General features: G+C 42.0%; 1 protein-coding gene across 5 annotated transcripts; it reads right to left on the reverse strand.

Moving 5' to 3' along the window:
- Positions 1-4,399: 4,399 nt before the first annotated feature.
- meis2a (Meis homeobox 2a) lies at positions 4,400-82,826 on the reverse strand. Of its 5 annotated transcripts, none has more exons than XM_084915467.1 (14): positions 82,810-82,826; positions 81,436-82,286; positions 80,709-80,935; positions 78,987-79,128; positions 78,643-78,693; positions 78,199-78,249; positions 77,538-77,687; positions 69,294-69,408; positions 49,022-49,167; positions 28,883-28,959; positions 11,793-11,851; positions 9,946-10,056; positions 9,405-9,502; positions 6,156-6,269 (listed from the first exon to the last, which is right to left on the reverse strand). In XM_084915467.1, the coding sequence occupies exons 2-13, from the start codon at positions 81,445-81,447 to the stop codon at positions 9,444-9,446; spliced, it is 1,200 nt and encodes a 399-aa protein (XP_084771593.1). In that variant the 5' UTR covers positions 81,448-82,286; positions 82,810-82,826; the 3' UTR covers positions 6,156-6,269; positions 9,405-9,443. The 5 variants fall into 5 exon arrangements, with proteins under 5 accessions (XP_084771596.1, XP_084771593.1, XP_084771594.1 ...); XM_084915468.1 differs by lacking the exon at positions 82,810-82,826 and adding an exon at positions 82,580-82,704 and having other exon boundaries at positions 49,022-49,164; XM_084915469.1 differs by lacking the exon at positions 82,810-82,826 and adding an exon at positions 82,580-82,704 and having other exon boundaries at positions 9,946-10,035.
- Positions 82,827-144,179: the final 61,353 nt, after the last annotated feature.

Here is a 144,179-nt window from a genome sequence, read left to right on the forward strand (position 1 = left end):
CCCCATAGCTATGTTATTTGACTATTTATAACATTCGCATCATTAAGATTTCCTTTTTGCAGGGTGAGTGTGCATTGGAGAGGGGTTGTGTATGTGTGTTGAGGGGGGTGGCAGTCACTCTTTTTTAAGAAGACAAGTATCATTGAAGTGTGAAAAAATCGCCTCTTATATCACCCGGACAGTTGAAGATTTTTTAAGGTGGTCCTCATAAAAATATAAGCCATGATGCTCTTTTTTTATTTGCATTTTTTTTTGCAGCAAAAAATATATTTATATAAAATGCTATGTTTAATTTCAATATTCCAGAGATTTTTATTTATTTATTATTATTTTTTATTTAAGACAAAAATCCAAATTTTCTATTGATCAAAAATGCCGTCGAGTAAATATCGCAGAAGGCCAGTGAGGAGTCATCAGTGGGACTATCTGCGGGCGCGTTTCTTCCCCTATTGTCTGAGGAAATAGTATCATAAATGATAAATAGATAATGGAGCTGTCTCCTGCAGACACGTTCATCAGCGGTAAATGGGAGCTGGCGCAGAGCACCACGGAGAATTAAGGCGAAAGAGTTTGCAACATTCCTGCAGGGGATAAGTTGTTGACAATTAAAGAACACACACACACACGAGGAGAGTGAGAAGGAGAGAGAAAGAGTGGTGGGGCGGAGAGATGGGGACGGGGAGAGAGGTCAGAAATGCATTTACTGGTTGTCTTTGTTGGTTATTTCTGTTTGGTTCCGTGTGCTAATTATTTTCTCTTTTGTTTGCTTTTCATTTGAAGACTTTCTCCTCAAGGCCGGCTTGACTTTTACACCATATCAGGTGTTGCTGCCATTTGAGCGCGTGTTTTGCTTATTCAACACCCAGACAAAATGCATTACACGAAAAGGGAGGTGTATGTGAAATCACAGCTCAGTTCAGGTAGATGAGAGCATTTGGTTCTTAACTCCCAGCCTGACTTTTGATTAATCGCGTAAGATATGAATGCATGCGTCTTTATGCGCCATTCCCCTGCTAGTTGGCTTGAAAATTGAGTGGTTTCAACATGGTGAGCTATTTCCTGGTGTGCAAATTCGTTTTTGTTTTTTTGTTTTTTTTTATTTTATGCCAAAAGGAAATGCTTCACGTATAGGAAAATAAAATGTGAAAGAATATCACATCACAGTACTGAGAAAAAGGGGGGCAATAAGCATTAGAAGTTAAAAACACAATGTGAACTCGGCGGATAGATGAAGTTTAGACTCACACCGTTGCCTTTGCTGAGTTTGGATTGCAAAAAACAACCAAGTCTTCTTTAAAAAAAGAAAAAAGCCACTGCTGTGAGACTGGGTTGTCCAGAAAGCCTTTTCGGTGGTGCTATAATAAACCATTTTCCCTGGGCTTTATTGATCAGTCACTCTGAGCTAATGTAATTATCCTCATCAATAGGGGGACTGCAGGGAGAATCATTATGCGGTTGACATTGATAAATGATCAGCCAAATGCGGTCCTTTTCTCCCAGGGACCCCCGCCTCTGACCCGCCTCGCACAGGCCTACATAACGTAGTCATAGAAACACCTTATGGCAAGAGGAGAGAAAACTGCTGAAATGTTAAAAAAATAAATTTAAAAAAAAGGAGGGCAACACACAGACACACACATGCGTACACACACTCATGGGCCTACACACACACAGAAAACTGAAACTTAAAAAAAAAACAACAAAAAAAAACTGTCCCTGTCCCCCAGAGCAAGCCATTTTGGGGAGAGCCAGCTGCACAGCGAAGGACACTCAGTCCCTGCGTAAGCGCTCATTTTTACGACCACTATCCAAATCAGCAATTTGAAAGAACAACAAAGAAGAAGCAAAACTTTTCTAACGCGCTCCCCCCCGTCGCTGCCAGCAGATCCACTTGTGTATCTAAAAATATATATTTGCAGTCGTCTCTCTTAGATCATAAACCCCACTTTACCAGATGCTCTGCAGGAAGCGCGCACGCACACATATACAAACACACACACACACGCACACGCAAACATATCCAATAACATGAGTATTATTAACATGTTGCCTCTGTAACGCACTCAGTGTTTCTAGCGGGTGAACTGGGTGTGTGGACTTTTAATATTGTTGCACGGGAGGAGAGTGTCTTCCAGAGGAACGGGCTGCATTGTGCAGCAGTGCAGAGGGAATATATTCCTTATTTTATTCCTGCAGCAGCGGCCCGGACTGGCTTTGACAGGGAGGAGATGAAGGGGTGGAGTTGTTTAGCTCGGCTGGATCATCCATCATCCCTGTCACACCGAATCGGCAAAAGGAAAGCAGCAGAGGCAATCTACCTTCTGTCTCATCGGGGAAGAGGGGAGGGAGGAGGAGGAGGAGGACGAGGGGGAGGAAGGAGGGGTCGGGACGAGGGGGGGGAGAAAAGAAAAAAAAACTATTAATATTAAAATCCTCTCCATCCACAGTAATCCTCACGTTTTCTCTCTTTTTCATCTGATAATCTCCGCACAAAACGAAGGGTTTCTTCCTTCCGTTTTATCCACAGAATAATAGACCACTAAAAAAACAAAAAGGGCTTTTAGGTTTTAAATAGTCGACAAAAGAAGATACACCAAACTAGACTGGTGTAAAACTAATAATTTTTTTTCTTCTGCCTGGTTAAGGCCCAGCATTCCGAATTGGAAAAAATACTGTTAAATAACGATTATCTCTTCAGGTATGGTGTCTGCAATTAAAACAATTTTTCACCGACAACCTGGGAATCGTTTAAACCAATTAAAAGAGGGGGGAATGCCTAAAAGGAAATATTGCTTTTGGATTGTTGTGCAGGCCAAAATATATGAACGATAAATAAACAATAATAATCTGTCAATGCTGGAATTAAATAAGAAAAAAAAGGACTTTCTATGCAGAGATTGGAAATATGCAATGTGCAAAACCGGAGAAAATACATAATAAAAAAAACTAAAGTCAACAGTTAAAAACCTGTTTAGGCCTGCAAATGCGTCACAAACAAACAAATTTAAACAATAATGTATAAAAAAAGACCCATCATTTTTTACGATAAATTAGAATATCTGAATAAAAATAAAACGCAAAGAAAGGCTCGGTTAATATTTAAACCCACAAAAAATAAATCGAAAATCTTAAAAAAAGAAAAAAGAAAAATCTATATAACAACGACAACACAAGAAGAAATAAAGAATGAAAAATTTAAAAAGAGAATCCGAAGCCAGTTTGGTTAGTGTGCAAAATAAACAGTAAAATTCAATAATAATAATAATAATACCTATAATTTGCCATACACTATATTTGTTGCTTCACACATAATAACAAGATTAAAAAATAGTTTGCAATGATAATTAAGAGAAAAAAATGAAGGAGTTGAAACATACTTATAGCCCTGAATCCAGTGCAAGAAAGTAAAGGACAGAAAATGTTTCAGCCAAAGTTATGTTGTCATTTCTGGTTTAAGGCTATGACTTGGGTGGCCGCGGGCGAACACCGGCGCAGGGATAGAGACAAGAGAGAAGAGATAGCCCTCAAAGCCCATCTCTGTACTCCTGGACGACATTGCCCGATTAGACCGACAGGCGGCGCTGCAAAACGGCAGAAATTAGCACAAAGCACATACAGAGGGCCGCCATGGTTCTGACCGAAGAGGCAATTATTGTGGGAACAAATCATTGCTCTGTTAGAACAGGTAGGAAGACTTTAAAAGGTGAATCTATGTGGACTTTTTTTTCTTTTTTGGAGAGTACTGGGAAAACCCTGGCTTTTTTATTATTTCTATTTTTGCTGTTTTTTTAAATATATATTTAAACTAATGCACTTCCACTCAATTCATAGTCACTTTCCTCATGTTGGATATCTTTAGAAAAATAAATAAATACATCAAATAAAAATACATGCCCCTTAAAACGTTTTGTTTATGCTTATCAATAAGTCCAGGCCACTGTCAGCCTTTTTTCTTTCTTTCTTTTAAATGCACCTCTACTTCACTGCTAATAGCCTTCTAAGTCTGAGATGGGCTGGTGTTGAATTTGCTCTGCAATTTGCACACTTTATTTGCATTTGTCAGTAATTTATTATGCGGAGGGCATATTTGTGTGCCTAAATAAATGTCCATGGCAAGATGTATTTCAACCACAATTTGTTATTGTCAGTTTAAGAGGGCACTCAAACGGGCAGTCTGGTTAAAACAAGCTATTGCAAACAGAGTGCTGGAAGAAAGTTTGAAATGGTGTATTTTTATGACCATTTGCAAAAATAAATTCAACAGGCAACAATATATATACAAAAAAAAGGGTTTCTGAGTTATAATAATAATAAACCAATTAATTGTGTTCTGTTAAAATGGGTACGTGAATTAAGACTTGTATGCAACACAGTTAATCACACAAAAATCTAACAAAAATCAAAAATGAAATATTTATTACAGCATTTGTGACTGAACACCTTTTAAACATTACGTCACAGTCCTCATACAAGTATTTAATGTATTTTTGACAAAGCTTAAGGGAGACGGCATCTTATCATCTAGTGAGGAACACGTGCTGAAAAAGGAAGGAATTCATGGACATACAATATCAATGCCACAGCAGATCTGAAACTAGCAAAAACATTCTTTTTCAATTGAGGTAAACACATAGAATATCTAACATGAAACAATTAATAGACTGAACTCTGTACGAAGTTTGTTACAATATTCTCTCAGCTTTTTTTCTCCCAAAAGCATTGAGTTCATAATTTAAGTTTTTTTTCTTTTCTTTTCTTTTTTTTGTGTGTGTGTATGCGTGTGTGTGTGTGTTTCAGGTTTTTTGGTGCATCAACCATCAAATGCTTCTCCAGTGCCACAGAATCAACATTTGTGTCAGCATTGTCCTTATGGCAAGAATGTTGATCCACAGATAAAGAAGCGCTGCAGGATGTTGCTTTTCCACTATTAAGCTTCCTTCAAAATGCTCTTCATCAATGAGAGTCCAGGGTACAAAAAAAATAAAATAATATTAAAATAAAAATGTATAAAACCAACACAATCCAGTGCTTGGGCAATTCAAACAACGAACTTTTTTTCTTTAAAACCTACAGGGCAACATTCATTCATGAACCAAAAACAAGAAAAAGAGAGAGAGGGGCATGACAAATGTTCAAACTGAATCTTCTGGAGAGATCCGGTGTCATTTAGCAGCCTTTTCCCATCATGCCCTGTTCTTATGGGGGACAGGACCTGATTGCCCTCTGTGGTTTGAAGCCTTTTTGAGATGTTCCATCTTCTTATTTTTTTTTTTCTTTAATAGTGCTGTGCTGCGAGACAGTTTCTCCTCCAGGAAGGAGCACACACAGTGTGAGAGAGAAAAGGTTAACCTTTAATTCTAAAACTAGCTCAGGAAACAGAAACCATGTGATCAACAAAAAAAAAATGCACAAGTTTTAACTTATTTATCTATACTTTTATACTACAGTAGTTATAACTCTTGGAGTCTTTCTGTTGTTTCTTTTTTTTTCTTCTCTTTTTTAAATCTTCCAGAGTGATCTTATAGAAGCGTTTGAGAGCGTCACGTGAATGTGTACTGAACGTGTTTATGACGGTGCGTGAGTGTGAGAAAAGTGTGTGTGTGTGTGTTTTGCTTTTTTTTTCGAGCGGGTGCGTCTGTCCGTTCTTTGCACGCGTATGTCAAAACATCCTCTGTTGATCTTTACCAAAAGCCCAAGACTTTACAAAGTGTTCTTGTCAGCTTGGTCCTCCGTTTGGATGAAAGTAACAAAATTGACAAGTTAGAAAAAAAAAGAAAAGAATTATCACAGCTCATCTGGAATTCTGTTTCGTTCGTGTCAAATTCTGGTCAAAAGGGTTTGCTTCTTATTCTTAAAAATAGTCTCAAAATAGGATTTATTGTTGGTTGCTCTTTGTTTGTTTTTTATTCTTATTGGTTTCTTGTAGTAGCTGCTGTTGTCGTGATGTCGTAGCAAAGTTCCCTTATGCTATTGGGCATGGATGTCCAGGCCTTGTCCTCCAGTACTGGGGTCAACGGGAGAAAGCAAAGGGGGTCTCTGTGCAGACATGGTCATTCCTGGGTGCGACGAGGGTCCTCCGTGCATCAGCATGGCGTGATGAGTGTGGTGGACGTGGGGATGATCGGGTAGGTATGCATGGAAAGGGGGCCCGTGTCGGAGCTGGGAAGGGTGAGAGGTCAGCTGATGATGGTTGGTGTAAGTGGGTGGGGTCATGCTCATGCCCATAGGACCACTCTGAGGTACGTACTCCCCTGGCATGCCTGACAAACCTGAGAAGAAAGGCAGAAAGACGAGAACGTATTTACACAGTCACTAAAACTGTTTTCTCGCCGCAGCTTTGACACGCTCCCTCTCCATTAACAGACCTTAATTCAATTTAAACTCAACGTCTCCAACAAAGAGCTTAACAGATTTTATGACACTGCGCCTGTGACTGCAGCGCTTTTAGCTCCTACAAGTAAAGAGAGACATTATTGCAGCAGACTATTTTAGGCGATGGTGAGTGGTTTACAATGCCCAATAGCGTTGTGGTCAGGTCTCAGGTTGGAAAATGATCCTCAGTCATCCACAGACACTGTAGTCCTGGAGGATGTGAGGAAAACCAAGCAGGCGTATTGATGTGGAGAAGTGCTAATACTTTTACAAGTGGAAGAGTCAATTCCCCAGCTGAATTTAGTGACTAACTGAACAGGCATTCTCTCGTGGGGATGTGCCTTTGTGCACATATTTGATTTAGAATCTCTTAAAGACATCGTTAAATAATTTAGGTCTCGGTTAGTTGCATCACCAATATAGAGAACATTAAAGGCTTGTTTCCGCCTCTGAATAAGAGCATTTCAAGCAAAAAAAAAGTACCAGTTGTTCATCAAACAGCGGCAAGACAGTGTAACAAAGACAAAAAGAAGGGGAAAGAGAGAGCAAAGGGAAAGGCGGTGGCTTATGCTGATATCTCTTAAGGTGGACTCCACTTCATATGTGTAGAGACCTCAGCATGCTGCATCTCTCATACTGTGACACGACCCAGGACACAGGGCTGGCTCAGCAGTGCCACTGTTTGGCTTTTCGCATTGCTGTTTGTTGTAATCAGCAAGAAAAAAAAAGTCAAATGTGGGGGTGTTGTTCCTGGGGCCTGGGACTGGAGTATGGGAACAAGGCTGGTCCAGAGGCCTGGACCTTGGGGAGAAACGAGTGAGCAGGAGGTCCCGCTGGAGCCAGGGGGCCTGGGTCTGGGATTGGGTCTGGGCTGGCCTGCTTTGTAATGTGAACCCCTGGGGGATTAGAAGCTGTAATAGGAGGGGAGAGGTCGCTGCAAGGTCACTAGGCATGCTCACTCTCTGCATTCCTCCACCTTAGAACACTGCAATTAAGAAATTACACTGGAGGACCCCGGTGAGGGGAAGAGGAGGAGGACAGAAAGGAGAGAGGGACAGCAAAGGCCAAGATTAATGGCCAGTCCACTGGTTGAAAGCTATGCCATTCTCTAATGCTCCCTTTCCATGTCAGTTCATTTGAAATGCAAGTGTTTGTCAGAACAGGTCTCTTAAAACCTCACTACTCAGGTCATAAAATAAATAAATCATTCAGGGTGTTAGTAGGGTATGATGGGTGCCCTCACCTCCATATAATCCAGGACAGCTCCTGTTAAAAGGCCCAGCAGATGTTTTTGACACTGTAAGCTGGTAATCTCTAGTCTTGTAAGCTCCAGTCATTCCATTAAGTAGATCCTAGACCCCCCCACCCCTTCTTTTATTAACAAGAGTGGTAAAATCTGAAAACAATGACTGAGGACAGACTGGGCCTCTCTCCCTTGCCATCTCTGCATGCCTGCCTCCCTAGCTGGCTGCGCACTTCTGTTATGGCACAGTAGTCCTGCTCAATGGCTGGCCATAATTAAGTACCAAATATACCATATTGTGTGACTGTGTAATCAAATCAAGAGAGGATAATATTGCTCTGTATTAAGCTATTAATGTAATTGGTCATGAAGCATAAAGTATGTTACGTAATTAAATAGTCTCAAAATTATATAGCCCTATATTAAGAATTAGCCAACCTGAGCAAATGTTGTCTCTGTGTGGCTGTTTTAGGGAACATTGCTTCCTGATTTTCCCTTCTCTCTCTCTTTTTTTTCCCCTCCTGCCATTAGCAAAGACAGGAGGGGATGAGATAAAACGTGCGAGAGGCAGCGAGAAGCAGAGGAAGAGAGAGAGAATGCAAGGAGTGGAGGGGTGAAATGATCTCTGTCGGCAGAATTACCGCTGTGACCCTTTGGAAAATCCAGTCTCCATTTACATATAAAGGGTTCTTTTAATCAAGGTAAGTGTTATTATATTGTGCCTCATTGGGCAAGGGAGTTTAGGTGTTAAATAAAATTTCATCTGCTCCGCCGCCTTTGGGATGTTATATGTCTTGATTTTTCAAATGTCAGCACTGTGGCAGAATGGCCAGCTTAATCAGACTGCCGCCATTTAGCTATAGAGGGATTGTGTGTGTATGTGTGTGAAAGAGAGACAGAGACAGGAAAACAGTGACTCGTAGAGGCCATATCTGTATGTGTGAAAAAGACCCCCTCCTTTTGGACAAAGTGTGCATTCCTGTGTCTTCTACCTTATAAATTTATCTCAGTGTCTCCCTGCTCTTGTCTGCGAGTCTCAGGTCAGGCCACTCACTGCCTCCTCCCGCTCCCCAAATCGTCTCCCTCCAGTAAAAAATAATCAAAACACACAGCCCCCCCACACACTCATTCCTCCCTTTACACAGCTCAAACCAAACCCCCAGTGAAGGATCGGCCATGTCACCCGCGGCCCGTATATCTTGCTCAGGGGCCGTAATGTACTGCGGTGTTCCCGTCTTTGCATATAAGATAATTTGGGCATCAATCCTTCCCCAGACAGATTTATGTCACTCGGAGGACAGTTTCACTTCTCCTTCTTTATCGCTTCACTGGAGCCTGCTTAATTTCTCCCTGTCAGGCCCTTCCCCAGGAGATGTTATTTTTTCCCTAAATGTCCAACATTTGCATTGGCTGTCCAAGATGGGGAGAGCGATGGCGCTGTTGTGATAAATAAATTTGTGCATGCCATGCCAGGTTGTTTCTTCCCCCCCCTTTTTCTGTTGTTGTTCATGTTGTCTGGCGCCACAAGTCGGGTCCTCTCTGTCCCAGGATGATTACCCCTTTTTCTCAAGTCTTCAATTCATCCTCTATGTTTAAAGCATCTTTCTGGCTACCTAAGTTGTTGCTGGGAAGGAAGGGGGCCCAAGCTTGCTGTAAAATTCTGCCCAGTGTGAGAGGACATTGTGCTAGTCAAGTGAAAGGGAATTGTGGGTAAAAAAAAATAGCATAAAAATAAAACCCAGCAGCCCCAACGTGTGAAAAAAAACAAGGAAAAGAGCCCAGTACTTACTTCCCCCTTTTCTTTGCTTTTTGAGTTACAAGATGGAGGTTACATGTAGTGCCATTGCCCATCCATGCCCATATTCATCCCCATTCCACTCATAGGCCCTAGAAAGAAGAGATAAATGCCAGAAAAAGCATCAGCAGGAGTTTGAATCACAGCGAGGTTAGAGACGACCAACTGGTAGAAGGGAAGAGGTTGGTTAGCTTTAGATGGAAAATGAGGGAAGAGGAAGATGTGAAGAAGTGGTTTAAGAGTTTACATTTCTTGCTGGATCCCTTAAACCAATTTGTTGTGATTATGAGATTAGAAAAAGCACAAGCAAGGCAGGCGGGGGGGACTTTTAAAGACAAGCGTTATCGTGGTTGAGGTGCACACTTAGTGTTAGGTTTATGCGACTGACTTGGGAGACCTTCTCCATGCTGAGGTTACTACATTTCATGCTGCAGACAGCGGGGTCAGTGTCATTCAGCTCTTTGGTAACTCTCGTGTGGTAAAGCAGGCATGGTGGAGGGAAGACGGACGAAGGAAAGGAGGCGGATGGACTTACCAGCTGGTCGGATCCCCATGTGTTGCTGACCGTCCAGCACGAAGCTACCCATTGGCTGGCCCTCCGGACTGTACGCTGCTCCTTGGCTCACTGAAGGATCAAGAAGAAAACCTGATTGTAGTCAAAACGTGGACATGAAAAAGGAAGGGGGGAAGAAGAAGAGAAAACACACCAGACAATCAGCAATTGTCCCAGCTCCAGCCCAAACATACTGTAAGACATTGTGCTCATGTTTGTGGACAGCACTGACTGACGCGTGGCATGCAAACATGCATACAGTGGGTCCTTATGCATGCAAGCACACACACGCACACACAAACACTTGTGCGTACACGCAGCCAGTGTCATTCAAAACCACGCTCAAGGGAGACACATTGTTCTCTAACCGAGAGAAGAAAGCATGCAGTTTGACAGGATGGGAAGAATTTATGCCATGGCAGGCAATTCATCCAGACTCAGCTTTCAAATATTTTGTTAAATCCATAGCACATGTATATGTTTCTTTTCTTAAGAAGAACATAACATACAAATTTAGATAATCCCAAAACTGCCAGATCGTTTAATATGTATTATGGATGAATTACCTGATTAGCTGTTATAATAATAAAGAAGACAGAGCAGCAATCTTTGCTCAGCTGGATCTTATTTTGTTTATTATTAGGCTTATTGAACTAATGCATTTTGGAGACTGCAGAAACCATTGCATTCTGGGACTATAACAGAATTATCTTGGATAATCTGTAATTCTCAAAGATTAGAGGGAGATGTTAGTCATGCTGTGTTAGTAGAGATTGCTGATTGGCACACACTGGATGTAGGCTGTCAAATACTCCACACAAAAGAGCAATAAGTATAGAAAGAGGCGCCCACATTTGTAAGTGCATCTCATTTTAATCATGGCTCGTGTCGGTTTGAACAATCTCCATCCCCGAGTGTAGGGATTTTCATAAAACAAGGAGATTGCTAATCAACAAAGCTTTTCCCTCCCTGGGACAAATTACTTGTTGTTTTTTTCTTCTTCTTTCTTTTTTTCTTTTTTGGTAATGCCAAAGTCAATGAAGCTTAGGGTGACTGAAACATTCAGCAGGATCACATAGTGGCATACTTGCTACTACTAGGTTGTGCTTTTGGAAATCTGAACACATTAGACATGGAAAATCAGTGTGTTATGATTTACCATTATAAAGTGTTCCATCTTTTTTTTTAAACCAATGTAAATCTCTCGTGCATGGGGGATAAATCAAGACATAATGGTGGAATCCATTAAAAAAACAGAGAGGTTTTGATATTTGCAATGCAGTGAATGACTACTTAAGATCAAAATTTAGCAGAGTGATTCTTGAGGGAAGGAAATAAAAATGCAGCAGAAAAATTCAGGGGAAAGCCCCCTACCCTTAACTGAAAAAAAGAAAGAAAAACAAAATAGCCTAAAAAAAAAAGGGAGATAACTCATAAATTGCTGCTAGCGTTTTTGGCACTCCTCTTGTGTCCAATTAGTAATTCACAGAGAGACTGCTAATATACCTCTCTTGCCACTTAGACTGGGAAATCTCCAATTAGAGTCAATCAGCAAACAGCCTGCACCACTGCTGAACACATCTCATTGAGAAAATGGAAAAGGGAATGAACGATGGAAGAGGAAGAGGAGGGAGTAGGTGTAGGGCACCCCTCTAAAAATCTGGGCTCCAGGCATAATGTGCTTGCCAGTAAAGGATTTGGAAAGGGTGTCTTCATGCAGGGAAAAGAAGCCGTACTCTACTGTAGATTAGCTGGATTGTCTGTTTGGGTTTTTTCCATTTTTAAATTTTTGTTTGTCTTTTCCTTTTTTTTTCCTTTTTTTTTTTTACCTGCTCGATTTGACTGGTCGATCATGGGTTGTACTATTCTTCTCCTGGCATTGATAAACCTGGCAGAGGAAAAAATAAACACAGAGAAGAGAAAAGCAAACGTTAAATCACGCCGCATTCACACACAGAAAGATTCATCACGAGCCTCCACAAAGACAAAACAGTTTTGCATGACTTAATGGCAACATTAGCCACAGAGTCCTTGAGAGAGGCGCTCACGACACAACAGCAACAAACAAAAGGGCAATTGTCTGCTGACTTGGGAACCCAGTGAGGGATACTTTTAATGTTCCTTATGATCTATTCCCCCCTCTTTTAATAAAGCTTTTGATTACGTTTGGTTGCTATGGGCACCAGGGAGACATTCCTCAAGTATTAAGTGCAACTTGGGCACAGAAGAACCCTCAACATGGCACATCCATTCCTCTCTCCGTCTCTCTTTCTTTTTTCTGTCACTACTGCTATAGTTCTACCCAACGCTGACCGACTCTATATGTAATCTACTGCATCTTCTACAGTTATTGCACCAAAATGTTATTTTTTGTGGGGATACTTGAATTTCAAAATGAACTTTAAGTTCAAAATGCAGGACATAAATGGTTCCTTTCATTGCACCCCCATCTCTTCCCTCCCCCTCTGTGGGACCCCCAACTCTGGCTGCATTGTAGGGGGTTCTGCTCCCCTTCCAGCTGTCCAGAAATGAGGACCAGGCATGGGCCACGCCGTGCTTTCACAAGGTATTGTTATGTCAGTGAGCCCATCAATTAGGCTGTCTGAAGTTTTATCACCACCACAGCAGCGAGTAAGTGCACCTCCACAAAGCCTCCCCAGCCAGTCTTGCTCCTGTGGCTTTTCCAGTGTAGAGCCGGAGGTCATCTGGAGGTGACTGCCAGCCAGGGGCAACCTTTTTAACTTGGAATGGGATGCCTTGGGTTGTGTCAAACACAATCTGCCCACTAAGGCCAAGGAAGTTCTCCACCTTTATATCTTTCTTTTTACCTCTGTTGCCACCTCTTTCCATTCCGACTTTCTCTCATTCACTTTAATAAACCTGAAAACATAGCATGGACCTAGCTCTAGGGGTACCCCCATGTGGTTGATATTAAAGTGGGGTTTCAAATCACGTTGGAGCTGTCCAGCATGGAGTCTTTTGCTAGTTCCAAAAAACACAGTGGAGGGAAGAAAAAAAAAAGGCTTTACTGCCCTCTCCTAACATACGGGCCAAGGCACCATCAATACGGCTAAAGAACTGGTCATTAGAAGGAAGGGAGAGCTGGAACCAATTTGGGTTCCTAATCCCCCATGAAGCCCTGATACCTGCCCTTACCTTCTCCAATGAACTTAAACGCCTGTAATCTGCCCGGCTCAAAGTGACATGGTTAAATGTACAAAATGCACAGTTGGGAAAAGAAAGACGCGGTGCTCATTTGCCAGGGGGCATCCAGAGTGCAGGTACGCATGGGGTACTGCAGGTCCCTGAGAGAAAAAAGATGAAACAAACCCACATGAGAATAAGGGAGAATGAAAGAGGAAGATGAGAGGTGGAGTGGAATGGAGTGAAGGAGAGAGCTGTATTGGAAATTATACGATTGTAACGCATGATTTGCAATTTAAGGGAGGAATAAAAATGAACTTTTATTAACTCTGAAGTATTTTTGAACAAAGGGGACAAAACATTGCGTGATAGCTATGCTCTAAGAAATGCCCGAGGTGCTTCAGGGAGAAAGACGGTTCCAGCATCGAAACCAGCTGAGCAAGTAAACAGTAAGACATTCCTGGTATCACACTCCCCTCTTTAGGTACAGAGTGTAAGGCTTGCCAAAATATATGTCCTGCTTTCTCCCTTTGTGGATGCACCAACAGGCTCAAAATCACAACCATGTGCATTCTTACCTAACGTATTCTGGGTCACAGCCATAAACACATAATATTAAGAATGTTCTTCCCAGGTGCTAAATTCAACCATACGGTTTCTAGTGACTGCAGAGGAAATACTCTGTGCACTGGAGAGTACTCAGTAGGATCAAAGTGTCATTTTCAGATGGAAAAATAGTTGTTTATATTTGTGTTTTTCCATCTTCTTACAGAAAATATATAAATGTAAGCATGCTGGGAAGCATTTAGCTGCCAGTGTTTACTAATTTTTAGTATCCAAACAGCTCTTGGGGTATGGAAAAATGTGGATTTTCAGATATTTTCCCACATGGACCTGCTTCTTGTCAGTGTTCCCTGTTGGCTAACTGTCACGATAAAGATTCACAAAGACTATTTTTGCACGCTAAACAAGTTGCCACAGTAACCAGCAGGCGACGATGTACACCGAAAAGAGTTGGGGGGTGGGGTGGGGAGTGGGGGTGCCTCTTGTGGCCTTAGAGCACCTTTTATCAGTCTGAGTAAAGTCAATTGAGATTATCAGAGCTGGGCCAGATAACACTGTTTTCCCTCCACCCGTGAGCTGCTAATGGAGTGTGCTTAGAACAACACAACCAGGAATCCTCCAGAGATGAGGGCCAGTCAACTCAGATGGACAGTCAGATGGATGGATCAGAGGACCCAAAGTCCTGAGAGAGATACAGAGGTTGACCACAGGGATTTAGAATTCCTAAGCCACTTGCTAAAACGTGTGTGTGTGTGTGTGTGTGTGTGTGTGCTGTAAATCTACACATCAACACCATGGACATAACCACAACCACTGCCAGTGTGTCCATAGGCTAACCAGAACACAGGAGGCTCACAGGGGACACTAGCTAAAAAACCTCCAACCCAAAGCCCATTTTTTATTATCTACATCTGGTGGTCTAGCTTATTATGGCCTGCCTCTGCTCAGTGTTAGAGCACAGAAACACCGACACGCACACATGCACACATTCACACATAGTACACAGAGTACCTCTCAGCATGGGAACTCCGTGCTGTCTTCAAACAAATAATTAAAGGCAAGGTTAGGGGGTCGTGTGGAGGTCATTCATTGGGATACAGCTCAGAATGTGTACAATACCCCAGGAAAAAGTGGGCTGTTGGGGGCTGCGGCCCACTGCTGTTTAATATTAGCAACTGGTTTTGTCCAGCCAATAGGCCTTAAACACATTTTCAAGCTGCGTTTCAAAAACTGCACTCACAGTGCTAAGTACACTTTAGAGCTTGCATGTTAATATGTATGCACATGTCAGTCAATATGTGTATATAATGCATGTCAGCACATTCTTCACATACTACTGCCAGCTGGCTCACAGAAGCACTTTTATTCACTGAGATGGCGTGAAAGACGCACTTGAAAAGCACAAGCTTGTGTGCAGATACAATAATGCATCTCCACAGGAAGACCTGGTACCCATCTTCCTGATGATATAAGAAGCTAAACTTACTATGGCTGTTAGGAGTTGAACATAGTGGGCAGATATGAATGATGGAGACAGGCTAGCATGCTGTGTTTTGCTATAGCCTGTAGTTACGTGAGTGTGGGGGGACTGAGATTAAGATCTGGTCAGGCACAGAAGAAGAGATATAGATGTACTAGTGAACTTACATAATCCTAAAGCATGCCACGAGACTTTATTTTTCAAGTAGAGTCCTTCAATTTTACAACGCTCCCCTTTAATGCAGCAAGCCAACTGCATCACAAGCATAATAGTATCAAAGGTTACTGGAGGTTTGCAGATGTAATCACAGCAAACCAGTCTGTCTCACTCAGTGTTGTCTTAAATTTTTTTCTTACTTCCTCATCTCAGTCTGTCAGAAAGGCCTTGTTTCTAGTTAACTGACTTGCAGCCACACCTGGTAACTCGCTCCTGTTGTCAGCATTCCTTCGCTGAGAAATTGTCATGCCAAACCACCCTACCCTGGAGCACAGCCAAGAGACGGAGAGCGAGAGGGAGGGAGACGAGACAGAGAGAGGCGAAACAGAGAGGCGAAACAGAGAGGCGAAACAGAGAGTCTCAACGCTTAGTTAGCCAATTGCGGTGGAGATCACAGGAAACCTAGCCAATCAGGAGTGGGGGCACTCGTTTGACGAGTTTGTAATGAAAGAACGAAAGAAAGAAAAAACAAGACAGAGTGAGACACGAGAATGAAATGCAGAAAACTGAATGTGCCTTATCCAAAAACTAAGCACAGGACTACTCCAAACATAGCGCTGTACAGTGTGCAAAGCATTTAAACAGTGTCACAAAAATCGTTGACAGTTTATTGCCTTCATGGCTGACCTACACATGCCCATTTTGGAAGCTCATATACCAAGATGAGAGGGGGGCAAGTTTCCGATTCCTGGGCCCCTATTCGTCTGGCTTTGTAGGAAGATTAGATGCAACACAATCTGTGCAAGAACATACTGAACTCAATCCATGATCACTGCTTGCAAACATGACTGTCCTCTGGTTCCTATTAAAGCTCATTGCTTCCATACTTCCGCTTCAGACAGAAATAAAGATTCCAAACCCCCAGCGATTGAGTCACAACTCACTAGAATCAAAGGAGGAAGGCTTTAGTTTGATGCTCTTCCACCAAAAAGAAAGGCAGAGAGACAGGAGTGGAAACTGGATGTCCTTTGACCAGGAAGTGCATGCAAATTAACCCCATGAAGAGAGTGTGTTTAGTATAAGCAAACACTAATTATGGTCCAGTCAGACACAGGGTAGTCCAAGGCTACTGAACTTCTAGCACTGATCCACTGTAGTGTCAACAATGGTGATTTAATCAGCTCACATCTCACATGGTCCAGGCAGGCCCCTGTAACAGTTTATACATGGCTTGCCACCAGACTGAACCTACAGTATCTGTGGATTTATCATAAACTATCACAAAGGAGCTTTTCACTCCTCTAGGATAGAGATAAGTGACAAGGAGGTAGGAATGGGGAAGCTTTCTCAAGCTCATCAGCGACAGAGTTTCCCTTTTCTATACCTTCTTCGCTTCTTTAAGTTAAAACAGGAGTCGAGAGACATGTGCCGGGCGAACATTACCTCACCCCTGTGTTTGATTTAGTGCAGATGTGAAGCAGAGCAAGACAGGATCATTTTTTTAGAAACGTCGGTGAGGGCCCGCGTTTAGGGCAGCCACTGTGTTTACATAGTTTTACCTCTGTCTATCTCTTCCCCTCTCTCTCGCTCTTTTACTCACATCCACTGTGCCTCCATATTCCCACCTCCCACGCCACCTCACCCCCCCACACACACTCTTTTGTCTGCCTCTGAAGGGGGGACTGTTTCACCTCTCCTCCATGGACTTTCACTGACCTGTTTTTCTTTCCCTTTTTATTACTCCACTCATTGCCCATTTGTGGTATCCCCCCCTCAGTCCTATATGACTAACATTTGCATTGCTCTGTCAGTCTAGCGGCAGAAGTCATTTCTCTCTGAAACCCGCTGAGTACGAGTCATTAAGACTCCAGTGGAAAATCAGACAAAGAATTATATATTTGTGTTGCAAACTGACAAGATTTAACGAGGAGCTAATTAAAATAAATCAATAGCACTGCGGCATGCTTGCTCTCTGTCTCTCTTTTCTCACTCTGATTCTCTGTCAGCACCAAAGAGGTGGAATACTGCAGTGTGGAGCGCAACGCTAGGAAAGTAATTGTTTAGCCTTAAAACCAGGCAGCCGTCATCCATGCATTATGAAGAATAAGTGGGAACTGACTCACTCATCACAAAAGGGTAAATATCTGATAGAAATATGGAACAATAATCCCAAAAGTCTCGCTCTAAACTAAAACACCAAAGCAACACACACAACAAAAGAAACAAACATAGACATCTCTCCCTCTATTTACCCTCCCATCTAACACCTTCTCCCCTCTTCCCCCTGTCCAGTGACGGTATGTCACCTCTGGGCCTTGCAGTCCAGCAGCCTGACCCCTACAGGGCGGGCTGTACGGCACCAGCTGCTGACTGTCCGTCAAACACCTCCAGAGCAGCGTTGGGCCAGGAAGACCACGCTTGTTGCCCCTTTGATCCGGCAAGCAGCAGCTGCTGCTCCACACAACAGCACTTTGTTCCTCTGTCTCCTCACCACACTCTGTCCTACGGCACAAAACACCAAATCCAGCGCAGAAGTGGGAAAAAAAATGTGGGGGTTATGGGGGTGGGGGCAAAAACGAAAAAAAAATTCCTCCCTACAACATCAACAAGCTCTGACAACGGCAGCGGGGGTTTTTCTTGGCCCCAACAGAGCTCTTAGGCATCTACTTCTTGACGCTTCACCCTCCCTTCTCTTTTAAAAGATACGATAGTTATTGTTCAAATCAGCCAGGGTGAACGGAAGGGACTGAGGCCAAGCCCGCCCCAGGCGTCAACACACCTGTATGAAAGAGACCTTATTGTAGCAACCCAGCGTTACTAACTTGCCCTAGCACTACCAGTTTTCTGAAGTTAGAAAGAAGGACCAAATCATCTCATCTGCATTTTTCTATCGACACAGTCTCTTAAAATTTTCCTTCATGTATAATATTTCCTTCATTAACTTCCTCCTTTTTTTAACCGATTGCCACTCGACGGGGGTAATACGAAAGGAGTTGATCCCACAAATCTCTTGTTAGCAAGACACCCCCCCTCCCCGCTCCCACACCCACCTTAAGACAACACCTTATTAATGTGCACAGGTGTACAAAAGGTATTTTCTGCCTGCACAGGAGCCGAGGGACCAACAGCTGCATTTTTTCTTGTTTGAAGAGCGCCTGAAAACAACCAACATTCTTAGGTCAATATTAGCCCTCGTCAAAGGCTCCAGTACATAGCGCGTGACAGAGGCCGTCAGCGCTGGAAGGTAATGCTCATTCCTCATAAGCCAGCTTCTCACCTTTTGGATGGGTGAGGTTTTCCTGCTTTCATGAAGGACCAGCAAGAAATAGAACAGATACACAGAACACATACTGGCAGGCTGCCTCTCTCTCTCTCTCTCTCTCTCTCACACACACACACACTCACACACACACACACACACACACACACAGCCAGGCGGGGGGAATAGAGAAACTGACTGCAGCACTATCATTACCCCAGCCTACCCATCAGCTCTCCTGAGATGAGTGGGTGTGCTTACAAGATCACCCCAATTTCACAGTTGTGAAGAGTGCCACCCCTACTGCCCACATTCGCTTCTCTCTTTTTTCCCCTCCACTATGCCAGACCTGTTGGACTCCTTTTCATGTCTTTGCAAAGTGGGCAGGTATAATCTCAGTTTCCTTCCACTTCTTAGTGCCAACATAGAAAATCTGTGGCTTTTCTCGCTTCTCTCCCCTGAATTATCTTTCCATCTCTTCTTCTTTCACCCCGTCTTTTGTCTCCCCGCTCTCTCGTTTTCTGCTCCCTTTCATTCTCAACCCCGTTTTCTCTCTCTGCCTGGTAATTCCGTGACTCTGTGACTCCCCCTTATTGTCAGATATCAAACAGTGCGGCTTTGTGGATTACCATGAGAAGCTGATAATGACATGATAGAGGCGTGATATTTCAAACAAAATTGAGTGTCAATTGCCTGCATCGTCTAGGCAACACAAGTGTCTGCTCTGCGGCAGCCAGACAGGAAATAAGGCCAATCTATTTCCTTTGCTTCATATCAAACCTCTCTCCTCTCCCTCTTTTATAAGACTGTAATGGGTTCAGCTCAAAGAGAAGAAGAGAGGGGGCCTGCCAAGAGCAACAGTTACATTCTCTCTCTCTCTCTCTCTCTCTCTAACACACACACACACACACACACACACACACACACACACACACACACACACACATAATTGGATGCACGCATGTGAGCATGCATGTACATGTATTCTCACATTTGCAGACAGCTTGCACTCCTGAATATAAAAATGTATTAGAAGGCATTAAAAATAAAAGGTGCCCTCATCTTACCACCCCGTTCCCAAACATATGTATACATTCATATTCTCCCCCTGCTCTTGAAGTTTTTACTCATGCTGGTGTGCTACTAACCATGAATTTAGGGCAGTGAAAATGCACTGCAGTTTGAGCAATTAAAAAGTGACACCTAAACCTAGTGGATCGACCAGTGAGATTCTCTAATGCCTGGCTTTAGGTGCCGCTGCACTTGAGAGTCTTTCAGAACCAGACTACTGCAGAGTACAGGATTCAGTCTGTGTGTGTATGTTTGGGAAGGGATTCTCCCTCCCTCTGGGGTGTCATCATCTTCTCATCACTGGGTCTCTGGCGTGTGACTGAGTGTTTCCATTGAGCACGTTTCCATGATGTGTCTGAGCGAGCGAGTTTGCGTCTAGCACATATTAGTGACCGCGAGAGAGTCACTGGTTAAATGTTGTCAGCTTGCCTCTCACTTCCCTATTGAATAATTAATCTGAGTTTCAATTGCACATAATCGCTTTGAAATACACACGAGTGAACTCACAGGCACACAAACACACATGCGCCGGCACAGTCAGAAGCAGAGTTTAGGGCTAAAAAGTCCAGCAGCAGGCTAGTGATATAAATAGCTGTTGTTTGTGGAAGGGACTGCTGGCAGAAGCAGCAGTGACACTGTGGAGCAGACCACAGGGACTCTGATGTGCTTGGTGGCCCGAAGCGAGCCCTCTGCCTCTCAGATCAGCTCTACCACCAACTGTGTAAAAGCTTTGACTGGCCTCCTTCATATGTGACAGCCTTAAACAAATACAACAAAGCCACATTCAATTAAGCCTACACTGCAGAAGATCCTTAAAGGTCCTTAAACTTAAGCCTCTGAACTGTCATGTGGGATGTTTTTATATGACACGTCTAGTAAAAGCCCCAAAATACAGAAAACTCAATTCTCAGCCATCCGTGTTCTTTAGATTTCAACAATCCAAATACATTATAAAGAATGTATCTCATACAATATAACAAGAGGATGATAAAGCAGGCATATCTTGGGTGCTTGACACCCTCTACTACCAGACTGACACCCCATTCCACCTCACGTGCTCACAGAGAGTCCCAATTGAAACATCATCACCAGTAATGGGAGGAATAAATATTCATAAGGGTGGGACTAGAGAAACCCAAGATTAGGGTAATATACTCTTCATTGTTCTTTCCCTTTCCTTTTGCCAGCGCTTCCTCTATATCTCTGTATCTTGTTATGCATGTTATGGTGTTGGATAATCTTGGCTAATTCCTCAAGCTACCTCTGATAACTTCATCAAAGTGTGTCTGTTTCTGTTTGCTTGCAGAGAACGTGGCAGCATGCTACTCTGTTTATTTCTCACCTCTCCCAAATTGCAAATTAGCAGGTTTGATATGTGCAGGAGTTTGGGCCACGCTCCAATTAAGATTGGATTGTTTTTGTGAAGAGGCCCTCCCTCTCTCCCCCTCCTGCTCTCCCTTCCCTTTTCTGCTTGGCACCAGGTCTACTGATATCTCATCCATAACAGGTCTGAACTGGGGCAGAGCATGGCTTAAACCAACAAAGGACTATATTGATTTATAGGGCCTCCCGTGATGGGCTTATTGGCCTACACCTCAAAGCCACAGAGGGCACAGGGCCATGAATCACAGCTTCAGAAAATACACAAGCGCACAACAGGTAAGAATATTACACTGCAGTGTTGCTAACAATGTGATTACAACTCTCTCCCGTTTTCTGTCCCGACCACATTTACTTTCATCACGTCTTAAAGGACGGAGTGGGTGGTAATTGGAGCTTATTTTGAATATGGCACCACAGAAACAAAGCAAAGACAGACAAACATGCCTATTTACATCGTGTTACCGTGCACCCAAACACAAGGACAGAGGGAATTGCAAATTGTGTAAGGAGGAGGTAAAGGAAAACAGAGAGTAACAGAAAGAGTGAGAGAATGAACGTGCCTGGACAGAGAGAAAATACCTTGGTAAGGTTCAGGGAGTTTAAAGAGCTCAGCCAAAGAAGGAGCTCCTGTCCTCTCTGGCTCCAACACACACGAACACACACATACACACACATATACCCTCAAGGCCATTCTGTTACACCTGGTCACCTTTATCCCTTTTAGTCCTCTACACCCCACCCCTGCTTTTGAACACACACACCAATGCACAAAAACACATACATAACATCCATTCTCCTAATTCACATCACCACCAAGGCACACATAGCAGCACCCTGTGGCTAACACACAGCTCCGCTGGCTATCTCCCTCAGCAGATAAAACTAATTATTCCAAATCTACTCTGTCAGGTTGTCTGATCCTCTGGGGCCTCAGTTTAATTCTCTCTCTCCCTCTGTCTGTCTCTCTCCCTGTGTGTCATTGGTTCGCTCTCAGTCATAAGCCACAAAAAGACCAAGAATCTGCACCAGATGACCTCCCAAGTAAAAACATAAACAGAGCGACTAGCCATAAAAACACATATAGCATCACAACAGCTGAAGTGCATGACTTTCTTTGTGAAACCAGACTATTCAACATAACTGCCAAAATTTAAGTTAGATTTAAAAAAAAATGCACAACACAATAAAAATCGGGGATCGAGCCTTGCGCTCTGAGCAACTTTGAAAAATCACAATTATTGCATGACATCATCCAGCATACAATCCAAGGGACTTATGCACCTATTCAAATGCTTAGTCCCTCTGCTGGCACTTGATGTTGGCACCCATGTCAGGCTTTAGAGCTAAATAACAGGCCAATATGCCAGGCTTTCCAGCAGCACACCCTGAAAGCCTGTGGAGAAACTATTCGTCCCAATGAGCTCTAAAGGCAAATGGAAGCTCATAAACAGAGACTCGACTGTATAGACTTTGCATTTTATCTTTCAGCAGTTTCCCCCTTTTATGAGCCAGGGATCTCTATAACAGGGGGGAGAAAGGGAGGGATAAGCAGGATGAGAGGATGGCAGAAAGAGTGAGAGAGAGAAAGGATGACAGTAAGGGTGCAAAGAAAGAAGATGATGGCAGAAAGAGAAGAAGAATAAGAATGAGGTAGAGGTTGGGAGAATGAGATAGAGGAGTGCTGGGGTCACAAATCTTGCTGCTATTCTAGTACGTGACATCTTCGCTCGTTTGCGGCTGCTCATTAACAAACAATACTGCTGTGAAATTGGTTTAATGACAAAGTAATAAAATTGCTATTCTGCTCACAGATGGCCTCAGGCGCAGGGAGATTCTAGCAGGCTTACTGTGGCTGCCCGTGTGCATTAAGCTACTTGTTCATGAAAACAGCATCCTACACTTTCTTTCTCACTATCATCAACCCTTTTTTTCTTTTTAAGTTCTTTCTCTTCTTACAAATGAAATAAATTAACCTACTTTCCTGCCTTGTTTTCTCCTTGAATTCTCCCTCTCCCACACTCTCACCCTCTTTCTCTCTCTCTAGCGGATTCTCTTCCTCGCTCTTTCTCTCTCTCTTTCTCCTGATCTCTCCCCAGTTCTCACCCCTAGTACAGAAATTACCATCTTAAAATAAAAAAGGGGGCCTGCCCACGCAAACGCAGCTCGACTTCATTTCAAAAGCAGAGCCCTTGTTATTAAACGACCCACCAATAAAAACCAAGCCGTTGAGGAATAAAAGAGCCAAAAGGAGCAGAGAAGTACAAAGACCTCCCTCCTCCCATCTCTCTCTAATGCTTTCTCTGTAATGCCTCTTTTAGCTCTTTGCCGCTCTATCTTGCCTGGTCTGGCTTCGTTCTTCTTGCATGCCGTCTGCGCTTTGGAGAATCTTGAGCTTGCAATGGGAAAACAAGTTAAAAAAGGCATTCGTTTTTGTGCACGATCAGCCAACATTGCCAGTTTTTGTTAAAGTACCACCTGTTTTCCATAACTCATACAGAGGTGGGCACTGGGTTGCTCCATAGCCTCGTTGGGTGTCCATACCATGCTACGAGTCAGTGTGCCCCCAGTGCCTGATAAAAATGTTAGTGAGCCCTGTTAATCACAGTGAGAATTTCAGCAGGGCTAATGTACTCACATATACTGTGAGAGCACGGTGGCACACATTAGTGTCAGCTGTTTAAGACTCCCATGGCTTAAACTGTGAGTAAAGCATGTGTCTAGATTGTGCAGTTAACAGATATTTGGATCTGTAACAACCGCTGAACAAAATGAAAAAGAAAATGAAACCTGCTACCAAAAAAGAGCCCGTTCTGCTCTAATCTTGCCAATAGTGAGAATATGTTTTTCTAAATGTGTTTCTTCCTCCAAAACAGATGAAACAGGATTATTATTACAGCATCAAGAAAGCAGCCAGATCAAATGAACTTAGCGGGTAGAGGGTGTTGGTAGGGGGGATGGCACTTGGGATCCGACAACAGAGTCAATTCTGCTAATTAACTGCCAATTAGCGGTCCCTAAATGAGAGGGATCATGATGCCTGTGTTGGCAGCACCCCGATAGTCTCTCTTTTTAGTTAGACACACATATACACTCATGCTTGCACACACAGATACACCAGAGAGAAACACACACACACGCAGCCACAACCTCTCCACACTCTGGCTGTATATTTAGAAAGCCAGGGGCATGAGATGGCCACTGCTGGGAGTCCCTGGTTGCAGCCAAAAAAAGGCATGACATTTCCATCTGGGTCAAAGTTAGACAGATAACCAGCAACTTCAGTCAACTAGCCCACCAATGTTGTAGAAAAGAAGAGATAGAAAAGTAGGGAGTGGGCAGTGAGCAGAGTATGGGGTGGGGGTTGGGGGGACCTCAAAAGCCTCTGTGTGAGATTCATGAGACGTAAATACTTATAAAGAATGTGGAAAAACAGGCGGCTAGGCCAGTTTCATAACTTTATGTTACATTTGGAAAATATTAGTTATTATTTTGCATTTCATAATGGGCGTCGCTGCCAAACCAGAGAATCATAAAATCGTAAAAAATCGTAAAAGGCAGTGTTCCTAAGTGTCTCTTTGGCCCGAGAAAGGGGGATGGAAAATGCTTTCTAAGTGGAGGAACAAATTTGCTTTTGCCTTTCCTCTTTGGTGTTTTCAGACACCACAAACAAATGTTAACATTTTGCACATGAACCTTCAGTGCAGCCACTTTGTATCGCCGCCGAGTGATTTAAAGTCTGTAAAATCTAGAGGTGATCCAGGATGAGTTGATCTGAATGGGAATGGGGAACCTGCTGTGAAGAGAGCTACAGATCAGTCAGTTTAGAGCCATCTAAATTCAGTTTATCTGCATGCTGTGCCACAGCAGAGCACAATCGGGGGTCATAATCGGGATTCTATATAGATAGGCTAAAGTTCAAAAGGCATATGATTGTAATGACTTTTGATTTTTTATTTGCTTATTTATTTAATGTATTTTTTATTTTATTTGTGGCATTCTTTCAAGATCCTGTTTCAGTCCTGTTTAGCTTATTTCCCCAGTGCACCTGCCTGCTCAGTTACTCGACATATGAATGACATTGGTCGCACATAACGCAGTTTGCTAGCTTAGTCAGAGCACATCCTTCTGTTCTTAAAACAGAGTAATTAAACATATTATTGCTAATACAGTACATGTACAGTTATATGTTGGCGACGGTTCAAGGTCAAAAAAAAAAGAGAGAGAAAACAATCGGTGCACCACACTCCACACTGAACTGCCACAGAGATTGAGCCTATTTCATCTCCTCAGTGGGCACAGGCTGCTTGGCGCCGTTGTCTGGCGGATATCCTTCCCTTATCATGTGACCTGTGCTCCGACAGGGGGCAAAGGTTGGCTGCGATCCGCCTCTGTGTCTTAATAACTCACTCATTGTATTCCTTTCTGCCGCTAATTGGAGCCTCCCTCACTGTGTGTGTGTTTGTGTGTCTGTGCATGTAGTCCCCCCTGGGCTGTAGAGAGGAGGCAGACAAGTAAAAATAGAGTGTGGCTTAGTGCCCTCTTTATTGTTATTAGTGGTCCAGTGGCACAGCAGTCAGTTATCATCGATGCCAACAAATGACATATTCGCTCTCTGATATGTTCTGCACCCCCACCCCCACCCGACTGCAACCCAACCCCCCCCCACTCAGCCATGGAAATGACCAACTGGCTGCCTGCGAGATGAGGGAATAATGACGGGCCGATTTCCTTCCTTTTTTTAGATGCCATTTCTTTCAGTCATCTGTCATCGGCGTCATCTCTCAGGCCCATGTAATAACCCTGTGTGCGTAGTTACATGCCGCCTGTGTGAGCGCGCGCGTACCCGTTGCTGCTGTGGTAAATAACGGCAGGATAGTCGGTGTGTGTGTGTGTTTATGGCAGAGAGCGAGGGCACATCGTGCTGGGTGTGATGCTGAGACATGAAAGGATTCGGTCAGGCTCCATTTAGTTCAGAATGATAGCAGGACACTGGGAGCTGCTGAGGAAGGCAAATCTGCCGCCAGACACTGTAAACTCTAAATGCTTCTTTAGCTTATGAACACCTGTCTGCCATTTCACCTACTTCGCTATCCCAGAATGCCATGTGTGACATGGCCCTCACCTTTTCCTGCAATCTTAAACAAATGCAATTACATATCAGACCACTCCCACGTTCTCTTAGCATGACGCCTGCTGTCTCAAATGTAAGCAGGGCAAACAAAACCCCACACTATCTAATGGTCAACTAATGGTGTCCTGACACACTGTATACTCATACACATCTCTGAAGTTCCCATTAGTAATAATGCACATACAAACACACCTTTGAACGCAGGGGAAACTATTAACAGGATAATCAAGTCTTTCCTCTCATAAGCTCAACACCAGAGCAATGAGATTGTGGACTTTAACCCTTTCCTTTGCCCTTATTAACATCAAACAGCTGATGGCGTGTGGGCTACAAACAGGTGAGGCTGTTTTCTAATTATATATTCTAGAGTTAGACTCTGCCGGAGTATCAGAGTGTGGCGCTGAGACAAAAGGGTTTAAACCAGTTGAGTTTTGCTTTCTGCCTGCACAGGTGAGCTCCAGGTAAATGTAAAGCTAGGTGTCATTTGGAGGGGATGGTGCTGGGAGGTTTGATGGGGCAAAAGGGGAGAGAGTGAGATGCACTGTCTATTGACTATCACACAGTGCACCGTTGTGCCCTCGCTGGGCTGCGATTGTGCCGGCGGACAAAGCCCTGATTCAGCACATCCTTTCCCCGAGGGAGAGCTCTGGAAACCGAAGACGGCGGCCATCCCCTCCCTATTCCCCCCAATCATCCTTTGCTTCTTTTTCCCCCTGTCTGTCGCTATCTCTCTCTCTCTCCCTCTCTCTGGTCAGTAACATGGCAGTAACCATGCATCAAAGGGAATAACAGAACAATGCAAGGGACCAGCCAGGAATTTGAGGGGTTTTTTTTGAAACAGGAATTTCATATGGCTAAGTTCTGTCATATCTGGGGTGAATGATCTGAGCAGCCACTGGACCAAATATCAAAGGGAAAAACAAAAAGGTCAGACATTTAACTATAACTCGCTACCTAGCCTGGATAGTAAAAAGTGGAAAACTTCTGCACCCTCTTCTCACCTTTCCCTTACTGTAACATAGCCAGTAACGTGGCAGAGTCACCCAGGCCTCCCGACATCAGCCGGGATGCACCACAGATACACTAATGGACTCCAAGCCTCTTCAGTAACTGGTATGTATTTTATAAGAGGCCTGGTGTAAAGTTAATACAGCTCTGTGATCATCTGTGATTATGCATCTGTGTGCGTATGCTCAAGGATGTTACACAGTGCAAGATGCTTTCAGACCAAATGGATGGCTTGAATTTCATGGCCAATGAGAAGGCAGGGACTCGTCTCAGATCTATCTCTGTCTATGTCTCTGTCTATTTCTCTCTCCTCCCAGGTTAGCAGAGTATTTCTGCATTAATCACCATGACACAGGCAAGGCAACTCAATTTTCTGCTCCTGTAGGTAAGGTGCATGGCGTCCCGAAACGGTGGCACGAGGCATGAAACAGGCAAGCGGGGGCTAATCTTTGGTTACTAGTGTAATTGAAATGCTATCCACACTGTAGGGTGCATTAAAGTCTGATAACACCGGTTCCTGTGGCCAATTTAAGTAGCTTGACTTCCCCTGGCTAGAAGGGAATAAAGCAAAGGGTGAGAAAGAAGGGGAGAGAAAGAGAGAGGGAGCGAGAGAGAGAGAGAGAAACGAAGGAGACAGAGTATGTCAGATAGTGGGGGGGAGCACGAGGGAGGGGGCTGATAGATAAGGCCGACAAACCAGGCTAATTCTCCAGGCATGTTTCTCATTGTGATCCAGGAAAAATGAGAAAAAAAATGAATCACAGAACCAAAAAATCAATTGACCCTCGGGTGGCTTGTCAGGCTGCGAGTCTGATAAACCTAAAAGCTTCGTTAATGTCAGCCTGCCTGTACCCAACAGATAGAGCACTTTGTAAATGAACCCGCTTTGATAAATATATTAAGGAAAGCTGTGAATAAAAGGCACAGACTTGTCATTTGTAAATAGAACCCCCGCTACATGGAATTAGAATGATAAAATGGGGTTCCATATAATTAAGTTTGTGTAAGACCTGAAATCCGTGCAAATACCTTCCCGGAATTTTGAAAGGAAGCTGTCAGTTCAATTAATCTGAACATCACCCTGAGAATGTACTGAACAAAATTAAGCTGCAGATAAAACCTGGGCTAGTATTTTGATAAGTAATTCCTGTATCATTTCTTTGCTTCTGTGATCATTTTATTTAATCCACCACCCCCAGTTATGTGCTAAGCCATCTACAAAGGCCCTGCTGGCCAGGCCACCAAAACCTTAATCCACCATATAGCTGGTGTAAAATGGGGAGGGGGTGGAAAGGCAGTTTTGCCTTTTGTGGGGGCACCAGTGGCGGTGGTAGGTATGGTTTTGGATGAAGGGGTGGGGTGGGTGTGGGGGCTGTAGGGGTAGCTTATGATCAGCGCCTGTCTCCCTTAAATATATCCCAGTGAATACATGTGCATCAAACCACAAAGACCACTGACTTAGCCGCGGAACACTTTACAGATAACACCGGAACATCCTGGTAGCTTACATATAATAATGTTACAAAGGTTGTCTGTGTGTATGTCTATGTGTGAACCTCTGCATGTGTCTGTACGCGATGGGGAGGGATGTACATAAACGGTTTTCACACTTTAGGAGCATTAGCCGTCTTGGCTGATGGGGAGAGGGAGGCGAAGGCTTTTGAAAATAAAAGGCAGAGCGATGCTGGTGGTGGAGATAGGGCAAGCGGAAATCTTGACTCACCAGTTGTTTACTTGCAAGATGGTGAGGCCCGTGTCTTGGGCTAGCTGCTTCTTCTGCTCTTCAGAAGGGTATGGGTGCTGCAGGAGCAAGCAGAGAGAGAGAGAAACAAACACATACATGAGCCTCTTTGACATACAGATTAGCATAAATATCCATGCATGTAAGCACTCGTATAGCGAAGCGTTGGAAAACGAACACGTGCTTCGAGTCAAGTTCATGGCTGTTGCTTATTACTGTATCTATTCAATATGTTCCTGTGTTTGTTGCATTGTGTAACTTAAGACTGGACCTTCTCATGACCTCCACCCAATGCCGCCTCTTGCACATTATAGACATTCACACCATACACGTGTCCACACCCACGCATACACACACACACACACACACACACACACACACACACACACACACACACACACACACACACACGCACAGTTTAGTGCAAAACCTGTAGGAGCTGGCCAAACAAGTTTGTCAACACTGTCACCAGTGATAACCCCCATTCTTTATCCCCACCCTGCCTACACAAAAACAACATATAGCACACCTCCAGAAAGAAAAGACACTTATAACCATACACACTTTGACAAACATGACTTTCCAGTAGGCCTAAGCCATATATTGTGGTGTCTGAGAATCCTTTTATAACATACCAGCACAGCAACAGATTGAGTGGGTGAAGATTTGTGGAGAATACATTTATCTTTCCTTGAATGTCTGACATGTATCCCGGTGGTGGCTCTTTCATAGAGAGCAGCTGAAAAGAGACTAATGCTAAAAGAAGAGAATGCTGTGAAATGTGCTCCACAGATATGCCAAGATTTTTACCTGAAAATGTAATTCTCCAACAAGGTCTGCAATGATACTATTTGTGTCAGGTCCAATCTAGAGAACATTGGCTGATATAAATGGCAGACCTTGGGCTGCCTTGCTCCCCCTGGGCCTGCTATGAAGCATGACAAAACAACAGTGATCGCTGGTGACAGATGTCTTTAAGGGCCAGATTAGGAGTCGGGGCGCACGCAAACGAAACAAATGAGACACTATGTGTTTCATTCAGCCGCTGTAAACAGAAAGCATGCATGCACACAAGCACGTGCAAACAGAAATGCAAATAGACAGATGAAAATTATTCATAGACCTGACACCTACAAATCAAAACACACACACACAAATCCTTTTTGAGGTGATGTTTATAACTCCCCCTCCCCAAAAAAAGAAAAATACCTTAAATCTTCAAAACTTTAATTTGATTGTTTCAGTTCCTTTCCGGGTATATGCTCATTGAGCACATTTCACAGCTGGCAATGTATGCCCAGCTCGTGTTAATTGAATTGAATTTTAACTTGAAATGATAGCAGTTGCTCAAGAAGCATTTTCTCATTTACCGCTGTAATAATTTATATGAGAAGTCATATCAGCAGAGAAGGAGATTCCTCCTTTCAGGTAGCCCTGCCTGTTTAAATGTAGTCTGTTTTAATTAAAGAAGGGATGAAAAAATGGTTTGAGGAATGTGCACAATTAATAACAAACAAGGCGGAGATTGGACAAATAATGACTCCCGGCTGCAGAGGGGGATTAATCTGATTTGTACTTGTGTACTTAGTCCCTTTTAATATGCTAAAATCATTAACAAAGGAAAGATGATAATGCTTGCATAGAAATACATTTTTTGATTGCCAGGTGTTGACATTTCCTTGGCTACCGGAGACAGAGTTGCTAAGGTATTGTGTGTGTGTGTGTGTGTGTGTGTATGTGTATGCACATTTGCGTGTGTCTCTGTGTAAACATTTTCAAGAGAAGCCACAGGGTGCACAAGATACAAGCTCTAGTTTATATATATATATATATATATATATATATATATATATATATATATATATATATATATATATATATATATATATATATATATATATATATATATATATATACATATATATACATATTATATATATATATATATATCCTTTTTTTTAATCCATTTTTCCTTTTAAGTATACACTATATAAACCTCGAGTATGCAAATGCGCCCAAAAACCTACACAAGTAGAGAGCTGGCTAAAGATGATGTTGTATGGAAGTGTGGAGATAGGAGCAGCCTAAATTGGAAATGGGAGTGGGTCATTTACATTGTATTAAGGCTTCCTCAGCCTCTCAGCCCCAGACCCGGTCATCAATCGCCTACTGTCAGCCAGAGCGCGCTCTAGCCTGGTGATAAATACGCTGGCCAGCGGCACGGCTCGTCCAACAGCCACCACGTAATGAATGGTTTGAACAAACAAGAAAGATGTCTCATCAAGGAGAGTGGGGATGTTAAAGCCCCCCTCGCACACAAAACCCCTGAGTAAGGAGATTTACTCTGACCGCATAGACAAGAAAAAAAAAATCCTATTTCGTTCAGCTCATACCTCTTCCCCTCCTTACTTATACCTCCCTGTGTCAGATGATCACCCCCTGCAATCTTAATACTTGTAAGCATTCGCCCATATGCACTGCTGAGCGTACACACAGAGAAACAAATCTAAACGCAAACAGACTGCAACATACAAACAGCGTGAGTACATAATCAGTCTCTTCTCTTCATCTCTGCTCGGCATTCTTTGTCTTGCATTTGTTGCTGACCCTCCATGCCCGACATATGTGTGATTTTTTTATGAATTAGAATGCAAACCAGACCTGGCGACACACACACACACACACACACACACACACACACACACACACACACACACACACACACACACATACACACACAGACATGAGAAACAAGCTGACATGGTGGGCCTAGTGGTTACAAGTCTGGAGTAGCTGTTAAATTGGAGAATGGTTATTTAGACCTCAAAGTAATCTCTGATTGTTAACTGCCAAAAAAATACACACACACACACACATATATATATATATATATATATATATATATATATATATATATATATATATATATATATATATATATATATATATATATATATATATATATATGATAGATAGATAGATAGATAGATAGATAGATATGGCAAAATCTTGAATGCAAATTGATTGGAAAAAAAAAAAGTCCACTGTGTATCTTCCTGGAGATGTCCCTCTCTACCATCAGGGGACGTATGACATGAGTATTTAATGGAAGAAACACAAACACAGTGGAAGATCAAAGATGGTATTGATAACCTCCCCACTGGCTTTGGAACCACTCAATATGTTCAGTTACAAACACCACAGCCAATATCCTTAAGAAGATTGACCACAAAATGTAAAGCAGTCTATAAATAATTAGAGGCAGACATGAGCAGTTTCAATTTGTTGTCCCGGCAGCGCGAGTCTCGGATCGAAACAACCCCGTTAATTATTCTGAAACCTGTTAATGGAACAGGGCACATTATCCTGATGGGCACATGTTGTCTAGCTCCTGCAGTCTGACCTTAAAAAAAACCCCACTCAGACAAACATCAACACAAACACCGATGCATACGCAGGTGGACCACATTCTGTCTTTTCCTAAGAATTGAGCTGTGTCTGTACTTCTGTGTGTGTGTGTGTGTGTGTGTGTGTGTGTGTGTGTGTGTGTGTGTGTGTGTGTGTGTGTGTGTGTGTGTGTGTGACCGACTGCTGGCTAAATTACAGGGTTTGATGTGCTCTGTGCTCTCTGATAGTGCTGGATGTAATGGCCCCTGTGGTTGCTGAACATTACAAGCTGAGGTAGCTCTAGCATCTGCTGCGTACGGTCCTTGACCCCCCCCACCCCCACCACCACCACCACCACCCGCCTGAATCCAGTTTAGCAGCTTGGCATTTCATTGTATGCAATAACCACATCTACCGCTGGACCCGTCTTAACTTGACACCACACCTTTTGCACACCTATCTACTCATCCAACATCCAGTTTGTCATATATCACTTTTGTGCTCTCCTGACACCTATATGCACCCATCATCAAATCCCGCAGCCCGGTCATTATCCCGGCTGTTCCGTACAACCCCCACCACTTTTCGTGCTCTGCGGCTTCCACTCTTCCCCCCGAACCTGCAGCTCCTTGCATGAGCTGCAGTTGGACCCCATTGATGAATTACATCATCAGTGTGTGACATGAGTTATAGAGGCAGGTCACAAGGTTACAGTGGCTTGCAAACCAATTCCATGCTAATGACTCACAGGAAATCAAAGGCCATTGGCTGTTTACCCTCAGTGCAATGACAACACAAAGAATATACTCAGGATCAATGGGGTGATTTAGCTTAACCTCTTTTTGATTTTCATGGTAACTTTAATTAATTTTAAAAAAGCATTTGCTACACAGATACAGAACTTTTTCATGTGTTGGAGCCACTGGTGGACTTTATTGTGACTCTTCTGTATCTAAATTTACAGAAATATTGCATCTCAATATTTCCTTTCATATACGCCTTCCACACACTGATTGGAATCATATTTGTTTTTAATCAAAATGACTGGAAGATGATAATAATATTCACTGTCAGAAATAAACGCAATCAAATATAGGAATGACATTTTAATATGGATTCGGCATTGAGCTGGGGTAAGATTGGCACATTTTAAATATCAAGTTGGCGCTGTTAATAATGTTACAATTGGCTTCTTTGACAAATGACAATGAGATTGAATGCATATCAGCATTACTGAGAGATCAAACAGATATGACAAATAAATCCAGTTGGAGTTTTTGAATCCTCGCAAGTGTTTACTATGCACACAGCCTACGTAATGTTTGGCTTTTTAGTCGCAGGTTTCTGACAGGTTTTGTGATTTATATTGAAGAATACAGTTAATTACGTCCATCTGTAGACATCAAATGGACGGGCACATGACAATTAAAAAGAGAAGTGTGTTCTATTTCTGAGAAATCAACTTTTCAAATTTGTCTGAATAAATGCAAAACAAAAAAAAATTTGTGGTTGAATTTGGTAATAGTGAGTAGAAATTTGCAAGAAATTTGCAATTGGTAAATAATCCAGCTTTACTATTTAAAAGATCAGTTTTATTTATGTAACTGATTCTAAATAACTGTGATGTTTTTAATGGAATCTGAAGTAAGAATGGCAAACTTGGGTATACATATGTGGGACTTTTGAAAGTTAAAAAATGTTGTTGTCCTTCCCTACGTTCAAGCTCATCTCCAACTTTCTCTAATCTGTTCTCTCTTTCTCCCTGTCTTTGTGTGATTTGGGGGAAATGGAGGTGGGAGGCAGTTGAGGGTTATTTGGGTGTTTTCTTTATTTCACTGGGAACTACACTGCTTCCTGACAACAGTCTGAAAACAGGCAAGAATGCCACATGACTCAATGACTCAACCCTGCTGGTTTCCCTTTCTCTCTCGCTCTTGCTCTCACTCGACTACACACACAGGGATACTGCCAGCTTATAAACAGAACTCACATGACGCCAAACAACAAACCGCACGCACTGCATGCCAACCTCTGATAGCAACAAATAAAAGTACATCCATATCTACACCTCATACGATCTGCATTCAGAACATACCACTACACTTGTCTTGCTCTCGCTGCAAACTCCAAAGCTTCCACAGTAAGTATAAGGGCTCTCAGTGGACTGCCCTCTGACAGTAAAACAGTGATGATTGCAAATACAAGGTGGACTGGTGAGGCCTGCGGCATCTATTATAGAGCAAAAGGGCCCCCAGTCTGTCTGTCTGCCTCTCTGACTGGCTGGCTGGTTGGCAGTGTATCAGTACTACTACTGCTGTTGCTGCCACGGCCCCCCACAACAATCGCTGGCTGGGCTCCTGAAGCCAGCTCCTGGACCTCTGCCAGCAGCCTGTTTGCTCTACACCATTAATTTATGTTCACTGGAGACAGTGCAAGGTTGTAGAGAAGCTCTACGGCATAACTGCCCCGTTTGCCTGCCAAGCTCCAGCAAGAGTAAGAGCGGGTGCGGGGAGTCAGAAGGAGGGAGGAATGAATGGAAGAGAGGGTGAGGAAATAACCCTGGAGGATGTGAAAGATATAGGCATCTGATTGTACCAAGCTCCATGAGGCTAAATAGCAATCACTCCCACACAATCCCAATGCACCTCCAGACTTAGCGATCGACCAACAAAAAGAGCGCGATGTTTTAGGGTAACACCTCCAAATTCTATCATGCATAATGAAATGAAAGATATCATTTTATCCAATAGAGGAGATAAAAATGTTTTTAAAAAAAAAAAAAATTAAACCCTGCTCATTATGTACACAGAAATCAAAATGAAACTCCCAAATGAGTTTCTGTTGAGCTCAACCGCAAATCTATTAGTTGTTGCCAACAGTTATATCTACAAACTGCATGTGTGCTGTGTTGCAGACCCCGGTCCACTTGTGGCCCGGAGACATAACACAGAAATGCGCCTGTCTAATCGTCAGATTGAGATCATGGCTTATTTTTTCACCGCATGGCTGACCCTGTGCTTTCAAGAGGAGGAACGCGATCCTTCCATCCTTGCAGTGTGGGCCCTGGTTTTCTATCTCTCTCTTGTTTCCTTCAATCTCTCCTTCTCCCACTGTACTCTATAGGTCCCAACAGCAATACTTCTCTTGCTATACTCACTAACCCCTTTGCCCTCATCTCGTACCCTCTTTAGTTCACCTCATCGCTTCTCCTTTCCTCTCATCTCGTCTCGTCCCCCTTTTTCAAAGTTTCCGCTCAAGCTTTAAGCCAGGTCCTAGAGGGCAGGAATTTGGCCTGGTTTTTCAGTCCAGGCTGCTGGCTTTGTTGTGGTAACTGCCTGCTCAGGGGCACCCAGCTCTGTTCTGCTCTCCTTTCTAGCTTGCATGATGTCAACACACAGCCACGCTCACTACTTGCTCTCAAGAAATCTTTAAAACATGTTCTTGCAATGACTACAGCCGAGCCAAAGGATCATCCCACAGAGGGATTTGTTCCTATTAAAACTTTATTGGTATACATTTTCCAACCTTTGGTGGATTTCTAAAAAAATTATTCTTAGTAATGACTCTCCTGTTCCATTTTGTGCTATGATGTTGCTTGTTAGAATTGTGAAATGACTGGTGTTTTGCCTTTGCACGGTACTTTTCAAACCTATGAAGAGATCATTAGAGGTTTGCTGGGTTGGTCATAGCAGTCGATCCAGTCACTTTGCCTGCATGAGACAGCTCCATATTCGCACCACGCGTTATTGTTGCCAGTCACAAAGTCATGGCAACGTGATCTCTGAATAAACATCGGCACTGGTTTAGTAACACGCAGTGTGCACATGTTGCAAAGGAAGCAGCCGTTTTCTTGGGCTGAAACATGACATTTTTTTTAGAAGCTATGAGCAACTGATTTAAAAAGTAATTTGTAATCAATTAAAAATACATTGTATCAAAGTACATTTGAGACGAATGTATACTACAGGAATACAGAGTGTTGGAAACCATCCCATAGAAATGTCAGGAAAACAGGGGCTGGTGTCAAGACTGTAAAGCACTTACAACTAAGAGCTTGTTGGAAAAAGTACTTAATATTAACATACAGAGTCGCTCTAAGTTTACCCTCTTACTCTATTATGTTCCTTACACTTTGTTTAACTTCCTAAGTCAAAGTAAAGTGGGGCTGATCTTCAATTGAAATAGAAACAGATTCATTTGGTAAAATGGACAGATTGAGCTACAGAAAAAAAAAGGGGGGGGGGGGGTGTTCGCTCTTCAAATAGAAGCTTCTGAGAGTTTCCACTTGACGGATCTCCCTTTCACTGTGAATTAACTTAATGAGAATAAGTATTCAAATACACATCCAGCACCTCCTTTAGCTCTATCCCTCTCTCTTTCTACTCTCTCCCTCTGTTTCTTTAAGACTCCACATTCTCAAGAGAAAGGCCAGTGCGTTCTAATAGTAAGCCTCAGGACACAACAACGAGAGCACAACCACTTACAGAGGACAAACAAGAAACCCCCAGGGCCCACTGTGGAATGTCAAGCCAATTTGGAAGATATCATAGGACATTTGTAATGTCAATTTTTGTTTTCAGGTCAAGAATCAAAGGCAAACACGGTCGGTAACATTTGTCCATTACATTGCAGTCAGGAACAACCCCTCCCCTACCAAAAAACAGCTGCGGGGGACACTTCCTGTTTGCTAATGATGCTAAATGTGTTCAAGTCAACCATGTCAAATTTTCTCCCCCTCCAAATGGACAGCTGGGGTGGAAAGAAACATTTTATCTCTTTTCCTTCTCTGCCTCCCTTTTTCTCTACCCTCTGCCAGTAAAAGAAGGTCCATGGCAGGCAGACACTTCAGATCACATATCCGTCAGTGAGCCGGACGAACATAGCCGCTAGAAAGCATAGGTGCATTCATCTGAGATCACAAGTACTTCCAGGGAACAAAGTCAGCCAAGCCCTGATCAGTCACCACCCTGCCCCTACCTGTTGTGTCTGTTCTCTTTTACTGACTACAATTTTTGCCTTTCAGAAATGCAAGTCTTCTGAGCTCCCCTTTCATCTAGGAGTGTATGAGTCAAGGAGATATCTCCTGTCATTGCTCAACACCCAGGGGCGGCTGGCTGCATGGGGCTGTGTGGACTGACAAATGCCCTCAGGATCTTTCACTTTCTTAATGTTTCTCAAAGGAGAGTCGGCATGTGACAGGAGTTAAAATGCCTTTATGAAGTGCTGCCAAGAGGAGAAGAGAAGAGAAGAGAAGAGAAGAGAAGAGAAGAGAAGAGAAGAGAAGAGAAGAGAAGAGAAGAGAAGAGAAGAGAAGAGAAGAGAAGAGAAGAGAAGAGAAGAGAAGAGGCTTGTGTTGCTTTTAGTCTGGTCAATAGCAGCCAATCTTTAGGTGCATTCTTCCATCCCATTTTCTCCCTGCCTGTAGTGCTCTTAGGCTCAATCCTGCCCGCAGGCCGAGGTGACCTTTGCCCTGGCTGGCCTGCCTAGCTACAGCCCTCTCGTTTGTTAGGCGCTTTATCCACTGACAAAGCAGGCAGGAAGTTGGCAGCCACCCAGCAGCCCCATGGGAGGATGACCATCAGCTAGCTCAGCTTACTGCTTATTACAGGATGCTGGGGAGCATGTGTGTCTGTGTGTGTGTTGGCATATGTGTTTGTCCTTATGCTTATGTCTTATGCATTTATTGCATGTTTGCATGCATGCATGTTTAGAATGTGCATGTGCATATGTAGACATGTTTAACTGTAGGTTTTTGTGCAGGAAATTTTTCGATAGAATAGGTCATGTCTCCAAGTTAACCAGATCAGCTATACATGTTTGCAACAATCAGGCAACCTTCCAGTCGCTGGACTCAGGGGACCCCAGCACACTTTCTCTCTCTCTCTCTCTCCACTCTTTCTTTCCTCACCCTCCTCCTCTCTGCAGCCTGCTCATCAGAGCGCTCAGAACAGCTCACTAAAACATTATATCATAAGACACTCTAGTTTCACTCTCGCCACTCCATAAAAGTCAGGTAATTCATACTTCATTTATATACCTTCCCATTAATAAAGCTGATGAACTTTTACTCCTTAAATCTAATGGGCCATTTTAGCACGACTGCCAGCGCTTGCCGTTTTCTCTTTCCTTTTCCGTCTGCCTCTTCTCTCCCTTCTATTCTATTAGTACTTTGAAGAAGGATAATCCGCAGGCACTCAGGCACTGCACACGTACAGTGGTATGTGGCTGAGGATGCAAAGAGAAGGGTTAGGAAATTTTGAGACTTTTCACTGACCTCTGTCACAGACATGCAGTGACACATACCATCCATGCAGTTGTTTTGTTTTTTTCTTTTCACTGTTTTCCCCTACCTCTCTCTATCTGGGCACAACAGAAGGTCACTGACCTGCAGGCCTGATGCAAGGCATCATGGCTCCTCAGCTCTGAGGCTGTTGACAAGCGACTGTGTTCTTTTCAACAACTCGTTGAACCCCCCTCCCAACCCCACCTCCCTTCTCAGGAATGTAACACAACCGCTCACTGAGGTAACCCAAGCCCCTCCCCTCTCCCATCCTTCATTTGCGGAAAGAGAAAGAGAGAGATAGAGAGTGAGACCGAGACCAACTGGGGGTGTTAGACAGCTGTCCCCCATCTCCCCATCTAACTCTTGCTCACTCTCTATTTCTCTTCCTCTCTTTAGATTTGCTTCTAGCCCACTGCCTGTGGAATAATTAATGATGCAATTGAGCTGAGGAGAGGACTCTGACCAGCAGGGGCCATTCCTGAATGCCCGGGTAGCCGTTTTATGGAGGACCGGAAAATAGAAACAGAGAAAGACATGAAGAGACAGATAGGCAGAGGAAGAGAGGGATATAAAACAGTCCAACAGCGAGAGGAAGAGATTGTTAATAGTCTGTTTCTCAACGGTCTTCTTCCCTGTTTTCGTCCCCTCTAGTCTAATCCTGCATCCCCATCCCCCTCTTCTCTCTTCCATCCTCATGGCGGGATTGGGGGGCCTGACCTGTCTGGTGATTGATGGTAATGTCTCAGGAAGTCATTTTCCCCGACAGCACCCCGCCGCCTTTCAACAGGCCTGGTGCAGAGGTGAGCCCATCACATAGACGCTGTTAACTCTTTCCTCACTCACTGGCCCAGTCTTTCATACTGATCTACTTCACACCCCTCATCTCTGCACCACCTTCTACCAACCCCCAACCCAAAGACCTCAAGTTCTAAGACCATGGCAAGGATGAGAACGGGATCAGTGAAAACAAGTCATCTCGACATAAAAGCACAGGCCATCTTGAAGTGGATCTGCCAGGCAGCCCCTAATTCAGGTTGCTGGGGATAGATCCCCACGATTCCATTACTGTCAGTGCTTACCACCTCCATTATGGCAATTAGGACATGGCTCTAACACTAGGAATGCTTTGCTATCTTCTGGAATTGCAAACATCTGCCATGTCTCCGCTCCATGTGTCGGAGTGGAGTTGTCGTTTCTTAAACACACATCTTTTTACAGTCACACTCTCCCCTCTTGTTTCCCTCTTGTTTCTTCAACACTGTTCTCCACATTTATTTTCTTAATTCGACTCAAACTGTGCCTTAAAGAGATCCTTCTCTGTTTGAGTCCAAATAACCTAAAATGATCCGTGAAGAGACTTGCGGTTCCTGATTTCAATAGGCTTCATTAGTTTTTAATATCTAGCCAAGAAAAGGAGGGGAAAATGGCATGGAGATAATCAATGGAAAGGGGCTGGTACCCTATTAATCTCCCCCAAAGGATTGTGGGTTAATACACGCTCTTGCATAGGCAAACATGGCTGTGTGGTGAACACATCTGTCTGCCTGGATGGGTTACTTAATGAAACAGCCAGCGTTTGGCTGCTGAGATGGATGTCATTCCCTCAGTGAAAAATGAGTTCTCTCTCCTACTATGCTGAGGCAGAGCCACACATGATAGGACTCCATTCAATTCACTAGAGACCTAACTGTGCCCCTGTGTGAGAGCAGCTTGTCGGGCTGGACAGGCAACGCATGGCCACTCGAGCAAGTCTTCATGGAGATCATATCAGGGAATCCTAATGTGAACAAGACTCAGAGTGATCTGGGAATGAGAGAAGTCACAGAAAGACTAGATGAATGGTATTACAGTAGGAAGATAAAGAAGAACAAGAAAGAGGGGCGATGAAGGCTGAACCACCTGGGCTAGATAAGCAGGCTCAATGTGTGTGTGTATTCTAGATTGTAAGTATGCCTGTGTGCATGCATCTGCCAGTATACGAGTGCATGTCTGTTTGTGCATGTATCAGTGCGCATTCTGACAGTGTTGGAGGTGACCCCTGGTCAGGGAGTCCTGTAACAGGAGCTCACCTCCGGTTCTGCGAGCTCTCCTCTCAGTGTGCTAAACAGCCACCTGAAGACAGGATTAGCTATTGTGACCCAGCCCCAGAGGTAACTGAGATACACCTCCGGGGACAGACATGAAACGCACACTGTCACGTGTTGCAGAGACGCAGCCAGGTGGGTAGAGACTGACACAGACGAAAATAGCCGTTTAAAAAAAAAAAAAAGCCGTAAAAGGGAGACAAGATAGGACAGGTGGTGGGAGGGATTGTAGATGCAAACAGGACGCTTATAAGAGGATGATTGCAAGCAGGATACAGTGTAACGTAGAGCAAGTTAGGGTGAAGGTGTCAGTGGTGTTTGCTGTTGTGTAAAGACAACAAAGCTTCAGAGCGTAAGAGGATTGGGCGGCCTAACTTACTGCCTTCGGGTAGCTGAGATTTGTGCCTCTGTGGAAATTGATGCCTGTCAGCCTATCTATGACTCAACTCTGACAATATGCATGCATGTGTGTTTCTGTGTGCATGTAAAAGTGTGCATGCTGTGCTATGACAAATGAGCGGTGCCTAATTTGTGACTGATTATGCAGGCTGCGGGTGCCCTAAACCTCTTTGAACTTGTAATTGCCCCTGGTTTCAGTAATGAACATTAAGGAGGATTCAGAAATGTGTGGCTAATTACACATTTGCCCCTCCATACACGCACACACACTTGCACTCTTTTACATTTCTTCATCCTATTGCTGGAGAAGAAAGAGGAAAAGGAGGAGCAGGAGTTGGAGAAGGAGCATGAGAGCCAAGGAGGAGGTGCTGGTTTGGGAGGCATATACTCCTGTTGTTACCCTCTTTATCTAAATAATTGTACAAGCGGGTTTATTGGCTTTAGAGAGGTGCTTTGTGTGTCAGTTGGTGCAGCCCTGAGGATGTAGGGGACTGGCTTTCCCCAAGATCAATATTAAGAGAGATTCACATCTGGAGCCAAGGCCTGTTCTGCTTAGATTTGGATTTATATATTTGGGGTTTTTTTTCCTATGTGATTTTTCATTGGTTCTCTTCTTCCTCTATCCATCTGCTTTTTCTTATCAGTGTGTGATAAAGCCTACTTTTGATAGAGAGACTGTTATCTATCACACATGCTCATTTGCTCAGCCTTACATGATCTTGGAGGGACTTGGCTACAGAGAAATCCAGAGTTCTGGAGTGAACTACATCTGCTCTGTGTGGAGAGCAGACACAACACATGGCTTGGTATAAGCGCTGAGCAGAAATGCTTGAGCAATGAAGCATTCTGGGTAAATGGTTGCAGTGCAGGGAAGGTCTACTGTGGCTAGTGGAGGGGGAAGAGTCGGGGAAAGGAGCAACAAATTGACCTGCTCAGCCTGGGTCTTTGATGTGGACTGAGCTCTCTCTTAAAAAAAAAAAACAGTCCATATGTTCAGAGAGGGAATAGAGATAGGATATCAATGGGGGAAAATGAAAAGGTGAGGAAGTGGGGGGAAGAGGTGAGAACAAGAGGCATGGCTCCCAGTTATAAGGACCCCACTGTGCAGGAATCCCACTGCCTACCCCTGGACTAAGAGCCGGGCAAAACAAAAGCATGCATTTGAGAAGAGTTGGACGGGAGGGGAGAAAAATCACACAAAATGGCAGGAGTGGGATTTGGTGCAGCTAGGCTCCCATGACAAACCAAACAGTGAAACACATAGTCTGTTTTTGATTTATACTCCGTGCCTCCATCCATCTCTCTTTCCTTGCCTCCCTCCCATTTTTTAGCCTGGCTTGCCATTTCCATGCCTGTGCTGCTCCTTTTCCCTTTTGCATTTTCTCCTCTTGGTGTGAGATGAATATCAAAGCAATAGTGGGGCAGCTTGGAGGCCTGCAGCAGAATCTCATTGGCCTCCATGGTCCCCAGCAAGCAGCCGCCACTGCTCTAACAGCTCTTGCCACAACCCTGCAATCAACCGCGGGGGCAATGAGACCAGCTTGCCGGGTGGATTCTGGAAGGGTAAGGGGTAATTTAAGGGAACTAGTTTTAAGACGTTAAACCAAAATCCTCTTATATATTTTGTTTTGAATAAGATAACCCGAAAAGTGTCAAAAGGAGGAAAATCCTACACAATCAGCTCCATCTTAATAACCTTGTTTTTTAACCAGGGGCATGTTCACTATCGCAGACGCTGGGCTCCCTCACTGCATATGATGTCATTCTGTCCCATGTCCCGCTGAGCTGGCTCAGCCAGGTCCTAGCTTGGATCAGTGTTATTACTACATAAGCAATGGACAGCAGTGCTGAAGGCAGGGAAACGTTACTGAACTGGGGTCAATTCTCAGTGGAGCACACAGACGTAAAGAAGCATCCTCCTTTCTCTGCACGTGTGTTCTTGGAAGTCTCTCAACTGTTGTGAGCTGTAAGTTTATAAATCTGAGCGGCCTTGACAGGCTGAGTTCTGTTTGTAGTCTGCTGTGGTCAGGGCATGTGCAGTCACCTCCACAGGGGCCAGTCAAAGTCATGCTGTGCTGGAGCTCTTCACCCGGGACACCTTATTTAAAACCATTATTTAAAGAAATGCATATAATATCACCTTTTGTGAAACGTGTTATTATTACTATTATTATTTTATTTTTGCTGGAGGATAATTTGTAGGTTGCTCTGTCTTTTTTCTTTTGCAAACACTGTGGAATTTCACGCAACTTAATCACCTCCATGCAGTGGGAATGCACCGTAAACAGTCCCTCAGCGAAAGCACTCATTTCTGCTACTTCATTAAACAACCTGCATTAAGATGCAAGCAGCAGGAGTGAAAATTAACTGGAAGGGATGGAAATGAGAGGAAACACGGAGGAGGAGAAGTGGTGTGTTTGTGCAGGTATCCCAGCATTAAAAGATACACAATATAATATGATGCTCATTTTGAGGATAAGCAAGCGTATGGGATTAAGAGGGAGAAAAAAAAACTACAAAAAAACATGCCAACAATTTTTTTCAGTGTATAGTGAACGCGAGGCTAATGTGCCACGCTTTATATGTCAGTAGATTCCAAGTGGGGTTAGTTGGCTTTGAAGTGGAACTGTGACAGATCTGGATTAGAGGGCAAAGTGTAAAGGTCTGATGTTGGAGCATGAAACGAATTAGGGTTTATTACATTCTAATACAGCACTAAATCTCTAGAAACACCTACCATCTACGCCAAGGCACTGTAAACAAAGCTTTTGTCAGTCATAAGAGCTGTGACACACTAGCATTTGAAAACAATGCCATAGTTGCTCTGCAATGAAAACAAAAACTTGATTTATTTTACTCATTTACTCATTCTGTTTTCTTCTTTGCAGATTGAAATTCTTGAGTAAAATAAGCCTCATTTCTCTGTGAGGGTCTGCCACTGCTGCGTTAGGCCCTCTGTGGTGTACTGGCTGGGGAAGAACAGATGGCAGACTGAGGTGGCTTGTGTCTGTTTTCCAGGGTCGCTGAGCAGCCAGCATTAGAACACAGAGGCTAGACAATAGCTAGGCACCAAACCTCGAACCCCCCACCCCCACCCCCACCAAAGGTCTCTTCCACACTCATTATCAATGCCTTTCAATTACCCCTGTGCCAAACATCACCAAACTATCCTGTCATATTGTCACTAACATCTGTTTTGCAAACACACACGGAGCAGCGGGTCTTGTCACAAAAGTAACCATGTGATGACTCTTTTTCCTGCGTTTTCCACTGATGATCACACATTCGGGCAGTGGCAGTGAACCAAATTGTCGCCCGGGTTGCTACGGGTGACTGGAGGACTGACTTTTGAGCTCCTGAGGCAAACAAGCACATGACAGATTAGTGTGTGGGCCTCCTCCAGGCGTCCACCTCTGTGACCCTTAGGAGTCCCCTCCTTACACCCCCTGCTCTTACCCCTAAAGCTAACCCCTGCCTCTCCTTTGTTCATCCAAACTATCAACAACCTAGAGAGATGGACAAGCAAACAGATTTTTATGTTTTGCAGTCAACAAAAAGAGGCTAAAGTTACTTTGAATAATATTTTCAATGTAAAACTTTTTTGTCTGATCTATTATCAAACACAATTATTATTATTTTTTTATTGAACCGCTCAGTTAAATGAAATTATAAGTAAGTCGACTATTTGTTTATTGAAAAAAAAGTACTGTGCCATGTGTATGGGAAAGAAAAAGTAGGCACCAACAAATATGGAATAAATAGCTTTTGGCGGTTCGATGTAAAAGGAGGAAGGGCTATTTCAAACTGTTTGCAGATGTGTGTCTGCACCAGCTAAATGCTGCTTGTACTGGAATAACACACAAGGATTAGAAGGACTAGAGGAGCTTAAACAAAACTGGGGACACTACAGGGCTGACTGTTTAGTCTACTCAAACAACATGTCCTCTCTTTTTGAGGAATGGACTTGTACACTTGTTTATCGTATGGAACAAACATCCGTTGCCAGGTTTGGCCGTGCCTGCGTCCATGTCTTGTGAATGACCCTAGCCGACTCTTTTATGTGCGTCTATAAAGGGTGGCAGAGAGAGCAGCTCCCATAGGAGGGCTCGACCTGACGATGACACCCTGTCGTCATGGAGACTAATGCTATGTTGGGCTTGGATCGGGAGTGTGCGTATGTGTGGGTGGGGCAGGGGGGATAGCTACTGTCACTAGTGTATCTAATGATGTTTTCAGCACAATGCTCTTAACTCTAAGACGCTCCTCGCTCTGGTGAACACCTGTGTTATCTGCACTGGTATCTTTACTGTTCTCGTAGGTACATTTCACTTTTCAGTCAAAACATAGCTCATTAGTCAATACTCGTACTGGTGTTACATTTAGGATGATAAAAGCCAATTATACTAATAGCTACATTTAAATACCATCTACCCATACAATAAACATTTCAGAGCTGAACATTTAGTTCTACTTCACAGTCCAAGGACTCTCTAAATGACTAAAGGATATATCACTTCCCTTTCAAGGAGCCCAGGGGACCAATACACCTGGCTTAGCAGCTTAACAGCATTTCCCAAAACACCCAGGCCAAAGGGTGGCCCAGCACAGAACTTGAGACGCTTGATGCTCTAGTTGGCTACCTACTTGCTCGTCTGACTGACCGCTCTCCCTCTCTCCTACGATCCCTCACTCCCTTGTTTGAGTGCACACACTTAAGGAAAACTTTCAATTTGGCCCCGATTGCTCCTAAGGTTCCTTATTTATTTTCATAGGTGTTGGAGACTTTACACTAGTCAAAAAGACAAGGCCAGAGCCCAGAGAGGTATCTTTGCATCTGAGTGCTTCCTGTTTTCATTGCTAGGCCAACCCTTGTCTTTACAGGGGTTAGTAAGGGTTAGCGGGGGGTTAGCAGGGGTTGAGAGAGAAGGAAGACCAGGGGCGCCAAGGGGCTAATTGTAAAATTTAAAGTTTGCTTTTGCTGAGCACAAAAGGGCATTACTTTTGCAAAGGTAGGAAAAAACTCCCATCACTGCAATTTTACTAATCTGACACGTTCTCTGAAATCTTTCTCTAGCTACTTATCTGACTCTCTCTTCCTATCCTGAATTCTGTGGTCCATGCTTTTGAAGTGCAGCAGAACATTTTACCCCTAACAGTGAAGTTTACCTTTCTGATAACATAATCTCCCTGTAGTATTGAAAAGCTTATACCAACAGTCTGGGATTTCCCTTCCCCTAATGTGGCTGGAAGACATCCAGAACCTCATGGTGAGGGAGGGGGGGTATTAGAGAAAAAGAGTGGGAGGGAAGATAGAAGAAGGGAGTGGAGAGACAGTCTGACCCTCTTCTGCCAGCTAACACCAGCTGATCTGTTCAACACTCTGCCAATTGCATATGGAGCATTTAAGGTTGCCAGCTCTGCAGTCAATACGCATATGGCCTCGACATAAAAGAGATCAGGGTTATCGCCACCTTCTCTGATTGTGCAATTGTGAAGAACTGTCTCTGAGATCAATATGGTGCAAAAACTGTACTTTCCCCTTGCCTGGGAAATTGGCATACTGAGATTAGCGGTAAATATGACTTCAAGTGAGGTTACTTGCTATATATGACCGTCATGAAGGAAACAATCTTGTGAGTTCTCCCATGAGAGTGTGAGGTCAGAGTAAAGCAAGGGAGGGTGGGAGGGGAGAGGCAAAGGGCAATTTTGTTATACTGAATCTAAAAGCCAACAGTTGTTACTACTGGCCTGTGTTGTTTTTTGTGTTTGAAGGGGGTCCTGTCCTTTTGAGCTTTTCAGAAGATGTGACAATGGCTGGATGTTGAGAACATATGTAGAGAGACCCCTGCGGCTCATGGAAGAGGAGCTCCATGCTGGCCCCTCAGTTTGAGAAAATACAAGCCCGCTCCTTTCACTCCTCACCCCTCAGTTAATGAATGCGTGAATGGCAGAATGCCGCTATAGGCCATTCAGGGGCCAAAGTCCCCAAGAATTCACCCTTGCACAAATGCATCCAGCTATGGCAAATACATTTGCTTAACAAATTAAAAGAAAGAAGAATGGTTAATGGGTGTGAGTGTGTGTGTTTGTGTGTGTGTATGTGTGTGTGAGGAAGAGAAAAAGAGCGAGAGAGTTTATGGGTGGGAGAAGTGGATGGTGAGAAGAGAAGGGGGATAATTCAATTAGCAGTCTTCCTCAGCAGAGAAATGAAGGCAGGTTAAAAGGGAGGGATTATTATTTGTACAAGACTGGCCAAGGCTTTGCACAAAAGAAACAAATAAAGATTGGATAACATCTACAAGCAGGGTTTGTGATAAAGGGGTGAGAGGGAAAGGGGAAAAAAAGAGGGTCTGAATTAACCAGCGTTCTGAAAAAAATGTGCCCCTCCTTTGCTTGCCGCTATTTCAATTCAAATTTAAAACAATTCTAAAGATAATTGGCAGGGACTCTTCCAAAAGGTCTGTGCAGAAGCTGTATGGGGCTTTCATCAGGAAATTTCTAGCCTTACCATAAAGCCTGTGTATATAATTTATTATTTTGTTGTGTTTTAATGACACACAAAAAAACAGGTAATCTTAACAGTATTTGAACATTTTTCTTTCAACTAACAGTTAGTGGTACTCAAAAGTTTAATGTCTGATTGAAGCCTGGTCTGTAGCATTTGGTGAGAGATCTCCAGTCAGAGAGCAATGGGAGCCGCGAACAGCTGTGAAGTCATTTTGATAATGATGAGAATAATAAGCGTGCAGACTGGCGTGGTGGAGCCGCTAAGGCCTGCGAGGCTCAGGGCTTTGCTGTTGCAGCTTCACTGCTCCTGAATAGATAAAAGTGATTAAAGCACTCCTGATTATCCCTGACCAATATGTAATGGATTTACAGCCCTTTCAATTAGGCTGTATTTGCTGGCTGCTTATTACTTGGGCTTTTGGTTAGGTAATCAGGGTACGGGGCTTTGAGCTGGGAGTGGGCACTGTGGTGGTGGTGGGGGCTACAGAGTGCACAAAGGGCACATGACCCTCTTAAATGTGCGGATGTTCTAAAAGACTCTAAACTAAGGCTCCTTTACTTTCACATTCTCTCTCTCATTTCTTTTTTTTATTTTGCCCATCCCCCTAAACTGTCCATCCAACCCTGGAACGGGGAACCACAAGCTCAAGCAGCTTATGTGTCCCGGCGTGGCCACCTCCTTCTGAAATCTGACCTGTGTTGCAAAATCAATACAGCCTGATGTTCTGATAATGTCCTGACATTAGAAAGGGAGAGGGGACATGTGGACCACCCCGTTTCACTAAGAAACATACTCACGGGAAAATAACGTTTGTGATTTTACAGTTTACATTTAAATTACTGTGACATTTAGACATATGATCCAAGACTCTGATCAGTCATTGTCAGAGATTTCTGACAGAATTGTACGGTAAACACTTTCCTATGGAGCTATGGAGAAGAAATAAACTAACACGTGTCAATTTTATCGAGAGATAAGTAGATTAAGGTTCCCTTATTCCACAGAAAGACTGATTATGTAAAGAGGCCTTCGATTCCACATCCTACTTCTTTACACAGCTACACAGTCACAGTTGTTCTCTTTTATTCCCCAGTTGTTTTTTTTATCCTGCTACTTGTTCAGGCCAGAGCCGCAGTGCATTTCGTACTAGAATAAATGTCTTGGATTGTTGGGTCTTTTCTTTCTTTCTTTCTTTCTTTTTTACAGAAAGTGTGCTGAGCAGAGTAAACAGCCCAAACTGATTAGATTGACCTGGTCACTGTGTCCCCTTGACAGGTGGCTGACAAGTCAGCATCGCAGCAGCACCATCACTCTCTCCCCACTGCCTCAGTAGCTACTGTGTGACAGGTGCGTGTGAGTATGTGTCTTGAATGTGAGTGTCTCTAACTGTTTATTTGGTTTGTTGTGTTTTTTTTTTAAATAATATAGACATATCTCCAAATTATAATGGTTGTGCTTACCGTGAGATGCTGGAACAGCCACGCCCTCATGATGTTTGTGGCCACCTTAGGAAAAATGCCACGCTTTTTCTGCCTCTTCTTATCCTTGTCTGGATCATCGTCATCCCCTGTGCCAGGCGATGCAACGCTGTTGTCTAAGCCATCTCCTGGACGGAAACCAAACCCAGGGTTAAATAACATCCCCGACCACACCACAGGCTCAGAATACAATAGCAAAAAAATGGAACAGAGGTATACAGTCAAAGCTGAGTTTAAGGCTCATGAAAGATGGATAAACGGACAAATACCACAGATAACTTTGAAAGAACTGGAAAGTGCTGCACTAAGGCCAAAAGAATTTCCACAGCAAAGCCAGTGTTGTGTAGTGAATATATGGAGGTAGGGGGATTTAGATGGCCTTAGACGAAGGGCTGTACAGAGACTGAGGGGTTTACATGGAAGCCTCGCAGAGCTGCTCTATACCCCAGAGCACGGGAGGGGAATAGGGGTTAATGACTCTAATGTTATGGTTGGACGCTGAAACACTGGGTTCCTCATTTCATTTTTACAGTAGGAGGAGATGGAAAGAAAAAAAATGGACACAGAGCCTTCAAGTACAGAAGAGACATGGACTCATGTCATTAATTCAATTAAATTTGCATGCTTGACATAATGTAGAGCATTTTTTCCCATCTTTTGATGAGAGCCAAAGGGGACAGGATGGAGTTATGCAGATATGTACTGTAATACACAGAAATTCATGAATTTAGGACATCCAGTTAAAGTGCGTGGAAGTAAATGTTATTTGGGGTGGTTCATTGTTGCACTTCGATGCACATAATGGACTCTTCATCGGCTTCCCGAAACCCTGAACAACCCCACCCCCAAGCTTCCGCCACGAGATTAGCATGACCGGCCAGCGGCGGCTTTGCCTGCATTAATGTCCATCAGCGTTTGATTTCACAAGGGAAGCGTGCACATACCCGGGCACAATTTCTCCTTTAAATTGAAGTTTCCATCTTTGTCCCTTGCCTTTTCCTTGTTCGTCTTCCTCGGCATTAATTGTGCATTAGCAAAAATGATTTACTTTTAACAGTCATAGTTATTTTTTCTTGCCCCCGGGCACAAATGCCTTGAAAGCCTTCCTTGAGGGCATCTAAATTATGTATCTGAAAAACTCCTCCACTAAGGAAGAGAAGGACCCTGACATTCTCAAAATTCAGACTCATATGTCCTCCTGTTTTTGGAGAGGCATCAATCACAGCCACCTATACAAGCCTTAATCTCGCATAAATATTTGAACTAATAACATTAAAAAGGGGGAAAGAAAAAGGATCCGACTAGTGGCGTAATCTAATGCAAAATAAATGAAGAATACAAGGACAGCGGGGGCCCGCACTACTTTTCCCAGTTTTTTTTTCTTCCCCTTGTTTTTGCCTCTCTTTTTCTTCTCTGTCTTGCACAGTGTTTTCCTTCCAGATCATTAGTGGAGAGCCACACGAAAGAGGAAAACAGAGAAGTGCCGACTTTGCGCTCCCTGTGTGAAGAAAGAAGCAACAGTCCTTCTGAAGGACACATGGGAATGGGGACACAGGCTAGGGGTGTTGTAATTGTAGAATGGGCATTCATTAGTGGCAAATGCCATAAATCCCAGACTAAGTACGAATCCTTGTTCAGGAAAGCTTAAAACAATAAACTTTGGTCTGGCCATAGCCCTACCCTGACTGTGAGGGGCTTCCTGAGAAATGTGACCCAGACGGAAGCTAAGTCTAACTCCCTGAGTTTGCTTCCAAACTTCAATAAAAACACAACTAGTGAGCTGTGAATTTTAACCAACTTCCTTTTGTTTCACTGCTTTTGAGCTTCACTGAATAATGTTGATACACAGTTTGCTGTTTGTTTGTATGCCGCTAGGTTTTGTGTTGATTTTCGAGCTACTCTCCAAATCCCTCTCCTGCTGTGAGCAGTCAGGCTCATCCAATAGAACCACACAGTGGCCAAAAGGCTGGCAGATTAATTTTATTGACGTTTCCATTTTCACTGCAATGCGATAGCCTCCCCCCCGGCCAGGGCCAGAGCGACCCGTGCGTATTTACAGACTGACCTGTCACTTCATTACCCAGCATGCTCGCTGCCTCCTGCCCTAGCCCGCAAGGATGAAACCAGACTCTGGTGCTTTTCAGCTTCTCTCTCTCTCTTACATGTGCACGGATGCTGACATGTGTCCACAGATCAGGCATGTGGCATTCGAGCATTCATTCTGTGTACAGTTTAAATACAAACTGTGTACAGCTTTTGTATGACTTCAAATATGTGAAAATGTGCACACAGTAAATAAAGAATAAAGAAAAATCAAATGTGGACAGAACATGAAAAGAAAGAGCAAAGAAAGAAGAGAAACAAGAAGACGCAAGAAAAAAAAGGAGTAGAAATAGAATAAAGAAGATCCAACTTGCACAACCTCATTACATCTAAAGGAGGGCTGGTGCTTTGCATCCACCCCCACTCCTTTCTTATGAGCGAGAGAAGGAACGCTGCAGGGCAAATTGTCCCAAACGCTAATGGCTTCTGACTGTTCCCTGGCAACTCTGCCATTCTAACCTGTGTGGATGTGCACTCTGAAAAAAAAAATCAGGAAAGAAAAAAAAAGTGCAGAGCAGGGGGATGAGTGTCCCATCATCTGGCCATGTGACACAGATGGGGGTTGGCTATTAGGAGGCAGTCGAAAGGCCTAGGGGAGCTGAGGTGCTGGAGTGTAGCCCCAGGCACTTTTGGAAAAGCAGCGCCCTTGGAGACAGAAAAAAGACAGCCCCCCCCCCTCTCTCTCTCTCCCACTCTCTCTCCGTCTTCCCTCAACCTTTCCTCCTCCCTCCTTTTCCCTCGCTCACGCTACCAAGATCTTGACTTAAAGTGTCTGCAATGAAAGTTTCTGTGCAGATTTTCAGATGCACGCAAGTGGAGAAGGTGTAATCAGGCAAGATGGAAGACAATGACCGGACGCGATCAGGGCGAGAGAGTGAATGAGTGAGCGCACTAGCAAACAAACAAGCACAAGTCCAAAGCACATTACGCTCGCACACATTCCCTCTCTCATCACCAGTGGGTGGTTATTAAAAATGCATTCAGATATATCTCCTTGTGAGTAAATTGGTCTCAGGGCTGAGCTCATTAACGGGTCGGGATAGGACTGTAAACACACTGCAACTCGGCTTATCTAATGCTGGCACATTCAGGGTCACTTTAGGATTTCTTGCATGGAAAATTGTAAAGTACAAAGTGTCCTACAGTCTCTGCTTAGAATAGGGCAGACTTCAGTGGACTTTAGAGCAAAAGTTGTATTGTGTCTAGTAGGTATCCTGCCCCTTAGGGACCCACTAAGGTCTAGTCTGTCTTGTGTATATGACCATGAGTAACATATACTGCAGCTATCAGTATAACAAGAATGCCCTCCCTCTGCTGCTTTGCCATTCTCATATGCGTGAATAAATAATGACTTGTCAATAGCTGGAAAACACATTCAAATCCAGCCATGTTTAGTTATCACATAACACTCCAGAGTGGTCCATATACCATTAATAATCATACCGTGGAGCCTCTAGCCAAGCTTTAGATGTTGTGTGTGTGTATCATTGTAAAGGCTGTCCAGTGATTTTGCACTAGGAAGTCTGGGCGTTTATTTCAGGGTAATGAAGCAAGAGTGTAGAAGCAGTGGCTTATGGAAGCTGTGGTTAAAGTGACTAATTACAACAGACCCCCCACGCCCCCTGTCAGCCCAAACTAGTGAAGCGTGTTCACCCAAGCTCACCCAAAAAAAGGGGGGGAAGAGAAAAACTCATGAGGAGAGTTAGATGGAAAGAGGAGCAGATGGATACCAGAAGCTTGGAGTTTTGCTGCTTTAGGAGCTTTGCTGGTCTTAGCACACCATAGTGACCGGGCCCTACACCTCTCCCTCCAACACCCTCCTATTACCACCACCTCTATCCATGCAGGCTTGGCCGCAGAGAATGAAATGAAAAGAAGAAGGGGGATTTAGAGCCTCCCTTTTCCCCCTTTTTCTCCTCAACTTTTCAGCCAACATAAGCGGCGTTTAGCACATTCAGTCCCCCAAATGGCAGCGAATGAGAGAAGCAGTGGGGGCTCCTCTTTTGTCCGTCTGGTTACCCCTTTTATTTACTCTGGATTTACGGAGGGGTCTTTGCTGGCTCTGGGACCACATGCTCTTGACGCACACACAATCTCTCACATAGGCACATACACAAACACATAGAAGCTCTATTCACACTAGTGGAATGGCTATTTCTCTGCTTCTCTGTGCCGACTAGGGATTACAGATCATCTTGCTATAACTGCAAGCTAGCAATATGGTTTACATTCATGTGAAACACAACGCAAGTGCTAACAAGTAAAACACGATTGCCATAAACTTCCAACTTTTAGATAAAAGTAAAGCATCTGTGAATTTGTGTCTTCGTGTGACCACACACCACAGACGCCATATGGTTTACTGCACTCATTCAGATCCATACAGTAGATGAGGGCTCTAAACTGAACTGTTTTAGTGTGGCTGCACCACTGCAGCCAGTGTTTTACGCTGATTATTTCCTGATCTGTGCTTAAACAAGCAGCAGCCCTTGCACTGGACCATAAAACAACAGCTTAGTAAACAGCAAGCATGCTGACAAATTGGTAGCGCTCAGGCCGGAGTCATTAACAGCCTTAAAACCTGTCAGAGCAATTACAACAAACTCTCTCCTTCAGCAAGTCCCCCTGCCAAACTCAGATGTCACCATCCTCCTCCTCTTTACCACCCCCCGTTACTGCCAGGACACTGGCTAAAGGTGAATTAGAAAGCACTACCATTTTTCCCCTCTCTTCTTCTCCAACAGCCATGACACCCCAGAGAAATGAGGACAAACCTCCATCTCAAACACAGCTGTATCTGCATCCTGGGGGCTACAACTGAGTGGTTCCTTTTGCATGAGAAATAATTTGTAGTTGTCTCCCCTGAAAAACACATCATTAAGTGTTCCCTTAAATGAAGTGGAATAAGAGCTTCTAATTAGATGGTTTTTTTTCTATGTGTGGGGAAGCGAGGCAGTCAGGCAGTAAGAAAGGCATGGAGAGAAGGAAGGAGGGAGGTGGGGGCGGGAGGAGGGATGTCGGGGAGCGGTTGCTCAACAACTCCTGTACCTCTTCCCCTCCCTCCCTCCCATCTCTGCCCCCTTCTCTAAGCCCCCTAACCCTGCCATCAGGCAGATATCTCTCTGTCATCCCTGGAATGCTGGAGATAACTATCGCCTCTCCACCGATAGAAGGCCTCTCTCCTCTCACAGGCAGAGAGTTGACCCTACTCTGCACATCCCTACCAAAGAGTGAAGGCTGAAAAGGAGGGGGGGTGTAGGTTGGGAGGTAAAAGTTGTTTTTAACAGCCAGTTAGACTATTTTACCTTTTAACCCAAAATATGGGCTGGAGCCTTTTCAGCCTTACTTCTGTAGCCAAGGAATCATAGTTTGTCCAGAAGCAAGAGGTAGGAGGTGGGCCAAGCTGCCTGATTACAGCTTTTTTTTTTTGTCTATATTCGCTGTTTCCAACAGTTTTTTATCATTTCATAAAATTCCAATCTGTTGAGAATGTACAATACAACCTGATACCTGCAACAACAATGAACTTTTTTCCTGATAAACTGGGACTGAGAATCCCACAAACAAATTAAGCCTCCCTCCTAAACTCTTCAAGTTCTCTGCATATTTATGTCTATATGAACACACAGCAAAAATGCTGCCTTTACATAGATGTGAGTTATATATAAAAGAACGCATGTCAGCTGCGACGAGGCTCTGCCATCCAAATGGGGCTTTGAGGAGGAAAAAAGATCCGAAGAAAAGAGATGGAATAAAGATGTATAAAAGAAAGGAGGCAGGCTGTTGCAGATGTCAAGACCCAATTTGCATGAATGGCAAAGGGCTAAATTGCAGGGGATGGGGGGGATCTACCCTCCGTCCCCTCACCCTGCTTTTTTTTTTTTTTGGGGGGGGGGGACTAAAAGGGAGTTGTGATGCCCATGACTGCCCCTCACTCAGCAGACAGGGATCAGTGGCTAATGAAGGGCTTTGGGCCTCCACCAGATATTTCACACTCTCTGCTTCTCTGACAACTCCACCCTGCTTCCCCCTGCACTCTAACACTGCAGAAGAAACTGCCGCTGCTCTTCCCTTACATTCTGACTTGAATGGGGCTAATTGGTCTCACAGGTAATCTCGGTTCATCACTTGTTTCTTCATAAACAAATTTACAAACCTGCCACTGCATGAGTCCAATTCTCGCTTATGTCTAACCAGACTGCTTTTGTCTTATTTTCTTCTCTTATTATGGTACACTGAAGCTATTGTTAGTGTTGGGATTGTATATATTGACAGTGCTCAATAATTTATCATTTATACAATAGGATGCACCCAGAGAAGCATACCTGCATCTCAAGATTTGATGCAGCATTAAATATTAAAGAAGAAGTGTTTACCAAAAGTAATTAGGGTACAGTGAATAGAAACAAACATGAACAGTAGTAAAATGAGGTGCCCTCACACCATATGCTTCCTAAAAAATTACTAACTTGCTCTATTTTGGAATTAAAAAAATTTAAAAGCAGGAGAAAAAATGAGAAAGAGCAAAATGAAAAAAGGAGGTGGAGACAGTGCCGATACATCATATGGCTCTATCTGCTAGTAAAGAGTAAATGACTAAATGCTAGTAAATAGATTTCTAATCCCCTCTAGGAACTATTGTATATCAAAGTCTTCTACATAAACCGCAAAGAGCAGCTGTATGCTGGTTGCCAATTTAACTGAGTGTTTTTCTTTCTTCCTTTCTTTTTGTTTTTCGTTCAGAGCAGCTTACATCGTTTCAGGCAATGCATGATAACAGCATAAGCAGTGATTCTCTACCCTCAATTACAACTTAAAACCAAACAAACTTGCTGTTTTTAAGCGGAAGAGGAGGTCAAGTCCTCGCCACACCTGATGGACAGTGGCATCAAAGAGTTCAACAAAGATTGGGGGGGGGAGTTGTCTATATAGAGCTGGGGGTGGGGATGGAGGGTGGAGGGGTTGGTAGAGTAAATGAATTAAAAGGTTTATAAATCAACAAGTCAACCATCAGATTGTAGCCTCTGCTCAGCAGCCCTCTCATCAGCCAAATGCCAAGTTTTTTTTCTTTCCTCCTCGCTCTCTTTTTTTTTCCACACAAATGTCCTGGAGGCAGGGAACAAAGCGAGCAGAACTGATTACTGCACTGTTGCTCCGCTCCGACAGTCTAAACTCTGTTTGGCTTCCTAATGAGCTCACTAAAAACCCAATTCATCACCCATAACCCCTTCTCAACCTGCCTTGAAATCTCCCATTATGGGGAGTCAAGGACAGTCCGTTTACAGGCTTTGGGCCAGGGTCAAGGGCTGCGATGGGTGGATGTCAGTGGCAGCGACGGCAGAGCTGCCAAGATTATTTTGAAACAGGGGATACTTCCTGCATGGCTCCTCTTTCCATACACCGTTAATTTCATTCTAATTCACCTTCTCCTTTGATTTTTATTCTAATGTTCTACACCAAAAATATATATTTTTAAAATATACAACAAGAATGTGGTATGCTGTTTTTCAAGTCTTACACCAACTTCCCCCATCTCTTATTCCCCCCTCCCCATTTCACAATACCAGTGGTGTCTCAGTCTTAGTAGAGGAATGTCCGGCTTGATGGCTGCAACAGCGGGAATGTCCCGTTCTAGTCGGCTTTCGCACCAGAGATTTCAAATTTAATACCCTTTCGTCCCATCTCTGCAAAGACAGGAATTTGGTGGGAAGGGAATGTAGTGGGGTAGGGGTGGGGGTATAAAAGAGTGCAATACAGTCAGTGTATTAAGGGCAGGGAGAAAGGAGTGAGATGAATATTGTAGGTATATGACAAAGAGCTGAGAAGGTAAGGAACGGGGTAATAAGGAAGCGTTTTGGTTGGAAGGAGGGGTCAGAAAGAGAAAGGTGGAGGAGGAGGAGAGCAGTACAGGGCTGGGGTAAACTCCCACAGTTCCTCATTACATGGAGCTGAAATGATCCTCCTGACACCTGAGCTGTAACCAAGAGATTACAGAATTGATGAATCCTTGGTTTAAAATGCAGCTGTTTTATTCTGCTTTAGTAATTAATTCTTTTTCCGATAGTATATTGATTAAGCGTAGCCCCTGATAAAGTTCAAACCGAGAGAGATCCCTCCAGGGTTTTGGGTTGGCCTGCTCTAGAGAGCCAATGAAAACTTCCTCCCTTCACCTGCATCTCTCTTTCTGTCAGAGCAGTTTACCCTCATAAATTAGTCAGATCTTTGTGGAGTGAAGATCTCGCTAAGTTGATACTTGCTTTGTCTGCCTCTTGCTGATACTTCACTCTTGTTATTATCCAATCACACCAACACAAATGCAGATGCCCTTACCGACAAGTATATATTACACAGCTCACCAAAACGTTAATTTGAGAGTTATCTTGTGCCGTACTGAGAGACAACACCTGTCTATTGATTCCTTAGGTTCATTTGCCCTCCTTCCTTGGCTCTCACTCTCACCAAGCGAGGCACTCGTGGCATACTGAATGTAAGTATTTTTTTGTTTTGTTTTTCACTTTTTCGTTTTTTCACAAAACTACTCTTTCATTTTTTTTTTCATCGCTGCATTTTCCATACAGCTGTGAGTGAGAGTGTGATCAACAGAGGGTAGAACGGATCTCTCCGGGGAGTCAACTAGCAGAGAAATCAGATACAGCTTTACAAGAGACTCAGCCGCTCATGTCTTGTCAAGACCCCTCACCTAACGGCTTCTTTACAAGTCAATAACCAGGGCCTAGTGTCCTCCACTGGGCCTTGGCACACATTCACCTCATCCTATAGGAAGAAAAGGTGGGGAGGGGTATGGGGGTAGTTTCAGAGCCTTTTTTTATTCTTTATTTTTTGCTAATTTTATATGAATAATGCTAGATTTTCAATTTGAAACTCATACAGACAGATGCTGTGGTGGAACATAAAATATAGACCCCCCCGACAACGGCGTAATAAATAGTGACAAATAATTGGTGATCTCACGAAAAAAGAACAGACAGAATCCTTTTTTTTAATATTAAGAACTAATGAATGACTGAATGAATTATGTAGGGAGGAGGGAAAGATAATTAGAAAATGGAAGTAGTGCTTAATACATTTACAGACTATTTCCTTTTGTTAATGGGACCGCAGCACGCGCAGAGAGGGTTTTGCCGAGGCTAGTACTGACTGTCCGCCCTGCTCCTTAAGGTAAATCCAGCAGGTCATTTCATTAAGGCCCAATTCCATGGCGCTAATTTTGATTTTAGGGGCTTGACAGCTGTTGGAAGTGGAAATTGCGATGGTACGATGGTTGAGAGAGGAGCCTATTACGCCAGTGAAAAATACAAATTGCAAAGCCACTTCAAATTGGTGCCAATCTGCAACGCTGACCCACCAAAAGTCGCACTTCATCACAATCTACGTGATGTTAGCTGCGTGTAAAGACAGAATAAGAGCCAATTACTGTTTTTTTGAAGAACACCCCCCCAAAGGAAAAAAACAAACAAACAAACAAACAAAAAAAAACTTACATATACTTTTCAACAGTAATGTTTTCCTTTGTTCAGTAATAGGAATAAGAAAGGCATCAACATATGTATTTATTGAATGTGTGTCCCACAATTTTGACATATAGGAACTGTCACAAACTATAGCTGCAGGAATTACTGAAATGAACTACTATCACAATTATTGCTGATTCAGCAGTTTCATAAAGGTAGGGTTGTACTAGAGTGTTTACGCGCTTTCTATTTTCCTTGAAGCTCAGTGCATACTTTTTGTTTACCTATCAATTCTCCCTCACATAGCATGGTCAACAGATGGACGTGACACATGCTTTGAGCTCCTAATTGCCTTGCCTCACAAGTTAATATGCAGCATTAGAACTCCAGAAGGAAAGGAAAAAGCTCTTCGTCTGATGCTATTAATTAGCAGTGTTCTATAGCTCTCAGCTTTTTGAAGCTCTCCATCTCCTTTTGTTTTGCGCTCTTTTTTTCTTTTCTTCTTCTTTTTTTTGTGGGGCCTCGCTATTGACTTTTCAATTTTCCCCTCACATCCACCCACTGCAATAGCAGTAGCGCCAGTGCTTCTAGTGTGGTAGCCAACCCAACAATACCCCCAAGCCTACTCTCCGAGACGCTGGCTGGGGAGCCCTGAGAGCCGGGCCAGGCCTACAGCTCCCACCAGCCCACCACTCACTCCCCATGAGACCAAAATCAAAGAGAGAGGCCCTTAAAATATAACCATGGGTATAATGAGGGTGCTCCAAAGAACAATAAGCATATACACCAAAGGAAAAATGAGAGTAGGAGTACAAAAGAAAGATGGAGAAAACTATAGGAATGTTGGCTCGCAAGTGTTCTTGAGAAGTGAACAGCATTGAGAGGATGAGGGGGGAAAAACACGACGCGATAGTGTGCTGTTGGAGAGAGGGCAAAGGGCCACAGCCAGTGGTGATGGTAGCCGGGGCCACGCATCTATCCAACCATGTATCTGAACCCGAAACAACAAGGGGGTCTGCCGCATGCCTCTGGAGCCGAAGGGAGCCAAAGGGAGCACGACTAATTTCTCCACAACAATAGGGCTGGATGAGCGCCCACACAATGGCAGGTGCTTTGAATAGCAGCAGGGCCCTTGCAGCGGGGATCTTCTCCTCTCTCACTCCGAGGGCTTGGGCTCTGGCTTGTGTAACCTTTCATTTTCAACCAGGCTTCCTTTTGACTCATAAAGGATGAAAATGATCTCATGGGGGGCCAAAGGAGTAAGAGACAGCCAGGCCTGTGAGGCACTATTCAGACCAAGTCCATCTGTGTTTTCTCTAACATCTTCTCTGCCTCTTGTTTCTTTCCCTCCCTCTCTTTCTCGTATTCAGTTCCTTTTTTTTCCAGCATCCATCGCTTCCTTACTTGTTAACTTGCCTCAATATAAATCACACTTTTTTTCTGCCTCATTTTCTTTCTTTATTGACTGTATGTTGGGTTGTTCTTTTTCTGTGGTGGTTGTGTTTGTTGTGCTGCTCCTGGGCTGTCCTGTAGGCCAAGATGCAGTGGAAAAGGCAGTTTTCCCCCCACCTTAAGAGCATTTTTTCCAAGGTCACAAGGTCAGGCTTCACAGATGTCTCCCGCAGACACTCAGTTGTCTACGGACTGTATCCCTGGGAGTAAGCATTTGTGCTAAACAATGCAGCTTTCCCTTCACTTTGGAAAATATTACAGTTCTTTCCTTTTTGTCTTGCTTTTTCTTGCCTTTCTTGTTTTCATTGTTGTATTTTTGAATGAAGCACCAAAGTGAGTGCAATTTTTTCCAAGGTGGGGGTTTCTGTCTCGAGATAATGAACCAAAGCACTGGTTATCACAAGATAGTGGTGTTTTCTTGCTGCTTTCATTCCTTTAAATACTCCCCGTCTCCCTAAGTTTCCTCCAATTGTTCTAATGGGGCCTTAGTCATCCTTGCCTGATGGCAGAGGGAAAGATGCTTTTAAAAGTCTTTTTCTTCTCTTCGTATGTGTTGCCAGGAGAGAAAAATGAAAACATGTAGTAACTGTCCTAAAATCCACACTGATAGACAGATACAAAAAAAAAAACCCTTGAGTAATCAGGGTTGAAGGCAAACAAAGAGAAACCCTAAATGAACAGAATGACAATATTTGAATTAGAACATCTCTGTGTAGCCTCAATCTTGCAAGAAAAAAAAGAAAATTCCTGAGCTAAACAGCTTTCATTAAAGTCAAATCAGCTTGTGCTTTTTTTAGGGGGTGGAGCGTGACACTGGTAAAAGGGAAGCGATTGCACCATTTACCATGCAAGTTCTGCCTCAGAACATGGAAATGTGTGTAATTGGAACAACATTTTAAAAATACAGGCACTGAGCTATCCTTGAATATATCACTCCTTTTCATCTCGCTTTCCCTTGTTCCTTTTTCTGTTCCTTCGTTTGATATGGTGTTCTTGCTTCCCCCTCCAAACATCTCCTCTGTATTCTGCAAATTGATAACCCTCTAAATGAATTATGGTAAATGCATAATGAAGGTTTTCTCAGCTTCAGCCCTGCAGCCAGCCAGGATGGAGCATCTCGTTTGGCATGTTTGATTTGTTTTGTTGCGCATTTAGCCCCAGTGTTCCTTCGGAGTGTTCACTGCTTGGGGCATGTAAATAAGAAATTATCCTTGCTGACTAACATGGCTAATACCTCCTCTGGGGTAATCAAAAATTATTAGACGCTTGCTTCCAATAAACATTAGGGCTCATGGCACTAACCACTGTCAAATCACTCACCTCCGCCTACTCCCCAATAGCCATAAAATGGGTGAACAAAAGTGATCAGGTGTGGAAAAAGCACCCTGGCTACACGGAAACTGAGAGACCGCAGGACTGCTATTATGCCTAAAAAAGCAGCCCTTGGCTTTAAGAGTCATTAAAGCATGTACTAGAGTGGGAATCAGACTAGAAAATGAGCTTATCTTGCATAAAGCCCTCAAAAGCTTTGCATAAACGTGAAAGATGTGTGCGTGAAAATCAGCAGCAGAGAGGAAGAACTCGGATTGTAACACACTTCCTTTATCGTCCTCCCACTCTTTTGGATGGTGGCAGCATGGTTAAAGCACTACCTGTAGGGTATAGCTGCTTTGCTCGGTTCCAAATATGCTTTAGTGTCTAAACCCTGGTTTACGCCAGAGAAAAAAAACCACACAGCAAGTGAACAAGCTTTAGCTAGCCTTGCTAAGCCACTCTACTCAACCATGTGCTGTCTTTTGGAGGGACCTTTGCTGTGATGTGCAGTTTTGACATCAGGGGGAGGAGAACTGGGAGGGTGGGGGTGGTGAAAGAGATTAAAGAGCCAAGGGAGGCAGAAGAAAGAAATGAAAGTAAAAGAGCGCAAGGCCCATTGGTCAAACACAAAGGGGAAGAGAGGGAAAGGACATTTGAAGTCGGGGTTAAACTCCAAATAAGCACACCTTAAACTGGCTCATGTAAGCTAGCAGTCAAGGTTTTTGGAGTTTCCCTGCAGGTGTGCCTTTGACAGACTTGGCCCCCATAACCTCTCTCTGATCTAGAACGGGGCCTGGGGTTGGACACAGAAACTAGTGGCATCTTGCTGTCTCTCTCTCTCTCACACACACACACACATGCTTACATTCTCTATAAACACACACGCACACACCAACACACTGCCAGACAAGGGGAAAACAAATCTGGTGAGGACTAAAGCAATTGGATTATCACCTCTTAAGGGTGACTTCTTGGCTGACCCCCTTCAGGCTAGCCTGCTGAAACAAGACTGAAAATTTCCTGGGAAAACACTCTCTCCCTTTAAAGAAACGAAGCACTGTCGTCCTTGTGAAAATGCAGCAGGGGCAGCATTAATGGACATGGAAATGCCCTTTGGGGCATGCGCTCAAATCCCTTTTAGCCATATTACATCAGACCCCTGTGCACTTCTCATCATCACCACATGCGCTGGTGTAATCAGCAATGGAACAAGGGTGTGTAAACCCACTGTATAATGAACTGATACAACAGCATTGCACTGTCTTTGTTTTTGCCTAAAGCCTTTGGGTAAAAGAATTTAAAAGCCACTCCCCTCCTTTTACTGGAGTTCAATCCTGATTACTTCCCTGCAACACCGCTTCCTCTGTGCTTTTTAGCTATGCTCAGCTCACTCCCAGTTAAGCTGGTCTTCATCTACTTCTCAGAGAAACAGAGGAAAAGAAAGAGAGAAAGAAAAATCTCCCCTAAGTTTCCCCTTAATGGCGTGAAACAGAAATTCTCCTCAGCTGCTGTCAGAATAATCTGGATAATTTTTTCCCTATGTTCTCCAAACATTAGTTTGCACATTAGGCTGACACAGTAAAGACGTTTTTCCTGTGGCGTAGGCTCAGTACCTGGCCAGGTTGGGCTGGGCCAAGTCACACCAGAGGCCTGTTTGTGATTATGGATCAGAGTGAAAGGAGCCAGCACAGTACTGAGGCAGAGGTCAGTGGATAGAGGGGAAAAACCAGAAGGAGAAAAGAGATGCTAAGAGAAAAAGGGAGCGTGGATGGAAGACCAAGAGGTGGTGATGGTGGTAATACTGTGGGAAGCCTATGTTACTGGAAACTGGCTGTATTGACAGTTTTTATTCTTTTACATTACCTTTTTTTCCAGTCTTTTAAGCTATAGCACAGGGTCAGAAGAAAGACAGAGAAACCCCCCCAAAAAAAAGAACGAAGAGAGAGCGGAAGGGAGGAAGGGAAGTGGGAGCTGAGGGAGCTGATCATTCTCTTTAATCACATTTTGGATGAGGGCCAGGTAGTCTGCGGAACTGAGAGCGAGACAGAGAAGGGTGAGTGAGGAGAGGAGTACGAGGGAGTCAGTAAGTGAGGGAGGGGGTGGGAGAAAGAGAAGAGGAGAGAGATGGAGGAACAAATGGAAAGAAAGGGGGAGAGAGAGGATGGGAAAGGGACTTATGGAGAGAGGGGATGAGCCTGAGAGCAGAGACCCTTGAAACAGCTTGAAGTGCAGCAGTGCTTAGGCAAGTGTGCACATATGCCCGCACATTCTATGTCTATGTGTGTGTTTGTGTGCAAGAGAGAGTGACAGCCATTCCCGTAAATGCCCGCGAATGCTGAATCCAGCAAGAATCTGGTGTTAGAGCCGAGGCTAGGAGAGATCCATTTTAAAACTATGTGCATTAACTATACTTTTCCCCATAGATTAAGCACTCCACATGAATAATTTAGTCTCTTTTATGCTAATGGGATCATGAAAGTATCCCCTCTGTACCATGTTTTCTCCCCCCGCACAGCAACACTTCTCAGCTTTCAACAATGGCCCTGCCCCTTCCCAACAAACCATCAGACAGACATATTGCACTCTTTCCATAACAGACACCTGACTAACATGTGACTGACATGCAGCGGCATGGCTAAAGCTGAGCACCATAGCTCATTGAGAAACATTGTAGCATTGTTTGTTTTGTCATTAAGCAAGTATACCTTTGGTTTATGTTAAGTGCGGGCTACTGACTGAGATATAGCAAGCTGTATGCGCGTCATGGCTGCACATACTCATGTTTAAGTTATCTCCCTGCTGATCTGGTTTTGTAAATGGCCACAGAGCCATATTACTCTTAAACTTTCTTTGCTTTTTCTGTGGTTCTCTGTTTTCTTTTGAGAGAGGAAGTGGACATATCCTGTGTGTTTATGTGCCTTTTCAGCCCTTTTTGTTCAGCCTCTTCCATTGCACACTAAAAAACACCCATGCGCACATGCGGAAACCTTGTTGCTTCAGTATTGTGTTGTGGTGAGGTGGGGGCAACTGTGTAAAAAATTATCAGTGCTCCAACAGCTGGGAGTGAGAGCCATGAAACAGCAGGGCTTGGGCCTGCTTTATTGTTTATCTGTTGTTTATGGGCCAGTGTTCAGCTTTAATTACTACACTAAATTAAACTCTAACAGGCACTTAGAAGAAACCAGCTAACACATGCGCATGCATACAACCTCCACCCCCCAACCAAATACACACACACGCAAATTATGCATTGTAAATACACAGACACACCTCAACGATCACTCCAGAGCTAGAGTATAGGCTACTAAAATGCAACAAGGTTTCCATCTTGTGTTTACCAAAGATTGCTGTGTTTTTTTCTAATGTGATTACATGTTCTTTCTTTTTCTACCTGCACATTTGCATCTTCTTGAGCCCTGAGAAATACTGTATTAAAAAAAAGCAAAGCCAAAGGTCTGGAAACTATAAGATCCAACAGGGCTTGTTCATGCTGGGACACAAGGAGCTGAGTCCCCAACAGAAATGACCTCTTTCTAGTGAGCTCAACCACAAATACCTTGCTGATTGGGGCCCCTAGCCAGGGCCAAAGGAACTCACCACACTCCCTACGCATACACATATACACACACAAACACAATCATACCACAACACCATCAAGCGCAACGTGCTCCCTTGGAGCTGAACACTCAAGCTCTCCCTCTCTTTCCTCCCTTTCTCTCCATCTCTGCCTCTCTCAGTCTCTCTGGGGAGTCGGTCTATCCGCAGAGCGTGGGGATTGTTCAATTGCTGAGAAAATGTACAAAATGCTTTCTCCTCTCTTCTGTTGAGCCTTGTCCATCTACAGTAGAAGCTTGGAACAGTACAGAAAGCCCCTTTGCTCGGCACTCAAGATGTCAACGTGGATTTGGTCTTCATGCATAGCTAATAATTACAAGTGTGGACTGGAGCTGCGGCATGCTCAAACGCACACACACACACATATGCACATACAGAACGAGGTCAAACGCATTACCTACCATGCTGAATCAGTGTTGGGGATTTACTGTTCATGACTGAGTGCATTTGACTTTACTGTGTTTGGTGTGGGCAAACGTGTAGAGTATTTCATCACACTGCTCCATCACACTTTGGATGCTTACCATATAACAGACACCTGCTTGGAAACGAGTGCTATCTTAAGGCACGCACATTCATCAAGTTTACCTCCCTGCAACTGATGTCTATGATGTTTCAAGATAAGCTTGGAAAAGCTCCAAAGGACTGTTAATCAAAATGATGTGAATGCAGAGCCAGTGTAGTTATTGTGTGTTACCTTCTGAACTGGCTCCCCTTGTATTTATTTATCTAGCTAGAACATAGGGAGTCACTCTCTGAGAGTCAGAGCGTTGATTTTGCCCCGAGGGCGATATCTCATATTTTCTTTTTTGGAGGGAAATTCTGAGAAAAGTATTTTTTTTTAAGTCTGTTAAGCGGAGGGATTAGGGTAAGGATGCAGATCTGAGAATTGTACAGAAAACTTTTTTTTTAATATGTGTCAGAACCTTAGCTGGCAATCTTTACTGACAGCTACGAACATGCTTCACCTTGGTTTTCTGCTTGACAATAAATTATTCCACACGAGGGATAATACATATTTGCGCACTTGTTAAATTGCTTTTTGGCGCAGGTTCAGAACAACGCTCAGCACTGAGATACAAGCCAAAGACTTTAGAAGAGGACTGTGTTCAAAGCGACCCTCTTGAGTCCTGTATGACGGTGCTTACAGCACTTTAAAAAAAGAAAGAAAAAGAAACGGTAAGCGAGTGATACAGACGTTTATTCTCGTGTACATCCCCTAACAGGGAAAGGCAGAAAAAAGCTAGTCTTTAAAGTAAAAGTGGACTTGGTCACTGTCAGAGATCCTTTGATATTTCTGGGACAAATGGACTGCTGTCATATTTCATGCAAGGATGTTTCTAGATTAAAATTTGATTTCAGTGTTTCTCAAGCACGGATAGAACACACCTTTTAAGAGGAAAGACGGCAGAAAAAAAAAGTTGATGTTTTTCTTAGCAGCCGAAACCTAAAAGTGGCGTGGATCTCACGCGCTCTTTTACTGTGCTCCTCTCTCACTTTCTCCCATCTATTCTGTCTTCCTCAACCGATCCACATTGTCACCCCTTTTAACAGGGGCCAAGCTGTTAAAGACCCCATTACTGAAGTGAAGCCCACATTTCACATTTTCTCTGTGGACTTGAGAGTGCGGACTACAAATTTTATGTTGAAATGTATCGAGATAGGAGGCGAGATCATGCATGGAGCGGAGTGAAGGAGAAGAGAGGCGAGGAGGGAAAGGTGGAGAGGTTGGAGAGGGAAGGCTCTGTCAGAATGGAAGGGCCAGAGTCGGGAGTCAGCGAGCGCTTCAAGCGTTAACGTAATTGCAAGAATGTGAAAAATGAGGCGGCGGGGCTCCCGAGCGAAGCGAAAGGTCAGAGCATGCCTCACACAAAACAACTGGCTAGAGGACGGCCTCATTAGACCATTAAATCAGCTGCCCTTGGTCTTTTTCCCTTTTACTCTCTTAGTCATTTTTCCTCCCTGATCCTACTTTTTCACCTTCTCTGCTCTTTAACCTTTGTACTTCTGTGGTTCTTCAGCTTTGTTCAAATCTCCACTTCTCTTCTAAGCTGCTTAGTTTGTGTTTTTTCTAGCAGCTAAATATTTTTGAGCTGGTGGATCTTGCATTTAACACTGAGTGCAGGTCAGGCTGTGGACCTGATCTAGTCTAGGTCTATCTTGGCCCAGAACGCGGTGCTATACCGTAACTGTCTTTGGCCCGTATTGATTGGCTGTTACTGGATACGGTGGGGAAAGGAGTCGATAAGTGCTCTGTGGATTACAGGTCACTTGTACTTATGTGTGTAAGATAATCAATAGGCAGTGCATTTCTTTCTCTCATCCCCTTCCTCTTTCGGTTGCTCTTCATCTCCCGTGCTTCTTTTGCAATTACAAAGAGGAGTGCAAAAACTCTACGTTTGCTCTGTCCTCTGATCTGTCATGCTGCGTTTTTAACTAATACTATGACTTCAAAGCAGAAAATCCATTTAAATCACAGCAATTTCTTGGATTTTTCTTTTCTAAAGTTTTAAGTATAGTTCAACTCATACCTCACTTGGCCAGTAAAATCGGCCTACATTGGTCGATGCCGAATATATTAGTACTGTCTGATATATACGTATATTTTTTTTGCATAACATAATGCAGAAAATGTCATCACATAGTTTGTTGACAGAGCAGCTCTGTCTGCATTGCTAATGCTCTCAGCACTGTCTGCGGAGCACATGTAGCAGATTAGCATTAGAGCTGAGCAGACGGTTTTGCAGAGTAAGTTTCCACCTAGTTTGCGGTTAAATAAATAAACAACAATGTCATCATTTTCAATATAACCCAAGCATACTGTACGTATACCTACGTGTATGAAAATGAAGTATGTCATACAGATACTGTATTTGCAAGATCCAGTATCAATTAGGTCCTAGTTTTAAGACATTTGAAACATTTAAGACATTTGTTGCATAAAAAAATGTCCTGTTTATGCTGTCTGTGAGCATGCAGGGCACTCTGTAGTTTCTTTAACCAACAGATAGTTCTGCATCTGTCACAGGAAGAGGAAAAACAATGCCTAAGTAGGTTTATTAAGGGTCGCATTACGATCAAGAATTCTTTCCTTGAACAATGTTACTGAGACATATCCTATTGCTTTACCAGTCTTAGTTATTTTTCCAACCAGGCTGTGATTCAACTAGTTCTGACACAACTGACCACAGATGTCTGCTGTGGTCAGTAATGTTTCAGGGGCTTCCGTCTAAGGAGCAGGAGATGATTTAAATAGCCCCACCACAAAGTACACATCATCAATACATTTGACTGCTTATTGGCAAAATGATAGCACAGAACAGGCAGACCGAGCAGCTTTGCTCTGTGAGCGAGCTGGTATCGGTGTGTATCTGAGTCTGCTTCTGTGTTTAGACAGCGTGATGAAATTTCATGAAAAACTCTGGACACTGCCAGAGGGCACCCACGGATACAGAAAGAGACCCACAAAAGCACACATCTCTGGTGCATTCAAAACAAGATGAAGACAAGAGAAGTGGGGTCAGGAACTCTTCATCTGCTCTCTCGGTTCAGGCAGCAGATTTCACTTTTAATCTACTTTAATTTTACACTAATTTAACGCTTGCTTTCATATATAAACTTACCTAACAGCACGTACGTTTGACAATTTTCATGTCAAAACTGATACCGACCGTGACAAAAATACGAGGCAGGTTGCTGTGACTCAAACACACTATCTGTATTAAATTCAAATGCATTTGTTTTGAAATGCATTATAAGTGTTTGGCAGGTCGTGTAGTAGATAACACAAGGCTCAGTGAGACATAATTAGGGGCTGTTGTGCAGGCAAAGTTAATATGGTTTAAATTCAAGAAAGAACTGGCAGAAATATACTATTAATCACCAGCTTTTGTTCAGCTCTCTAAATAGCAACACTTTGGAAAGCCTTTTACTAGGTTGGTATGGTATTCCAGTGGCTGTTGCTGGTATTTCAGTGCGAGTACAACAGTGGATAAGCATGTTCATTTTTAGGTGTGACTGTGTTTACATGGATGCCAGTCAAAAAATTGGATAATCCAAAGTGCAAAAGGAAAAGGACTGGGACATGTGTAAAGAGAGATGTGCCACCTATTCACTATAGAGCTCACATTAGACAGGGTTAAAGTGAAGAGTTGGCAAATCCATGCGTGATGATTAATATGTCCTGCATAAATCTATGTATGTTTATGTGCTAGGGCTTGAGCGTAAAACTAGACCAATGTGTGCGCATGTGTTACGAATGTGCATGCATGTGCATGCCCATTTCTGTACTGACTCACCTTGCTCACTGCTGTTGTCACCGCTTTGTGAAGCATGTCCCCCGCTGGAGGGCCCCGGTGTGCCGGCTGAGTGTGTGGAGGTGGCGTCATCGTGGTCTCTCCAGGAAGCTGGGTTCTGAGGTTTGAAAAAGGAGAAAGCGAGCGTGGGATCCATCCATCCATCCGTGCATCCAACCACATTCCCCATCCAAACCACAAACCAGGAGCAGAGAGAGAGCAGGGAGGGGGAGAAGTTGGAGGAGAAGAAGATAGAGAGAGAGAGAGAGTTCATATGAGAATGCTGGAAATGTGAAAGTGACATCTGTAAGAGTCTAACTGCATCGTGAAGGTCCTTGACCTGTTTGTTTCCGCAGCTTTTTTTCTCCTTTTTTTTTTCAGCTAGCAGATAATCAAAGTAGCTACAGTGATTGAATAGAAACAAACGAATGCACCAACGCAACTGGCTATAAGTCAAAACACTGTGATCAAAGTGTTTCATTAATGTATGAGGGCAAAACAAAGCACCGTTAATGTGGCATTTGATTTTGAACATTGCAAGTAGAGCGCTTGTGAGTAATAGTCTAAACACATATGGCAGAGCCCAGTGCAGTTCATTTGTACCATAACCAATTGAGACTTCCGTGTCAAGTGAGAAATATAGAGGTAAAAAGTCCAAACACACCACAGCCGCCATTAATCATTACCACTGTCAGAAATGAAAATAAGATATGACAGTGATTCTCCTGCTAATCTGCCAAAAATGTGTACACGCCCACACTGACATACACACACGCCCACAGAGGCTTGCTGAAATGCACTTATGCACACATGCTAATGACATAATAGAGCAAGAAGTATAAACACAGATGCACGCACACTCACTTTCATATATACAAAGGCATCGTGAAAAGAAGTGTTAAAATCCCTGCTGGCTAACTTCAAAGAAATAACCATAAACAAATTCATAGCTTTTAAGTTGACTTTATTCTCTCCTGCCCTACGTCCAGCTCAATTTCTCGGCTCCTCTTCTCTTTCCTGGTCATTCCCACTCCCCTGTCAGTACACACAGGGAAACAGGATTTTCTACTGTACAGGAAAAGCTTTATCAGAGCCACATGAAGGCAGACTAGAGCTGGAATTTCCTCTGCCATTCAGGCAATAGAGGGACAGACTGATCACGTCATATACTACATCTGTGCCCACAAACACAGACTCAATCAGCTACACACTCCAAACAGCCTCTCGCACAGAGTTGATACGACATCCTAGCTCACGTAGCCCTCGCTAGTCTTTCCCAGTTTAACATGTCACCTGAGTATGATGACAAAATGTTGGCAAACTTGAGCCTAACGTTGTCTGGGGCCCGAGAGAAGCAGCCCCTTGAGCAGAGCCCAAGCCAAACAAACACAGGCCTGCACCAAGGCTTCCCACAAACCTCAACCCACTTCTCAGTTCCCGCTACGTGTTTTTTTCTCTCTCAAACACACATAAACACATATACATACATATGAAAGTAGAGGGAAAATGTACATGCCACAGTATATTCCTAGAAACAGACCGTTTTTACCATTTTGTCCAACTTGAGCAGAGTTTCTGATGAACTTTTCCCTCAGTCCCCACCAGAGAGGAGCCTGCCTGCTTGCCTTTGTGCCCCAGTCAGAGTAAGCTGTACTCGAAGAGGACAGACAGGATAGAGCCTGGAAACTAATCGAGGTTCGCAGGGAAACAGAGACTAAAGACACGCCGCTGCCGAGGTCCCCTGGGCACACAGTCCTGATGTGCTGCTGCTTGTTCTGCTGCGGAGGAGAGGCTGCTGCTATGCCTGTAAGCGAGGCCCTTTTATCTGCTAAGTTTTTTGGGGAAGGCGGGCTGTTTTCTCAAACAGCTTGGAGCTGAAAACAGCAGACAGAAACACACAAGACCCTTCAGACCCCGCGCTCCACTCAAGGCCCTCTCAGCGTCAGCTGTTCACCGGATGGCAATCAGATAAAGAGCTCAGAGAATTACTCAGAAGAGGGGTAAGAAGACAACGTGAACAATAGCCCGTGCGTGGGTTTTAGCCCTCCAGAGTGAGTGAAGGGGAAAGTGTCCCCGTACTGAGAGCGATGGATGATTACGATGTGTTCACTCTCTGGGCCACTGATCAACACATGGAACACTTCATGGGAATGAGGTCTGTTGTTATAGTAATTCTCTGTTATTCTCAACACAGTGCAGGCTAAGTAAAATCCCTAATGTGGGAAAAGCCCATCAACCCCCTGAAAGCAGTCTAATTTTGTCTTTGTCGTGTTCAACACAGAGGGAAGGAAGAAAGGAGAGGTAAAAATCCCAGACTCCCAGAGTGAATAGTGTGTTTAAGCAGAGCTGGGCTCTGGGCTCTCAGAACGGGCTGTTGTTGTTCCAAGAGAAGAAAATGACTGGGTTCTACTTCCTCACAATGAGACACCCACTGCCGGCGAGACACAAGACAGACCTGAAAAACTGTGCTCACTGCTCTCACACATGCCTGCTCTCTCATTCTATCTCTCCCTTTAACACTTGCCAGCTACGGCCACAGCCAGCTATGGTTTTAATGCAACAGTGGAATCGATAGGACTTAATTTAGCTATCATTGCAGAGTAATGTGTCATTTTTAATGGCGCTGGCACTAAATTAAATTCAAAGACACCTCATCTAATGGTGTAAAAGGGAATGATATTTTGCTGTGATTTGCTACCCTGTGGATTTAATGGGCCTTTATGTGGGGATGTAGATAAAGCTTTGTTAGTTTGGCTCTTACAGTGGAAAAAGAAGACTGCAGCACTTTATATGACCTAATAATAATAATAGAGTGCACACAAGACCAATGCATATGCAGTGGAGCGCACACTTCTCTTTTAGTACCTGTAAGTCACTGCTCATTCATAAGCGTGTGTGCAAAACAAGACAACGAATATCAAAACAACAGTGTTAACTTTCCACACTCAACAAGGCGACAAAAGCAACAGCCTTTCCTCCCTATGAATAATTTAGTGGGTCTCTCTAAGCTATGGCGGGTGCATCATCAGACACTGCGCCGTGCAACACAAACACACACAACCATTTTGCCACAACCCCTGTGGGTCTGATAAAGTTCAAACAAGTTGCAGGAAAAAAAATCATGTCACACAAATAGTCTTCAACCTACACAAGAAGTGCTCGAATAAAACAGGGGAAGATGCAAAAGAGACAAAAAGGGCCTCCAGCCCATGTGACTATTCCCTAAAGCTGGGCATAATTAGGAGTCAAACACGGTTCACTCCATGCTCCTCGCTAATTGTGTTAAAGAGCAGTGTTACCAGGAAGAGGAGGAGAATGCCAGCAAGCAAACACACATACATGTGCAGGAGGAAACGCGCACACAAATGTACACAGCAGGACTAGATAGAGAATAAGATACAAAAGAAGAGGGGTCTCTAGAGGCAGCCTTTTCTATTTGCTGGGGTTAGCAACTGGCGGCTGCTAATACAAGTTGTAATTAATATAAAAGCAGGAGACAATATGGGAAGGAAGGCTTGTAGTGCAGCCAGGCCGCAGGAGAGTGGGAGAATGCTGCCGTCGCCTCTGCCACTGTCCCCTGTTTCTCATTTACAAACACCTGCCTGGCACAATTTCACTTCCCTCACTGCACTCTGCCTACATCCCTAGGAATTTCAAATAAAATTGATTTAGCAGCATCATTGAATTTCCCTCAAAAATTCCCCAGAAACCTGGAGGGAAAGGGGGAAATCTGGTGCAGTAGCAACAGTGTAACACAGGCTGAGAACGACTAACCTTGTGAGTCCGTGCGTGTGTGTGCGTGCGTGCGCGTGCGCGTATGTTGAGCTATCAGTGCGCGGAGCAGCTACAGAGATCCTGTGCTGAACATGTAAGGAATCGCTGACGCACCAGAAACACACGGGGCCGTAAATCACGAGGCGATGTGACATCTCAAGACACATCTTGCCACATGGCATAAACAAAGAAAGAGAAAAACTTCTCACACATTTCTGTTGCGTTGAGCTCGTAATTATATACAGCCACTTCAGAAAAGTGTAGGTGCACTTCCATTGAACGGCTAAGCATTTACAACCCCCTCAATTACCCACAATATAAAAAGTCCTTAATTTAGCAGCTAATAATTCACCACAGCATGTTTTAACAGACAAGGAGGATTGTCTGATTGTATATATGCCTGAAAACTTTCTCTGAGGCAAAAGCTGTTTTACTCGCTGTAGTACATTATGTGTGCAAAGAAAGAAGAGATTAAGTTTTTTTTTAAAAAAGTGATTCATGGGTTTGGCACAGCTTAATATGACATATCCCGAAAAAATCAAATGGCAAGAAAAATGTTATAAACACTTGTGCTTTCATTCATTCCTTTAAAATAACAATATACAAGTTAATGTGAATCTCCTGATCACTGCAGTCATTTACACCATGCTTTCAGCCAAATATAGGGGAGTGCGGAAGATGCAACAAGTTAGCATAGCCTCTCTTCAGCCACCATACCGATGATTAGATATGCCTGCCAACAAGGCCCTGCCACTGAACACAATTCAAATAGGAAATGTAAGGCCAGACATCCCACCATCGCAAAACAATTGCGTGGAACAGACAGAGCATCCCAAGTCAACAATGCACTGTTTTCATGATATCCAAACGTAGTCGGCCCTCGAGGAGGACAAAGCTAGTAGAATTAGAACACCTCCAAAACTGAGAAATTGCATGGTTCAGCAGGCAAGCTTGGCCTGAGGGCTCGCTGTCCACAGGCAGAGGGCTGCGTATGCGCTGCACTATGCATAGTGACGTACAGAAATAGGACAGGATCTTCCTGGGCACGCACCTCCACAAATACACACACACACTTATGCACAGGCTCAAGATGAACTATTGCATTACTTGATTAAACCTGTGACATCAGTGCATTTGACCATTGGACTACAGCGCCCAGAGCCTTTATCAGAGATAGAGACCTAAGCAGAAAAGGCTTTTCCTCCTGTTTTCTACAGCCAAGCAAATTGCAAAATAAGCTATACCATAACTATGAGCACTTTCACTCCTTGAGGAAAGATCTCCAAAACAAAGCAGTGGGATCTTTGAATGCAACAGAGTTTCTGTCTGGCAAATCTTAAACTATGCAGAAATTCTACTGCAGTCGCAACATTATAATGCATATGCATAAAAGAAATGAGAACCCTTCTGCTAATAGCTTGACTAAGGAAGCGGCACAATAGCACAAGAAGACACAAAGGCTAATTCATTAGAACAGATAATACTCAGACACTGTTAATTCTATTTGTCTCCCTAATTGGATGTAGCATAGAAGAGACAGAAATTTTATTCATTAATTAAAAGACGAGAGCAAACCAGTGACAAGTGCACACACATACACACACACACACACCAACCATTTGCAAAACTACACCACTGTGTGTGTGGTTTTTTTTCCTATCACCCTTCATGTGTAATACAAATTCTATTTTTCCTTTAATTTAAATATGATTGAGTCAATCTGAGGAGGGGCAATGAGTTAGGAAACACTGGGTAGGCTACATGCTTGAGATAGTCACCGCAAGCAAATGAGGGAAATCAACAGTGTCAGTGAGGCCTTATCCTGATCTATGCTGTAAGCCAATCATCTCTAAGACCACGCTGCATTCAAATGTAAATACAACAACACTTTAAAGCTCCGCAGTAAGGTATGAGGAAGGGACGGGAACGAAAAAGAAAGCGATAGAAAGGAAGGGGTAACACAAACATGCACACATAAAAAACAAGCTCAACAGGCTGCCTCCTCACTGAAGAGCCTGATCTTCTCCAGAAAAACCGACTTTCACCAAATGAGATGTAGCCCAAGGCTATATATTAAAAATGCATATCAAAGCAAAGAAAAATGGACGTGTGAGATTCTAACTAAATAAATTAGCATATCTAACTATCAAGCCGCCTTCCTCTCCTCAATGAGATGCGAGGACAGAAATGAATAATAAAATAGAGCCAAATAATAGAAGTGAATAGATAGAATAAATAAATCAGGACAAGAGTGACAGAAATTGTTGCCCATCCATCGGCACAGTTTGGCAGCCAAATGCCTTTTTTGGTGGAGGGTGGGGGGTGTATTGTGTCCAAATACTGAAAACACATTTTCGGCATGCAAAGCTGGAGCTTTTCAAATAGATGTGGCAATGACTGCTAGAGCAGTTAACTATTTATTACAAGGTTTTTAGATCATGGCTGCACTATACTGTAGTTTCGCTTTCTTCCCCTTTCTGCAAATATTATTCCCACTTAAGCATCATGAGGTGCACACATGTTCTCACACACTGCCCTGCACCTCTATTTATTAAAAACAATAAGCTGGAGTATGTATGCTTCCATAAATTGTAGCCATTATTTTTTTTTAAAAAAAAATCCCTACTCTGCCCAGACACAGCTCTGAAAGCAAATAAGGAGAGAGAGGAAAAGAAAAAAAAGACTTTCTTCTGCTTTAGTAAAATCCAGCCCAGCAGTTAGGTATAATAAAAAGTTCATTGGTGCCACAAAAGTGAAATAAATCGCTCAAACTTAAATAGCTAATGAGGTGGTCATTTCAAACAACCCCGAGATAAATGGCTTGTCATGCAACCTTCTTTGTTTATTGCTGCTCCTGATTTGCTTTATTGGCATATTTAATTTTCTAATTATCAAAATATTTCTTACAAGTGGACTGATGACAAAGCTGGTGTCTGAGCACTGGAGGCACCATTGGAAATTGGCTTGAGTGCCAACCATCTGCCATGAAACTAAACAGGCTAGTTTATCTAATCTCTGCACTATAAACAACAGCATGCCTCATTTCTACACTTGTGTTGGAGGGCCACAATGTTACCGTTTTGACCGTTTCTCAAACCAGCATCGGCATCTTCGGGCTAAACACGCTTCGCTTCACCTTGTGTGACGCGCTGCGTGGCCCTGCACAGGCGACGGGCTTTCAAAGGGAATCCACTAGGCCTATAGCCAGACCCAACAGATGCAGCGCAGAGACTTTGCATAACACTTAAATCTGCTTTAATTCCTAATAGGCTTGGCCTTGTGCTGCGCAGATATTAACTAGTCACTTTGTTACACTAGCCGATTTCCCTCCCAGCCCGCCACCCCCACTAAAACATTAGCTTTATCGCAGACATAGAAGACGCAGTAATTCACAAATATGAACTTAGTACTACACTGTCAGCTCGATCCATACTGCGGGGGGGGGAGCTAGAATCTGTGTTTATTACGCCGAAAATGTACAATTTAAAGCAGACAATCGATCTTCAAATTTAAAGCTACTGTACTTCAGGTGCATATAATTGAATTTAGCATTATGGAGCCTCCAGCCATAAAGGGGGGGGGGGGGGGGGGGTCGCAGAGGAGAAAGCAACTGCAGAGCAAACCACACGGCAATCAATACGAAACAATTAAACACATTAACATCAACAGCAATGGAAGGCCTCCAGACGAACCATCATATGCCTTGTGAACTTGACATTGATGGTAAGCCTTTAGCTCTGAGATCTCTTTCAATAGGCTACCACTTTCTCCACCTCTGCAGCAAAATCCACAGCTTTACGCGCAGGCCATATTCAGCTCCCACAGCCCCCAAATATAAAGCCTTTTTCTTTTTAAATATTGGCCTAAAGCTAAAGCTTACCGCTGATACCCTGCTTTAACGTTAAACCTGCGTAACAGATAATTGCCTCGCGTTTTTTTTTACGTCTTTTTTTCAGCGTGCCACTCTCCACGAACGCGGGGCAGCGATTTGCACACGCGCACGCGCACCCTTTATCACGCGCACGCACACACCCACTCAAGCCTCCAGCACGCAAGCAAGCACGGACGCGTTATGCACACATGACTGCCCCTAATCAAAAGACTAAAACAATAACTCACTCTATTGTATCACATGTAGCTTTTGACCTTAGAACATCGATCGGCAGATTTTCCTTTCAGAACAGAGCATGCTCTATTTACTGATGGCACAGCAGGGTCACACACACTGAGCAGAAGCTAAGTAGCCCCCAAAGTTGGCTCTATTAGATAAATCAAACAATGTGATTATTATAAAATTATTGTTTTAAATATATATATATATATTTGAATATGGTCGATTACTACTCAAATGCATTGTTTGCTGAAAACTAAGGGCTCATGTGTCCCTGGTCTTTATCAGCAGCAGATGCGCATGCAGACAGACAAAAACAGCACATAACAAATTACGAATACAAAAAAGCTCGTGTTACTCACGTGATCTGCAAGATTGGTCGATGATCCCGAAAGTTCTTCGTGATCTGATTTTGAGCTGCCATCCCGTTCGTCAATAACTAGATCTATTGGCATTTTTCCTTTCAAACAACTGATGTACCGGTGGCAAAAATTGTCGCAGAGCTCGTGCACCTAGAAAGGGGAACAACACACCTTTTCTCAGGATGGGGAAACGCTTCAGCCAGGTCCAAGAATAACTTCAATTAAGAGGCATTATCGGCGGCGAGGAAACAATAGTGAAATTGTTGCAGAGCTTATTATTCTCCTGAGGCCGGAGCAACAAGTTGAACGACGAAAAAAATAATAATAAACAGCACGCCGTAAGCTGGCGAAATAATGAGTAGCTGAAACCAAATCTGCAGATCAATAACAATGAGCAACGTGGGCAAAGAGGTTCTAACATATTTTATCAATATCCACTTCATCTGCATCGATAGTTGGCTAAATAAAGCAGCATATTTTATGAAAATGAGCATCATCAGAACGTCTCTCGGTGCATTTATTTTCTTGTTCTTTTTCATATCCGTGATATATGTACAGCAGTGATTACCTCTAGAGCACATTTAGTGATATCGCTTACGCTGCAGTCATATTGCGCGTGTGGCAGGTGAAGTTTAGAGAGCGTAAAGATATAAAAATTTACCTTTTCTAATTCCAAGAGGTGAAACCGTAATACTTGTATGGCTTGTATCATCTGAGGGGAAAAAGAGCAAAAATAACAATTAAAATTACAAAACTGACAAGATTAATGTATATGTACATTTTTTCACATTGGTAGATATTGTGTCATAAAATAAACCCGTCCAGTTATGAGTGCACGACAGTCAGCGAGAGCATGCATATATTATATATTTTTTAACTTCTTACACTTCTAATATGTGATTACACAGTGGTCAGCTGGGTAAGTTAGATGGGAAGATTGAACAATGACAGCGGCTAATGTGGTCACACAGCCTCAATTCTAAACTGATCTGACATCAGTGCGGAAGTCTAAATCATATGTTCACATATTTACTTCGAGATGCTGGGGACATTTCAGTATACCGACGGAGGGAACTGGAACTGGGAGACAAAGAAGTGCGCTTACCAAATTGTCCAACTCTGGATTTGATGAAAATAAAGGTTTTTCTGCTCGGACCTAAAACAATACACCAAATGTCAAAGTTAGTTTAGCATGAAATGTGTGGAATGTGGCCCACAGCTACAACTTTAAATTGGAAAAAACAAACAAACAAACAACAAAAAGCCAAAAAAAAAAAAAAAAAGAAGCAAAAACGTGTGTGTTTTAAGTGAAAATTCTGTAATTAACAACAGTCACAAATCATTAAAAAGGTAACTTTTTATTGTAAAAAAAAATTAAAGCAAGCGGAAAACTATTTGCCGTGACGCAGACACACCATCCAAAAATATTTTTTAAACTGCAAAATTGACCTGTTTGGCAAAGACTGCAATGTCCTCATTGAAGGAGTCTGAAGAGCAGACATCGCCGCCTGCTACGCCGGGCTCCCTCGGAGTACACGTCGCCAACTCGCACTTCTCAAAAACCAGTGCGAGGAGTGGAAATAAAGGGTGACTGCAAGAGGGGAAACACGGCCTGAGTACAAACAGCACACCGGCTCTACAATGCCCACTGTAAAAAATGTCCAGTCTACCTGCGTATTAGTCGGCTCCCTGCTCTTCAAATTCTTACTGCAACTAATAATAACAATAATCATAATTAAAAAATGATTTTATCTCGATTTTTTTTACTTGTATCCCGCTGTCTAGTTGTTTCTTTGTTTTTTTATTAGTCTACTATCAAAACATGTCTTAAAATATGTTAAAAATGGACGGCGACAATTAAAACAGTGTGTCTGATTTTAGAAACGTCTTCTTAGTAGTTTTCTAGTAACACATGCATGTGGACAACCCCGTTTGGTACATTTTCTTTTAGCAATTGAGGTCTCATATGTTATTAATCGACTCGAGACAGACATTTCTTGCAGTGCGAAAGACAAAAGACTGAGAAGTGAACAAAACTTCAAACAAAACACAAAGCTGACTGTCGACAGATTTCAGTGGAATTTTAAGAAATTATACGGTCGCCAGGGATAAAAACAAAAAGAGTTACACTTAAGACGTCGTCACCGAAGACTTTAATATTATTATTACTGCTGTTTTAACGCAGGCCTACATCTTCGTCGTTTCACAGAGGTGAAATGTGTAAACTCTATCTTCCAGTTGTTACAGTCATCCAACATCTTGAGGCAATCGCCCAAATCATTTTAAAATGCAGATTATAATTTCAGCAAACTCCTTATTTCTATCACCAGCGATAACTGGATAAATCTGACAATGGCTTTTTAATTAATTGTGATAAGTATATATTTAGGTATTAAAGAGAATAGAGTCAATTTCCCATATGAAAACGCAAGAAAAATAGAAATGATGAGCTAGATTTACTCTACACCACATCCCAGATTATATCGGGATTATAGCACTTACTGTGTACGTATTAGTGAGCATTATCTGTAATCATTTTTTTTTAGTTTTGCCCTCAGTAGTAAGTAGCCTGCCAGTTCTTACATTATTGTAGATTAATGTGATAAAATTATAAAGACATTTAATGTGTTGTAACGCGCTGGCTGTGTATGTGTGTGTGTGTATGTGTGTGTGTCACTGCAAACTATTTTTGAAACCCTTTACAATATATTTGCATGCAGGAACAAGAACGTTTTAATAAGTATAGCCTGTGTTTACGATGGAGGAATATTAGTGTGCAGCGATATTACAAGGCACAATTTGCACTATGGAGCAATTGCAACGATGTTAAAAATGATTTTTTATCATAATTCTTTGCAGTCTCTGTATTTGGAGGTTGGACTATGAACAGCGAGCTTCCATGTTATTCTACAGCTTGTATTTCAAGCTTAAGGCTCATACTCTTACTTACTGCAGGCTGCTCGATGCCTTGTACAATGAGTGTAAAATTACACATCAACAAAACTCCCCTAACTAACAATAGAGGTCCAAAATTGCGGTCAAACCTGCACAAAACACTATTTAAATTTGGTAGTGGGAGAGAAACTCCAACAAAGCAAACTTAAAGAAAAGCTGCAAAGTTGAGGGGGGAAAGGTGCGTGAGCGCGTATTAGATCCGTGTGTAAACCTTACCCATAAATTTGATCTTTATCCCTCTTTAAAGCGTCGTTGACAGCGGAGCCCATGCTGGTGGGCATAACGTTCGGATGAGGAGCGTGGGCTCCGTAGTGCTGGCTGGCGTGCAGCGGCGGTCCGTGGTTCAGGTGGTGGACCTGGGGAAGCGGCCGGGGAGCATGCGGGTCCCCGTACATCGACGCCGGGACTCCGTCCATCCCACCATAATGGGCCAGCTCATCGTACTAGGAATTAAAATTAGAACAAAAGTCAGCCGACTTTCCGGTTAAGCTACTTTTTCTTTTCTTAACAAATGTATAAAGTAAAGCATGCCGTGTCATTCTGAACAAACTCAAAGAAGAAAGTAAAAAAAAAAAAGCGTTCGCAGTGGAAAATTACGCTGCAGCCAGGGCAGAAAAGTGTGATATATTATATCTGCTACTCGGTGTGTCATTACCAAAAACATAATAAGTTAGGAGCTCCGCGGAACAGAGTTTGGTGGGCGAATAGATCGAATTAGTTTGGAGTCCTCTGTGAAACTGCTCCACGGCTGTCGTGGAGGCTGTCGGTAAAAGTAGAGGCTGTCACTTTGCTTGAAGAGTGAGAGCGCTGCAAAAATGTCAAATATAACTGCTTTGATGGGAATACTTTGTAAATTTGCCACCACCCGACAAGAGGTTAGCGATACGAGGGCCTCCCTACAGTGGATTTGAACAGGTAAGTGTAGCAGATTTAGAAAACCTACCCTTTGCGCCATCAGGCTGCGCTCCAATAAACTCCTGAATCTGTCGTATATTTAATATCCCAGTCCCGGTTAGAAAGTGATTTAGTGGCAAGATTCCTTTTTCAACCAACTTTGCGAACTCTCCTATTCGCCAGTGTGGTTCAGTTGAAAGCGTAGCATCAGGGAGTTTTGCAATTTTTCTTGTTTACCCTCTTTCCTGGAAAAAAAAATAAAAAATGCGCCAAAGTGAAGGTTACAATCGGCCCATCAACAACCTGCATGTAACTAAACTGTCGTGTCTCATGGCTTTTTGCCACTCCAGCTGTCAATCAAAGCCAGAGGTTGTCAAGGTAATGAATGAATGACGGTTGGTGATGATGTTCAAGAGAAGGACGAATCTTTTTAGTCCGTTTTCATCCCGCAAGTCCGCGTCTCCTTTAATGCCTCCAGATCGCTATCTTGTTTTATTATCACTGTAAAAAAAAAGAAGAAAAAAAAAGAAAAAAGCAGTCGAAATTAAGAGATTGCGATTCAGATCTCTCCTTTCTTTCCCCCGTAGGTATTTCGTCTATCTGGCGAGACTGAGATGAGTGAGTGTCAGCGAGTGTTGGCAGGTTGGCTGCTAGCTTGCTTATAGAAACAGAGTCAGTTCGCAGCGCTGAGCGGTGGGCGAATGAAATGACGGATCCCGGAAGTAGTGGTGGCCATAGCCAGTCCTACAGCAGCTCCAGAAAAGAGAGAGGAGAGACCAAATCTTGTGATATGCAGAGTATATGCGAGGCACAGGGACGACTTCAACTCCACACTGGGGGTAAAAAGCCAACGCACAACAGCTCCAACTCCCACCCAATTCTTCTTCGCCGATAAGCGTCCTAAAGAAACAGCAGAAAAAGGTTGAATGAGAGAGGTTTACCAGAGCGGGCACTTTTAAACACTTCGGCTCCGTGCTGAACTAAACATAACACCGACTGAATGTATCTGCATGAATTATGAAAATAATAATAACAACAATGAAATGCTACATTTAGAGCAGAATTGCGCACAACGAGTCCAAACTTTTACGCACGGAAAAATAAATATTTTTACGTCTTTATTTTCATTGATAGAAAGCTATTACAACGAGATCTTATGAATGCTGACTTTAATATATGAGCATGACGCTTACTTGTTTTCTGTTTTGTGGTTATAAGCCGGTGTGCATACTCAGTATCTCAGTAATACCTCCTAATCTCACTGCTAATTATTGCTCTGGTCTTTTTAGCAATTAAACGGCGCGCAGCACCCCTCTAAGTCCAGAATGAACTTTTCCAAGCGGAAAAAAAGCTTTTGTGGAGAAAGTAATTTTGTGTGTTTCTTTCGTCCAATCCCGTCTCTTGATAGAAACTCGTTCCTTACCTCAGAGTAGTCAATTATCAAAGCTCCCCGAGATCATCAATCATGTGAGGAGATTGAAGTTTAGAGGAGGAGCAACGCTCCGGCCATCGATTGCAGTGAAGCCCTCTTTGGAGCCTGAGCACTTTTACGCTCAAAACAGAAGCAGGCCATCTATCCCCTTTAATATTTAGCTCCATCAGTGCTAATATGGCATCATGGCTGTATTGATAGGTTCTCACATAAAGGCTCCATTTATTGCTCCGTGACATTTTTTGATGGTGGGAATTAATTATTCACAGGTTAGGATTAAGGTAGACACACGCTCAGGGAGATAGGCTGTGGCTACTGCTGGAGGGTCAATAAACTCTCCCAACAAACAAAATACAAAGCAGAGCTGTTCAGGGTCGATTACAGAAATAGAAGGGTTTTTTTAAAAAAATGAAAAAGATTTAATACATGAAAGCGTGACAACAGTTATGTTTTTTGGCATAAAGGGGGGTGGGAAGTGTAGGACTGCAGGCTTTGACAAACGGCTGTGTGGACATTTCAACGTGCAATACCCCGGGAAGGAGCAGCAGAGCAGTGCGCAGAGAGCCAAGGCATTCACCGTCTCCAAGTCTCTCTCACACTCTGTAAACACAACCAGCCCGGCAGACTCTGCTATTGAAGACTGATATTTTCATAAGCTAAATATTGTCGTTCACATTGATTTGTGCACTAACGCTTGACTTTTTTTTCATCCTCCTTCTTTGGACAACCATGGTAAGTAGCATAAACCTTGTTGTATCTACTGCTTTGTTGTGAGCGCGCGTCCTTTCGGGGCGCAGCATGGGGAAAGTTGTGAGGCTGGACTATACAAATGCAGACAAAATTCTTTCTTTTTAAGCTTAGGTGACGTTTGCACTATACTGCTTAGCAAATCCGAATCTTATCGTTATTTCTTTCCTATTTGCATACTTTTAGATTTTGCGAATTTCATGTTTTTTGTTGTTTTCCCCCCCACATTTATTCAGGAAAATATGTGATTTGCCCCGGAGGAGAGTGATGTAAACACCCGAAGAGCGTGTGAAAATAGGAGAAGCTAATTATGCGTGTCCAATGTACGGCTCCACAGACACACATCCTTCCCTATAAAACTTGCGGCAATGACTCCCAACGACGTGAAATTTTAAGCTCTTTTCTTCTGTGATAAATTTACTCGAGTAATTAATGAAAGCTATAAACACGAGACTTCATAAGTGACAATATTTAGGTTATTAAATCTGCTTAATAACAACTTTTTTTAATGTGGCATTACACAAGTCGGTGTTTAATTTTCCAATTTCATTTCAATCATCATTCACTCAATGGTTAATTAAAATTAATTTTCCTCATAAACAAGACATGTGCCAACCTAAACTCCCCAGCTTATAACCTGACGGCGTTTACAGGGAAGATACCTCCAGGAGGACACCTAACACAGACAATTAGACTTTTTAAAGTAGTTTTATGTTTCTTCACGTTAAGGCTCTTTTCAGGTGCACAACTCCCGCGCGTTTGAGGGAGAAAAGAAAATCAGTAGATGGCATTAACAGGCGGTAAAATTTCATCTGGTGGTGTCAAATTGAGGTCAGTTTAGGGTTAAAGCTCTCGGTGTCCGTGTGGGACATGGCCAGCTGCGTTTGGATTCATTAGGGGGGGAGAGGATCCATTTCAAGGAAAACACTACTGGGACAGTCACCAGGCTAAAGATCCACTGCATGTCACATCCTAAGGTGCACCAGGACCGCCTGCGCGCCACCCGAGCACCAGCACTCCAAGTCCCACTCCTCTGTTTACTCTTCGCGGGACTTACAATCCCTCTCCCCCTCTCCTGCCCTGCAGGGCTCGGTTGTTCACACACACAAGCCTGTTGCTAAATATGGAGAGAAATGCATTGTTGATTTAATTCCCTCAAAAAGATCACTGATATGAAACGAGCTTCAAATCCTCTTAGTGACCTTAAACACTCCTGAAGAAACAATTGGCCCTCAACCGCAGGAACAAATAAAATCGCCCTAATCTTGTTTGTAACTTTGTTCTTTCTTTGGCCCACTTCAGTATTTGAGATTATGCAAATTAGGAAAGCTAATGTATAGAGAGGTTGAGATAAGACAGGCTCATGGACTGACTGCAGGAGGAGCGCGGAAAATAAAAACCTCGCAGTGTCTTTTTGTTTGTTTGCACCAGTTCCTAAAAATTATAATAATACAAAAAAATAATCACGTAGTTTGACAGAATTTTACTTCAGCATTTAATTTTGCGCTCAATAAAAACAAGTCAGTTCGACATTTTCTTGATGTCTCCAATTCCACAGAAGACTGTTAATTAATCCATAATTACCAGCTGCATATACTATACGTTTATTTATTTATTTATCACATATTTTATATTATTTTATTCATCATTTGTTTAGGATATTTTGCCCCCCTTTTTTGTTTCCTTCTTTCACAAAGCATTACCTCAGTCCTCTGCGTCTGAACTCTTTTTGACCCCGGAGTGAAATGTGACTATAGGGTTTCAGAAAGCGGAGTGAGCAACTCAAATACTTGTAAAAGTTTCGCGACTAACTGTAAATTCTTCAGCTCCAAAGCCTCATTTTCCCCTCCACCGATTCTCGGAGCCTGGTGTCAGAGGGTTAGTAAAGGGTGGAGGGGAGAGAGAGCGAGAGAGAGAGAGAGCGAGGAGACCAAGACAAAACGTAACCGCGGCTTTCCCCCCCTCCTCACGGGCTCGGTATGAAATATGCTGCCCTCTAGCGACACCTGGCGGCCACAGCGAATTCCGAGCCGTCGGAAGGTTTGCCACAAAGGCGAGAAGGCCCACAAAATACGCCAAACTTAATTAAGCACATTAACACGAAATAAATCCCCAGAAAAATGACCACGCAAATGTGTTTTAAAATTAAAATTAAAGGTAGCTCCATTAAACTGTTTATTCTTGAGGTACCGGAGGTCATAAATCAAAAACTGAACTTTATAAAATGCCTTGTTTTTGTTTTACTGATTTAATCTAAATAGTGCACGCATTTTTTTTATAATCTGCCATTTGTTTTCTTGTTCAAATGTCTGCCTCCTTTATATTTGATTCTATTATAAGACGGTCACTGTGTGACACAAAAGAGGAAAAAAAAAGTTGGCCTTTATCAGCCCTAGCCTGCGTTTAATTTAAGGCACCGCGTATATTTTGTGTTATTGAGTTTATCTGATTTTTTATTTGTTTCTTTTTTTAAGCCAATTTTGAAATCAATTCTGCAGCCACATAAATCTAAATAAACTGGACAAAGAAAACCAACAGCACTTAATAAGAACGCTCACGTGCTTATTTTAATAATAATAGAATCTGAAAATCCGGGTTTTTTTCTGTTATAAGCGATTTTGAAATAAACTAATAAACAAATTCAACGTTTTACAGGCTTTTACGCAAGAAAGGCACAAAAAAGTCAGCAAATCGATTCACATCACGATTCTGGAAACAACCTCAGCACCTAAAAAAATATTTATAAAATATTAATGCTGGAAAGTGATTTATTTTTTATTCTTCTTTTTACAGGAAAAAAAAATCTTTCACGTATAAAATTATATATTGACGTATTTCCCCAACGCATTTTCCCCATACATGTATAAATATTTTTTTTCCTTTCCCCCCCGGTCAAACTGCCCAAACTACTAATATTTCCCCTCCTCAGTGCGTGCAGCCGCTCTGCAGAGAGAGTCTCAGCTCTGCTCGGCTGTGACACAGTTTGAGCAGGTCACTGCCGAGATTAGAGCCCGTCGTTAACGCCTGCTCGGATACACCAAATGCTGATTTAATGAGCTTGCATTGGGTGTTTGTCCCAGAATACCTGGTGTACATGCGTTAGTAACGCCACAGATCGTAATCCCTGTGTTTTTCCCTGAACACGTGGCTTTAGGGGCAACCTAAAAACACTGCAAAGATTTGACTATGATTTCTTTTTCATTTCTTTCATTTTATTTTATTTCAGTCTTCCTGAACAGGTCGAAGCCTCTAAGTCCCGTATCCAGCCACATTACCACATGTAATTGAGAGAAGTTTAAGTGGAGGCCGGGAAACCGAGGAGTTAATAGCGGTGACCCTCTTGCTGTGCCTCTGTCGCTCATCATTTATCAGGCTTAAGGGGCTTAAACAGGCGACGCAGACCCACCTTTTATTACATATCAAACCCTCTCTCCCTTATCTGCATTATAGGAAATACATGCATCGTTGGCCGTTATGCGGATTTGGAAATAGAAACACGTCCAATAAAGTCGCCCTCCTCCGCTGATCAGAGGAAACGTGTCTTTAGGCGCCACAGAGACACCCCAGCGGTTTAAGTCTTTATTAAATTATCTTAATTCCCCTCTCCACTTTGAAACGAATATAAATGCGGCTCTTCTGTTGTTTGTCCAGCGCGGAAGAGAGGGAACGTGAGTGCGGAGGTCCGCCACGGTTCAAGATTAGGAGGCGAATAAAACTGTAAATGCAGACTCCAAGCGCCTGCAAACCTGCCCAGAGCGGATATAACGCGCACGACGTTAAAACTCGAGTGTGGCAGATTTTTTTCTTTCCCTTTTTTAAATTTAGATGTCAAAATATAAAATATCACAAATATAAATGTATATGTGTGTGTGTGTGTGTGTACACAGGTGGCAGCTGCTTTATTGGAAAAATTAATTAAAGGTGAGAAAAAGGAAAAAAACTTCCCCAAGACAAGATATATTTAGAGGCTCACGTGACTTCCGTCAGTCTTCTTTATTTATAGCGAGCTTTAATGAATTAGTACACAGGCAGACCATTACAATACCCGCTCCCTTTATCTGGTCACGGCTTTTCTTGAGATTTGTGTGCGCGCGTGTGTGTAGAAAAAAAATGCATTTATTACTTAAAATTCTACCGATTAAAATCCTCTTTAATATTCCGGCATCCCTTTAGGAAAGGGATTTATTATTTTTATTTTTATTTATTTTTATTTATTGCTGGCACAGGCTTTCAGTTAAACTTCAGGTCCATGCCTCAGTTGTCTGCTGGTTTCCTCTGAGGAGAGCTCAGTTAGTCAGCCTGAACGCAGCTGCATTCACGTGGTGCGACGGGGTTTGATATTCCAGTCACACAACAGAGTAAACACTGCTCTCTTATTCAATAAACATCATTGATAAGGACCCCATATCAAAGCCATTTGAAATACAAAAACTAAGCATCAGCATTTATTTTTTACTTTGTTAATGAAGACATTGCATTTATTGTTGTTTACACATATATTTTAGCCTGTATCATAAATAGCCTTTATTTAAAAATGTTTTGTTTTTTTCTCTGAAAATAAATGTATTGTGTATTTTGTGATTCTTGTGACTTAATTATAAATTCTTGAATCTAAATGCAATTAAAATGTTTCAAAACTCTCATTTGATTCTCTCTCTTTTTTAAAAAACATACTTTCAGTAAGTTTTCACTGACTCACTCCCGTCTCGTACATATAGCAACAATGGCTTGCACAAGTTGAGTTTTGCTCTGTTGCCCAAAGCACGTGGAGGGGCCAGGGATCGACCCTCCAACCCCGGGATTAGCTGACACCCCGCTCTTCCCCCTATGCCACAGCGACTATAACTAATCAAATGACTCAACCCATGAGACAGCCCCTATTGATTTGAATGGTGGTAAGCATGCACTTAAGTGCATCTGTTTGTAACCTGCATGGTCTGACCCTTTGCTTACTCCCTTCACAGTATGGGACAGCCCCACTACAAAAAGCACTGCTGGACAATTTAAAACCAAATCGGACTTGCTTAACACAACACAGTTCAGCTCTTACGCATCCCCCCCCTCCTTGTGAAACAGTGCAGGTAAACAAATGCAGATGGTTTGTTTGTGTTTGTGTGTTTTGTTTTGGTCCCCCTGCTTTTTTGTCTGTTTATGCATTGCCATTTCCATCTTCTCTCACAGCCCAGTACATCCCCCTCCTTCCCAAAACTCCCTCCATTCCTCGCTCCCTCCCTCTGCTCTGGTTCTGCAGGAGTTCACACGATCAAGCAAGGTACCCGAGTAATTACCTGGCATTGTCAAATAAAGCGACCACTGATTCAAATGAGGAGTGAAATATCAAAGACCGGCATTGCCTTTGCAGCCACTACTTATCCGCACAGGAGACAGAGAGGAGATCTGAGAGCTCGGGGACCTGCAGGGAGGCAACAACAACATTCAGCCTTCCCTTCCTGGATAAATATCACCAATGGGAGCAACAGAGCCAAACATGCCCAGGTTCACTAGTAACAGCATATTTATTTGTATAACATATCCCACTTATCCATTATTAGCTTGTGTATCCTTTAAAGTGGCCACGGTGCAACTTTAACAAGATGAATTTTGCTATATCCCCGGACCCTCCTGATGTGCATCCTGCTGAGTCTCCCTCAGAGGTCAAAGGTTGGAAATTTATGAATGATATTGTACTCTGAAGCAGCAGTCACAGGCAGCACGGTTACGCCGTGTTTCCAATGTTCTGCAGCAGCACTTTTTCTATATCTCTGGATCACATACAAAGGGAGGAATAAAGAGAAGGTAGTCACCAGGATTAAAACTGAATAGTGCATTAATGTTTGGCAGTGCAAGTCCTCAGCTGCAGAACCACATAATCATTTATAATGAGCAATATTTGTTTTTGATTTTCTTCTTGCTCAAAGTATTACAGTCTAAAACTTTTTTTTGCCTTTTTTAAATCAGCACACACGCTTTTTGCTCCCACCGCACGTTTCTGCTTTCTCTACATAATTTAATATACTGTGTAATTTCTTCTACACCTCAATTCAATCAGCACTGACAACGGGACCTTTGACATTTTGACACATTAAGTGGAGGTCGGCCTCAGCGAACAATGTCATTGCTCTGGAAACAGCACCTAAAGAAAAAAAAAACCTCATTTCTGATCCCTTCACATTCGAACTAGACAAGCGGCATCCTGGGATTTCTGTTCAGCATAGAGAGAGTACCTGTAATCTGACTCTCCACGTCTAAATGGGAGTTGAATAGGTTACACTGTGCAACACCAAATAAAATGCTTGCAATGCTTTAGTGAATGTTTTTCATGGTTGGAGGCGAAATGGGGTTTGTGACGATATTTAAGCGTTTAATGCTATAAACACACAGACTTCCCTCCCTCTGGCATATGGATGGCTCCCAGGGACGCTTTGCATGTAAATATTCATAGTGTGATGGGATGGGCGATTAATTATTAAGCACAGCATAGAACTGTAATACTTGAATCTTGTTTTTTTATTTGCTGTACCTGAGGATGAACATTTTGAGGTGAAATGGGTCATATTTCAAAAAAACATTCTTCCGGTGAGGCTGAAGAAATTGAAGAAAAGCTGTTAAGAAATAGAGAGCAATAATTATCAAGCAGAACATGCAAAATATGTATGAATATACATAATTAACATCATAGCTAAAAGGCAAAGAAAGTTGATGATAACAGCGGAGCGCAGAAACGTTTCTCTTACATCAAAATCAGGGGCATGGCCACTCTAAAACGAATGACATGAAAGTCTGAGCACTTCCTGTTTAACTTTCCAGGTGAACTCCATTGGCACACATTCCTGAAGCGTTTTTTTTTTTTTTCCCTCCGCTCAGCTTTGCGGCCTCATGACAAACTGTCACACTGTGATGGAGCTCGAGTGGGGCCACCAGTGAGAGGTGGTTAGAGGGCCATACCTGATCTTCAAATTGCAGATATTTGACAACTAAGAAGAGAGCTGGGTCTGTATGGTTGGGTAAAGAACAAGGGAGGAGCAGTGAAGAGTTAAATAAAGTGTAATTTTACACTCATAACGTTTGCTTGAGTAGAAAAAGCTTCACTCAAGTAGAAGCTTTATATAGATTCAAAATGCAGATTGGCCCCTCCAAAAAAGAAAAAAAAAAGTGAGCCAGTGATGCACATCATTTGCATTGACATGACTCAAAAGCAAAAAGGACCATAAGATGCTTGTATCCCTGCCATTCAAGTCATTTGTGTCCTGAAAAACTCTGAGCGGAAATGAATTAACAATTTCCCTAGTTGGTGCGTCCTTTTAAAACCCTCATTACGCAAAAGCATTGTATATATTATTCAATCCCTTAGAGGAATATAGAACGAAGACTATGTTCATCTTATCATCACTGGGTTGTAATATTATAATCAATTAGCATGGATGAACTAATTGTCCAATCTCTCACTTGCTAATTAACCCAGGAAATATAAATGGGACAAACTAATGCTCCATTTTTTAAAAAAGAGGATACACAAATTGAGCTCATGCTTTAGTTAACACGGTTGGTTTCTTGAATGGGTTCGTCAATATGTATGAGCTACATCAAAGAGCTGAGATAGAAATGGGGCTTGCACAGATGCAAAAAAAAAAGCGGAACACATTTAAGATCCAGAATATGCAAATACATCGATTCTTGTTGAACTCTGGTGTTTGCATAACATCGAATGACACAGTCTGTGAGAGCTCTTCTGTGCCACTTGTGTACAGACTACAAAACACACTGTCCTCTGGGATATTTTATTTAAAAAGGCACACTCGGAGCGCGGCATAAATACACCGAATTTCAATGCGCTCTTATTTCCAAATTGCAGCTGCCTAAATGTGGCTGAAATTATGTAATTGAATGTAAAGCAGGATTCGAGTTTAACGCGAGCTGATCGCTATCACTCAGTCGCACGGATGTCGTAGGTGATGTGGATTCGCCACGCTGCGGTTAGACAAAAGGTTGTCAACATTTCTGGTACAGTGAGGCTGATGAGATTAGAGCAGAGCAAAAAGTTCACAGTGACAAACAGCGAATGAGACACTCGGAGAAAATCAGTGAGATGTTTGCTTGTGTAACTCTAGACGTATGTTTCCAGGGAGTAGCCCTCGGCTAGATTACAGTACAGATGGTGACTAACTGCCCTTTAACAGAAATGAAAGTACAGTGAATAAACATATCCTTTAACCCAGGAACACTATTACTTCAAATTTTATAGATACGGAAACTCACTATTGTGTATAAAATAAATGTATGTATAATAAATGTCACGTTTATACAAAACTGCTATTTGTTTACACCAACACAAAATAAGGAATTGGCCCAAAAACGCCAGACAACTTTTTGTTTTTGCTCTCCGGTCCTTTGTTCTGTGCTGTTGTCAAATCTGAAATTTAATCCTGTTTTCACCTGACTCCATCTGTAGAAGAGATATCCCACATTCTCCTTTAATATTCACTGGTGGTTAATTATTAAAGGTATGTATTTGAATTATAAATATACTAGTTATACAGAAGTAGGCAAAGCAGGCATATAGCCTCAGGCTAAATTCTTCCATTACCCATTATTTTCCAGTCTGCCGTCTCCATATGCCTGCCTCCTTTCCCTATGTCATCTCCAAAAACACAGAGGCATTCCTTTGTACTTACCTACCCCTCCCCACTTTGGCCACCCGAAAAATCTCCCCCTCCATACATATGTGTGCTGTTTCCTTGAAGTAGGATGTCACACTTGTCTTAAATATAATGAATCACTATCTTCAAGGCATCCCTGGATCCCAAACACTCCCCACAGAAACCTGCCTAGTCCTCCCTCGTTTCGAGCCTTCCTACATGTCACAAATCATCCGTTGTGGAGGGCTCTCCACTAAATCATTAACATTGTCAGAAATGACTGGGCCAAGAGTGGGAAGAGCCCAGAGATGCAGCAAAGGCGTACGTGCATGTGATGGGAATATAGAATGGTAAACAAAGACACAGCCTTATACCCAGTCTTCCTTTTCCTTGCTGTTCCCCTTTGCCTCCTCTTTGTATTGTTTTTTTTTTTTTTGCTTTCCCCTTTCATGGGATTTCCGAACAAGAGAGAGGAGTACAGTATGAGGAAAAGTAAAGAAACTGTCAAAGAAGTTTAACAACTCACGTGAAATTGTTAGCCTCCACTCTCAAAACTGCTGTGAGTTTTTCCTCAAGAGTTTTTTCTTAAAGCTCTTCTTTGTAAACATTGTTAAAAAAAAATATGTGCAGTGCGATTATGTCTCTGGGCCATTTTGATAACCGTATTTGGAGGTCCAGCGCTGAGAGGATAATCAAAATTATGACTTCTTTTCCTCGAGTGGGTTAACTTAAACTGTGACGGCTTTGTTGTCACACAACGATAATTCTCCTGTCATACAGCATTATAGTTTGTTCCATATACAGCATATGTGCCATCTAATGAAATGCAAGCTCCTCGCGTGATGCTTCTTATCAGCCGACTTCCCTTTAATGCTATAGCCATACTCTCATCTTAAGTGTACACTCCTACCTATGGTATCATCCATCAAAAGGATTACTAATTTTCCTTCAATTTCCGTTGCTCTCTTAAGAATCTAAAGGATGATTGATAACAGATGAAGGAAAAGCACAGTGGTACTGTTTTTAACCTTGCTCAAGTCATTAATCTGCTTTATACCCATGAAGGTAGTAAAGGAGACAATGAATTAGTCATTAAAGCACAGGTCAGTTTATTAGAATTCCTGATTGAACTGTAAAACCACTTCTCCCAAGATGCCCGAGCAGAAGGAGGAATCTGCAAAACCGTGGAGAAAAAAGGAGCTGAGGGAAGCAAGTGGAGGAATTTGTGCAGGAGTGCATTTTACCATCGAGAAAATGGCAGAGGAATGGAGCCATCGCTAACCTGCCAAAATAACAGCTAATTAGCACGCAGAGTGTATCTCCACACAGTTTGGTAAAAATCATGTGCAAACTGCTACATGAAAAATATCAAATGGATTGTGCTAGTTAACATGCCCTCATATAAATGCATGTAACTACACTAAATCATAGAATTTGGCCAAACCTCATGTCTGTTGTTGACGTGAGTGCTGGCTTATGTTTGTGACTAATTATTAAGCCATTTGGTTGCTGAAGCAGCCTGAGACATTTGCCGCTCCCTAAAACAGAGTAATCATCAAATGACTGGCAAAGGGGTCATGAGACCTGACTGAGAGGATGTAATAGATAAGATCGAAACCAAAACACAGTGCAGTGCTGGCGGTGTTAAACAAGTGGATTTAATTTGTCTTGGGGAACAAATTTGTAGTAATTAAATCCTGCAGCTGCAATAACTGCGAGTGTGAAAATAAACGGAAATAAAATTCATCGTAACGATCAACAATTTGGTTTTTTAAATCTCTAAATCTGTTCCTGCCAGAGAATTATCAGAGGGGCAATGTTCGCATAAATCTGCTGAAAATAGCTGGTATTAAGCAGCGTAAAGTTTAAGAGTTGCAGTTTGCAAATGCTACATTCCACTCCCAACAGCCTGGATAAACACATTTCCCAGTTATGAGAATTCAGAATATGACAGCTGAGATATGCCATTATTAGCCAGCATTCTCAGGCATGTAAACATCTTAGTCCATTAAATGGTGATTTTGTGGCCTGCGTAAACTCTGTTTCCATGGCAGCAAACATAATATTGTTTATTTATGTAAACAAGGGTGTTTGTGGATGGGATATGAAGATCAATATAAACAGCCTACCCTAAATGACCTGAATGGGGTTGTGCTGTTGTAGAATATTCTGTTATCATCATGCATCACTTGCAGCATGGAGGATGGTTTTTCAATTTGCCAAAAAGTGTTTATTTTAGAACTTGCTTGAACTGTGAGCTGTTAGATTGTTTTGAGACCAAATGCAGCCGGAGGGCTTTCAAGGGCTGATTGCGACGTGTCATTCTTACCAGGAAGGCCACTTATCACAGTGGCCGACTCCAGAGGAGCTGGCAGGGCTTTGGGGCTCTCCACTTAATGTTTTGTCTATGACACGAGAAGTGAACTGCATTAGTTTAAGGAATGCCTCAATCAGGCGCACCAGGTGCTTTGAGCATGTGGGCACACAGGCTTGACTTACACTGTGGTGGTTTCTTGTTTACAGCGATGTCTACAGACTGTCACCCCAGTCTGTCTTACTCCGTAACTAAATGGAACTTTCATTTCCTGGTTTGTAAATGAGTCTCTCCCTCTGCTTTTGTTTGATATTTATTTATTCAGTTTATGTGACAGGAACAATGCACATTAATCAACATCTCAGCTTTCACGTCACTGTAAATGTGTCAGACCCTCTCTCCCCTCCCCTCCCTCCCCCAACTCTCCTCCCTCCTTCTCTCCTCTCGCTGTTGTTTCTCCTCTCCTTCCCTCGCAGTGCAGTAGCCTCAGCGTAACTCCAATCAGCAAATCAGCACAGTAACTCTAATGAGTGAAATTGCTTATGAGGGGAATCTGTTTCCGATGGCGGGCCCGATGATTAATGTGCACTGACAACATGTCTTTCCTCAAGGAGCTTTGCTAGGCTGTGGCAGATGTGTGACGCCACCTCCTCAAAGATGGCCTGCTCTTCCTCTGAAAGGCCAACATTCAAAGGGAGAGGGATTAACTGGAAATGCTTCTGTGGAAATTACGTAAGCTCAAGTGTTCAGGACAGCCCAGGACTGAAGAGTGATAAAATAGTATTAATATAATAATGATCACAATCACACTTTGGTTTTCTCGAAGTCATGATATCCATGTAAAAACGTACGTACACGCTGCACTAACACAGCAACAACACAAAAGCCCACTGATCCAACTTGGAACTGGTGCAGATTGTCGAGACTGTTACTCTTTGGGCAAAAGACCTGCAACTGACAAATAAAGGCTATCTCATCTCATCTCATCATCTTGTGGAGTACTTCTGTTACCTAACCATGCAGTATTTTTAATGGTTTATATAGTTACAGAAGTTCATTAGCAAGTGAAATTGGATACACGTAAACTGGCTGAATGTTTTATGTTACTGTTTGACTTTTATTTAGAATAACCGTCAAGGATGCCGGTTGTTGACGCTTGAAGTCAGAAATTCCACATATCTCCAGCTCAAAATGACATCTCATTGGCTGGCATGAATATTTCTTTCTCCAATGCAGTTGCTTGTAATTACAGTGTGAGTGATACGACCTGAACCTGATAATATGCTGAGTTGTGGTTGGAAGGTAACATTACAGACAACTTGAAGGTGGTAATTTGCTACAAGGTGTACGAAGCAGATCCAGTTTTACACCTACACTTAACCTTCCAATGCGAACAAGTTTCATGAAGCAATCATTTTATATATATATACTATATATATATTATAGTATAGTATTATGGTATGACAACATTTTTATTCTTACTTATATAAGTGTACAGATTAGAAATAATAAGAAAGGGCAAGTATTCTGTATTTGTTTGAAGACCTGATTTTAATGGAGTTCAAATGTGCTTTTTTTTTTTTTTTCTCACAGAGCGCTTAGATTTTTCCAGTATTACATCCACGAGTTGAAAAACAGATATTATCCATGTCATGATATAAATCTAGAATTACTGCCTTGTTGTTGTTTGCCTCTGCAAAACATTTCAGTTGCTTTTTACACGGGGCAGCTGTGGCTCAGGAGGTAGAGTGGATTGTCTAAGCTTTGACATGAAGACCAACTGAGGCGGAGATCAAACCATCAACCTTTCAATGAATAGATGGTAGAAATGTGTAGAAAAAAAGCCCTGCACAGATATGTCTATGAACTGGTGAATGTGGCTTGTAGTGTAAAAAATGACTTCTTTTCAAGAGTGAAAGAGTATCTGTCCAAACTAATACATATGTAGTGTAAACTATACAGAAACTTTCAAGCAGGACATTAATTACTATCCCTAAACTAGTATAGAGTGAAACTTAGGTTACAAACTCCCCCCTCAGTTCCTAAATGACTGCACTGAAACGTGGCCAGAAAGGTTTATTTGCAGAACATTATGATTTCACAGTGAAATGTAATCACTTCTTCTTCTATACAGTTTTGCCATTATGAGTGTGAATTCTTGCATTTTGGCCAAAAAAGTGTTGCGCAAGGTCACATTGACCTTGGTTTTTGTCTTTGCTCCACCAAGTTCTGCTCGGTTTGTGCCAATTTCTTAAGCATAGTGTCCATGGGACCGGGGTGGATGCATGGATGGACACGCTGCTTTTACCTGCACAGCCGCATAGCTACACATACAGTAATGTAGGACTGAATCCTTGTGATAGTGTTATATAGAACACAACCTTGGTCCATCACTTGTGATGCGATGGTGGTCTTACTGAGCTCAAATTAAGAAGTGTCACATGACACATTGTTACACATGAGGGGAATCCAGTGGCTGGAGTTCAGCCCTCCTGCTTCAGCTGCTCAGCTGTTTCCATTCCATCATGCGTGTACATTTCATCCGGCTCCTGTTAATGCTGAGAGATTGCTCACAACTAATGGCCGTTTCTGAATGTCGTATTAATGCTACATGAAATTAGCCATTTATTTGGACAACTGTTTTAAACAAGTAATATGATAGCAGCAACAAGCACACCCTTCTGCTTGCTGTGTTGGAGCTGCAGTTTAAAAAGTTACTGTAAGCCATATATCATCTGCAATAAAAATGTCCATGATACATTTCAATCTTATCACTTTTTTACTGTATTGGCTCAATAGCATGTGATGAGTTTAGATTAATAAGGAACTATTCATCTCCACACTTCACACTTCAAGAGAATTTCTTATCTACCATAACCATTCCCCAAATTACATTACACAGAGTCTGAAACACTTATCCTTGGTTTGTAAGGGTCTAATGTAACATGCACCATTATCGAAGAATTTCTACCTAACGACCCAACTAACCCGAACACTCGTTTCTTCATTCCAAGCTTGCAGATGAGATGAGACCCCACTGAGCCAATGAGCTTCAACAAAACTGACTTGATTGCCAGGGATTTAGCGTCAATGATCCTAGAATAACAAGGAGCATATTGTACCATCAGCACAGGGTTGCACAGCCAGGCCTGTTCCAGGTTAACAGGCTTTCAGATGCCTGGGCTCAATGATGGAGGTAATGATCTCATGATCCAGCAATACAGGTGAATAGATAACTGCATAGGCAATGGGGACTATAAAGGAGAAAAATTGCATAGTAGAACAAGTGGACACCCTACACATTGAAAATGTGTAAAGATAAATTCAACGAAGGGAGATTATTGCATCATATCATTATACTGTTAAATATTTTTTAAGACTCACAGGGTGAGAGCAGTTCAATAACAACAGAGTTAAACATAACAAACTCATAAGAGATCATGATTAGATCATGAGGTACTAATAAAAAAATAACTATGGCATTGTGTCTATGGAGCGCATGTAAAGTATCAGCTTGCAAACAAGTCATTATCACAGTGAGACCACTGACGTTGTTACGCATCGCTGTCAATATTATGAGTGGAGCTTCAGTACTTTGCACAACTCTATATGAAGTGGTTTGACACTCCCACTAATTGTGTGTGACTTTTATCAAGCATTGAAAATTCATTTCTTGTAATTTCCGCTGCAAAGACACCTTGTCAGCCTGTCCCTGCCAGATGCCAAAGTAGTGGCGAATGAGTGAAAGAAAAAAAAACAGCTCATTTTGATTATTAAGATATGATTGACACCAAAACAAAGAGCAGTCATAGTGCATTGTGCATTTGTTTTTAATTTTCCACAAGTTTTTAATCACAATGTATGACATCTGTCACCGGGAGGCCTCTGTGATGTGACTGACGGAAAAGGCACATTTGAGGTGGAGGCACAACAGAGTGTTTATATATGATGCTTTCTGCATGTGTGCATAAAAATATCTGCAGTAAAGACAAGCTTGCATGCATCTATATGCAGTCCTTCTTTGTCTGCATGTGCATATAGGAAACATGCACGTGAGTTGACGCTGATAGGACAAAAGCAAGGTAGCATTATCATTACTTAACATATCTGCCTGCCTGCGACCACCACTCATAAGCTTAGTCCCTGTCGCTAACCGCCTTGGGAGTTCAGATAATGTTCCGTGGCTGACAGAAGACAGGTTGATAGCTGTCAGGGACAGAAGCAAAATAGATGACAGGATTTCATTGGGGCACCTCTAAGGCGCATTAGGGACCTCAAGATCCCAATCCCCAAACATGCAATGAAGAATCATTTTGTCACAAAGGCACAGGGTCGCCCATCACTGTCTAGTGTATGCCTTGATTAATCGTAGGGATGGATCAACATTATGTCCTATTCAGGGAGATGCTTAATTGCCTCTGCTATCCAACTCATCCATTGCCCTAATGATTGTGCGTCTGCTCCTCTGGACACATGGGTAGTCTGGCGGACTGTAGCTTAGCAGGACAGGACCCCCTTAAACATCATCACCAGCTGAGAGCTTACCCTCTTCAGACACCTTTACCTCCCCCCGACTGCGAATATGTGGATAAATGGAGCCGGCTTCATCGCCCGTAGCCCCGTGTTTATATTCACAGCAGAATGTCTGCGAGTGTTAATGTATGTAGATTTCATTTCTGATGAGTGATTATTTGACTGCTCATTTTGCCTAAGATTTATGGCACTCTCTCTATCTCCTGACTGCAGTGCCACTCTTATCTTTAATAAAAGAGATGAGGACATTAATCAGGTTTTGTTGGCGGCCCTTACTAAGACATTAAATGTATTGTATGGGGTGAGTAAACACGCTTCACATCCTTCTCTCTCACAGTAGAGAGAGACTGGAGGAAGGAGGGTGAGGGACAGGCAAGAGGCGAGTGAGAAGGAAAAAAAAAAAACCTCATTATATTTATCATAATTTCACATCTGCTGTTTTTGAAGCAATGTACCATGAGCCCATAAAGTGTATTACAACTGGGCATAAATTCAACTGATTTGTGGCTGGAGTAGCTAATTCCTTGAGTACATTTTAGAAAAACAAGCACTGAGCCCTGAAATTGCAATTCTATAAAGGCTTTAAATTACTGAGTACAGAATCAAGAACTTGCCTGATGTGCTGCGCATGGTGACCGTGTTATAGGGGAAAGCAGCACTCCCAAGATAGAGACAATAAAACCTGAGATGAGTGAGCCATATACTCAAACAAAATAAAGGAAGAGAGAATGGGGCTGGCTACAAGACGAGGAGAAGTGACTATCATACCCCTTCATCTCATTTTACCCTTTTAACCACAAGGATGCATTTGAGAAGACACGTTTAATTCTCTTCCTCTATAATATCAATCTCTCCCTGCTTCATCCAGGAGGAAGACCTAGTGCAGAGATGCCAGAACCGCATGCAAACCCTCCTCATTCAGACGTAGTAAAAATGATACGAGTCTCATCATTAGCACAAAGGGGAGGATGTGTACTGAGACACTCCTGGCCAGCCAAAACAGAAACAGCCGCACGCATTTCCACCTATAATATAAGCTTGTGTACGCACAGTAACACACACCATCCATTCATTCATTTCCCAGAATCACTAGCAGATATTTATGTTTTTCACTTTAACTGATTTGTATGACTATGTGATGCCTTCTTCACAAATCATTAAAAAAAGAAAAAGAAATCAGTTCCCACTTTTTATACAAAAGTATTATTTTGCTATCACACAAATTCAAGGCGTCACGATGTCTCACGGTGTATTAATATTTCATGTCATTCTTTCTCCTTTCCCTCATGCACTCCCATTCTATCACCTACCCTACCCACCTTCACTGCATCTCACCTCCCCGCGTTCTTCCTCTTCTATCTAGAGTCATTTGGGATCACCATGAACAAGATTTTCATATCAGGTAAATGAATATCTTTATCACAGAGGCAGAAGCTGGGATGCTCGGGGAGCTGGAGAGAATAATCACACAGAGCAAACAGTCTAGGGAGAAACAGAGAGGCACTCAGTAATAACAACCTCTCTCAGTCTCTGACACTGCTCTCTGTGTACATCTAAATAGCCTGCTTACTGTGGTGGATGCTGTGGGATCAATGGCTTTGCTGTGGCTTACCGCTGACCTGACACCTTGGAGGAGCCTACAGGGAAAAAAAAGGATGAAAGGATGTAGTGATGGTACAACACGAGCCATGACACAATATTTGATATACAAGTTTAAGAGAAGTGCCTTTTTTCTTTTAATAACCGAGACATATTGGTCATATTTTTGGCCACTCTGGTAGTACTCAATCACTCAGTTCACCACTCTGGTCCTGACATAATTTTTTGGCAGCTGCTGCCAAGCAAATATATCATCCAAAGATGAATAATCCTACTCACATTAGTACATTTTCAATTGGTGTGACAATCATTTTGTAATTTTTTCCAGTAAAATATGCAACTATTGTACAGATTGCAGTTTAAATTTACCCAGACACTGATGGTTCCTTATGGATGACACCTAAAGATTACTTTAGGGATCCTCTGACTTTTCCACTGGAGCTGTACAACTCAACTAGTGTCACAACAACAGTAGGAGTAGCAGTAGCCAGGATTTGAAAACCATAGCTGAAGATTAATGTAAAATCTACAGGATGCATTTAAGAAGTTAAAGATTGGTCGTATATTAAATATACAAATATTTTGTATATGTGTATTTTTTGTATCTATATGAACACAATAATTGCATTCCTCGTTAATTGTGCCATGAACGCCTCTGCAGGCACACACATTATCAGATTTGTTTGCAGTGTTTGGCTAACCGTAGCGGTGCTAGCAAAAGTAGCCTTTGTTTTTTCATGCTAGTGACCACATTTCACTGCAGAATGCGGTTACACATCACTTGGTTGTTTGGGTTATATCCCAATTTATTTGATCAAAGTCCACATACAGCGGGTCTTTATTTTATTTTATAGAAGTACTGCAGAAAAGCGTTAGCTTAGCTGTCATCTGTTTACTTCCTTATTTTCTCCTTTGCAACTTTCATTTATTGTCAGGGCTGGAGAGTGGAGCCCAGTAAAAAATAGTACTGGATTAATACCCTGACTATAGTTTTAAAACAAAGCATAACATTTAAAATATTTGTGCAAATAAAAATAAAATAGCACTGATTAGCTAGAACGGTTTGTCCCTAGTTTTATGCACTGTTACTAACAATTATGGAAGTTTTTAATAAATTAGATAAATCAGTCTGTTTCTGCATAACAGGTAGACTTTTCATTTACCTGTATGAAGACTGGGAACGCTTCATTCTTTTCTAAGGTGGAGAGCAGAACAAAAAAGCAGCCATCTCTCTTTATTGCAATGCCCAATAACAGTTGATTTAATGGCTATAAAATGTGTTCATTAGAAGGTTATAGTTAAGAAATATTGAAAGTATACCTAAAAGTGTCACTTTTATAGTGAATGAACCGGATAATATAATCTAAAAAGGCTGTGATTATATTCAACTCCTGTCCTCCAGCATTATCTTGGAGCTCATAAAGGGATGAAATTTAATATGATGCTTTCAGTCAGTTTAATTGAATTTTAATTGCCACTTTGGACAGAAGGTTTAGATCTAATCAATAAAATATTAAACTTTTGGGGCTTTGAAGTGGAATGGTCTCCCTGTCGCCCTCGGTGCAATGCATCCTGCCGAATGGCGTGTATAAAAAGTCTGTTTATGAGATGAAGTAGCTGAGCCAACACCTTGCTGTTTTCCATAGAATTTCAACAGAATAGCAGAACAGCAGATAAATAACACAAGGCGAACAAGCTGAGATTCTATTAATTACGCTGGTGTGGAAGAGTGGTCGGTCACCTTCAAAGGAAGGCCTTTAATGTGCCAGAGCTATAAATATTTTGAAATGTCACACCTTGGGAAGACAGCATCAGGCCAGAGCCGTGACGATAAATCAAAGCCGGAGAAGAACCAGGAAAGAAAAGATGGCTCTTTGGTATTTTAGAAATAATTACTAATACAAAAGAGGTAATGAATGAAGCTATAAATTACATTAAAACAGACCATTAGGAGAGAAATAGTTTATAAAACCCATTGCTGTTCCTTAAAATTACCTTTTCAGAATAGCGGCTATTTTACTTCATCCATTACTCATGGAGAAAAACATGTATGTATAATATCACTAACTCAGCTGACTGATGCAAAATTAATTGATTTTGTGCTGCTTTAAAATGGGAATATTGTTCTTTCCAAAATTACCATCACAGTAGTTTCTCCTTGCAAATATAATGCCTTACAATAATGTCCAAGGTCAACTTCTATGGAAACTATTAGAACCTTCCATGAAGTGCAACTTCGATCCAAATTGCAGAAGCTTTTCTCAGAGATACGACCTGGACAGACACCTGTGAGCTACACACAGTTTGTAGGCCACTCACTGACCGCCACTAGCATCACCAGCACACAATACAGTTATAAATCTGCAGGAGCCTTGGTAAGGCTGCTGCACGGATGGAAGGAATTTATCCTCCATCCCTATAGAGAGAGCTTGCGAGAGGAAAATGACATGGCCCATCCTCTAAGGCTCATAAAAGTCTAAATTAAATATCAAATGGAACCACTGATGGATAGCGTCCCTTCCATGGATCCCCAGCCCCGCCTCAGCCTCCACTCCCTGCCACGACAGGTGCTGCTCACATGACTGGATAGCCAGACAACTTTGTTAGTGGGATTATTCTTGGTTCAGTGTAAAGCCCCTGTGTACAAAATGAAGCAAGTGAACATAACAAGATGCCATTATTCGTTTCTGGTTTCTGCCAGTTAGATCCTCCCTTTCTTTCAGAGGATTCGTAAATATTACACAGTGCATGTATGACTGAATGAGAATGTTTTTTCAAAAGGAGCAATTTATCATCTGAATTACAGAATACACGATTCTCTACATATCCATATTTATAAACTCATCCTCAGCAGAAGAACGCTTCCAAAGATTGCTGTCAGAGCGAAACACCTCTATGGCAGATACACTAACACTAATGCCAACCCCACCACAATAGCCAGCGGTAGCACAAGGCTAAAACTGCACATTATGAATCATCAATTGTCGCCCTGCTTTGTATTATCTCCAGAGAAAATCCCAATCTGGGCTTGAGCCCACGGCTGATGGACACCCCATTATTCACTTGCGCTTCTTCAGCTCTGAGACAGGAGTGGGGATAGGCAGTAAAATGACGGCCTTAAGATTAATCCTCCCCTCTTTCTCCTGCTTTCTGAATCAGAATGAAATAGAAAATTCCCTTCCCTTAATCAAAAAGTTTTTATCACCCCCCCCACCCGCACCCCAACCTGGAAGTGGAAGTGGGCATAATGCTTGTTCCATTGCTCATCCCCTGAATTGACACTGTAGTGGGTGATGAGAGGGATCTGCTAGTGCTGTCTTTTGTACTGTGACAAGTAAGCACAGCCCCAATCCTAAAAAAGTTAGGATGCTGTGTAACATGTAAATAAAAATAGATTGATTTACAAAAATCTCATGAACCCACATCTTCACGCTAAAACATGGAAAACACATGTTTAAACTAACATAATTTACTATTTCATGAAAAAACAGGTGGGATCTGCTTGTCGTGTCAGTAACGTTGGAAACCATCAGCACCATCAAGGTTAATTTTTTTCTCATCAGGGAATAAAACTTTCTTCCACCTTTCAATGTCCCATGTTTGGTGCTCTCTTGCAAAGTCCAAATTGTTAGTTCTGTGGCGTTCAAGGAGATGAGGTCTTTGAAGACATGTTTGTTTTGAAGCTCTTCAGTCTCAGATGGTGTCTGATTGTTATGGGGCTGCAGTCGACACCAGTAACGGCTCTAATTTGGGTAGAGGATTGTTCAGTGTCTTAACGGACAGCTAACTGGATCCTCTGGCTCGGTGCTGGTGAAATTTTTTTGGGTCTTCCACTTGACTTTTTTCGATAACCCTCAGGATCATTTAAGAAATTCCAAATGACTATCTTACTGCGTCCCACCTCAGCAGCAATGGCTCGCTGCGAGAGACCCTCCTTATGCAGTTCAACGACCACGTTAAAAAAGGGAACGTTTTTTTGCCTTTGCCATCAGAACGTCATGACAGTGTGACTACCTGACAGAAAATGACAATGAATCCACATTTTTTCACAGATTTGCCCTTTTAAAGGCATGTATTTCTAAATTTCTAGAAAAACAGCCTAAAACAGCCTGTTTTACTTTAAGTGTTCTTCTCAATAAATTGTATGCTCAAAAAAATGTTTTTTCTCACTCCTATCTCTTCCTGTTGCACGTTTGGGACTGTATATACAGGTTTTAGACCACCATGTGCTCCCATCCAGACATCTTTTTGAGGGAAGGCTTGGCATTTTTCAGTAAGACAATGTTTTACTGAAAATGCACATTCTGCATAAACAGCATGACTCCATAGTAGAAAAGTTCGGGGGTTGAACTGGCCTGCCTGCAGTCCAGACCACCAATTTCCAGCTGTAAACATCTGCCACATCATGTAAGAAAACACATGACAAAGAAGAACCAGCTGAGCAGCTAGAATCTTACATCTGATGAGAATAGGACAGTTTTCTTTCCCAAATGTCCAGCAAGGGATCTCTAAGTAAAGCGCTATACAAATACAGGCCATTTACCATTTAAGAACAGGGCAACCACATTTGAAATGACATGGTGGCAAAGTTCGTGGTACTGTGCTGTAATAGTGGAGAAGGCAATAAGGCATGGATATACAGAAATAAAGCCTAATAACCTAATTTTAAATCTAATTTTCTGAAAACCTATTCTATATGAGGAGTGTCTAGAGCCAATTATTTCAACTAAAACGGAACAATCACAATCATCTTTTCCTCGTGCTCACAAGTTGGAAATGTGTGGCACAAAGTGAGATGTGATTTGGCTCTCAGTGAGATCAAATATCAGGTGAGCTGTGAAGTTGCGGTTGTAGTTACCTGTCTCTTTCCTCACACAGCTAAGCTCACCAAAGCCTCGATGCCATCATGCCTTAGTCGGCCCGCATCACTTAGCAGAGGGGTGTGAATTTGTTTTTACGGAGGCATTAATGAACTGTGGGCTTTGCGGCCTTAATGAGAGTGTGCCTCTATTGAGCAAAGGTACCTGGGAGGATAATAAGAGTTCACAATTCACAAACGTATCCCTCGCTACCGCTTATATGGTGTTTTAACAAAAGAGCTGTTGATGGCCGCCGATGCAGTTCATCTCTGACCTGGCAAGTCAGCTGCGCAAGGAAACAAGACTCCGGGAGTATTCGTCATCCATCAAGAACATGCAGTTTTGTACCACAGCTTCTGGCTTCCAGCCAAGTCCAAAGCGACTCATTGTACAGCAGCCAAAAGACAAAGGCAGCTCCCCCTCTGCTCTGCGAGAACAGTGCGTGGAGGTGTGGGTGGTTATGCAGATCACTAATTGTACAGGCCACCGGGGAAAGAGAGAACGGAATGGCAGCCTCTCTGCAAGACATAGCGAGGGAGGGGAGGGACGGACTGGTGTGAGCCACCCTCCTTTCTCTCTCACTCCCTCTCTTTCTCCTTCTTTTTCACTCTCTACCCTAAATTGGCAGCTGGCAGGCAAATGAATGCAGTGTGAAGTGAGCCCACTGAAGTGCAGGGTCCTGCTGTTCAGGCAACAAAGGAGCTCCATGCGAGACATCTGCTGTTCAGTTATCAGAATACATTTAGTCACGTGCCTCCCTTCCCGTGCTCTTTCTCCATTCCTCTTCCACCAAAGCCATGCAACATCCATTCTGTCAACTGAGAACTGAGCCTTTCTTTCCAGCCAGTCCTCTTCAACAGCATTCTTCTTCAGATCACTCCTCCACTGATACTCCCCCCATCGCTCTCTCTCATTCTGTGACTTGCCTTTACAATCCCTCTCTCCACCTCTTTTTACGCTGCCTTTATTTAAACAGTTTAGGTCTGGCAGATAACCCTGGAGTGCTTCCTATCTGGTCCAGAATGCTTGAACCCTGTGTGAGTGATCACAAGACGGCCTGAGGAAACAGCAGACTGAATCTTAATGAGCCACACTCGCACAAGCAAAAGTAAATTGAGCTTACCACCATGATAAATTAAGCTAATGAATGCAATTGTTTTGTGGCACGCTAGCTTGGGCTGGAGCCAGATGGTCAATACTTAGTGCAGAGTTTTGTGGCGCTTATCTTACTTTTCCTCTTTTCTTGCTTTTCTGCTAAAAAACAAAAACAAAACAAACAATTTCTTCCTTCTGTTATATTACATTTTGCTTCTATCTTAGTTTACTACCTCTGACACGGTTTGCATGAATACCTTTTAGGTATGTGTCCTTCCGACACGGTTGACCAGGGACTTGCAGCTGAGTAAAACAAGCATCAACGAGGACATGATAGGGGTCTGTGGTGGAGACCGTGGTGTGCATTTCTCCCCATTTCCTGTCCTGACTCACGATATCCGTGTTTACTTTAACATTTAATACCCCTAAAGTGTGTCACTCAGTTTGCACGCTCTTCACTCTCCACTTTGTCCTCCATCCTCTCCCAGTGGTGCAGACTAGCATGAAGGTTGCACATCCAGGAAGGGACAAACCCCCTCCTGTACTGCGTGTAAACTAGATGACTTCCTCTAGGCAGGTGGCACATATCCAGATGTTCTCTCAATTTCCTCTGTGTGTGTGTGTGTGTGTGTCTGCTATGTGTATGCGTGCATGTATTGCTTGACACACCCCAAGATGGTGACCTCCATGCTCTCTCAACAACATCACCACCGGAGCAGTTTACACCATAATGACTTGTACTGCCCGAGGCCCCACCACATCTGTGGCTCCCTTCCTCCATCTTTGTCTCTCAGTCTTTACCTCTTTCTGTCTCTGTTTTTCTCTCTCTTTGTCTTTCGACATCCCTAACATGCAACCTGTCCACAAGTCTTCTGCTTTCTCTGGTCTGTCATGCATTTTCCCACTCACTTCAGCCTCACTTTAGTCAACAGCACTATTACTGGGGGGAAAAAATTGCAAAGCTCACTTCGCAACAACTTAATGCATGTCTAACATGACACCTATCTGCCATAATAAACAAACACATCATTCATGTCAGTTGGCTCGAGAAGGTAGGTGCAGCCCCTCAGTGAAGGGCTGAGTGTCCAAGATAAAGCGCAGGGTCTGCTCTGCACTGACTGAGTCTAATGTCAGCAGGAGTGACGTGTGCTCCACCAACAACAACTCAGCTCATTACACACCCAGGACGGCATGGAGGGAAAATGGTGCATCCAAAATGTGACCATGTGCTGACCAGGCATTCTGTCCCAGTCCTCCCCCCCGGCTGTATATGGAGAGCAATGACCTCTCACTCTGATAGTGCGGCGTTCGATCGATCACACGTGACATTTGTGACACTGCATGCATCCTAGATATGCATCTCCGCGGTGTCAACTTATCAGTCAAACCATCTCACAGACAGGACATACATATCACAATACATGTTCAGCAACTCCAGCAGGGAAGCTGTATGCGGCCTGACTCAGATTCTCTGACGATTTTACATAAGATCAACTGTGTCTCTGTGAATCTCGCCAGAGCCTGTTTCACCCTTACAGGTCGTAAACTCCCAAATACAAAGCAGACAGACAAATAATTGACTTCATCATCACAATACAGGGGGTCCATTTTTTTGTTTTTGTTTTTCAGAGATATATCTGTATTTTTTTTCAAGATATACTGTACTAGAGCCACCTCTAAAAGATACTATAATGTATCTATCTGAATTTATGAGAACACACACACACCAGTCACCACACACAGTGTCTTGTTTTCAGGTTCATTAAGCCCCAGTGTTACCCAGAGTGGCTGACAGGATGAGGAACAGTGCAGAAATCTCCCCCTGCAGGTATTCATTCACATTATCATTGGGAAAAAGCCTCTCTCGTCAGTGCCCTTGTTACGGCTCGAGGGGGGACCACTAATTAGAGAGACAAGAACTGCTTGAGAATAAGTCCATTACATGTGGACCCAAAAGCTTAAAATACCTGGAATATCAGCAAACTCACAATATCTCCTCTAATCACTCTCAATCTGGCTGAGGGCATCTTTTAAAGCATGGAAAAATACGACCAAAGCATCGTAGAGATAGACAGGAATGGATGGAGGAAGCTGTCGGCTGTTTGAGAGGCTTTATGAAAATTATCTTCCAATTAGAAGCGATGATCAAATCATACATGAACCCCACTCGTGAATTCTCAGCAATTTCTCCAATTTCTGTCTTTTTTTATGCTCTCAGTCTTAACCTGTGAGTAAATGAGTGTGTGTGATGTGGATCCAGCTTCAGATGAACTCACAGAAGAAAATTTTGTTAGTTTTCTCATCAGTGGTATTTGTACTAATACACTGGAAATGCCTCTATCAAAGTGCAGGAGTCATGTGCGGCGCCTGATTGTAGTAATGCAATTTAGGGTGAAAGATATCAAACTGATTATCACTGCTCATTTAGTAATCTCAACCCCACATCAACAGAAAAAAGCAGCTGGGATATAACAATGAAAAATATGATCTACTGAATTAGTATACACAAAATATACATGCATATTGTACTATACTACACAAATGTATCAGAGGAATTTTATTGCAGCTTGCAGGTGCTTCTGCTTCACTTGAGCATTTACACTTCATGCCACATAATATTCTTGCATTTCAAAGGCAAATCATGCATTGTTAAACTGATGGACCCAGAAGCTACTACTTACAGCACACACTGCAAAACTACATATGTTGTCAAATAATCTTGTCTGTCATTACCTTTTAAAACTTTTATTTTCTAAAGACAGCTGACAAGATCTATCAGACCTCTGAGATCATTTAAATTTGTACCCAACAGAAAACAACCGCCAGAGTCAATCTGGTGGCACTAGATGAGTGACTTTTCTCATAATGTTAAAGTTAAAGCTAAAAATGAGCTACACTACCAGTCCTGTTTGAAAGTGCAGACAAAGACAAGCTGAGCACCAACATGTCTCAATTTCAAGCATTTCAAGCTGTTAATATTTTACTTTTCTTACAGTACACAGCTACAATGTGACACAATACTGTGTCACATTGAGAACTAGTGCATAGGGAATATTACTAATTCCTACTTAACTTCATTGCTTCACATTTTCATTTCATTACGCTCCAACAAATGATCCATTAGTTTGGATGGAGACACTAGTAGGCAGGTGAATTCAGCCTGTGTGCAGTTGGCAGTATTTATGCAAGTTGATTTAACTGCTGGATAGGGTCCTCTTGTGAAACATGAGTCAGTTCCAGCATTTAACCTCACCATACTAATTTATGCACCATGGCATAGGGTACTTTATCATCTGCTCTTTGGGGAGAGACAGTCATCTCATTAGGCAGGATTTAATGAAATGCAAGGATACACTTCTTAATTCCGTAGATGGCTGAAACAAAAATCCAGTGTAAATCCTGCACTCCTCTGTGGCTGTATAAATTGTAGCAGACAGAGGAGGGAGGAAGAGAGAGGGAGAGGCAGTGGGAGAGACTTGAGGTGAGAAAGAAAGAAGATGTGCCTATAAAGTCCAAATTTATTTTGCGATGGTTACTTTCCTGAATTGAAAGTTGGATAAAACAATGTTTTGGAAACACGTGGCATGGAGATATACTGACTTATATCTCAGACATTGTAAGTCTAAAATATCTACAAAACAGGACGCAGACGCAGGATCTTTATTCACAGCAACAGACCAACATGTGCAGCGCAGCCACTGTTCTAACAAAGTCCCACTAGTGTTCTAGCCTCCAGCCAACAAAGGCATGTTAAATTCTTTTACAAGAGCAGACAGTCGATAGAAAGAAATAGGACAGACTGTTGACCAATCTTGGCAAATGTACTTGTTCATTTTCAGGCAGGCCTGTAGACAAGAGCCACCAGACAAGGAACACACCAGCTCATCATCAACAGCACGACACAGAACATTAACACCATAATTTACATAAAATTACTTACATACTGGTGTAGTAATTTAATTTGTTTGACCAGTACAGTGCAACTGTGAGGAATAGATTCATGCAGGCACCACGAGGGAGCTCTGCTTATTCTTCCACATGACTAATTCTATCACAAAATGTTATTTAAAAAAATAGACACTTTAGAAAACCCCATTTAATTTACAACTCCCTCCATTCCTTCCCAGGCACACGCTCGCATGCGCGAACTGACATTCATGTGCAAATGTAGTTGATGCTGTAGTTCCGCATCAACGCCAGAGTATCCACTGGACAACTTGCATTGCAATATGAATAATTAGATGCTGATGTGTTTCATGCACAGACTTGTAGAGAGGCCTCAGGTTACAGTGACCTGGCGTAACACTTGAATAGCCCTGAATAAAACTTCTTTGAAATTCACAAAGGCAGTTTCACAGGTGGGACATTGTCAGTTACTGATGTGTCAGTTATAGAAAAAGTCAAAGCAAAATGTCCTTTTGATTAACACATTTACAATGAATGAAAACCATTTAAAAATCCTCAAAATAAACTGACTGAGACAACAAGCAACCTCGAAAGTTCTTTCAAAATATGCTAAACAAAACTGCCATTTCCTTAAGCGACTTGTATTGTGTGTATAGGTACTAGCCAGCACTGGCATTGCTTGGTATGAAAAGCACAATAACAAAGAAATATAATGGTCTGATGGTGATTTATCTTTAACGGCTTTGCCTAAATTCAAATGGTTTTAGGCTCAGCCCACAATATCTGTTGTCATCTGTTAAACAAGGTGTAGTGCTGGAACGGTACGGTCAGCCAACATTTCAGAGTCATTAGGTTCAGTGATCACTCTGCAGGGGACCATAACTGCAAAGGAATTGGAAGCCATTTCTAGACTAGAGGGAACAGTGGGTGCCAGCACTATTTCCTCACTGTTTCCAGACCCAATAAGGCTTCATACGAGAATTTCAATGAATTGAAAACAAGGGTGAAAAACATCACAGAAACTGATCATTGATCTTTACACTAAACTTTGGTTTGTACTGTGTTTGTGTTACTGGCAGGTTTTAAAGATAATTTAAAAGAATAAAAACTGAAATGAAAGATACAATTTTCAGGTTCTTCTTCCTGTGTCATTGATTCAGTTTTCTCTGATATGTATGCAATATTGAAATACCTCTCTACTGTCTGTCACAAAGTATTAAAATGATCTCTACTGCTGATCCTGAACATGGCAGTAGGGTGCCGGTTGAGCAGCTTTTTCTTTTTCTCTATATATATATTGTCCTGTCTAATAAAGGCGAAGATGCCAAAAACAAATCTTAAAACATGCTAAACATAATGTAATGTGAACATATGCATCAAATAAAATAGAAATTTGGACAAGAAGCTAACGTTCTCTGTGTTTCAACTTGTGTTTTTTGCAGGTACAATCCCATGAAATAGACTGTGCACACTCATTCTCTTGTGTAGTGCATGAATTTCAGTTTTCTCAAGTCAAGCACAGCAAGACACTTACAATACACCTACTTAAACCACAGGTTTTAGCTTCTGCTAATGCTTTAAACTTGTTGTTTTAAATATACTTTTTTGATAACCAATATTTACACACACAGACACACAAAAAAAACCCACAACACACATTAGCACATAAAACTCTGCTACCTTTACCTAGCTAGCTAGCATTAGCATTTAGTCTGTGCTTATGATATCGTCCATCCTGCTTCAGCTGGTTGAAAACTGCTTGGTGATCGCTCGCTTTTTGCACACTCTATGTAAAGGTAGTATAAATGCACTACAAATAGGAACTGTGAATGCTGAAGTATGTTGAAGATACAGTATTTCCCTTACTACTGATTCACGGCTAGCTACAGACTAGCTACAGTAACAGAGCAAGACCATAGGGCAATAAATGAATAAATAAATAAATGCCGAATAAAAAGAATATAGCTGAAGTCTAATTCAGTCAGATTCAGTTTAGATATAACTAATATATTTCCAAACTCCTTCAATTAAATGCAGTTCTGAAACAAGGAAATCTATGAGGGAACATAAAACAATGCATCTTCAGCCTGTTTTCTTTGAACTTACAGGAGAATTACAGCAGCTCTTATTCAACATCAGCCATGGCTAACCTGACAGGAGAGCTGTCACCTTCCTGTCAACCTGGCTGCTGTTTCAACGTAAAACCCTGTCACTGTGACACAGAGAAAAAAAAACCCTCACCACTTCTACTAGAGAAAAGAACTTAATGTCCGCCCTGAAAATTGCTCAATTCCTTTTTTTCTGTCCCTGTGACATATTATTATATATTGTTTCCAGGAAAAGCATTTTCTATTATTTCCATTAGAAATATGAAAGTTTTTTTTTGGGGGGGGGAAAGCACTTGCAGGATGTAGAACAACATTTGGGGGGGAGAGGTGAGGGTAAAATGCAATTGAAAGGCTGTAATTATTTGAAATAGTCTGCTAATGTGTATTATCATGTCATTAAATGTAAATGAGATGGAGCTAAAAGACCCAAAGCGAAGGACTTGTGGCATGCTCCACAAAGAGAGGAAAAGGAGGGGAAAAAAACAACTCCATAATGCGGAAAAAAATAGAGGAAAAAATGTCAAGGCTATGTTCATTTGTGGGGACGTAAACATTTAATAAGCTGACCAACCCATGACAACGAACTGTGATGCATTTACAAACAGCTACTGGAACTTACCAAACCTTTGAGGCTGCTACTGACACGCAGATAAAGAGAGGGCGGATGGTGAGAGCGATTTAGTGGGAAGATCCTGATGTTGTCTGAAGTCCCAAAGATAACTGTCTTGATTGTGAGTGGGTGTGTGCACGAGTGTGTGCGTGCATATGTGTTTACTCTTGCATTTGATCCCCGACGTGAGCGAGCATCATTCCACTCCAGCTGCTTAATAAGGCTGTCTGGGCCAGCAGCTCCTCATGGCCCCCAGCCCTGTTATCAGAAACATTAAGCTGAATATTAATGGCCTGGCTCGAGACGCATGCCATTAAGCTTGGTTAGCCATTTCTCTCTGTCCTTTCCCTACCACTGTACAGGAATTAATGAATCGTGGCTAAAACAGGGTACACAAAAGAACAAGAGAGATAGAGAAAGTGAAAGAGAAATGAGGAGCGTGGTTGGTGGCTATTTCTCAAAAGCGAAAGATAAATACGGGCGAAAATGTAACATGTCATGTGTGGACAAAGGGGGAAAAAAAAAGAGTAAGGTGGCAACATATCTAAAAATAAACTCCTGGTTGTAGTTCTTTCCCTCCCGCTACATTAATAACACACCCACGACAGACCTTTGTGTCTTGCTCAAAGAACGAAACAACAAAAAAATTATTTGGTAATGAGTTGTTCATCTTTATTTCCTCTGGCTGAGCAGGCACATAGGTTTACATTTAAAATGGAACAGAGAGAGGGAAAGCACTTATTACTCCCTAAGTGCTGTGCTGCTGCAGTCTAAGCAAAGTGAGCTGTTAACGGATATAATTTGTGCAGAATAGCCAGAGGAGAGCTTTTGATATGCAGAAGAGCTGACCTCTGGACTGCCACTTTAATTGGGTTTTTAATTTTCCAGGCCATCTGACAGTATCAAACATGATCCCTGAGCTTTGCCCCACTGATTGGAAGCACCGTGACAAGAGGAGCCTGACGTTCTCTTCGCTTTTCACGGGAGGGAGGACAGCAGAAAGAAAAAGGAAAAAGAAGTGAGACGAGAGGAAATAAAAGCATGTGAGCCAAAGAAGGGCTTGGGATGGAAATTCGTCTTAATAGTGAAGACCTGAGTGCGGTATTGTGCGGGGGCTGAGGCTGTGCTAGTGATGGGATACCACCCTCAGAGATGGGGAGGAAAGTGCAGACTGCTGAAATATAGGCTGTCACTTCTGACTAGCGACAGTGCACAAAAGACCTAACCAGACTTCACTGCTTGAAGAGGTGAACCAGTTGTATACAGTATGCTAAAGACAGCAGGTCAGTTAATAGAGGCAAACTTTAGTTCTGAGCTCAAAAGAGTTTTGCCTCATTTCACAACAGTTTTTTCTGCTGTTGCTAACTAGATCAAAATCAGCAGGTGTAATGTGTATGCATTTGTGAGCAGGGTTGTCCAAATACTCTTCCACACTCTGCAGGAAAACTTCAGCTCTCATCTGGAAACATTATAGCACAGCGTGGAATGGCTTTCAAATGAGGCTACATCATCAAATCCTAACATGGCCCATCAACACGCCAACCACCACAATTATCACCTGCGCCAGTCCATCTGGCTCGCTATCGTCACACAGACAAGAGTCTGTCTTGTGGTTTTTGGACAGGGGTTCCTACTGCAGCCTGTTTGTTCAATCTGCAAGACCACACAAAGAGTTTCAGCCCTCTAATCTCCTAACCAAACAAGACAGCAATTACACAGGCAGATAACTAGGGGACATTTTCATCCGTGGTGACAGTGCTGGCACAGAAGTGTGTCTGTTGTAGACAGAAGAAGAGAGGGAGACAGAGGGAGAGGGAAGAAGACTGTTGTCCTGTTTGAAGAAAAGAGAGGTTCACCTGCCAGTCAGAAAACACAACTGTGACACCCACTGTAGTCATTACAAATGGACAGTTATCTCAAAGAGCACTGGAGGTGGTTGAGCGGGTCACAACCTGCCAACAGGATGTGACAGTTATTGACTAACTGACATATTTAGCACTTTTATTTATGTCATGGAATTTATTTATTGCTGACATGAAACTCAGAAAGTGGATCTGGACTGGATTTCCCTGAGTCCAAACATCCGTGTTGAACTCTTTGTACACCATGAACGGAAAACTCTAATTCCAAGCTGAAACAAAATGACTCATGTCCTTGGTAAGTGTGAGAATGTGAATGAAATCGGTGGACAGGGTCATCATTCAGAATTAAGTCAGTTCCATGACATGCATTAGACAAATGTAGCTATTTTTCACGAGTAGTGGAATACATTACAGATGAGATTGAGAGTAATGTACCTTTCTTGGCACCACAGAGATTCTTCAACCTTTAGTCATTAAAAAGTGGGAACTTTTCCACCTTTTCCTTAAAGTTCATGTTCTCATTGAAGCTAAATTACTCTGTCCTAAGATACTCGTAAAAAACCTGCGATGACAAAACCCTTTTAGCATGTCATGAAATACAGAGCGGTTATATATTTGTACGTGTGAGGTGCACGCCTGCTAACCTGCACTCCTATACAGCGAAATCTGCATGCATAAGCACTCGCACACGAAAGCACACGCTGAAACGAGGCTCCATACACTCACACTCACATATACACACACACGGGCGTACACAGAAATCTCATTAGAGCCTTTGTTAATTGCAGTAGACAAATGCTAATGGTTTGGGCAACAAAGCAGCCGTGTGTATGAAAAATGAGAATCCACAAAGTAATTATTACATCCAATATTAATTTAATTATACCATTTTTTGTGATACAGTAATTTGAGGAGGGCTGGGGTTGGGTGGGGGGGTTCTAATCACACTCACTCTTGAAATAAATTAGGAGTTACAGAGGCGCAGGGGAGCTGAGGATTTCTCCAAAGACTCACTAGGGGGGAAATAGCATCATTCTCCTTCAGAGAACTGGGATTTTCACATTTAAATTAAAACGCTACTGTTGCTCCCTCATCAAATGTGAGACTGCAAGAAAAAGAGTGGGATGCCTATGTGTCTTCTGTGCCAGAAAAACACTGCCTTTTTTGTTTCCTGGTGGTCATGCCTAGCGTTTGGCTGATGAGAAAATGGTGAGACGGTGCGGCTGTCAGTGCATTGGCTGTGTCTGAATAAAAGTACGAATATTAATCATTTCTCCTGGGCCTGGTTTTGCCTCTTCGTCTCTGTCTTCTGAGCCCAGAAATGTAATTGCACTTGTTTTCTATATAATCAGTAGCCAGAGAGTCTGTGTTATTACAGACTCTCAACGAGGGAGCTTTTGTTTTAATCTTTTGATTCCAAAGTCAGGTTCTTTTTTATCAGCTGTGGTGTACACAAAAGAAAGTTTGATTGGCGGGGAGTTTGCATCTTTTTTCCACCACCACCCCCACCCCACCCCTCCTGTCTCTGTCATGTAAATTGTTATTGTCTTTTACCTCAAATTGCCTGAGAAGTTTGTCAGATGAATGGATTCGCAACGCTGCGCTTTCTTCTAAGGATTCTAAGGATAACACGCACGGCGGCCAGTTATAATTCAAACAAACACACCTCAGCCCCAGCTTGTCCAAGGCTGTATCTGTGCATGCACAAATTGGACAGATGTATGTTAACAGTCTGTGCCACTGTACCTCTTTTTGTGCATGCGTGTCTCACTCGCTTTCCCGCTCCAGTCTTTTTTATATTCACACTTTTTAATAAAGCAGAACATCTCGCCTCTGGACGTCACATGGATGGACAGCTGTGCCGGTGGTCGAGGTGAAAATAAACCCCAGGACATGTCAAAGAGTGAGATTTCCAGTCCTAAAATTAGATGAGAAACCTGGGTGTCTGTGAAGAGTGGGAAGAAGAAGGGGCGAGGGGAGGGAAGGAGCGCGGAGGGGTGAAATAAAGTGTTAGAGAAGCACGTCCACCCCTGGCCAGTTACTGTAAATCAGGTCCCTGAATGACTAAGGGTTACACCTCAGGAAGTAGCTTCCTGGAGTCAAAAGTGCAATGGTATTTATATAATAACACTGTTTCATTCCAACATCCCCCCGTTACAGAGTAATGGGGCCTCTGGCAGCAGCGCCTTTAATGCTCTAATGGCAGAATTAAAACCAGGGGATGCCAATGAACGGATGTAAATTAACAATCACCTCGCTATAACAAACTCGTACACACGTACTTTATCACACACATGCACAGAGGAAGTCAGCATGGCAACTTGCTCGCGTCCTTCAAGCAAATAGCAAATTAGGGGAGCATCTGATAAGAGTGGGCTATTGTTTTCTTATCTGCCTGGAAGCCTTTATAAGTTAGTGCCACGTGAAAAGAGCTGTTTAACGTGACTTTCAAACCAGTGGTGGTTTGAAACAAGTGCAATGAGATTTTTTTTCAAAGTAAACTAAAGTTGTGTCTGCATTTGTCACCAAAATTACTTGTCCAGGGGCCTACATGCAATAACCTCCTTTGAAGAAAAAAAAAAGACTGCACAACACTATTAGTAGTCAGGAATCCAGAGGGTGAATTGCCAGCAAACATTTTGATGAGTAGTAACCATCAGCTGGCTGTCTTTTCTTGTTGGCAAATAGCTCCAAAATGAAAGTTTATTTGACAGCACAGAAGTTACCCCAGCGTTTGCTCGAGGTATGCCTTCAACATCTCGGCTAGACATCGAGGTTAGACTTTGAGGAGGAGAAAGTCTGTTTTCTTTGTCGATTTGAATAAAATAACACAGACAAAAATATATATAATAATAAAATAGTCACCTGACTGATGATTCAAACTTGCAATCTCATGCTTTCATGTCCACACTGGTATGAATAACACCATTCCTTACCAGTTTACCATGCCACAGATGAAGTAAAATGTACTTCTAACAGGCTGTGGTACTACTACTCTATCTATACTGTATCTATACACAGCCATGTAGTTGAAAGGTTTCAACTGTTTTTGCAAAGTTAAGAGAAAATGATTAATACCACAATTTAAAAATAGTAGACAAAGAAAAACGTCTTAGCAAAAAATGGAACTAAATATTATAATAATACCATAGCTAACTGTACTAAAGTACTGCAGTTTTCTCTAAAATGTAAACTAAAAATAATCAAGACAGTAACAGTAGCCACTGAGTGATGTTATGCTGGGGTTGCTTTACTATATTTCAATATATTCATTTTCTATTTTTACTTTTTTAGTAGATTGACTTCTCTTTTATCTCCCTTTACAAAATTAACTTGCCTCTTGTTTTTAAATAATTTATGACACAGAAGATCAGGCAACCCGTGCTGTTAAAATGCTTTGTACATAATTAACTTCAAATGTTATTGTAATTGCAGGAAATCCACACATGGGGATTTTACCCACCTTTCACCACAGAGCCTTATGTTCTCTACTGGGACAGGAAATGTTTGAGGGAACAAACTTAGTTCACATGTTACAGGTGGTTATGATAGAGCTACTATTCAAACTATATTTCTCTGGGGAAACACTAGCCCTGGAGTATTTACACTAACAATGGGTCTGGCACGATGCCCATGTTAGTGCCACATAGCCATATGTGAGTGTTTACAGGAGGGCGAAATGGGGTTGTAGGAAAATAATGACAGTCAATGTGCAGAAGTTAGAACTGGCAGCATTTTTTTCCCTGCAAAGTTTTAAAAAGAAATTCCTACTGAAACACATCATGTCAATTTTTCAAGAACTTATCTGTACTCCCCAATGCTTCTTCCTGGCTTCATATTGCACCATTATTCACCAGCCTAAGTAGAAATAAATTGATGGATTATCATTTGAGTTTATTCAATGGCTCAAACCTTATGGAAGGAGAAAAGAACAGTCCTTGCCATTTAGGATAATGGTTAAAAATGTGTATGAGTGTTTAATGTCCCTGCAGTGTTTGCTCTGTAGGGGTCTCGCAGGGAGAGGAAGATGGCTGTTCTGGGTCACTGGGGTGGGGACGGCTAGAGCTTAGTCGATTAGCCAAACTCTTTTTAACCACATCAGGCCCAACTGGCAGGCAGAGAGGCTGCTAGGTTCAGGCACACTCAGGCTTTTTGTTGTCCTATTATTCCGCTCAATGATTGGGATAATAGGCAAACCTTTCTCTCGTACCCTTTACACCCCCCGATTCTTTCCTGTCTCGTTTCTCCTTTAAATGCCCTGTTGTTCCACGCTGTCATTTCCCGTTGCTATTTGAATTTTTTCTTCGCTCCCTTCACAGACAAGGTCGTTTATAAATTTGGAGCGGCTATTTTTGTTTTTGTTTTGCATTAGTGCCTTTTGGTACTTTTTATATGATAATTGTGTTGCTAAACTTGATTTCATATATAATAAAGAGTAATATCACAAGGCCATGTGGACAAAGTGACCTACATGGAAGATCTGGGTAAGTACGCTTACTAAAGTACCCCAGGTGACTTCATATGGTCTTCATTTTTGTTAACAAACAGTCGGCATGCCACCACATATACGCAGATGCATATGTTACCCCAATCAGAACACTCAAGAGGCTTTTCGTGATATCGCAGTGACAGATGGACAGTGAAACCTAAACTGTAATTAAAAGGTCTTTCTGTTTAAGTGTTTGTCCTGTTTTGTTCTAAACCCATCCATCCTCTAATACGTCGGTAAAGTAATTGGAGTTCAGATGGCTCCACGTGGGTATGGATAGAATATACTCAACCACCAGGGCACACCAGGGCACCCAGACCTCTTAACTGTAACATCAACATGGTAATGCTGAGCTAATAACATTACAAAACAGCAATTCAGTTAAACACACTCAAACAAACTTTGACACAGATCTGAGATCCAGACTACATATGTTGAGGGATTTAAATACAAGGTACTTTAGGGTTAAGTGCCTCCCGTCCCCCCAGCCCATCCACCATCCCTGCCACCACCACTCCCACTCTACCCCCTGCAATGCCTGATTCCCCATTTGCTTTTGTATAAACCCAAATAAGGAGATTTGAAGAGATAAAAATAAAGGGCACTTAAATCTACTAACACACTTATGGTATTGTTCAGTCTGGTAAGGTTAGGTCTATCAAGAGCCTTAGTTTCTGCAGCTGATAGCTTAAAGTTCCCATTAAAGTGAATTGTTCAATGAAAGTTTTTACCTTTTTGAACAGTTAGAAAATAAAAGTATGATTTCTTTTGAACATTATTCAGTACTTATTTACAGATTACAGAATTATGAGTCCTGGGAGCCCTGATTGCCAGAATAAAGCCCAATGTAGTGTTAGCATGATCACCTATTTATACTACTAAAATAACTACAAATGTCCAAGGTTGAGATAAAAATATGAGAATAATCGTTGATTCTTCTAAAGCTGATGACGTGTTAACCAACAGAATCTGTGGAGCTAACGAGAGGCATTCATTCTGAAATTTTCTGCAATCTCTTTTTTTGGGTTATATTTAGTCACGTTTTTATTTAACAACTGATCATGTGAATTTATCCAGATAAACAGTGTCAGGTAGAGTTGAAAGGTCAGCCGAGGACAGATGTTAAAGTAGGAGTCAATCCAGGTCTACTAGATTCAGATATCATCATGGTTGGAGGGGACCTTCATGTGACCCCAGCCTGCCATTAGGGACTACACAGATAGATGTCCTTATCTCTCCCTGCAGCTCCCCTGCAGCTAACTGACAGAACTGGGAACTGTCAATCAGTGCTGACATGTGATGTCTTACTCAGCCAGGAGATGGGACAACACAAGACGAATCACTTCTAAATGACAAATCACTGTCGCGGTGGTGGTTTATCACCGTTTTGTCTTAGTCCTGAGATATGTCGCTTACTGATTGAAGATAAATACACTTGTTTGAGAGTGATATTTCAGATTTTCAGAGGGGTTCGAATATCGCCACAGAAAGAGATCTTTAGCTACATGGAAACAAAGAAAAGATATTAGGCCTTTATATGACGAGCCACATGTTCAAAATGCTGATTTCACAAACAGGTGGTATAGCAGGAATGAAAGGATTCACTTCACTTAAGTAGTGATAATTTAGCAGTGATCGTTGATCACCCCCTCTCGGAAGCTGACAGCCTCAGTGACATCCTCTTTCTTTCCCTTTCCCATCCTAGCTGCTTCCTTATATGGCAAGCTATAATGACAAATGCTGTAAAGTCTGTGTAAGCACTGCCTTCAGACACTAAAAGTGACCCTCAAGAGTGTAATGGGGCTATATTCCTTCTGGCATTGTGAAAAGGTGAGACAAAAACAATTTATAACTCCTTGTACTGCCACTTAAGGACTTTCACCACCAGTTTATTTGCAGTGAATGAGGAAGCCTTTAATTTTCAGTGTTTCATAGGGAAAATAGGTATGTTTAGTAAGGTGAATAACAGGTTAAGTTGCAAGTTCAGTGCTGGTGTTTTTTTATGGGTTTGGAGGGCATGTGTTTAGAGCAGGGATTAAAACACGTGGATACACAGCAGACACATATGACACACAAATGTGAGCATGACTTTTAAGACAATAATTCACCTTAAAATGAATAAAATAATTGTTTTCTTTACGTTAACGTATTATATATGTGTGTATGGCAAGCGTAGTTCATTTTTAGTCAACATAATGTGTACCCTCCTACCACCATAAGTAGTTGGAAGTGCACCAAAATATGCCTTAATGTGCAGTTTAGAAAATCACTGACCTGTTCAGACCTGTTCTAGTTTTAAAGTCCTTGTGACATCCAAAATATATAAGCACTGTCCACAATGGCAAACAGCTCTGTCTTTTTAAATTCTACATCAGCAGATTCCCATCAAAAAAGTGTCTCCAATAAGCCAAATCTTCTGCAGCTGCTGCGAACGCAAGTATTTTTGCATGTCCCAGTGGAGTTCTTTTATTTTCACCTGCAATGTCATCACAGCAGGAAATTCCCTATTATTAACATGCTTTTCAGCTAATGTGGCGTTATCATTTGCTTGGCCCATACTCCCACAGGCCAGAACCATGTCAAAATGTTAACAGTGGGGAAATTTCTGAAATTTTTAGAAACTTTGGGTTCAATTTCAAACAATGATGAAAGTGCTGCAAATGGGTTATTAGGTTACAGTTTGTGCTTCAGTTCAAGCTAACCTCACTTTTCATCATTGTTTGTGTTCCCAGTGCACATGAAAAATAAATAGTTAATTTTGGAAATGTCAAGGCCATCGTATGAAAGAACTGTGCACTGTGTAGGTAGAAACTTAAGCAAATTAGGAGTCTTTCCTTGTTCTGGGTATGATTACTCAGTATTATGCTTTATCCCTCTTGACCCCATAATGGCTGTGGCCAGCCATTCTACGTTTCTCTGTAACACCAGCAGCACATTTTCACTACTGTCTATGTAAAACCAATATATACTAATTGGAAGGTCAGTGGTTCGATCCCTGGCTCCTCTAGTCTGCATGCCAAAGTATCCTCGGGCAAGATGCATTGCCCCATCGGTGTGTGAATGTTAGGCAAAGCCCTTAAGCATCGAAAAAAACATGTCTGAACTGGAGAATGAGGCTTGTAGTAAAAAAGCACTTTGATTACTGAAAATAACGTTATAAGTACAGTCCATTTACCATTTTTGTACATACTATACTAAATACATACATACTAAACAATACACTGGGAGTAAAACAGGGACGTGTGCCACTTAAATATTTTGTGATATTTTATTTTTATCTCAAATTCACCTCAAATGCTTTGATCGATATTAATCTGTAGTAAGTGTCCAGTGCTATTTGTGAAACGTCCACATCTATTTACACTGGAAAACTGAAAGGAATCCGATACGGTTCAATAAAGTCAATAAGTTCCCGAGGATATCCTGAACTTTTCTGTCAGTAAGGGCTGTCGTTTTTGCCACTGTTAGCCGCATTTACTGAAAATTTATTTGTGTTGGATTTAACATGGTGAGACTTACACAGTTAGTGAATAAACTCACATATGATGTGAGACAAACTGTTTATCAGAGGCAAAGTTTGATTTTTAGGACACTCGAGCCCAATGTTAGCTAGTCTATGTGTCATAAATAAGCATGTTTTTGCATGTTTTCTTATGTTTTCTTATGTTAGAACCCCGATTTCTATTCAGGAGATAAGGTTCCATGTGAGGAAGAGGATGAGGTAGAGGTGAAGAAGAAGAGAGCAGTGGTTGAGGAGGCAGATGCAAAAAAGCAGGAGAAAGAGATGGTGAAAATATAAATGGTGGTCACATATAGCTTGAAAGAGATGCTTTTGATCTTTAAATTTAAACTAACACATAATTGATACTTTCCAATAGTCTTGTAGTTACATTTAATTGTTTAGACTGATGATCAGAATTTGAAACAATTTGATAGAAATATGTAGGAGTATAGACGATTTATTAAATAGTTTAGAGTCCAAAGTAAAAGTTTGGAGGTAAAATAAGAATAAAATCAGCTTAATCACAAAGTTGCTTCTCCTAAGTTTTTCTACAGTTCTTGGTATGAGTATGCCTACTTAACTTTTTAAACTCATAGTAGTGCTTTAGTCGTGGCCATTTTTATACTCACAAGGCTTCATCATCTCCAAAGCAGGTTTAATTCTCGATATTTCACTCCTGTGCTCACAAAGATTACATTGAAAGTACAAAAATACAGGAGCTGTTGGTATTAGCAAGCCGGGGAAATTACATCTTCTCTGTTCAATAAGTGCTTGGGACTGTTAATCGGTCTGAGTGTAAGACTATGGTCCACAAGTGAAGTGAAAGCCTCTGAAAGCCTTGTCCACATTTTCGTGTGCGAGAGAAGAAGAGAGGGGGAAGAGAGAAAAGACTATAAGCAAGTTGGTAAGAGAAAAGCTCCTCACTATCAGCCGAGGTTCCCATGTATTTATGTGAAAGATATTTATTCAATTTCTGAACTCGAGGGACGGCGGATGATAATCCGTTAAATGTCTGCACACACCTTCCCCGCTACTGGCACCTTATTAAAATATGTAGATTAATTTGCGACTGGTTCTGCATATGATTAGAGCAGAAGGACTGAGTGCTCGAGATTCAGCTCATATTTGTAATCTTCTAAATTTAACAGCGAGTGAGAGCTTGTCAATTAAATAGAATGAAATGATGGGGAAGAGCAAGATTCATCTTCATCTCCTTGTTTTATGCTCGAGTGGCCACAGAGTTATCATTTACAGGGCTTCAGATAATTGGCAGCAGTTTTGTTGAGCACCTCCGATTTCAGGATGAATTTGTATTCTTCAACCAGACAGCAGCTCAATACTCTTTGGCAAAGTGTAGCCAGGCTTTGTCAATTATAGTGCGTATCCCAGGGAAAAATATCATGTCATTTCAAATGAGAGAAAGGCATTAATAGAAGAGTGAGGTGAAATAAGATCTTATGGAATTTCATGGTATTTATGTCACTTTATTTGAAGGTGATTGACTTGCACTTTTCATTCTTTATGTGTCAGACTTCACTGTTAATTTGACTTGCTCTGGAAATTTGATTTAGAATATAGGACACTTATGTGACAAGCTACCAAGACCAGTTAAAACTGTATAACTGCCCTATATATATTGTGGTACTTTACTTTGCCTAACAGCGGGAGCGAAGACACAAAAAATCTCTAGATATATATTTACTGTATTGTAGTTATTTTATACCAGTTTAAATACCTAATTTAAGAATAAACTCAATTAAAAAGCATTCTTATATTCAAAGCTTTTTAACCCCTAATGCACTGTTTCCTATTCTGGTATCTGGTGCACATCCTTCATTAAAGGCTAATGTTTCTATATGCTGTGCATATTGGCAGCTGGTATTTTTTTTGTTTTGTTTTTTTTTTTGACTGAGTTGAATAAGACAACAGAAAAATGATCTGACAATGAGGTTCGTGCACAAAAAAACCTTTGTCATCAGACCCAATAACACGATTTGGGTTAATTAAATAGGCAGTGATTAAGCCCAACATTTGGTTTAAATCAAATTAGTTGTGCCTTCAGACAATGCTAGTGCACCATGATTGTAGTATGGAGAGGTCATGTAGGTCTCTGGAACAGGTTTGAATTGATCTGCCCAGAGGAAATGAGCTCTTGCTCAAGCAGCAATCAATGCAATAAGATCTAGTATATTACGACAGCAGCACACTTGTAATGCTACCATTGATATTGCTCATTAATTATATTTGTTGAAATTAGAAATTTTTCCACATCTTGTTCCAAACTTTATCCACAAACTTAGCAAAGTTCTCAAGGAAGTTAAAGTTACCTTCTCGGGCTCTATGGCAGATATAGCCATGGGGCTTTCCTTGTCTTTGACCAGAACTCAGTAAAGACCCCAGGGCTCAGGAAAGACAGAGGTGAATCACACACACACACACACACACACAGTTGTCTTGACAGTTTCTTGTTTCACCTCCCCTCAGCACTTTTCCATCCCTCCGGCAGGATTTTGCAATGCCACTTTTCACCCACTTTGACCGTCAAAAGTTTAATCTGAAAACGAAAACTCTGCTGCTGCATCATTCTGTTAGTGCTATATAAAACTATCCAATTGGTTGAACTAGCATTCCAGCAGAGTGAGGAGGTGGTCTTCGCTCCTTGCAACAGAGCCTACAGCAGCTGAGCTAAGGCTGGTTTGGAGGTAGATTGGTCTGGAAAGGAAAGGTAGTCTTGTGCTGATTGTCCAGCCAGACAGTGAGACAGGATTAGAGACCTCTCCTGACACTTGGCACAACACACAACTGGGGGCTGAGTTAATTTAACAGTACAGAGTCAGGGGGTCACGTCCTGACCTAACCACTACTGGCAGAGTGAGGAGAACAAAAGACACTTTGAAAAACAATACTTTGGCCTCTCATAATGCACACAAATTTCCAAACAATATGTTGTGAATTCACCCCTTATGTCAACATGAACCTGCCAGATATGTAATAAATAAGTTAAACTTGATCATTGGTAGGGTGGAAAGGAGAGGACTTGTGTGTGCCTGTGCATGTATGTGCATTAGTGTTTTTCCCAGCTGGGTGTATGATAGGTTCAGAGGAGGAGCGGCAGGGCCTCCTTGGTCCTTCAGTCCTTCAGTCACTCAATTCCTCTTGCTTGACTGCTTTGCTCAGCCAGGCTGAAAGCTGCACTGTTGTCAGGTTGGAGTGTGCTAATTAGGCTCCAGTTTAATTTTCCAGGATGCTCTACTGCCCTTTAAATGGCCATTTCAAATTCAAAGTGATGGTAATTGTACTGTGGCGTGCTGATCTTGTAATCACCCTGGGATTTTTTTTCTGCTTGTTTTTTTTTTCTTGTTTTCTTTCTCAGTTTATTCCATCTCATCTTATTTTTCAGGACCTTTGCTGCTTTCCGTAGGCATCTTAGATTGCACATTGTGTAGACTCTGGTAGGTCTAATCCAGGGTCAGAGCTACCAGGGTTAAACAGGGTCTAAAACAAATAACATCTAGTGAAAACAGGGGAATTTGGTTAAAACATGGACCAAGTTAAGAGATTAGCGGGGGGGAAAAAACGTGGGACAGTTTTCCCTGTCTTCATGTGAATGTATTTCCCAAAAGTCAGTGGGTCACAAACTTCACTAATCTCGCTACAAAAAGGAACGTCTAACTTTTAATGACAAATTCAGCAGGGTTGGAGTATGAGGAACATAACAGAAAAGGCAGAAAAAGGACACATTACATTACTTAGAGGCTGTATTAAGGGTGATTAACCTCATGTAACATTTTTTCATTTGGCTTACATCCCAGTTTAACTCACCCAGATTAAACTGGTTGATGAGGAGACCAGCTGGAGTTATTAGAACACTGGAAGAAAGAGTAATTTTGATAGCCTCCTGGAAGAGTAATTGGGGTTAATGAGCTGTACTGTATAAGGGGAAATTATTACATTTTGCCAAACTAAAAATCTCAGTGCCAGACGTATAAAAAAAATCCAAAGCAACTATTACTGTTACAAGATTTGAAAAATGCACCAACAATCATTAACCGTAGGATAAAATACCTCTCATTTCAATAATGAGACTGTTATTGATTGAAATCACCTCAACTTTTGACCGCGACTGCCTCCTGCATTTGCACATGCAGAATTCCTTTTGTCTAGTTTTATTTGTTTAAAAAAACATGCACAACAGCACACATGCCTAATGAAAATTCCTTTGGCAAAAACAGAACTTTTAAGAACATAATCAATTTCACTTCCTGAATATTAATTAATTCCAGCGGGTGCATTTCCTTTTGTTAAAAGTGGAAATACCCTTGCTGTTTGATGCTATTTACTCTTGTCCTGGACTAGCTTTGCTTTGTCAGGTGAGGTTTTATTTCTTCTTGAAAGGGATTCCTTGAAGTGACTCGAGTGTCAGGTTTGTGACGCTTCCTCTTTTCAATTGTCTTTGCACTCTGAGGAGATGTGAGGACGGGTGGCTCCTCAGCCGTCACAATATTGATACTGTACGATGGCTGTCGAGGCACAAGCCCCAGCTTCTAATCTGCCCTGACAGACTGTGCAGCACATGAATGATAGCAGGTGTGACATCACAAATAGGAAGGAAATCAAATGGAGTGAGTAAAGAGAAAACTGAATAAAAACAGAAAAAGTTTTGGGGGAAGTTTTTTTTTCAGTTTAATTTATTCCTTCATGGCAAAGATTGGTAGATGGAAAAGAGATGCTCCTTTCTGTGCCTCTGATCCAACATCCATTATCTTTTTCTCCTACTGTTCTGAGCTGGAGGAGATGGTTGATGGGACAGTGGCCTGGGCCATTCATTGTAGCAGTGTCAGCAGTGGATTTATTTTCTCTTTAGTGTGCAGAGGGAGGCACAGGACAGGACGCTTAAGACTGTAGAACAAAGGCATACAATAGACTTCTTCAAAGACACCTTGAAGACACTGATTCATCAGTCAGACAAGAAGCCTGTGGGCAGGTGTCTGGTCACAATGGGTCACTCACAGATACGTACACAGACACACACAAGTACACAAAGAAAAGGCATAGAGGAAAAAAAACAAAGGTGGAAGCTAAATCAACTGCTTGCTTTTTACTGTGATGCTATAAGATAGATGGATCCTAGATGACACCTTTGTCCCAGAATGCAATGGGCCTAGCAGCTCTTTGTTAAATTGTAGATTTCAGTTTCAGTATAGCCAATACTGTTACTGTCTCTCAAGAGATTAAACACTGTGAATGCAATTCCAGTTAATGTCAAGTGATTTCTTTACTCTTTAATAGCTCTGTTTTGGAGCACAATATGCACAAAAAAGCAATGGCAGAATTTCCCAGAGCCCCATGTGTTATTCAAGAACTTCATCAATCAATAGAGAAATTACTGGCATTAATCCATTATATGTCTGATTAATAACCCAGTTATTGATCAAGAAAAGAACCATAAAAAATAAAAACAGTCATTATACATTATATATTTTTAAAAAGCAGCAAATCATATATTTGAAGATTCAACCAGATAGTGTTTGCTTTAAGAATAACTTGGACACGATTCATTAATTTTCTATTGTTTGAGCTCCAGTAAGACTGGATTTTGCTGAACATCAGACTGATATGTGATAGTATCGCAGTTTTTAATTTTGTGAGGCCAGGCATGTGTGAGTAAGTCATAAATATCAGCAATCGCTATTTTCTAGGTCCACTGAGAGTGTGAGGGCCCAAAATAATATATGTTTGTACACGGGGAGCAGGTGAGTAAATGCAGAGCAAAAACATATCCAAGCGCTGTCACAGTTTGATATGACAATAAGAGGTTTGCTTTGTCATATCGTGAGCATCCGAGGCTATTGTGGGACTAGAACTGGGTGTGAGTGACAAGGTGAGAATGGGGAACAAATGTCTGATCAGGTAACATTTCCATTTCAGTCCACTGTGAATCTGATGGCAGTTTTATTTTTAAGGTCACCTTAAGGTCACTATTATTTGCAGACTAATTTACTATACACGTATAAAATAAATCCAAACTTATCTGTATTCATAGTTTTCGCAAGTAGTGAGAAAAGGTGAAATTGTGTGTTTACCACAGAAATGTGGGTAATACTTGATTGAAACTTGTTTTTAAACTGTACTAGAGTGACATACTAATCACTTGCATTTCCAGTGGAAATGCAGACATTAGGTACTGTATAACCTATATGGTTTCACTAATAGCACCAGAACCTTATGAGAAAATGATGCTGTTTTTCCTCTTATTTGTCTCGTTGCCAGTCTTTTTTTTCTCCCCTTGTCCCACAGGAAAGACTCTTGAAATTGTTCATTTACCGAGAGGAAGAAGTTGAAGGCCAGGACATTCTTTTTTTTCTGTCAGATTTGCAAAGATTATTCCCATCATGATCCTATTAGCCACAGGGAGAATGTGACTACTTAAGATGGATTTATGGAAAAATAGTTATCCCCCAAAAAACATTGGTCGGTGGATAAATCCAACCCCCCTCCCAGCCACAGAACTTATTCCCTCTGCAAATTCGATTCAAGAGGCTACATTTGTGTTCTCAAGGCCAACAAGTCTGAAAGTCATAATCCCAGACCACAAGTACCACTTCACGTTCCCAGCAGGCTCTTTTTCCTGGAACTTTGAGATTGCTGAGGCGGAGCTGATTTGGCAAGGGATTAATCAGCCCCAGCACCTGCAGTCTCTGTAACCAGCTAGAGACCCCAAAACAGTGGGTTAGAGGTAAAGAAACAGAGTAGAACTTCTGATATCTTGGAAAATTCCATTTATTTCCTGTTATATGTTTTCATAAAATGTCCTAATTATTGTAAATTATTGTAAAACATACAAGAATTTGTTAAACAATCTAACTTGTTAGGCACTCAAAGTCAAATCCCTACAAAGTTTACTCTCAGTTTGCTAATGCATGGATTTTATTTTTGCACTCATCCTAATGAGTGAGGCTTACCTTCCCTTGCCCTTCCACAGTTTATTTTCCTCAGGTCAGAACCCCAGCTAAAAGACCCCATAGCTGGCGCCATATGTGAGCAAAGCAGGGGGTGGTGCAGTGGAAGCCTGCTGGTCATGCCACTGAGCTCAGGTAGGTTCCCCAAGCCGGATCCCCCCCACCCGAGCACCCAAGGGAGAGGAGGTGTTAAAACCTGAAGGGCCTTTGCCTGGTCCCCCTGAGCATGCAACCATCTGCTCCCCGCCCCCACCCAGCTGGCCACCTTTGATCCCACCAATTTTGAGCTAAAATGAGGATGATGACTGAGGTCTTCCAGTTTGTTCTAGAGAAGAGGGAGGAAGCAGGGAAGAGAGGAAGAGCAGAAGTTCAGGGCCTTGAGATGGAGAGAAACTCGGCGATGACATGGCTACAAATCCCATGGACGTGTTTCCGCCTAAAACTACACGTTACTGTGAATGTGCACGGACAAGCGTCTGAATTTGTCCTCAGCTGATCTGTTAAGAAGCATGGTAGCTTCAAACAGTTGAGCCACACTCGTCATTGCTGAGAGAAAATACATAAAGTCTGTCGCATAAGGCAGCACAGTGAACAATGAAAAAAAACTTGCAGGTAGATTGCCCATTATTACATGAAAACATCGGAAATCCTACCATTTATCTTCCTTAATGGTTAGGAATTCACTGCGACCATGGCAAGCAATTGCAACATTTCATATCTCTAATTAAAACTCGTCTCTCAAACAGATGTAAAATGTGACCCAGGGTCAATTAAAATTGATATCAAAATGATCAGAATTACTCTTTCACATGAAAACATATGGATCTGAGCCAAATGGCTTATACTCCCAATGATTAAAAGAGGATTTTGAACTGGATGATCAATTCAGTGATGAATCAGTGAGTGAGCCCACAATCAGCATTTTGCTCTAACGACCCAGGACCAAATTGATTTCACAGAAAATATCATGTGAATAATTAAACGCATTGATTAAACAGTGAGATAATATTTAATTAAGGTGGCTCATTAGAATTCCTGGTGCCTCACCATTAATGGGTCATTAACACAATTAATTAATAAAGCACCCTAAAAGGAATTCAATCTATAATGAGTACACGTTTTTGAAGAAGTTAATTAGGTAATCCCAGCTCACATAACGTCTTGTGAACAGAGTCTAATGTGAACTACAGTTACTGTTGAAACTTGCTGAAGTCTTTGTCAAGAATGTAGCCAAAGAAGTTGGACTAAAGACAAAAAAGGGTGTTTTCTATAGCAATAAATTAAATAAATTAAGAGAGTTTGTCCACTTGCGATGAACAGCTCAAGAACTTTACAACCCAGATGGTGCATCGTTGTATTTCCATGGGGCACTGACAAAGGTGATTTCACAGCTGAGTTCACAAAGTGGAGTTTAAGGATATCTGATTTTTCTTAGAGTCCCTGAATAAGGGGTTTTGTTAACTAAATAACAGAAGTGCAATTGTCAGCCAATTAATTGTACGACTGAAAATGAATCAGCTATTTTACAAACAGTTTGGTCTATTTCTTAAGTAAGATAGTGTTTAACTTTAAATGGGTAAAATGCCCAGCTTGCTAGCTTGGAGACGGATTGGAATTGCAAGTGGGGTGTTTTCGGTAAACAGATGTGGCACTGCTGATTGAATGTTTGGCTGCTCCTGATAATCTACTAAAAATGAGCTGATGAGAAAAGTCCTAATCAAACTGTTTGATTGGTTGACTGGTCACCACAGGAAGTGGCGACCATTGGCTGTTTAGTCCAGCATGGATGGTTGAGCAAGAAATCCTAAGAGGACCTTTTAAAGAGGAGAAAAGAACATCACATGTAGGTACCACACAAATGTTCAATCAACCAAACACAGTTTATCTTTTTCCTTTTTAATGTTAGTAGCCTAATGTTAACGACTTAGAATTATAACTGTAGCTGGTTTAGTAAACATTTTAAAAAGCACAGTATTACTTATTGTTATTACTAGCCCTTTTCACTTCACTCATCAAGGACACAGGCATATATGGTTGATTCATCTCGTTCTTCTTAATATCTTTGTTTATTCACTGTATATAGACAAACGACAGATACTTGGTTATTTATATACAACAGATTGATATATACGTGTAAAACTGATGTATATTTGTCTTCTTTTCAAGCTACATAGAAACATGTCTGAAAGACAAAAAAATAACCTGTGAATCTTGGGTTTGATCGTTAAGTAGAATATCATAATGTTTGTATGACCACTGTGAACGTGCACCTTTAATCTGTAATTTTAAAAGAGACAGCAGAGACATTGATTTCATTGGTCAGTAATTTAAAACGCCAATCGTAATAATCTTGGCTGTTGATGTAAATTTACCCGCAGGCTGATCATTTAACCTCAAACTGCTGTGGTTATAGTAATTGACTTTTGTTTTAAGTGTGTGTGTGTGTGTGTGTGTGTGTGTGTGTGTGTGTGTGTGTGTGTGTGTGTGTGCAGGAATGATTAACAACAGTCACATCCACCCATAAAGTTTTACATAAAATTTAGCAGTTCTTGCAATTGGCTTCACACGGTCCTTATGGTCCTAAAAAAACATCTTCAGCTTTAGCAGAATGAAGTTTTGTCTGTTGTCCCAAAGACATATATTTTAATTTATTATGATGATATTATAAATGACCAATCAAATTTAAAAAATAACCTTTAAATATTAAAGCAATGTTAATACTTTTGTATTTTTGACTGCTGCTCAGACAACTCTAGACTCAACTTGAAATTGAGGAAAATTTATTAGGCAATATATCTGTCTGCTGACATTAAAACCATCAAGCAATTAACCAAGTTACACAGCACCTTAAGCACAAAGTCAGCAGCTGTAGTGATTTATTACGGCAGTTTGGTCTGTTAGATTCTGCATTTTTATTTGGAAATTCTTGACATGAAATATTTTGGGAATGCTTGATCTATATTCTACAGAGGGAAGAAGGCAAGGTGGTGAAGTGACAGCTAAAGCAGCCCTGTGTGTGATCAGGGGTGCGCTCCCCTGGTGAGATTCCTCACCCCTGTAGCGTGAACAATCCTCAGACGTGATCTGCCAGGCTAACCGGCTTGCATAAATAAAATCGGTTATCTCCCCATCCCTTTGCTTCTCTGTCCGCACTCGGGCTGTATTTAATCACACGGGGGCGAGGCAATGGGGCCGTTTTTCTGCTGGAATAATCAGACAGCCTCCATGTGTCCTGGTCATATGTATTAATCCTGCCTTCCTATGGTTGGCCTTATCAGCTCCCAAAGCCTACCTCTCATGGGATCTGGGCTGCTGTCTCAGTGCCCTCTAATCTGCCCTGAGAAATTGTTAACAGGATGTAAATGCGTCCAGGGATGATATATGGCTTCGTGTATAACATACATGTTATTGTTAAGCATTTTGCATGCAAGCCCTGAGATTATGCACACAGAGAATAGAAGAGATGGTATTGATTGATGGAATAACAAATGTTGAATATCGTTTTAGATGCAAATGATCAAACAGGGTTATGGGAGAAATCTTTTTTCTTCTTCTTCTTTTTTGTTTAGCATTTTATGGATATAGACAAGGATGAAATAGTAAAGGGATTGGAGGACTTATCTCAGGCAACAATTTTAATTTAATGAAATGAAGTAAGGAGAATCTAAACATTAAGATTATTTTATAATTTTATGGGTTTCACTGTAGCTAGGTGAAAATTTGGATTTTCTTGAACTCACTAAAAACAAAATCTCAAAGGTACAATGTGAGTCATGTTTCATTTTTTAAAACATCATAAGGTGTCAACTGCAATTAGTGTCTGAGACAGTGAAGGAATACATGTTTTGGGTTTTTGTCACCGATCCAGAAATTTATTCACGGCTTCTATACCGTGTTTGAATTTTTTTCCTTTTTTTTTTTACAAAAACATCATCTTGTCATTTTCAGTCAGAACCTGTTTGGAGTCAAAGTCAACTTCAGCTTACTTTCTGATGCATTTATATTTTGATGTACACTGTTTCATCTTTATTCTGTCAGCAGGCAGGGCGTATTGCTGATGAGCATTGGAAATATTCATACAAAGCTGTCAAGAACTGCATTTTTAAAAACATCAATAAAGCATATAGCGGTGTATATGCTGTCAACTCCAAGTAATATACTGTATTTTATTGAGACTCATAGTTATCTATACTTTCCCCCAAAAAAGAGAGAGAATCAGTGATTCGCTTTGATGAGAAAAATATTCACTCTCCAATCATGAATCTCCTCAGTTTTGTTATCTTTTACTTTTCTTTTTCTCCAGTGCTCAGGCTAGAGAAAGTGTTTGTTGTCACTTCCTGTCAAGGTTCATTAGGACTCAGCATCAGTTCCGATGGACAGGAAGCTGTGTGATTTTTCTGTAGCACAATAATTAGACCCCCCCTTTTTTCCCATCCAGAAACTGCGATGCAAAGCATCTCAAAGTACTGTTTGCCATGATTAAAGACGGCTCATTATCTGTGGCTAGTCCCCGTCTGATTCAAGCCCCCATAGAGGAATGAGAGCAACCCAAAGAGAAAGCACAATTGTCCTTGTCACCCAAAAGGGAATCTGCTTTTTTGTATCTCAGGTCCTTCCCACTCTAAAACTGGATGTTCAATTTCAAAGATTAGCTTAAAGCATTAGGTTTTCTGAAGTTAAATCATACACCTTAATAATTTACAGTATGAGCTTAATGAAGAAGAAAAAAATAACAAAATATAAACTAAATCTTCTTGCAAATAACTGAAACAGTTAATTGATTAAGGTGTTATTTCAGCTCTTCACAAAATCAAGCCAAACATAAAGAAGAACCAGATGAAAAATGACAGTATTCCCAGCATTCCTTCATCCACTGAGATAACCTGAAGGCATCCTAAGACAGCATACCTGAGGGAACACACAGAAAGTGGTAAGATGGAGGTGAGGACCACCACAGAGATGCAGCAAAAAAAAAAAAAAAAAAGGAAGAGAAAATAAACAATACATTTGTCCAGCAACCATAATTATGAAAAATCAAATGTTGAGTTAGTCTGCGTGGTGGCAACCTTTGATAGAAATGTTACAAATTAGGTCCTCAAATAATGAATAATTTGTGACCACTCTCAGCGGTGGCTCCCAGCAAGAGAGTGCCAAAACGTGGACATTTTTCAAGCTGGGGACTGATTAGGCTAAGGATGGGACTCGGCTGGAGGACGGACATCGCAGCGCTTCCCCAGAGAATAAATTTGCACCTGCCCCATCCGGAAGAATGGACCTCTGCGTTTGTGCTGTGCACAGGACTTAATGCTAATTTGCACACTGTACTCAGCTTCAAAATTGGAATCTAGTTCACCACCGAGTCTGTTAATTTACGCAGGAAACTACCGACTGAGAGGGGATGGGGCTGTGATGGGTTTGACAGCAGACTGGACAAAGAGCGGACACAGTGAAAACATCCATATTGCGGGCCTGGATGTCTAGCTCTAACTCGCTATCTCTGTCAACACACAGTGTTCAGGGAGGGAAAAACTAACTTTGATTCAGCGTACCAGAGGAATAATCCTAACTGCTTCATAGTGCGGGATAATCTCCATAAAGTGAAATCACAGAAGGGCGGATGGTGGAATACGAATCCTTACACGTCTCTTCTGACAGGTGACCGGATTGATGATTCCACGAGAAAATGTATATTGCTGAAAAGGCGGATGAATTATGACAGTTTTCATATTAAGCAGACTTATCTGAAGCAAAGAGCATTAAGAGTGCCAAGTACATCGACCGATACAATCACAAATTGACCTGCCAATCACCTCGCTCTAGCTTCAAAGGTGCAGATAAAGTATTTAAGGTCATTGAAAGCAGATTCCACTGTCTGTTGGCCTCCCTCTTTACTATTATCACAGCCGTGTTGCTACCAATAAGAAAGCGCCTTGGTCTCTCTTGCAAAATGAAAAAGATCTCAGATAATTCCCCCGGGCTCAAAAATGGGGGCTATTTTACAGCTAGGATTTTAAACGCAAACTGAAATAGCCCTTTAATACTTACTTCATGTCTGAGAAGACTTGGTAGCAGCGAGGTCGTGGGGTGGAACTTGCCAAGGCTTACAAGGTAATCTCATTGATATTTATTCATCTAATGACGACGAAGAATGTAAACTAATGGCTACATTCATTCCATGATGACCCCAATGAGTCTTTTACATATTAAAGTAATGAATTGTACATAAAAAAAACGGCTCAAAATCTTCAAGTCTAACATAAAATAAGCTCTAGCACAAAGCAATCCCAGCAAGGTATTAAAGTTAGCAAATGGCAGATAATACCACAAGATTCCAAAATGTATGTCCAACAATGATCCTGTAAGGGTGAATTAAAGCTCCTGACAAATCGGATGTGAGACTTAAAGACTCAGTTTCTGTAGACAGAAAATTATAATGCTACCCTTACGTTCCTTATTTGAAAACTCTCGCATGGAATTTGGATAAAGACTAAAAACAAATTCCATCTGCAAACAGCTTAGTGTACACCGAGTAATTGCAAATGGCACCACCAAGATGATATAGAGAAAGGAAGTGGCAGGAAAAGTGAGTTCTTGAGTTCTTCCAGGGAGATTGAGGAGGTAGCGGGAGGGGATACAGAGTGCTGGAGACAGAAAGTCGAGCACAGGGAGAGTGTTACTTTTTGGGGGAGATCACTCCTCACAGTGAGCTGGAGCTGTCGTACCTGTCGCTGCGGTGCTGACAGGCGGTTTGTTTGAATGGGGGGTCAAGCAAGGAGCAGGGGAAGTGAAAGAATGCTAAGGACGCTCAAAGTTACTGATAGCATGAGGGGATCAGGCAGCAAAGGTGACACGGTGATTTATTGACTCCTCAGGGGGTCATCTTGACCTAAGTTTGAGGTCACTGTAACAGCCACTAGTAATGGGAATTTTCTTGTCCTTATCTTCACTTTAAACAAACACACATTATTTAAAACAGGGGGAATCAGAACAACTTTAATATCTATAATGTTCAGACTCTATAAGAATTCCATTTTATTATATCAGAGTTATTACATAAAAAGGCATCCTGAAGAGAAGATACTTAAAATTTGAAACAGGATACTGTTTTAGCTTCACATGAGTAAACAGCAGGCTGAAATGATATTCCAGTGCGTAAAAGCAGCACTCAAAGCACTGCCGTCTGCTCTCCTTCAGCTGTTGTTTTTGCCTTGTTTACTCAACATTCACCGGCGTCCATGTTGTCATCACCTGTGAAATGACTAAGCTTGGAGTATAAAGCTCTAATGAGAAAACACACAATGGCACTCATTTGGTATTGCAGCATTACACAGAGATACAGTATGAAGCAAATCCCCCCAGCTATCCAAACATGTTGCTTTTCATGTTGCCTGTTGTTGCCCGCCGTTTGGCTTGCGTGGCCATGGGGGCAGCTGTTGACACTGTTACCATTGCATTTCCTGTTAAGCCTACCAGCTGCCTCTCCTCTATTCTCCATGGCCCCCTGGAAGGGTGGGTGAAGCAAGTGTTACCAGCCGTCTCGACGACAGACAGCTCCTTTCTGCCTCTGGCTGTTACTGTATCGCCAGGCTTTTATGGCACAAAGAAAACCAGTGAGCGTGGAGACCACAATGGCCTCAAACACACCTAACAAGCCCTCTCTTATTAATACACACTCTTGGTGCTGCAGGTTCAACCTACAACTGGAAAGGGGCGTTTAGAGGGTGGACTGTCTGCCACAAGCACAATGATAACATGGCTGCAGATGAGCATATGTCAGCATTAAAGCTGAACACAATTGAGATGCAGCTGAATACACAGAGGTTCATTTAAACTGAGATGTTAATCAAAAAGCAGGGAAATGCATCTTTGGCCATATGTTTGTAAGAACATCAGTTTAACTGCAATACAAAACGCAGAGCGAGATTTCCACAACTGAGAGAAGAAAATATTTTTAGAGTTTTAGAGACACGGTCAGACTGCAGATTGCTTGGCTGATTCAGATTTTTTTTTTATTTCTTTGTTTGTTTGTTTTTTTTCATATTTTTTACACTTAACGGTTTCAGATTTTTTAAAAAATTTATTATTAAAGATAACCAATGTACAAAATTCAGTTTTACATAATGATTTTGTATATTAAGTGGAAAAAAGCTATCCAAATCCACCTGGCCGTATGTGAGGAAGTAATTGCCTTGTTAAATTGTTAAATCATGAATTAACTTAAATTTTTTGGAAAGCTGGGTTCAATTTCACTTGCCACCCCCAGGCCTGATTACTGCCAGACCTGTTGAATCAAGAATTCACTTAAAGAGAACGAGAAGTAGGCTGATATATCTCAAAAAGTAACACATCCTTCATTGATCTATTAGTCTGGAAAGGGTTACAAAGCCATTTCTAAGGCTTTGGGACTTCAGCAAACCACAATGAGAGCTGGGAAAAAAATGGGAAAAATTTAGAAACTTGGAAGAGTGGCAAACCTTCCTAGAAGTGGGCGGCCTACCAAAATTACTCCAAGAGCGCATCAACCCCTCACTTAGGAGGTAACAAAAGAAGACTGAACAGCATCCAAAGAACTGTAGATCTCACTTTCCTTAGTTAAGTTCAGAGTTCATGATTCAACAATAAGAAAGAGACTAGCAAAGAACACAAAATGTCTCATAATTGTCAAAAAACAGCTTGATGATCCCCAAGAGTTTCGGGAAATAATTGTGTGGACCGACGAGACAAAAGTTAAATGTTCTGGAAAGCCACGTTACATCTGGTGTAAAACTACCGCAGCATTTCATAAAAAGAATATCACACCAGTCAAACGTGGTAGTGATTGTCCTAAGCTGCTTTGTTGCTTCTTTTGCTAATACACACAAATCTCTCACAAGACGACGTCCCAAAACTGATGGAACCATGAATTTGGCTCCACCAGGAATTGCCGAAGGAGAACATCTAACATTCAGTTTCACACTTGGGTTATGCAGCATGACAATGATCAAAAACACACTAGCAAGTCTAAAAAAAGGCAAAACAGTCCAGACTTAAATCCAATTGAGATGCTTTGGCATGTTCCTAAACCGGCCCTACATTCTTGTTTGGCCCCTTCAGGAAGGGGGCAAATAATTTTTCACTGCACTGTAAGTGAATGCTCAGGAAGTAGAACATGTCATCTACCCATCAGAACATTGGTATTGAGTTTCCCCTGATGCATTCATCGGCATGTCAATGTTGGGTTAAAAGTGCTCATATCATTGGAATCAAGTATACTATCTGAGACTGAACAGCTCAGTTTTAGTCTCTGACTGATGGACCAGTTCATCTCTAACTTTTTATCATCAACAGTGAAAAGTTAGCAATAGCAATGTAATGTAACTATATACAGTACAGCATGTAAAAGAAAAGAATGCAAGAAATACGTAAATGCATATGTAGGGCCTCTCCATTCTCCTTCAATTTTAAATATTAACTGTCAAACAGAGGATACGCATTCAGGTAATTAGTTTATATGCATAAGAAAGACACCAGAGGACCAGTGATGTAAATGTGTCAATGCAATGTTTGGAATGTATGCATAAGCTTTGCAAGAAAAACCAAAACAATCATCCCTAAATGTGTGAAACAGTTTCTTTACAATGCACAATCGATAATCAAATCTGACCATTTTGATGGGACTGGGGCTTTTAAGAGATGACTTTGAAAAAGTTCTTGTCGTTATTGATGGCGGCAGTATTCTCATGTGGATGTTGATGGGGGGGGTTAGTTGCGAAGATGTCACATGATTAAAGCAGCGATTGGAGATAGCGAGATCGGTAGGGTAGGAGAGGAGATAAGAGGAGAGTAACCATGTTTAAAGTGTGCTGTGATCAGCCATTGCATGAGGGAAAGCAATGACAGGTGTATTGGAGATAGGCTTACAGCGAGGAAAACAGAAATGGGTGACTCCTCCAAAGCTCTGCCGCTAAAATTAGAATATTTTAGAAGATATGAACAATGGACCGTGAGATTGGGGAATAAAGATTCAAAAAAGTATTTTTATTCCATCTGAAAATGACCTTTCCACTATGTGTTTATTGTTAATTCAACGACTGTAGACAATATAGCTTTACCAAGATAGAAGACCTGGTCTGTCTTGCTTAAGAATGACAAAAGTAAAGCCAGGCAACACTGGAGGACAAGGCCATCCATGAAGTAGAGAAGCTGTAGCAGAAGGTGTTTATTTCACACTTTATAGACCTGCCTTGTCAGCACATCAGGTTCCTAGCCAATGTCTCAAACATAAAGCTGCGGTGCAAGAGACACCTCAACCCAGTGCAACATTCGATAAATATAATAAACATCCCTGTGAAACAAATTGTTCATAAGATACCTGTTTAATTTTTCAGATCTCCTTGAACCATATATTTCCTTATTAGTTTGGAGACATTCGCTTGGCTTGAGTGGATGGATGATGCTGTCAGGGGCCTGGGCATTATGGCGGCTCTGTGTGAGTGATTTCTACCAAGGAAAGCCTATTAGGCCTGACAGGGGGATGATGATATTAGGCCATCATCATTCAGGAGACACCGCCCCCACCAACCCTACTACACCCTCATCCATCAGACAGCCCAAAACACCCAGCCATGCTCCCGCCTTTCTTTGCTCCCCCTCACTCCCTTACTCACTTGTTCTCCCTCTTTACTCTTTCCTTTGTTTTTTTCTTCTTCTTTTTTTACACTACCGCCAATTTCCTTCCTTTACAGACTGTCTTTTGCTTTTACGGTATTCCCCTCGCATCCTTATTTCCATTCTTTTAGGCCTACCTATAATATCCCATCACTTTACCTTTCCTTTCTCTCTCTCTAATGGCAAACACAAAGACAAATTCTGCCCTTTTCTTAGCCCATGAAACATTTAACATTTCATTCCAGATCTTGGCAGACGAAAGTAAAAAATGACCTAATGAATCTTACTTATTGTCTACCCTGAGTGCAATCATGAGCTAAATATGACATCCCTGTCCCCTGGCCTGTATCCATTGTCTTCATGGCCTTCCCTGTTCTTGCGTATCTTGTGTGATTTGAGATTTTTGACTTTAAGCTAAAAACCGTGCAAGCCAGATCAGCAAATCAGTGTACTCCATATTCCTTGGGTGTTTGGGTGTAGGTAAGAAGAGAAATTTTACCAATATACACTAATCTCTCACAACATTAAAACCACAAGTAGAGTGAATAACATTGAGCTGCTCAGTATTCTTTTGCGAATCCTTCGACCCTGGCATTCACATGGATGCTACTTTAATATGTACCACTCACCTAAACAAGAACACACTCTTACTCCCCGCTTTAATCCCCTTGCAGGACAATTCGCCCAGTGACATCACAAAAACTACATGCAACTCCTCAAAAATGTATAGAACTATACCAGCAACTGAAACAGTATATGTAAACTATAAAAACTCACCATGGGTTGCCTTCTCCACTAAATTTCATCAGGAGAGCCTCTAGCATGCTTATAGTTGTCACTATATTTATGTTGGGTGTGTGAGGCAGACTTAGCTTGTGTTTAGATGGATTAGCACTTGGGAAGCTTTAGACATTAAGTACCTCCCAAACCAGAGATAGACGCACATAAATTCTTCAGTGCTGCAAGTGTTAGCAATATAGATTTAAATATAGAGTTATATATATATATATATATTTATTTTGATAATATATTTCACATGAATAAACTAAAAATGTATTGTCTTGATTGTCAAGCCCATTTAGCAATTAGTCTGAACACTGCTGATCCCCAAAGTCATCATCTATATCTTCACAAGTACGGATGGTTGAAATCCAGCTGGTGAAGTATGAACTATCTACAATTATCGGCTACAGGCAATTTGATTTGATTGATTTTCATGTAAGTCACTTCTTCTAACTAAGCCATGTGCAATGTATTCTTGTTTGCTTTCAACATAGTAGGCAATGTTGGCCATTTTTTTTTCTTTTGTCAGGATTAAACAAGAAATGGTAAGAGTACGCTTTAGTAATCCATCTGACCCATAGTCTCTTTCTTAACCCACAGCCTTTTGTTGACGTATGATCCTAAGACAGCCTTACGACCTTAGCTTTAGTCCATAGTGCCTAGAGTTGTGACCCTCAAGACCCTGAGACTTGCAGGGCCCAAAGCAGTTCCATTGATAAAAAAAAAAAAGCTTAGTCTAAGCTTGTTTCACATGGCGATCAGTTGAGCCAATGGCTGTCTGCTGGCCTTGACAATGGATGGTTTATATGCTAACAGTCAAATGGTGTCAACAACGCACTGCTCTTTCAATCTCTATTGTCAACCTCTTCTCATTGGGTTTTGTCTAAAGTCTTGATCAAACATGCCTTTGTCCTGCACTTGAATATCAGCCCTAAAAGCAGCAGATATGGCAACACCTGCCTAAAGTTATATGTGTGACTTTAAATATAAATACACTAGCATATATATATATATATGCACCTAAGTACAACTGCTTGCAAATATCTAATTGATCATTCATATGGTAACAACCCAATGTATTTAGGCACGTTGAAATGATGAAGACAACCTGGATATAGGAAAGGTGATATAAATTACTTTGACTGCGGTATGGCTGATCTGAGTATTTCAGAGACTGCTGAACTACTAGGACTTTTGTACACAATCATCTGTAGGGATTACAAATAATATTCTGAAAAATATCCAATAAGCATCAGTTCTCTAAGCAAAAATGCCTTGTTGATGCCAGAGATCAGAGGAGAATGACCAAACTGCTTCGAGCCAATGGAAAGGCAGCAGTAACTCAAAGAACCACTTATTACAACCAAGGTATGAAATTGCAGCTACAATGGACATGGACTCACCAAAATTTGACAATAGAAGACTGAAAAAAATGTTGCTTGATCTGATGAGTCGTCCTTTGGATATGACACCATCCTGCATTGTATCAACACGTCACGCTGGTGATGGTGTGTTAATGGCTTAGAAGGTATCTTCTGGGCAGATTGTGGGCTCCTTAATAACAACTCTAGAATAATTTAAACACCACTGAGATTTTTTTTGCCTAGGACGCCGATTACTTTATGACCACAGTATCTGATCTTCTGATGATGCTTACAGCACAATATTTTTGAGTTCAAATCATCTCAAACTGGTTTGTTGAACATGAGTTCACTGCACTCAAATGGCCTCCAATAGAGTACCTGTGGGATGTGGTGGAATAGGAGATTTACATTCATTTGTGCAGCCAATGAATCCAAAGCTACTGTGTTATGCCATCATATCAATATGGACCAAAATCTCAGAGGAATGTTTCCAACTCCTTTTTAAATTTATGCCATGAAGAACTAAGGCAGTTCTGAAGACAAAATGGGATCCAACCAGGTACTAGCAAACTCTCTCTAACAAAATGGCCGGTGAGTATACTTGATTTCTTACACAGTCAATAGACAAAACACTTACTTTTTCATCCTCCGTCAGTACAACAAAAGAAACAGCTTCTATGTTAAGTGAAGAAAGACTTTTTTAATTGGACCTCATTATGCACCGCATACGCATACATTTATAAGACTGATTCCAAAACATTCAGACCAATTTAAGACCATCTGAATGATGTTATTAAAGAAAGGTTCACCGCTAAGGCAGCTTTCTCCCAGGAGAGCATTACGCATCTTCAAACAGCATTCATGGTTTACCGCTTTCCATTATGTTCACTTTGAATACTGTCAAAAAATTTCATTATGACATGATGGGGTTTGGTATGTAGATGCAGGTCAGATGCTTTTTAAGAAACTCCACCCATAGATTCTTTTTGTCAGTCATCCTATGAAAAATGACTGCTCAGTAAAGACTCCAGGCGTTAGTCATTTGGATTCCTGATGTCTTCATGTATTCTCAGTGTCCCTCAGGCCATCACAAGAGGGTTACAAAAGGCTTACACCTTTCTGTAGTTAGTGTGTTTAAACCATAGCAGAATACTAAAGATATGGATTTGTTTTCCTCCTATGGAAACCATGAGTACATCATGCTGTGTTGCCATAATAGTTAACATTGTATCAAAAATATTTCAACAGTGATTGGGTCACTGTAATTCTATCTACTTACACGATTAAATGTAACTTGATACATTAAATGCTGGATTATTATCAGGATGAGCAAATGAAATAAAACGCA

This window comes from Perissodus microlepis, chromosome 19, assembly GCF_051167445.1.
Source record: "Perissodus microlepis isolate ML-2025 ecotype Zambia chromosome 19, ASM5116744v1, whole genome shotgun sequence".
NCBI classification, from domain to species: Eukaryota; Metazoa; Chordata; class Actinopteri; order Cichliformes; family Cichlidae; genus Perissodus; species Perissodus microlepis.

What these genes read in the sequence shown, in the direction of transcription:
- meis2a (XM_084915470.1), bottom strand. An exon ending in GGCTGTTCCAGCATCTCACG is followed by an intron (nt 28,960 to 49,021) that starts GTAAGCACAACC and finishes TTGCTCCTGCAG; the next exon opens with CACCCATACCCTTCTGAAGA. An exon ending in ATCTTGCAAGTAAACAACTG is followed by an intron (nt 11,852 to 28,882) that starts GTGAGTCAAGAT and finishes TTCCTCTGCCAG; the next exon opens with GTTTATCAATGCCAGGAGAA.